This window comes from Hesperophylax consimilis, chromosome 19, assembly GCF_061612785.1.
Source record: "Hesperophylax consimilis isolate HC1 chromosome 19, BYU_Hcon_1.0, whole genome shotgun sequence".
Lineage (NCBI taxonomy): Eukaryota > Metazoa > Arthropoda > Insecta > Trichoptera > Limnephilidae > Hesperophylax > Hesperophylax consimilis.
Window position 1 is genome coordinate 10,766,302 of NC_142854.1, and position 144,179 is coordinate 10,910,480.

A 144,179-nucleotide genomic window follows, 5' to 3' on the forward strand; every position below is an offset into this window, starting at 1 on the left:
CGTTCTTCTTGACAGTTTGACAGAAAAAACGAGATTGGCGGAAAATACATCGATGTAAAGTCCGTTTTGGTAAAACCGCCGAACATTAAGTGCGAAAAAATACGCCATTTGCGCAAACGGCTGGTAACTTTTTTGGAACTCGGCCCAGTATTTATATAAAACACTTTTTCACGACATCTGCTATTTCGTCCGCGGCTATTTGCAATGATTGTATCATCGCTCAAAGTGATTTTTAAAATTTTAATCTTTCAAAACTAGTATTAATAGTATTTTACTAATTTTTTCAACCACTATAATAAGTACAGATATAAAAAAATATATTATTGTCTATGTCTAGTCTAATGATCGACGATTAATCAGTGTCTCAACCATAGATAATGGAAGCAAAGAAAGATATGGAGGTCGATAAAGCCCTATGTCAACACGATACTGACTAAATTCGTCATGTATTCTCGATATTTGCGAGCACGGTCAACGATTGATAAGAATTTTTTTATAAGCTTCAGTTAACTGTCAGTATACATATATTTTAAATTAATTTTATTCGTTATTCAAAATATCTGGCTTATTTGTGTGTGGAATTAAACTAACGAAGCTCCTAGAATTGAACGAAGTCGATACGCGGCGAATTGAATCAGGCATTGAGTAACGAAATTTGTTCACTTAAGAGGAAGCTACAAGCCAAAAATGTGTACATTATTGGTAAATTGTAAATCTAGAAACGTTCGATTTCAAGCAAAACAAAACTGGTTTTTATTTATTTTGTAAATAATTTTATAAGAAAGCAAAAAAGTTAATCAAGTGAAACTGTCGCAGGTAATCTTAGCTATAATATTGTATTTATTAAAAGTTTTATTTCATTACGCGTTCATATTTTTCTATTGAAAAAAAATTTTTTTTAGTACTTCACATTTATTTATTTTTTATTTGTATTCTCCTCAAGCAAAATGATAGGAAAACCTTCAATTTATTTTAAGCATTTTTTTTGGTATTCATAATGTACACCAATTCGTTATAAAGATTTAGCATTAAGCTTCGCCTTAACGAGTTGCGAATAAAGACCTCAAACTAATAAACTCTTTTTTGGTGTCAAAATATAAATGTCAATTCAACATTGTCAATTTATCAATATTTTTACGTAGCACATTTGACGTTTTGGGATGTCATTTCATAGACACTACCTCCAGTGTTGCCAGCATATATCAATTTCTTATTTGTTGCATCATTGATATCGGTCTGGTTATCAACAGCGCGACCGTGCTCAGGAAATCAATATAAAATCATCGATAGTTACGCCTATTGATCTGATATTGTAAAGTTATCGATTCCATCGTGCTAGATCCTATGGCACTTAAGCATACCGACTACCGCTGACTGATTACGAATAAACTACACCGTCTATATCTATATATAAATAAAAATGTTAATGTTCGTTTGTTCAAAATCTTTAAAAAGAAGAGTACTGAGTGTGCGAGCTAACATGCTTGCCAGCAGAGATGTGCAAAATGGGTACCCAAAACCATTTGAAATGCAAAATGGAAATGGGTCAAAACTTTTCCATTTGAAAATGCAAAATGCAAAATGGTTTTTAGAAAAGCATTTCAAATGCAAAATGCAAAATACCTATTTTCAAAATGCATTGAAAATGCAAAATGGTTCCTCAGGTCAAACAATTAAAATAATTATAGAATTTTTACACAATTTTGTCATTTTAATGGACATCAAAGAACAAACATATTACATGATGGTAAATCCAAAAACACCACAACTACAGATTATGAAACCACAATTTTGCGCGGGACTAATGTTTCCAACGTAAAAACATAGAAACTGCTATCTAACATTTAATAGTACAGCGTCATGGCCCCATGTTCAGTATTTGAATCAGTATTTTTTGTAATGGTATCACTCAATTGCCAGGGCTCCTACCAGGGAGCAACTTGATAAATATAAATTATCTCTCATAGCGAGGTTGAGGACCGACTGATATTTGGGGCTTATGAAAAAAAGATGAGTGGAGATTGTAGGAAGAATGTTGCAAAAAAGCATTTAAAATAGAACATTGAGAAAAGCATTTAAAATCCAAAATGCAAAATGGTTTTTAGAAAAGCATTTAAAATGCAAAATGGAAAATACCCATTTTGCATTTCCATTTGAAATGGATTTATTTGAAATAAAGCACATCTCTGCTTGCCAGAAGATTCAAAAGGTGCAGTCTTCCGGTGAAGAAGCAACTTTTCCAAACATATTGTATGAGCTTCTACACTAGCGAGCTATGGACGACATACACACAAGGCGTCATGAACACACTCCGAGTTCAGTACAACCACGCATACAGAGCCCTATTTGGCCTCCCCTGGCGATGCAGCGCCTCACAGATGTTCACCGAAGGAAGGGTGAATGGGTGCACTGCTTTGATGCGCTACAGAATAGCCGGGACGAGTCAGCGCTACCAGATATCGGACAACACTCTTGTCCAGGCCGTTGCCCAGTGACAGGGAGCGCCTCTACACCAGAGATGGAGAATTTCACTCAAGCCACCATAAAGTCTTAATGTGTTCATCAATTTTTTTTATTTTTTTTATTTATTTCTATATTGATTTTATGTGTTAACTTAAATGTTAACTTTTATGGCAGGCAGAGCATTGCACACACCGCTCTGTCCAGCTGAAATAAACATTATTACTATTATTATTATTAAATCTTCGAAAGTTCTTCAACGATTGATTTAAAATTTTGACACATCGTTGCATTCGAATACGCGTGTGTTTTCATAAATTATATTGATCACCTGTGACAGGTAAAAACATGCTTTTTTGAAAAACAACGCCATCTGTTGGACGTAAAAACAACACCCGCCATTGTTTCCGATAACCAACATATATCCTAAGGTAATATTTACACTGTGATAGAACACGTGACATTATGTGAATAACATTTGAAAATCTCATTTCTGACATCATTCTCATGTGTGTCATAAGTTAGAAAGATTCGTACTCTCATCTCACTACAATAATATAATACTCCGCGTAAAAATAGCGCAAAATGGGGCAACGTTGAAACAGGTGGGATGAGTTTGACGACAGCGAAAGTCACGTCACGCTTGTGTATTAGATTTTGCGTAAATAATAGTCGTGATGTTGCTGTGAAGCTCGCCCAAGTGAATGAAGTCAAAATGTAGCCCGAACTTCGGGGAAATTAAAAAAAAAGGGAAAAAAAGATTTTTTTTCTTATTTGAAAACCCACTTTTTGAATTTAGTACAGAAAGCATAGCCTTTGAAAATGTATGAAAGCCTTAGATTTAACTGTACGTTGGTCCTCTTTCTTCTCCGAAAAAGACGAAAGATAACGGAAGGTACATGAGAAACAATAATCCCTAAACTGAAGACAACAACGGCACAACACCATTACACATACTCAGCCATCAAATGTTTTTACAAACACCCTAAAGAAATATAAGCTGAAAAAGTGATGATTATCTAAGATCAAACTTAGTACAGGTTGTTTCAGAGGATTTGAACAATTCATCAAATATCAAAGTTAATTTTGTGAAAGTTAATTTAAAGTTCTGTTATTATTTCAGTTCTGTCAAGAAACCGGCCTACAATGATAAAATATCAGAACTTAAATAGTTCTTTCACGGAATCTGCAGTCTCCATTTTCTATCTTCGTCGAAGGTCACCGCGGTGCTGCCAAGGTCTGGTAACTGTGAGAGGATATTGTGTCAGCGCTCTATTAGCAGCAGACACATACCTGGACGGATGACGAACCTCGTGCTGGCACTGTTGGTGGACGCGGTGGACTCGTTCGCTGCAGCAGCTGGACCAGTTTCCTCACCACCTAGGATTCTTGCTGCAGAGTCTCCATCTTCTATCTTCGTGTCACCTGTTCCTGTACTTCATTTTACTTATCTTTACTTCACTTTATTTTTGTAATATTTATATTTTTTGTAATACTTGCATCAACTGTAAAGCGCCCCTGAGGTGATATCTCACAAAAGTGGCGTTATAAAAATTGTCCAATAAATAAATCAAATTCGAAAACGAACGTTGTAATTTGATGAATTGTTCAAATTCTATAAAATCTTGAAATATCCTTAAAATATACTTTATTACAAACTTATTTGGTTATGTTTTAAATATATGTATACATGTACACGGGAATTCTATTTTTATTTAAATTTTCTGCAAAAAATCTGTTATTCTGTATATAAATATTTTGATTAATTAGAATGTATATTTATCGTAGTTTCTCCTAAATTATATTTGTACACAACTCAAGGTCCCGAAACACGAAATATTATCAATTAGGGAGGTATTAAAAATAATTAATAAAAAATACCAAAATGATAATGTCACGTCTCTCGCTGGGACTACTACAGTCATGTTCAATTACCATATCTGAATAGCTTCTAAAACGTCATTATTCTAACACCATCCCCTCTCCACTACCTTAAGCTTCAAAACATACCCCTAATATTCACAGTCCCACCAGCTACAGGCATTGGGGATCTCAAACGGTGGTCACGATATTAAAAAATACGTATAAATACATTCAAGACTTTTTTTTTGAGATCTTTAGAAAAAGTTCGCAATTCATTTTATAAATTTCCGTCCTGGTCACATCTCCACCCACGATACATCCGGTGCTATACATGTGTTCATTCTTGCTTCAACAACATTTTCAGAAATCTCACAAAACACGTAGCGTCAACTCCCAAAAGATTTCACAAAATCAGCACGGAACTTTGCCAAATATTTTATTATAGTTCTGTACCCAAGTTTCAATGAAAAAATGTCAGATTATTTTCCCCCAAAGTCTGAAATGATGCTGTGAAAAAAATAAATGGAATAATAATATTATATGACAAGTAAATCCGACCAACGTTGCCAGGATTATCTTATACGAGATTCAAGATGAGACATTCTGCTACGATATTCTGGTTAAATGATTTTCAAACGCCTGTACCAACTAATTTATACGATCAAATGTCAAAAAATATTTGGCTTCTCTTAAAAAGTCGTACGAACTTGAGATAATTGAGAGTGGCCTGTGTATCTGAACACCAGAAGGCCAATGAAAGAGAAAATGAATCAAATATTGTACAAATATTCAATCTAATGTGAGCCTAACAAAGCATGGAATTGGCAGAGGAAAGGCAAATAAAATTATAATTTAAAAGAAACCAACTTAATGAGTAAGACAAAACGGCGTTAACGTAATAATTTTTGCGAGAGTACAATGAACCATTTTACACTGAGAATCTCATGGAAAGATTCTCACTCTAGCTCTTAAATTATAAAACAGATGGAGGTTTTACGGCCTTTATAAATACGCTTAGCACCATTAAAATGCACTTTTCGCAGTCATTTGACCTTTTTAATTATAATAAATAAGAGAGAACTCCTTTGTGTGGTACAGGAGAGAAAAAAAATGCTATTTTTGCTCTTCATAGTCGCATTTAAAGTTGGTACGTTTTATGAGTACACTCTTTTGTGATCTCTTTACTGGTTAAATATGCAAATATTTGAGTCATTTGTTCCACCAAATATTTTAAACGCTAAATACTAGGCATTTCAAAAAGTTTATTAGGGTAATAAAAAACAACTTTGTCCACACAAAATATGTTTGTGTTAAATTGATGGAGCACGCTATTTAAGTGTAGGCAATAGACACGAGTAGACAAATAATACACGTAAAAATACACAGTCAAATGAACCAACACAATATTTGAAACCAGGGAATAGGGCAAAAATTAGTTATCTGAAATGAGTAAGAAAGATATCTTAAACCAGACAATAAGACGGACGACAACATCTTTATCCAGGCAATTAGACAGCTAAAGATATATTAAACCAGGCAATAAGACAGACGAAGACATTTTAAACCAAGCAATAAGGCATACTGAAATATAGCCACAAAGACAATACTTACACAAAAATTGTCAAATTAAATAAAGAAGATTGAAGATAACTTAAACCAGGTAATGAGGTAGATAAATATATGCTTATTTGAAACAAGGCAGTAAGTAGACAGAACCTTGGGAAGAAATAATCAATAAAGTTAAGAAAGATTAACATATCCCAGGTAATAAGGCACACCAAAATGTTTTATGAAACAAGGTAGTAAGGCAGACTAAGACATTCAAAATAAGGCAGTCTAAGAAATCTAATCTAAAAACATCTTATCTTAAACCTGACAGTATAAGTCAGAAATAGAAATCTGACAGCAGGCAGTTGGAAAAGCAAAGCTTACCCAAGATTATGTTCGTTTGACAATATCATAATAATATATTGCTTCACATAACGATAAATAGATAAAAATTGAGTTTATGCTGTATGAATATCACAGGATGAAAAAAATTCAATGTAATGGCAGATATTTGTATTTACACAAAAGTACTGTCCAACAAAGTATTACATTATAATTCTGTAACAAAACAGTACAGTGTTTACGAAGAATTAGGATGGATTTTTTCACAGAATTTTAACAATTCATCAAATTTCAACTTTCATTTTCGGGTTCTGTGAAAGTCCTATTCAAGTTCTGTTTTTATATCATTATAGGCTAGTTGCTTGTCAGAGCTGAAATTACAACAAAACTTGAAAAAATCTTTCAAAAACTGTGTATTCCATATTTGAAACATTGAGGTGTGAAAAAGCTAACATATCGTTTTAACTCCACATTACAATTCATTCCTGACTTGTAAGAAAACAAAATGATTCTTCCGACAACACACTTAAGATTTTTGTTACTTTCATAATCAAATTTGAGTGACGGTTGAGCGAATATTTGCGTGTTACGAGTTAAGAATACCATGTATATAAAAATCACTAGATTTGCATTTGATATTCTCAAATAATTTATTTCGTGAGCTGCAAGTAATTTTTTAGCACAATTTAAAAAATTGCAATTTAACTTTGAAAAAATTAATCTTTTTTCATTTTGAGTCCTATCGTACGACGAGGTGGGCTTTCATTAATGAATTCAATAATGTATCCAAGATATTGTAGTTATATTATCTTATGCTTAGGTAAATATTTCATGCACTTGATCGTGCCATCTTCCTGGGGCATCAGCGACTTCTTCTTCCAACCACCTTTGGGTCATATAATTTCATTTACCCTCCATCGACTCTATGTATACTTTAGTCGCTTGAGCAATGACGGCCAATTCTTTTTTTTTCAATTTTATGGAAACCAATTTGTAGACCATCCTTGGGTATTCCATGTAAATGTAGGAATAAGTTTTTGTTCATGAAATTCCTCACGGTTACCAAAAGAAACCTTTGTAATCGGATGAATGTAATATTAATCATATTTTTGTAATCTTTTATTATTTCTGACTTACCACCTGGCGCTAGGCGCAATCTAATATGTGCTACATTATATAAACCAGGGCTGTCCCAACTACAGATACACGGCCGCACTCGGATTATCAGCAACAATGACTAACTTACATACTTATAAGCCTCTTCTTAAATGGCGCAGTATATTAGCTTTAATTATAAGCTCATATTATTAGCTTTGCTCTAAATGATCTTATGGCGTAGCATTACAGAGTGGAAGATACTACCAGTATCGCCCTGGTGTAAGACCACCATTCAGAATTGAAACGTTGCTCCAAATGGCTTTAGCCGTGTTTAGTGACTAGATCTGAATAGCCAGGTACTTCCCCACCTTCCTCTTTCCCTTCCCCACTTACCTTCAGCCTCACAACATCCCCCAATTGGGGATGCCATAGTCTCACTGGCTCCAGACGGGAGCAGTTGGGACTCTTGTGAGGTATTCACTATAAAAAAAAAAAAAAAAAAATTACGAAGTAATCCAAAATCGTGTGTTTTCGGTTCAAAAATATGATCGTTAAGAAATATTTTACACACTTTAATTAAATACTACGAGTAGTACATTTTTGTATTTGTATAAGCTTAGAAAAAAATAAAGTATCAGGCCTATAAAAACTGCATTAAAGTTGAAAATAGCCTACTTAAGAACCTTTTTTTTCTGTTATGGTTTTATTATATAAAGTGGCAAAATTAAGATTTTTAAAAAAGGATAGCAAAAAATTAAAATATTTGTATATGAACTTCGTAAAATAAAATAAAACACCCTTTATGGTGATGTTTTTTCCTTGAATAAATCAAGAGGCTGCTGGTGTTAAGCGGGGATTTAAACCTCTTGGAATCACTCTTTTGCATAATTATTTGTTATTACTTAGATCTTCAGGTTTTCCTGTACGATGATATAAATAAAATTATTTTTAACTAAAAGTAGGTAGTTTTAATTCAAGCACTGAAAAAGCGCGTATAAATATAAATATGATTGTTATTGTTTTTAAACAAAATAAATTGTATAAACTCGTGGTTGAACTTTAAGCTGGGCACTAGGCACAAAACTCCACTTAATTTTCCAGCGGGTCGCAATTTGGACAGCCCGCTCTGTTGAGGTAAAATCCAGAGGACAAGTGAAAGAACTTGAAAGCTTTTCCACCAATCCTTAATAGCATCGCAGAATATAAATCAACGACTGAATAAATAAATCATACTAATCACACGAGTGGACAATCGCTCGCAATTGAAACAGGTGTTTGACAATAAACAAAATTTCGTTTCGAATTGAGAAAATAAAAGTCAAAGTAATTGACAAAAAAACTACAAAAAAAATATTGTCCTTGTATTTGCTTCTGTTACCATTATTGTGTTATCTTCTTCTCTACTTTATCCATATATGATAATTCATTACATCTTTAAAAAGTTATATAAAGTCACGGAAAGTGATGAAACAAAAACTTTATTAACTGGGTTAAGTAGGTTAGATTAGGTTAGGTTAAGTTAGGTTAAAAAAAAATCATTGTTTTTAATGACTTTATATCACTTTTTAATAGTGTGTTGAATAGTCACTGTGTTGAGTTAGCATGTAACCGTTTTGAAGGTCAAGTGTGCAAAATTCCATCAATCTCGGAAAGTAACTGTAGATTAATGTATAAAAATCAAAGAGAGATAACAAGTACCACGTATTTATGGTAGAAGCAACATAAAAAAATAGGCCACTAATCCATTGCAAAATGGTCTCGTCATCGTCTAGTATTTGTATGAACACTATATCATAAATAAACGTGTCCCTGTGTGGGTTTGGTGTCTGTGGGTTTGTAGGTCTGTTTGTTAGTATATTTGTGGGTCTGTCATAACAATTTTATGACGAGATTGATGAAATATTGCACACTTGACCTAAATGCTGGCGTCCCACAGGGATCGGTTCTGTCTCCGACTTTGTTTTTGTTGCACATCAATGACCTTTTGACATGTGCACCGATTCATTGCTACGCGGATGACAGTACAGTTCATGATAGTTTTTTGTTTGACAGGCCCCTAAAGGGCACACAAACTCCAACTGCTCGGAGGGCTTTGAAGCAGATAATGGACGGTTATCTCGAGAGTATTTCCTCCTGGGGTAAAAATAATCACGTCGAATTTAATGTTTCAAAGACCCAATCCTGTCTGATCACGTCTAAAAGGGATCCAAATGATAATCTAGTCTCCTTCAACAGAGGCAATCTTCCGAACAGGCCTTCCATTGATATTCTTGGTGTAACTATAAGTGACCAGCTCAGGTACGGGGGCTCCATCGAAGCCAGAGTAAAGTTGGCCTCTCAGAAGCTGGGCGTACTGTACAGGGCCCACAGATACTGTAATAGTACACAACTGTTGACCCTGTACAAATCGCAAGTGCGCCCTACTGTCGAATTCGGCAGCCATCTCTGGTCCGGAGCCCCAAAATACCTGAAAAAAACCCTTGACTCTGTGCAGAAACGGACGGTCCGTTTGATAGATTCCCCAATCTTTACAAACGGACTGCAATCTTTGGAGCACAGGCGTCGGGTAGGTATGCTGTCCTTGTTCTATCGGTATTACAATGGAAGATGCTCTAAAGAACTAGCATCATTGATCCCTTCGCACCGGTGCGTAGTCGGGATACACGCCAAACGCGCGCCCAACATTTGTACACGGTTGACATTTGTCACATGAGAACGGGTAGCTTCTGCGATTCGTTCTTAGGTTCAACAGCTCGGCTGTGGAACGAACTGTCGGCCTCTGTGTTTCCTCCCTCCTACAACTTGAGACTCTTCGAGACCCATGTTCACTCCTTCCTCTCCACAAAAAGACCCTCCACACAGCATCCCCAAAGATGACGTAGGCCCTGAGGGAAATTATTTTCTTCAGGGCCTCCTGTGAGGAGTAAATAAAAAAATAAATAAAAAAATAAAATAAAAAAATACAAGAGTTTGGTCACTGTCTACATGAAATATCAAAAAAACAATTCCTTCCCCACCCCTCAAAGCAGAATATTGATATTTCTTTAAAAAGTCAAAGCGATGCCACCCGCCACAGACACTCTGTTTTATATACATAGACAGATAGGCTACTGCAGACCCGTAAAAAACACCGGATAATATAATTGTAGAATTTGACGAAACATTACCCTTAAATAAATCCAGAATCAATAAGTAAGTGAAGCAGCCGTGTACAGAAATATGCGACGCGTGGCCCTGGTGTATTGGACATACCTGCGGTTGAATTCGTTTTATCAAATCTCTCAAATCTTTAACGACATAAGTGATGAGGTTATGTAAAAACAATATTCGGTGCGCGGCCCGGCGTAATGGACGGACCTACCGTCGACTTTACCCCAGAACGCTAAATGTTAATTACTTCTGATGAACGTATTACTAAATTCTCAAATTTTTCTACAGGGATACCTCGGTAAGTTACTCATTCACTGTCTAGAAAAATAAAATCTGGTGCTTCCACTTATTTTAAGTTGAAAAACGTTTTATAAAATTACCAAACCGTTTTACATAAAAAAATTTAATTTTAAGGTTCTATTTTTATTAATCTTATATATAAATAACTAACATCCGTGGGGATCACTCTAAAAACAGAGATTTAAGTAATGCGTTCATCAGAAGTAATTAAAATGCACAGACATATGAATATTAATAGACTAGAAATTAAGGATGAGGGGTAAAATCAACTGTTGAAGAACGAAGAGGGTAAAGCTGACTGTGATTCGTCAATAAATCAATGTGATAGTATATAGGCCTCTCGCCTTATAATATCACCATTTAGTTCTTAAAAGTAAAATCTGCTTTTGAATGAATAGACATTTTTACATGGGAGCGCAAATTACTCGCCACGTTATGAACAAATTTACGAAGTCCAAATTCGGCAAAATAAATTTCTTCTATTTTCAGAGTCGAATATTTCGTTTATGTATTTAGTTAAGACACTTTTATAAATGTTCATAATTTACTTCCCAGCAACCAACCAGCTTTGTGTTTCACGTCCAGACGTGTCTCGGTGTGATAGTATAATATGTTTCTACAACTGATCCATATTACACGATGTGAATATGCTTAAAATAAAGTAAAATAATGCTTATATATGGAATGTAATACGACAATTGGGTTTATTCTCTTTTTCACATCTATTTTTACAAGTTTTCATAGTACAAGTCACCATTTTGCCGTCTTATTTCGTAAAATGAACCGATGATACCTCGACCATAGTTCGCACAAGAATGATGACGTCACGTTTTCTAAATTCACTCCAGGGAGCCGGCTCCAATGGAACCGGTATGGGGAGTGGGGAATAATACGCTTTTAATCACTTATGGCAGGTCTACTAATATTCATATGTCTATGTTAAAATGGAACGATTTGTAGTGACTTACATTCGACTTTGCCCTAGCAGGTCTAGAAAATCGATTTTCCATGAAGACACTATTTCCATAATGACATTATATTATCTATTTTCATTTTATTGATACATGATTAAGAGAGTACATGTGGTTTTTTGTGAAATTTCACCATACATGCTAGGGATGACCATGATAAGGTGTTATGGCGGGTGAATTTTACAGTTTGCGGACATAGAATCTATACATTACTATACTATAAAAGATAAAAAATAAATAAAATATTGTATAGCTAGTTTTGGTTTGCAAAAAGAGGATGGAGAAGTTAGAGAATTATGAGAAGATGAAAATTTGAGAAATTATTAGTAAATAGATCACACTAATTAATTATGTACATACTATACCATAAAGGTGATTAAATTGATAGAGCGTAGAATGAATGGGTATTGTAGTTGTAATGTATTCGGTGTGTAAAGATCCATTTCTTAATTTGTTTTTTAATGGAATGAGGTTGACTCACGGTTTTTAGGTTTTCAGGGATAAGGTTAAAGATTTTAGGAGCTAGGAAGAAAAATTGTCTTTTAGCTGACGTTGTATGTAGTGAGGGTACTTAAGACCTTATACTCTATGAGGAGTCGAGTGGATGCGACATAAGACTCTTATAACGGGGGCTTACTCGACGCTCACATTTTAGTTATATATATAATGAACGTAATACTAAAATCTCAAATGTTTCTAGAGGGATCCCTTGGGATGTTACCAATTCATCGTCTAGAAAAATTAAAACTGGTGCTCACAGCTAATTATATAGTTGAAAAATGTTTTATAATGATAAGGTCCTGTTCTTATGAATCTTAAATATAAATAACTTACATCCGTAGAGATCCCTCTAGAAACATTTAAGATTTTTGTAATACGTTCATCATAGAAATAAGAAAAGTCCTGCTTCGCCTTAATATCAGTAGTTATGGAAATAGTGTCCTCAGCGTGCAAAGTTGTATCTTTTCCAAGCTAAAACTTTCTAATAAAAATGTGTTCATCCGAATTGATCTGCCAAGTAAATCTGTCAAAAATTTAAACAACACATTTCAAATACGGAAGTATTACCAACTTTACCGCTTATCGGATATGATTTATATCAGTTCCAATTTTAAAATTAAAAATTCATTGAACTTGAATTGTTTTACTCATCACGCTGGAATGCACTATCAAATTACGCATGCACCCATGCACCGACAGCCCAAATTACAATGTTTAATAATGCGTGATATCTGAAGAGTCTAAATTATTTACAAGAGTAATCATTTTCCTCCGTCTTTTTTTTCCACCTTACAAATTCACGTATTTATTTTAATAAGAAATTTTTCAATCGGAATGCTTCTCTTAAACCCTTCACGTTCTCGAGTATTGGTGCATACACAATTATCGTAAACGTTTTTTTACGCTAGGGTCGTCATCGTTTTTTATCGGATTTGAACTGATAATGTAAAGAGTGTAAAAAGATTTACCAAAAATATTGAGGCCGAAGTTTTAAAATATTTTTTTAACATTTTTACGGGCAAAATTATGTCATATTTAACATAATCCTTAAAACCAATTTTAGGTAGGCCTGAAACCAATAAGTTAAGTATATGTATTTTTTTATTCATTAGATCGAAATTGGAAAAACTACGAGTATATTTTTTATTGTACTGTAGATTTAAAGAAGATGCTAATTTTTTGTTATATTACCCAAAAAAACAAATAGTACCTTAATGAATTCCCAATAGTTACTTTTGTTTTATATTTTGTAAGTACTTTTTATTTACTAATTATTATTTTAGAAATTAATAGGTACTTATTTTATATTTAAAAAAAGGGAATATAGTATTAGGATAATTTAGATTATATTTGTGCAGATGTGCCCTGATTATGGACACTGTAATGTTGACCGAAACCTTGGCTAAAGAAGGAGTTAGCGCAACACGGCATAACACCCCAAAAACAAATAACAAAAAAATCAATTTTGGTTTTGGAGGTTTTTTTTTTTTTAATGGACAGTTTGACAAGTGTTTTGAAAAATTTTTATAAAAAAACGTCAAATAAGTTACCGTACACCAAAATTTTGTAAAATTTTTTACTACAAATAATGTCAGGAATCACCGGTTAATCTAAGTCAAGTACATCACTTAACACCCTATAAAGATAGAAAGCGAAATATGTTTATTTCTTCAACGATATCGAGGTGAACTTGTTTCATAGTGTGGTAAAGTGAGAAATAGGTGCTAGGCTTATTAGTTATTGGTCCTGGTATATAAGTTACAGACCCCTGAATGAAGCTCATTGAAAACTCTGCCCTGCCTGGCAACCGTTTAAGTCGAATCCTCACAAATTCTCAGATTTCCTCACCCGAACAGCCTCCTGACTTTGGGAGTGTGGGCCGTACACCCGAAGAAATTCGTCACGTAACATAATGTGAATTGACCATTGAATATGTTTCGCATAATGACAGAAAGGTTGAGGGATTCAATTGAACGGAGATGCGGAAATACGCGGCTCAGAGTCCTGGAACTGATAACTCTGAATAACTGAATTGTGAACCGAAAGAAAACTTTTTTCTCTCAAAGAAAATGCTAGCTTCGCGGGAATTTTCGATAAACGAAATTCCAAGGAAAATGTCAGATGTGTAATCCGTGGAAATTGTTGATATTGGAAACGAAATATCCTTGTTTTCTCTACTAAAAAGATTAGAGTTGTTACTGTTATACTTCATCGTTTTTCTTTTATCATGACAAGCAATTATTCCTTTTTATCATTATTTCTTCATGCTTTGGGAGGCAGGTTTGGACACCACTGTCCCACGAACCATTTATTGAATAACTATGCTACGTTTATTGAATAATTGCTACGGTGATTTATGGTGCCGGGTTTATCGGGTGAGGTGTGTTTTGGATGCACCTGCCCTCCAGCTGCGTGGCATGCAGATCGGGAGAGGCTGGTTTGGGGAGATCCTTTGACTTCTCCAACTGGTGTCTTAACCCATCGCCTTGTGCCGCAGTGGGAGGAATATAATCACGTCCGTCACTCCTGGACACATTGATCCTTAGATTCTTACCCAACCTTACCTCTTACCTTCCCGGAACTTCTTCTTTTTCCTTTCCTTAAAAAAGACCCTCAACCCACTATCCCAAAAGATGACAATTATAATCCTCAGGTCCTCTTGTGTGGGGTTAATATAAAATGCATCTTTGTGTAAATCATACGCCACATTTTTTAGAAATTACGAGAGTTTCAGAAAACCATTTTTTTCCCTCCTACTTACAATCATTGTAAGCGATTTTTTTCTTGTGCTATTTATTTATTTATTGTTTTTATTTTAGTAATTTGTACATTTAAGTTTACAAATGACTAATTAATTATTACATACAAATATACTATGTTTTTTTTTCTTGCTTGATGTGGCTCCTACACAACATCTTATGCTATGACTAATAATGTAGCTAGCAGAGGATACATACGCCTGACTGTAACCGTTTAGTCAATAATCCTAATTGATTCATAAAAGCGGACTTGAGTAACCAATGAAGCTGTTTAAAAAAATTCAAAATAGCGCAAATACAACGACATAGCCACATTATTTCAAATCACCATTTTCTATTCAGTCCTTGTTTTGAAATATTTGTGTCTGCAGAAAGAGCAAAGATTGAATTTTACGCGTTGTCTGATATCAATATTATTGAAGATTATTACAATAATAAAAATATTCGAAAAAAATCTATGGCGCCGTTTTGTCAAACATATGAAGGATGCTTTTTATGGAGCAGGGATGTGCGGGATATATATTTCGTTCTTTAAATCGGTTGCCTAAGAAATTTACAACGAAACAGATTGATAAAAAAAAACGGATTTATATGTAGTAAAAAAACTAATCCACGTATGTGAATTGGAAAAGGAATAAGCTGATACCAATGACGTTACAATATATCTAGACTTGTTATTGTCTCACAAAATTAAAATAAGATGTTGCAAGGAAGAAACACTCTTATACTTTTAGCAAATTCTTAGTGGCAAAGATAAATTTTCAACAATATATGTGTACGAACGAAATGAATGATATAATCAGGAGGAGTGCGTTTGGTATCCAAAAGTTTCGTAAAATACTACCTCAAGGCCGACTTGAGTTACAAGCCTGAGCGCCTGACGGATTTTGAGGTGTCAAGTGTTAAGTTCCGAGCCATAATAGAGCAACGACAGTAGTTTTCAAATGGCGGAGATTATTGTTGATTCTCGTTGTTACTGCTAATTTGTATTTGTTTACAGCAAAGTTATAAATAATTAAAGAGTGATTTGACTATTTTAATAAGTGACTGACTTCGTAATTTACCTGTTAGCGCGTCCAGACCTCTACTCTAGTCAGTGTTGCATTTTTTCAATGACGCATAAATCATCGTACGGGAAACAACTGTATTATATAATTATCGGGAAAAAATAATTTGCGTGAATTTAGAAATGAAATTTTATTCTTCCGGTTTCACTAGTGTTTACCGAGTAATTAAAACACTTTTTAATTACACATGAAGACATTTTGGCACTTTTTAAGGTAATTTAATTAGACCTTACACGACGCGTGACAGTTTTAATACTTAAGGTTAAACGCAACGCTCGTTGTATTCTACGTGTTCACAGATGGCGTTAATTAATTAATTTGGTTTAAATACGCTTTTGCAAGGTATTGCATTCCAGTATTAAGACAAATTATTTGTTTGCGCCCTCACATACGCAATATGAATATGAATCAATAGTTTTGTCCATATAAAAACTCAATTCTATCGAGAAAGGCATACAAATACAATATTGGATTGAATCATCGGTAAAATATTGTATTTGTGTGCCTTTCTCGAAAGAATTAAGTCTTTAAACGAACAAAACTATTGATTCATATTCATATTGCGTTTATACGGGCGCAAACAAATGATTTGTCTTAATATTGTAAAGCAATACCTTGCAAAAGCGTATTTAAACAAAATTAATTAATTAACGCCATCTGTGAACACGTAGAATACAACGAGCCTTGCGTTTAACCTTAATCTACGAAATTGAAAACAATATTCTTACTTTTTGCTTGCCGTTTTGAGATTTCTACAGCGCGTCTATATATATTGTCACGTCATTGGCTAGTACAGATACGTATTTCAGTCGATTTAAATAATGTTATATTGTAAAGTTTCTCGAATAGAACTTAAATAAAATATTACTTCGATTATGAGAGAAAATTATTCAAGTTTTACATCGGAACTTTGGTGGGGTTGAATCATTGAGGAATAATAGGTAGAATTAAAGGAAAAGTACAGGAAAATATTTTGAAAGAAAACACTTCGAATTTATTTGGCATATGGCAACTAGTTTTGAACACTTTTACTGAAACAAGAACAATAGGAAATTATCACTGATTTTTTTCCTATAAAATTATGACAAAAATTACGATAGTGAAGGTAATTTTTTTATGTTTACGAATAAATTTTCCATAGTGATTTAAAATGTGCCCTTTTCGATTTTCCGCCAAAACGACACGACGCGTTTCAGTTTTTATACTTAATCTACGAAATTGAAATCAATATTACTGACGTACTTTTTGCTTGCCGCTTTGAGATTTCTACAGCGCGTCTATATATATTGTAACGTAATTGGCTAGTACAGATACGTATTTCAGTGGATGTAAATAATGTTATATTTTTAAGTTTTTAAATAGAACATATATAAAATAAAATATTACTTCGATTATGAGAGACAATTATACAAGTTTTACATCGGAACTTCAGTGGGGTTGAATCATCGAGGAATAATAGGTAGAATTAAAGGAAAGGTACAGGAAAATATTTTTAAAGAAACACCTTTTTAAACTAGTTTTGTACACTTTTACTGAAAAAACAGTGATTTTGTTCCTATAAAATTAAGACAAAAATTATGATAGTGAAGGTATTTTTTTTTATGTTTACAAATAAATTTTTCATACTGGTTTAAAATGTGCCATTATCGATTTGCGGCTAAAACGACATGTTCATTTTTATTCATAAATGTGGCGGCGTTGACATTGGAGTTTTCTGCGTCATAATGACGGTTAACCGTTTCAGAATGTGCGGTTTCTTCAAATCAATAATTATAGATTTAAAAAAAAATTACACATTTAAAATACCTACAATGATTAGGTTAACAAACTAATTTTTAAATCTTCTACATATTTTAATTTGAATCCCCAATAAGAAATAATCTGCTGTGAGATTATCGCATTTCTTAGAAGTGTTCGGTAGAAAAATGCAAAGGAAATTAATCCTTTAACAACTTGCTCGTCAAAGTTACATCGATCGCTCACTTCTCTAAGAAAGATCAATAAATTAATTAAACTTTTAAAATTTACAACTTACGATTAAGAAATAAATCAGCAAAAATAAATTTATACTCTCCATTAAATAGATTTCGAAGTTAATTATTTTAAGGCTATAAATTTCCGCAGTTTTATAGGCTCGTAATTTCACTCGAACGTTCTAATCTTTGACCAATAAATTTGTCTGTATTTTGACTGTAGAGATTCCACGGCGAAGATAACCTAATGGGGTATGATTTAATGCAAGGTTGAGAATTTAAATCCTATGTTTTGTTACCATAAACTAGGATATCAATTATGGGGAGGTTGTGGGAAGTATTTACCAAGTATTACGGAGGGATTCCGTTAAGATTTTAGCTAAACGCATTCGGCAGCCAATGTTTGCGTTAGTTTAATGAATATACGAATCGTAACTTCAATAAATTCTTGTTCAATACAATCATAGTTTTCTCTGTTTAGCGGAATCCCAACAACCTGACGACACAGTTTCATTTACAAATCATTGAAATGATTAAGCCAACATTTGTTAATCGTATCGTACATGTGCAAATAGTAGAAACTGTAATGAACATATGACTAAATTCGTGTAAGAGACATTCGCGTGTGTAAGACATAGTATGATTATGCTGAGCATGGACCTAAAAAGCCATAGACGAAGCAATTCGAGAAAAAATTGAAGCCACGGGGTGAAGGGGAAGATGTATGGAGAATGCCAAAACCTACATGACTTTTCCCCTTCCTCGTCTTATCAAATACACAAAAAAAATCATAAGCCGTTATTATTGCATTAACAACACAAAAAAAATTATAGTTCATTACGCACTACTTTGCGTACAAATCAATTCAAAAGTAGTCATACAAGATGGCAGCCAGGCAATTTTCCCTCACTCTAGATTTGAGTTCAAAATCGCACTAATGCTCTGTCCAGGGCTTTTTAGGTGGTGAGGCCACGAGCTACAAAAATGGATTTGTTATTTTATTAGTAAAATAACTGTAGTTTTTATGTTCTAATTGCTTTTCGAAATCTTAGTAGAAAAATATGTATCACCACTATTTTATTAAATGGGTGCAAGTGACCTATTGCGAAACAACACAAATAAATTAGTAACCTTATTAATAAACTAACTTAATAAGTACCTTTTTCTTTTTTAGTACCACCATGGAATAAAATTAAGTTAAATATAATATAAATATCTTATAAATCGGTAGAAATTCGGAATGCGGGGGCTTTATCACAGTGCGTGAGTCCACTAATTGTGGGGTTCCTTCATTGGATTTGATCCTGTACGAGAAGAGTTAAATTTTATTTATTTATTTATTTGGACATTCACATTACATTTTTCTGCAAGTTATACGGTTCTAAATTAAATTATACGTAGTTATATAACTATTACGTATGTCTTTAAAATGGCTTGTGCATTTTCGTAGGTGATAAAAAAATATACTTAATAAGAAGAAGGTTTGTGGAGAGTGGAAGAGTTTTTTTTTTAACTAATAAGTGCACCAAGCTCACGAAATATAAATTTTGAAATGATTTGAAAGGATAATTAGTTTTATACATTATAAAAGAATCACAAAAAATGTCCTGGTTTAGCAATTTGTCGTTTCATATCATCCACGTATAACGCGCAACTATTTTAAAAGCATACAAAAATGTAATTTATGTAAATTTTAAATAAGAGTGGTCCGAGATGGGAACCCTGGGACACACCTGAGACGATTTCCATTACGCAAGATGCGAAACCATTAACAACCGTGATTTGGTGCCGTTTACTGACATATGATGCGATCCATCTATAGAAGTAGCCGTGAATTCCTATACCTAACCACTTGTGTTAAATAATGTATACAGTGATTAATTAACACGGTCAAACTTCTTAGAGTAATCCGTATAAATAGCGTCTACTTAGCTTCTCATATCCATTTGACCGTGCAGAAAATTTGTAAAGATTGCAAATTTGCAGTTGTAGAGCGATTTTTCACGAAGCCATTCTAATAATTTAAGCGTGAAGGTGATATGGTAGAATATAATTGATCATATACAATTTTTTCCAAGATTTCACTAGGAATCGTTAATTTGAATATAGGTCTATAGTTCAAGACATAATTTTTACTACCATTTTTAAAGATTGGGGTAATCAAGGCTGTTTTCCACTTGTAGAGAAACGTTCCTTCGAGTAACGATAGTTTGAAAATAGCAAAAATGTGGGCTGTAAATTGTTTACTACAATAATTTATAAAGATTCCTGGAAGTTGATCATCCCCTTGTCCCTTCGTGATATCGATAGACTTGAAGTATTTAAATGTGATGTCTTCATTGATCTCGATTGAGTTAATAATACAGATATTGGTAATGCTTATCTTAGCAGGTTGAACATTCGAGAATACACTTACAAAATACTTAGAAAATCAGTTGGCTACTCCTTCAGCTACTGTCATTAGCACACGATCGGGGATGGTAGGAGATTTTCTTTGAGAATTAACATAGGATCATAGCTTTTAAAATTTTGCTGTATACCGGTTTCTAACATAGACATGTAGGTTTTGTAAGACGCAGAAGTGACTGTCGTTTGCCTTTGCAAAGAAAAGCAAATTAGAGATAATCAAGAGGGTAAAGAACTTTAATTTTTTGTTTGTTATTTTTTTAAGACTACCGTGTACTATAGTGAATAGTTTACAGATTTCACAACTTTTAAGAGAATAAACGCATCGACAATCAGTTCAATCAAAACATAAAAAGAAGAAGAGGGTTGCAATAGTGGACGGAAATTCTAGTTCCACAATCAATGATTTATGATGAGCATCTTCTTTAACTGATGGGATGTTAGCTGGAGTGTTACGGAGAACGAAGTCCGAAATTCATTTATATTTGTTAGGTTACTTATTAAATTGGGTTAAATTTGTTAAATATAAGCAGTCAAGTAACGCCAGTGAACATTTTTTTTATTTTTTTATTTTATAAATGGTTATGGTTTTATAAATTTTAAATGATTTGTGTAAGAATAAAAAAATATTGTAGAACAAATAATAAAACATAGTGAAAAAGGACTTGTTACTGTAAACCAAAAATTATTAAGATTCATATTATTACAGAAACCATATTACAAATAAAAATAATGATTAAACTGACGAATAAAAAGATAATTTAAAGAAAATGGAAACAAAAAAATAAAAGATTAAAATAAATGCAAAATTATTATATATAATTATTTGGTTGAAATTTGTTAAGAAACCATCTGTAATTCAGGTTTATTATTTGGTTGATTTCCAGTTACAACGTGAGTGAACTTACTTGAAAATATTTTTTTCTTTTATGTGTTACCTATGAAGCAGAGATGTGCAAAATGGGTACCCAAAACCATTTGAAATGCAAAATGGAAATGGGTCAAAATTTTTCCATTTGAAAATGCAAAATGCAAAATGGTTTTTAGAAAAGCATTTCAAATGCAAAATGCAAAATACCTATTTTCAAAATGAATTGAAAATGCAAAATGGTTTCTCAGGTTAAACAATTAAAATAATTATAGAATTTTTAAACAATTTTGTCATTTAATAATGGACATCAATGTAGAAAAAACATATTACATGATGGCAAATCCAAAAACACTACGACTACAGATTGTGAAACCACAAAAAAATTGCGCGGGACTATTGTTGCCAACGTAAAAACATAGAAACTGCTATCTAACATTTAATATTACAGCGTCATGGCCCCTTGTTTAGTATTTGAATCAGTATTTTTTGTAATGGTATCACTCAATTGCCAGGGCTCCTACCAGGGAGCAACTTGACAAATGTAAATTATCTCTCATAGCGAGGTTGAAGACCGACTGATATTTGGGGCTTATGAAAAAAAGATGAGTGGAGATATGTAGTATGAATAATGTTGCAAAAAAGCATTTAAAATGGAAAATGCATTGAGAAAAGCATTTAAAATGCAAAATGCAAAATGGTTTTTAGAAAAGCATTTAAAATGCAAAATGGAAAATACCCATTTTGCATTTTGCATTTCCATTTGAAATGGATTTATTTGAAATAAAGCACATCTCTGCTATGAAGTAATGTTTTTCTTCTTGGAATATTCAGTAATATATTTAAATTTCTCCGGCTCCCAAAGCTGTAATATTTAATGTCTTTTTTGTACAACAATAACATTATGAACACTCCTAGAATTTCAATGAAAACTCTTGCAATTCTCTTATTTTATTAATTAATGATATTTTATTGAATTGCGTGATTCTGTGATTATTAAAGTATATTTTTGCACTCAATGTATTTATGAAAATACCAAAGTTACCCTAGGGTAACTACGGTAACTAAGTTACTCATAATGTTCTCAATAGATACATTATAACCCCCTAGGGTAAATACAATTAAACAAGCTAAAAACAAGAAAAGGGTACTTGAGGCGACACAATACTAATAACGGGGGCTTGCTCAAGGCTTACATTTAATTCATTCTGACGAATTCGTGACGATAACATATTTGTTTTTCAAAGCTATCCTTACGGATGTAAGTCATTTATATTTAAGATTAATAAAAACACTAATTACCATTCAAATATTTTATGTAAAATGGTTTGAAAATTTTATAAAATTAAATTTTAAATTAGCGGCGACCGTAGGTCCGTCCATTACGCCGTGCATCACACCGAATATTGTTTTAACACAATTTCATCACTTGTGTTTTTTATCGTTAAGATTTTCACTTTATTTTAAGGATTGGCTGGGGCGAATTCGACCGCAGATCTGTCCAACACACCAGGGCCGCGCGTCGCTTATTTTTGTGCACGGTTTCTTCACTTACGACATTATGATTCCGACTTCATTTTGGGGTATTGTCTGGTCTTAAAAGGTATGGTCTTCTAGAAGCCAGTGCTGCGTTTGTTCAATAATATGAAACTAATATAATATAACAAAATCATTCATTAATTCATTGCAAGAAAGCAAGGAATTTAATGACAGGTTGTTTCACAGATTTTGAACAATTCCTCAAATTTAAAAGCTAATTTTCAAGTTCTGTGAAGGTTCTATTCAAGTTTTGTTACTGTATCATTACTGGCCAGTTGTTTCATAACACTGGAATAATAACAGAACTTGAATGGAACCTTCACAGAACTTGAATTTGAAGAAATGTTCAAATTCTGTGAAACAACCCGTCGTAAGTGTTTTTTTTCTCTTTTTACAAGTAATCGGTACCTATGGTACCTACTAGTAAAAATAGAATGCCCGGCGCCAGTGGGACTATGTGCATGCCCAATTATGGTATATTGGGAGGCAAAATTAGTTCTGAGGGTACGGAAATGGGGAAAAGAAGGTGAGTTTGGTTACCCGGCTATTCAGATCTGTTTACCTAACATAGCTGGAACCATTTCAAGTAACATTTTCATTTAGAATTGTGGTTCTTCACTAAGCCGATTCTGAAAGTATCTTCCACTCTGGAAAATAATATTTGTAATTTTGTAAAAACGGGACTTACGATATAAGGTAATTAATTCGATTGACGGGAAGCAGCAAGAACACGATTTTCACGGCCAAACGTAATATATTGATTTATCTTTATTTACACATCTGCCCTGATGATGAACACTGAAAAGCTGTCCAAAACAATGGCTAAAGAAGTACGTAGCGCAACTCGGCGTAATTACTTAAAATAAATAAAACGATAACACCTTAAAAAAACTAATTTAAAACGTTGGTGGGTGTAAATTGTTCGAATATTAATGAAATCTTGAGGTTGATATCACCAATTAATCAAATCAGACGCTTTTAATTAGTTTATTAATTAAAAGTTAATGCGGCCTAAGGCCATACTACTAAGCGTGAAATAATATACGGAGATTTGTTAAGTTAGACTTAAGAGATTCAATTAATCCAGGTACCTACTACAGTCACGCGATAAGCTTAGATTTATTATGGCATTTAATTAACCCCCGTTCGGATGTCGAGTGACAAAGTCACGCCTCCACGGCATGAGTAGCTTATTAAAATGTTGATTAAATGTTATGTCTTCTGCTTAACCTCTAAAGCTTAGATGTAATAAGGAGATTTGATAAGAGTACTAAGCAGTGCTTTCTTTGAGTGATTCTGGAATTATTTTCAAGGTTTTTTCAGTGATTATTACAATACAATTTACTTTCTTTGGGTGAAACGAGCCGGAGCGTGATTCTGGAACTATTTTCAAGTTTTTTTTAGTGATTATTACAATACAATTTACTTTCTTTGGGTGAAACGAGCCGGAGCGTGATTCTGGAACTATTCTCAAGGTTTTTTCAGTGATTATTACTGTTATATACAGACTTGGTGTTACTGTGAGGATCTCAATAATTATACGCGTGTGCGGATAGAATGTTTATTAACACTTTAGAACGGATTGTCTACTACTATCTTCTTAGCTGTCGGTTGGGAAAAGAGAGCGAGCAGATGCATCCATCATCTTTTATACGTCGATCTGTCATCTCGCTCTTACACATTCAAAAAGCAGGCGTACCACCTAAAACCTTTCTTACAATTACAATACAATTTACTTTCTTTGGGTGGAACGAGCTGGAGCGTGATTCTGGAACTATTTTCAATGTTTTTTCAGTGATTATTACAATACAATTTATTTTTTTGGGTGGAACGAGCCGGAATTTAATTCTGGAACTATTTTCAAGGTTTTTTAGTGATTATTGCACTACAATTTACTTTCTTTGGGTGGAACGAGCCGGAGCGTGATTCTTGAAACTATTTTCAAGGTTTTTTCAGTGATTATTACAATACTACTTTTGACGGCCTCCGTTGTCGATGGGTAAGGCTCTCGAATAGCAAACTGGAGGTCGCAGATTCAAATCCCAGCGTGCGCAAGCAAATTTTGTATGATTAATTTGTGTTATTTCACAATTCATGCATTTAAAATAATATATAGTATATTAGCGGCACGTTCCAGATTGGAAGATACGCTCAGTATCGCCCTGGTGTATGACCACCATTTAGAATGGAAATATTGCTTGATATGGCTTTGGCCGCGTTTGGTGATCAGATCTGAATAGCCAGGTACTTACCACCTTCTTCTTCTCCATCTCCTTCTCTTCGCCATCCTCTCACCCTTCTCTGTACTTTCAGCCTTACAAAATACCCCGATTGGGGATGCTATAGTATCAGTGGCTCCAAACGGTTGGGAGCAGTTGGGACTCTTGAGCAGTTTCACATATTAAAAAAAACTCCACGAAGGAAACGTACTGATATAAAACATTATTAATTTATTAAAAATCTCTTCAAATTATTCGTGTTCCGGTTAAAAACTGCAGGCCTTTGACGAATGTATTGACTGGATTCCTGATAAACTATCAGTAAAACACGAATGTGTTATGCGTATGTCGGAACACGTGTTTATGCAAATGTGCATATTTCCGCAGTTCTTCAGTGTACTATTAGGATGTAGGGTAAATTATAGGGAGTTTACATCTCCCGAAAATAATGACAACATTACTTTTACCTAAATTCATGTGAGACTGGTATCGCAAATAATTTATTCTGTTTCCTGCGGTCTAGCTATTGGTTAAGTCCTAAATCTCCTCTAGCGTACGCGAATGTTTTGTTCATAAAATTATTGTAACGTGAGTTTTGTTTAAATAAAAACTAAATTGGAAATATCCGAATTCTCATTATTACACACCGAGAGTAATCACGCAACCTTGGATTCTGCGGATTGGAGAACCACAGAATCATTCAGCCAAAAACTCAATTAAATTGGCGATAATCACAATCCTCCAAAAGGACAAAGGCAGGTGCATGAACACGTGTTCCGATATATTATGGATGTACTAAAAGTTTACAAGTAAATCGCATGTTATCCCGTTATTAACAGGATTTTAATAAATCAGCAATACTTTTTTTTCTCCATGTTATATATCCGGGATTTTTAACAATCTCTCGCAATCAATAAAACTCCCGCTATAATAAAACACTTGGACATTTATTGTAACTTTTGAGGTGGTTGGAATAATATATTTTAAAGGTCTTGAAAACGAGTTTTTGTGTTATACTTACGGCACGTTTTAAAGTGGTAAATACTTTAAGTATCACCCTGGACTCATAATCGAAATCTTGCATGAAGTGGCTTTGGACATACTTAGTGATCAAAGCAGAGATGCCAATGCCGCACTGGCTCCGGCAAGTTGAGGCCGTTGGGGAACGTCTATATGCAGGGATGGCCTTATGCAAGTGCAATTGGTGCATTCTACTCCGTGCGCCAAATTGTCAAGGCGCCAAGGACGCAGAAAAAACCTAACACCTAACAGTCCGAACACATCACCATTGAGATTTTTTTTCATAAAAAAGGCGCTATAGAAAAATACAAATCATCCGAATGTCATTGATGGAGGTTTATGTACCGTATAAACTTACTTGAGATAACAGAAACCAGACGGTATGCAAGTATTGCAATACTTAGTGTTATATAATATAATTCATATCTCCATTGATGAAATCTGTTGGGAAATGTTGGGAATTGAACTGCACTCATAGAGGGCAGCGCAAAGAGCTTGCTTGGAGGTCCGCAAGATGGCAGCTAGTAGCCAGTAGTCGCCGGGACCAGTTAGAATGCTCCCAGACAAACTTGATGTTTTCAGATATTATTTAACCAGCTCCTAGTGAGGTCGACTCTCGAGTCACCACTGTAATATGCGAAGTACATAATAAATCCCTAATTTAACACAAATAACTTATTCTTCATAATCTCCTTCCACGACGAGTTGGAGAATTGTTTGTGGGAACACATGCTATGTCTTATACGTGCCCAAAAACTTCAGCCGTAGTCGTCGCCTCGACATTAAAGATACCACACGACAGAACAGTGTTCTAGCACAACATAGCATGATACGAGGAAAGGTGCTATTGATGTTAAGAATGTCAGAATGAGAAGATTGTTCTGTATTGGAGGAATAATCTATCGTACAATAAAAAATAAAAATATAATTACCACAACGAAAGAAGAGTCTCAAACGACTAAACATATTTAAAACCTTATCACAAAATCACTAAGCCAATCTAAGGCAAGCGTTAAAATGTAAAAATTCTAAATTGGGTCAAACTGTCAAATATTAACTCTTTACAAAATTTATTAAAATTGAAATTCCAACAAAATTTCCCTCTTCACTTTTGTTATCGTCCAAAGTTAAGCCAATTATTTTGAACACGATGCAATCTTTGTGAGGAATTTTCGGATGTTTTAAAGTATCGGCTGTTTCTAAGTGGAAAATGAGATTAGAACTTGTTAATTGCTTCTGAAAAAGCCGTGCAAAATCTTTATAAATGTGTAATTTTAACATCAAAGCAAAAATGTATTCTTAGTAGTTTAAAGTTGTAATACAAAGCGATGCATTAACGGAATTGCATCTTTTCTGAATTCTTGTAACAAGCGGTTACGGTCCTGTAACATGTTCCTATGGTATTGCTCATACAAAATTTGAAAATCTTTTTGTTAAGTGAAAAATCCTTATTTGTACTACATATAAATCATAGGCTGGGTTGTTTGCCAATACTGTTATGCTGGTCAGATGATCTCCATTCATTTGTTCAAAAACGCCGGGAATCCGTTACAATGGTAAAAGTTCATAATGGCGCTGTACAATTAAAGATATATTGGAAAATAGCTATAGAGCATTTGAAAAAAGTATTAAGGAAACAATTAGCTCAGAGTACAATTCTAACGTCGTTTTACAAATAGCTTTCTAGCGCGATAGAAACGTGTAAATAACTATCGGGACGAAGCACATTGGTGGACACTATCTCAAGAAAACGTCAGTTCTTCGTTAAGAACCAACACATACACAAAATGTTTTTTTTTTAAAAACTGTTCGTGTGTAATTTCTGTTTTGGTAGCCCAAAGAGATTTTCATTTTTATTTTACAATAACTCCAATAGGCGCTGCAGAAAATAATTTTCCTCAAGAAGTGTGTCATCTTGGGGGATGCTGTGTGAAGGTTCTTAAAGAGACCCATGTTGTAGAAATACAGAGACTGGAAAATCGTTCCACATCCGAGCTGTTGAGCTCAAGAAATGACCCGTTCTCATGTGACATATTTCAGTCGTGTAAAAATGTTGGGCGCGCATTCTGGGTGTTACTCAGAGCTTCTTTCATTGAAATACCGGCAGAACGAGGACAGCATTCACATCTGACGCCTGTACTATGCTAATTTCAACCAGTTTGTTAAGATACGGGATGCACAGGTTCAGAATTTCTTATAAGTAAAGATAAGGGGAAATACTTTAGATTTGCAAACTGAATTCAATCTGCAGAAAAATATAAAATTTGTCATCTTTTTAAACAATACCCATTGTTACGATTAGCTACTGTTGCCCTCTGTATGTTTAGGGTTTAAGCTTTTATGGTTTTGAACTTGACTAAATCAGGTCATTTTTCAGTTGATGATAAGGTATAAATCTACTCAAGCCTTACTTTAAAACTATCAAGTCATTTATTTTCTAATAAAACAGATAGGTTCGTTAGAATCTTTTTTCTTCCATTTCTAATCGCAGAGAAGGCAGGGTTCTTTCGGCTACCTGAAAGGAACCGGGTCTCATTTAGTGTAGATATTTAAAATCATCATGTGATTGTTTCATTAGAAAGTAAATCTCAGTGAATTATTGAAGATACCTTAACACCCACACGTGTTATATATCGTCAGGTGGAAACACTAATTACTAACCGTCTCCGTCTTGAGCTAAGACCTTCACATAGCTTTCAGTTTATTTTACAAATACGGACTTGTATAATAGATAACTATCAAAGAGCTTTGATGCAGTAAATGAATGATTACCTCTAGAGAATTTCATCTGGAAGTTAGAATAACCTTGTCAGATCTGATATATCAAAGCCCCAACCGTGTCCGATTTCAACATCGAGAAATTGAACCGATAATCAAGTCTCCTTCTACGAACGCAATCTTCCTAACGAGTCTTCAATTGATCGACTCGGTGTAACCTTAAGTGACCATCTCAGGTACTGGGGCTATATTGAATTACCAATAATTATCAATAATATAAAGAGATTTTTAATAAATTATCAATACTCATTTTTATCCGTTTAGATACTAAAGGAAGAACACTCCAACGAACTTAAACAAACCGCAATTTTTTGATTGAGCTAGCTGCAATTTCTTATTGTAATACTCAGCCAATAAAATTATACAATTAGTAATGCGTTATTTCACAGTATAATAATTAAAATAATTTTAACGTAATATTATTTTACTAGCGCTTAGACGCGTCATATTCATACCATTTGAACAAAGAGTATAGCACCGCTTATGAAAAGGTCATTCAAAGAATATGTGTACCTAAGAACGGGCCGCTAAAGTAAGTCCACCGGACCTAGTTCAGTGTAACAACACGCGTTGTCTCAGTGACATATCCTTACCTTATTAATTTATCTAAGCATCTGTCAAGCATTTGAACAAACAAACATTACGAATGAAGAATTATTGGTACCTACTTTACCGCTTGTCTCATAAATGATAAGAAGTTTCAATTTTGGATATTAAAAGTTAATTTAACTTGAATTACAACATTACGAAGGAATATTTCACATAACCCATGCACCAACAACCGTAATTAGTACGTTTATAGTATATGTAAAGGTGCAATGGTACGAACTCCGTGGCCAAGACGCAAGCGTGCGCAAGTAACATTTATTTTTGTTGAATATCCTCTCAGTATCGATCTGATGCAAGACCACCATTCACAATTGAAATGGCTTTGACCTTTGGGTGATCAGATCTGAATAGCCAGATACTTCTCCACCTTACTCTTCCCCGTCTCCTTCCCCTCCCCGCTACTTTCAGCCTCACAACGTACTCTAATTGGGGATGCCATAGTTTCACTGGCTTCAGTTGGGAGCAGATGGAACTATTTTTTCCATCCACACGTATTCTGGGCAATGAGGAACACATATGGTAGTTAGTCCTAGAATTTCCACCTTAAAAAAAATCCGCACTTAGTAAAATTCGAAAACTTATCAATGCAAGCAATTCTAGACTATCAAATGCATCATTTAGAAATCAAGTCAGCGACAATCCTTCTTGTTACGTGCAGAATATCTGAAAACCAATATGTTTACTAACCAATATTATTTTTAGTTATTTTATATCTTTAACCTCTAATTTATGTATTCTATTTTAAATATATTACAATTAACAAATTATAATGATAAAAGATATTTTAAAATGTTTTTTTTTCGTTCGTCATGTTACTTTATTGTGAAATGTATTCTTTCCTTCTAAATGTACGAATATTTTTTGTATATATATAATATAATAAACTCTAGATATATTAATTCCCAGGGCACCATTTACTGGATAACCAACACCTCTGCCATAGGTCAAATAAATGGTAAGCTACGTTTGGTGAGTTAGTAGGGGTGCCCGGGTTCATCGTGAGAGGTGTGTTCAGGATGCGCCTACCCACCAGCTGCATGGCGTGCCAGATCAGGAGAGGCTGGTTTGGAGTGACCATTTTCCTCTCCAACTGGTTTCTCGATCCATTGTCTTATAACCGTCACTCCTGGACGCCCTGATCCCTCGATTTCTACCCACCCTGCATATTTTTTTCCTTCCCAGAACTTCATGTCCTTCATCTCTTTAATAATTCACTCCACACAAAGATGCGTAGGGTTAATGTAAAAAAAAACAGTTAGTTTGTAACAGCAGACTTCGCGTAATGCTGATTACTTCGACTTTACAATGGCAACGCTCACGCGCTCTGGTGGAATACAAAGGTACTATCCAACATGACTACCATCATGACAGAATCAATCGGACACAAAACACAATAAAACTAATTTACAGACAGACGAAATACAAAGTAAATAGACATAGGACAATAAATTTTTATCTAACTTCCAAAATGATTATTGTCATTCTTTTTCTTATTTCGTATGATAGGGGGGTCCGAGGAGAACATCTAGTTCATTGAGCTAGTCTAGAGCCTCACGCGTCGCCCTGTGGACCTCATCAATCCCGCCGGGTAATGAATGCAGCGTCAATTATTTTAGCGCATGTTCGGTGGTCTTCACCGCACTGAATTCACATACCGTCGACTCTGTAAGGCCCAGCTGTGCATCGTGTGCGCACAGTGGCTGTGGGATGACCTTATCCTATTGATGGTGGACCAGAGCTTACGAGGCGGTGAGAATCCATGCTGTCTCTCAGTGGGGTCATGCATGAGATGACCATTGCTCACGTAGGCCGATTGCCACTCAATTTCCACTTATCTTCTAAATCTTCTGAAGTGAGAGGTAATTGGAGTAGCCTCTCTCTTTCCATCGATGAGGGTTTTCGGGACCTCAAGCAGCATGTATGGTGAGAGAAAACATCATCATGCAAAGGAATTGGGCATTTTTTCAGCGCCTTCTTTTATTCCCTCAGAAAAAGAAAAGTTATATGACCTACACAATTTTATTTATTTATTTATTTATTGGATGATTTGTATAGCGCCGCTTTTGTGAGATATCACCTCAGGGGCGCTATACAGTTAATGCAGGTATTACAAAAAAATATATAAATATTACAAAAATAAATTAAATTAAGTTAAATAAAATGAAGTACAGAAACAGGTGACACGAAGATGGAGAATCTGCAGCAAAAATCCTAGGAGGTGAAGAAACTGGACCAGCTGCTGCAGCGAGAGAGTGCACCGCGTCCACCAACAGTTCCAGCACGAGGTTTGTCATCCGTCCAGGTATGTGTCTGTTGCTAACTAAGCGCCGTCACAGTATCCTCACATAGATAACAAACCTTAACAGTACCGCTGTGACGTTCGGCAAGTCCATCTCCTTGTACTCTTGTTTCTGGTGATTATGTTAGTGGTGCATTGTCCCGCAATAAAAGGCGACGGTCGGGATAATAAATTACCCTGGGCACTTGTTAGGGCTTTCAGAGTTTCCAAACATCTGGCGTACCTACAGTTACCGATTCTCGTCCCAAGTTCAACTTCAGTGAATTTCGAATATTTTTTAGCACAAAGGGCGCTAACTAATTCTAACCCTAAATCAAATACATTCACATCAAATGGAATATGTAGTTAGGTAATATCGACGAACTTTGGACCATAATAAATTCCTATCAGGAGCAAAGATAAGTGAGGAGTAAGGGCGTATTAAGTGATTTGCTCATTCTTTCACGGGCTCATATCACTCCTTGTGGATGTATTAATAGCTGGCAGCATTTCAAATCTAGCCCGCAATATCGACACAGGAATTCTTAGCCCAGAAAAGTGGAAGAAAGAGGAAAGGGTGGCGAAAGAAGGGATGAAAGCCTATTAAAGAAGATTTGGTATATTAATCAAGGATTTGTAGATAAAAATTGGGCCAATTCCCATGAACATAATAACAGTAAGACAACGAGAAGAAATTATATCGTAGATTCTCTTACAGATTACTGATTCGTACGATATCGGCTAAGATGTAAGCCGACTGAATTAGGAATATATTAAAATTTATAAATCAGGTATTTAGCGAATATTATTTAGAAGTCGGACCACGGGAATCGATAGAAAGATGTATTTTGGTGATTTATTATAGAGGTGAGTAAAATAACGTGAATCAGTTTTTTCGTAAGCGTTTAAGTTCAAAAACGGTTGCAGCAGTTTTGTGGATATTGGGATAGCCATTTAAAAAAAAATTGTAACTTGGCCTACATAAACCCGCGCGAAATGATTCTAATAGAGCACAATACGATTGCAAAGAAACGCTTACTCTGCCCGTAAACCAATGTAAAGAAACACTTTCCTTTTAAACGCTTTATCACTCAACGGTTATCCGCTCGTCCTTTATTGGCCGCCCGTAAACTGTTCAAAGAAACGCTTTCACCCGCCCGGGATTGGCTGGACGTAAACTGGTACAAAGAAACGCTTATTTATTAAACGGTTACCCTTTACCCACCCGTCCACGAATGGCCGCCGTGAACCGTTGCAAAAAATGCTTCCACCCGCCCGTGATATGCCGACCGTAAACTGATGCAAAGAAACGCTTATTTACCAAACGCTTTCTTGGTCCCGTTCGCGATTGGCGCCCTGTAAACCGTTGCCAAAACGCTTCCACCCGTCCAAGATTGGCTGCCTGTAAACCGATGCAAAAGAACGCCTTGTCTTCAAATGCTTTGATGTTACCGCTTTCTCCGCAACCGTTCACCGATACATTTTAGAATTATATTTTCGTAGAAGGTTTCATAACTTTTTCAATTTTGGGAGATACATTTTACCTTAATTTTTACGGGGATTGAGTTGTAATATAAATCTTACAAGAATGTTTATTGTTGTTTTTTTTTCAGTTCTTCAGATTTTGACTACTTAACAGATTCATTCAGATAAGCACGAATCTAACAAAACTGATCTATCCTACAACCAAGATATTATGTGTATCACCCTTGTAAGGAACTTTAGAAATGTGTAAATAATTATTATATTCATAATTCAGATTCGTAACTTATTGAGATTGACATTGATTGAGTACCTAATCTTGAAGTGTTTAAAAAAAAAATCCTCTAAAATGAAAAATTGTTGAACTAAAATCACAAAACAAAATGAGTAGAAATAACATTTTCTTATTAATTTTTACTACTCTTTGTTCTGTATCTGATAAATTCAATATTGTGAAATATCAACTAATTTCACTGATGTTCTGCGTAGAGTTTTATTCAGAGACGCACGTAATACACGGAATTTTTTTATAAATCTAATAATATATCCCCGAAAATCCTGACTAGAAGAATCTAGAGTCTTTGGTTTAGAAGAAACAAAATTAGTTTAATGATTACAAATGGTAAGCACACCAGCGATTACAAAAACATACTAAAGCAAAAAGAATCGTGTGCAATCCTTCTCTGAAATACAACATAATGCACTTAAATTTTGGAATGTAGAAAAAAAGATGAAACCTTTACCGTAGTGCATAACTCGTGAATAAAAAAGTTCTTAATTTGACAACACGTCTTTACGAATTCAAAAAAGAATGTTTACAATAATGGTAGATTTATTTTATGACTCGTCTCAAGACTTGAGTAAGATAATAATAATAATATATCACCAATAATCATTATCTCCCCGAAAAGAGTTCAATCAATTAGGTTATAAAAATTTACCACAATGCAAACAAAAAAGCTTTTGGTTTGTTCAGCGCCAACTTGAAAATTATGGATATACAAGAACAATAATTGCTTTTAGAATTATTATTAGTAAGTGGGATCATTCGGGAAGATTCATTTTTTTATTGTGTACCCACCTACTTGCAGTTATAAAGAATATTATTGTTTGAGGGGATATAATATTTTAATGTTTTGTGAAGATTTTTTCTTTAAGCGAACATTAGCCAGTGTCCTCATTTTAAACACAAAACATTGACCGGTCGGTGGCTGAGTCGACATCGCGTTTGGTCCCACCCAGGCGTAACATATTCAAATCCTCTGCTGGCTAAGTCCTCCATCACTACATTAGCAATATTTTCCGCCTACTATGATGGTAGTAAGAGATTTTCCAATACTATCCGGAATGTTTGTCTTTCCTTTAAAAAAAAAAAGAAAAATACCTCGTTGTACCTTTAACTTTAATTTCTAAAACTTCCGGTCGGCAAAACGTGATTTTTCGCTGGCAAGTCAAACCATGCAAATTTTCGATTAATGAGTCATTTTTTTTAATAAATATGAATACCTCACAAAAGTCCCTGGGGCCAATGGGATTATGCCATTCCCATTTTTTTTAAACTGTTTCTCCACAAAGAAGGCCCGGAGAAAAAAAAAGCTCAGGGCTTAAGTGATCTTTGGGGATGCTGTGTGGGGGGTATTTATAAGGAAAGTACGTTCTGTGAAGAAAGAATTTTTACTCGAAACGTTAATTTATTTTATTTTCTTTAATTTTTCCCAATATTTTTTATACATAAGTTACATACATGTTTTGAGAATAAAACATTACATCAGTTAAAAGAATCCACAAAGGCACTGCCTGTGTATATGGATAATATGTAAAATACTAATAAAGTAAGAATAAAAATAAACTTATATGAATTTATATATGTGTTACAGTGTTTCAACATCTAAATCATACAGCCTTAATTTTAATACGTTTAAATAGTATGATATTTTATTATCCATTTGAATTAGTTTTGGTAAAAGATTATATTTACTTGGACCAACAAAACTACTTAATTAATTTGAAATTTGATAGGGGAGAGGGGTGTGAAATACATTATTATTTTAATTATCGGCAAAAAATTGAATTTTTCTATTTTCACGACAATAAAGCGAAATTCGCCATATCAAATAAGAAAGGAATATCATGAATCAAATTATTTCTTTTTATAGTTTTGACGTGCTAACCAAAAAGCGGAACGCAACAAACTCGAAAGCACATAAAAAATGACGTCTACTAATTTTGACAAAGAAAAAGCTGGTGCCGCAAATTTGTATTCCTTCAAAATACCAAAAAGTTTTAATTTTTCAAGTCCCTATTTAAAGCTTCAATCTTATATTGATTGCGCAGTAAATTAAAACAGTCGGTAGTGTTGAGGTTTATAAGAAAGTGGGAGAGCTATTAGTATTACAAAGCAGTTACATTTTACGTCCGATCAGAAACTCACACCTGCATGTTTAAATATGCATTAAAAATCAATAAATTAGAATTCTCACAGCCCACATCATTACACGTGTGTTGTATCGATCATAGAATAATCAAAAATAACACAAGAAATGCGATGTAGGCGTATTTCGTTATCCCAAAGTCTGAGTAATCGGGCCTTCAATTTCCAACACAAAACTGTGTTTCATCGTAATTATGAAATCGAAAAGGAGCAGGGATATTTGATGTCCCAAAAGTGTCTAAATGGACCAAAACAAAAGGCATTGTAAGTGGCGACATTGATTTCTATTCCAGTCTAAATGGAAGCCATTTCTAGTATATATTATCTCTTCAGTGGTACAGACACTTTTGCTCATTTCCACAAGCAATAACAATAATGTTCTAGATATTACACGGCAGGCGCCATACTTAAAACGTTAACATCATAATGATATTGCATGTGCATCGCAAAATTAAATCAAATACTAGGAAAAACGATTAGCATACTAAGCTCGTGAAAGTAAAAGTGTTTTCTATCTTAAGGCCACTTAGTAAGCGTTTAAAAATGGTTTGAAAGGGATCAAAATGACAATTAAACACACCTTTAAAAAGTGATATAGAGTAATTAAAAGTGATGAAACAAAAACTAGGTAAAATAGTTACCTATGTACTGTTTAACTTACTTTTTGTTTCATCACTTTTCATGACTTTATATCACTTTTTGTAGGTGTGTTGAACTGTCATTTTGATGAGATAACCGATGACCATATTTTATGGAACTTAAAAACTAAAAGAGTTAAGAAGAAACTTGTTTTAAATCGGTAGAAATTGGGTATGGGGGAACGGCTACGCGGTCAATTTCATCGCACCAAAGCAAACTGAAAATTATTTTTTTTATCCAAAGATTTACCAAATTTCTAGTACGAATTTTGTGATTTTTTTTTTGTATTTTAAATATTAAAAAAAAGACCGTTAAGAAATTCTATATTGCGTGTTTTAGAGAGAACTTTGGAATTTTTTGCGAGTTAATTGAAATTATTATAAAAATAATCTAACCCTACTTTTAGAGTTAATATAATGATAAATAAAATAAAACGGCGTAAAACTTCGTAAAAACGGCGTTTTTTGGGTATAATTTAAAAATTTTACCACTAAATTTGTGTTCTAACGTAAATTTACGAACACGAAATGTTTTGTTTTTTTTAAATCACTTTATTTTTAAATTTATATTTCATCATGCAAATAGAGTACACAGAACAAAGTTTTTTTTAAAATAATCATCATTAACTCACAAATAATTTCCAAAGTTGCCTCAACAATCATGAAAAATGTAATTCTTTAATAGCCTAAATACAGGGTTTTCCAATAAGTGGTGTTATTTTGATATTTTGTCAATACGCACGCAACACGCGACGCACGTCTTCTGTCATCGGCTCTCGATAGTATTCATTTTAATCGTTCGTTCTAGTCTATTTACAAAATGGAAGAGTTTGGTGATATCATTCAGTCCTTGATTAAAACGGTCGATGTTTTGAGTGGCAAAATCGAGGGTTTCGGTAGCGAACTGACCACGATTCGTTCAATTTTAAGTGACGGTAGTGCTAAAATTGTGTGCCCTTCATGCAAGTACTCGTACAACGTAACTGCAGGTACTCCCCAGGTACTAGCGCCGGCGCCAGACTTAAATGTGTGTGTGCGCTCAGCGTACGGCGATATCACTAAGCAGCCGTCTGGGATACCTCCACCGCCCGGGCCCCCCGGCCTCGCCCCCGCTCCTGCTATTACCTCAGCCGCTCTAGCCGGCCAGACTCACCTTCCCGTTAGCGGCGTCCAGCCGCTCACTACCAAAACCTCCTAGAACAACTAAGGCCTAGACTCAGTTTGCGCCTCTGGCGGCAATTAATCTTCTAGGAGGCTGAACGTTGGCGGCTTGAAACGTCAGATTCATACATTTTGACTCACTTCACCCACGTCTATAGGCTATTATTGCGTACACCGCAGCGCGTGCGTCTTGATTTTAGCGAAAAAAACTATAAATTAGAAGCGTTAAGCTAAAACCTTTTAGCGACTTTATATATTTATTATCTACAGAAGTGTTTTCAATTTTTAAAATGGTTAACAAGTGCGTTGTTCCGCGTTGCAAAGGAAATTACGATAGCGGACCAAAACGTCACACTTTCAAGTTTCCAAATGAAGTTATTTTACGTCAAAAATGGGTTAAGGCATCGAGATTTTATTCCAACGAAATATTCAACGGTAAGTGAAATGTGCTTATTTTTATTTCAAAAACAGCGCCTTACAATAACATCGACAATTCGATTTTGTACATAACCTCAATAATGTATATAAAAAACGTGCAACTGCTATGGGCAAATGTGATGTTTACAGATCGTATTCATATTATTTTGATATTAAAAAGTGTTTATTAACGTTGTTGTCGAATTTCGTATAGTAATATCGGTTTTTACAGCTTTTTGCTGTAATAAAAGACAACAAAATGAAAAATCGCAATGTTTCAATCTAGTGCCTAGATATTTAATATTGAACGGCTAATTAACACTATTTTGTAGAAGGGTACTATGTGTAATTAAAATCTATTAATTGTCGTGCATTGTGAAAATGTACCTATATTATATGTACAAGTAAAATTGAATGCATGTTGATTGATGAAGTTTAGAAAGAGATTGACATTTATGGTATGCTGCCAAAATTGCTGTAATTTAATATATCTTTTAAGACATCTGGTGGAAGAATGAGGTTCATTTATAAATAAACATTTAAACATAAATTAACATTAAAGTAATAACTTTTCAGGTTTGCGAGCTGCATTTTAGAAAGGAAGACATAATTTCAGCCAGTGTCCACACCAATATAGAAACTGGAGAGCAATGTATAATGAATTATAAGAGAGTGAAACTTGCTCCAGGAGCCGTCCCATCAATTCTGCCAAATTGTCCAGCCTACCTGTCGGCAACTCCAACATCAGCCCGAGAAAGTGTGGACGCAAGGAAAAGCAGGAAAGAACTTCTCAATTTACAAATAGCAGTAGAAAAGAGCATAGTTTCTAATGCAGTATTTGAATCTCTGAACCATTTTTCAACTTTTGATGAATTTTTAGGTTGCATTGACAAAAATAACTTCCCAACTGATTGTATTACTGTGAAAAGAGAAAGTTCCGTAGTTTTTTTTTATCTTGCCTCAACTCCATTTCCAAAAGTCATTGCATCTGCCGTTGTCGATATAAATTTACAATTGAGTTTATTTGTTGAATGCATAGAATTAACACAATTAGGTGAAAAAATATTTCCCCAGCAAATAAACAATTACAATGAACTTAATACTATTTTATTATCGATTCAGTCCTTCAAAAATGTTTCTGAAAATTCTATAGATACTGTATTAGAAACTGTGGTCCATTTACTAAGTGAAATTGATAGCTTATTTGCAGATGACACCAAAAAGCAAAAAAAAATTCAATTTTTAACAGAACAGTTACAATTATTAAATCGAAAATCAGGGGCTTTAAGATATTCACCATGTTTTGTAGTCTTCAGTAGCATTCTGTATTCTATTTCACCCCATTCATATAAATTCCTACGAGGCTCAGATCATCTAACGTTTCCCCATCCTAGAACTTTGAAAAGAGTTTGCTCCAAGTTTCAAACAAACCCGCTAAATGAACAGAGTGACAGTAATTTTTTGTCATTTATTAAACATAAATTTAGTTTGTTAACGAAAAGTGATTTGAATGTAACATTGATGATAGATGAAATTCACATAAAGCCATATTTAGATTACAGCGGAGGCAGCATTTTGGGAATAGCTTACAATAGTGAAAATGCAGCTACTACTGCCCATGTCTTTATGATTCAAAGCTTACTCTCTTCATATAAAGAAGTAGTCCACATACTCCCCGTTAAAACTATGAATGCAGCACAATTATTTACTGTTATTAAAAAAATTATAATGGGTCTTCAAAAGATAGGTTTTAATGTTTTGTGCGTAGTTAGTGATAATAATTCCATTAATAGAAAAGCTATGATGTCTTTCAGCACTCCCCCGCAACTGAAAACTGTCTACTGTCATCCATCCAATGAAAGTTTACCTTTATTTTATATTTTAGATTCCGTCCACATATTCAAATGTATAAGAAATAATTGGATTAATCAGAAAGACAATCAACAAGTTTTATCGTTTCCAGACTTCCACGATCATACGTCTGAATCAGTAGCTGCGTTTTCTTCCATAAAACGACTTCATGAATTAGAATGTAAAAATTTAGTCAAGTTTGCTTATGGATTAACAATGAAATCTCTTTGCCCAAGTTCTTTTGAAAGACAAAACGTGAAGCTTGTTCAAAATGTGTTTAATGAATTTGTTCAACAGGCATTGATGATTCTAGGTGAGCGACATAATATTCCCCATTATGCAACAACTGCTGATTTCATATATTTAATTCGCACGTGGTGGGATATTGTCAATGTAAAAACTCCATTCAAGGGAATACGATTTAGAAATCCCCTTCAACAACCACTTTCTCTTAAACCTGGTGAAGAAAATGTAGCATTTTTAGAAAAAATTATTAAATGGTTAGATTCATGGAAAGCTTCAAATAATCATTTTAATTCATTGACAAGAGAAACTCACTTAGCTATTACACATACAACCCGTGGTCTTTTAGAAATGGCTGAATATTGTATAAATACTTTAAAGTTTAAATATTTTCTTCCGGGCAAAATTCAAACAGATGCATTAGAAGCTAGGTTTGGTAAGTATAGAACTATGGCGGGTTCACAATATTTAATATCAATCAGACAAATATTTGAAGTGGAGTCAAAGTTGAGGATACAAGATCTGCTACCTTTGACGTTGTCTTCGTCTGCATATGGCCGTATACAGATTGACATTATTGATTGTGAACTTGAAACTGAACCCCAGGCCTGTACCAGTTCAAATAAGCAACCGAATTTTTCTTTTTCTGGTTTATATAAAACATTTACTGAGAAAGATTTCCAGCAAGCAGAAGCCAGTCTCCCTGTTCTTACATATCTCGCAGGTTATTGTGCCCGAACCGTTTTAAAGAAACTTAAATGTACAACATGTTCCAATTCCATCACTGTCGATAAAATGTTAGACACAGATTGTAGTTACTCTCTAATAAGGAATATGGATCGAGGTGGTTTATTATGTCCTCACCCTGACATCGTCAATGCCGTCATTCATAACTATGTGACCGTTCAAAAGCTTTTATCAACCAAACTAGAAAAAATGTTTTTAGATTACAATAACCAGCGTGAATTAGTATTACAATTGACAATTGATGCTATCAACGATAGAGATTTTTTCCTAACAGATTTTAATTGTCCCGCTGGACATTCATCAAATATTATTTTGCACCATTTAATCAGATCATCTACAAATTCATTGTTAAATAATTATGTTAAAAAAAGAAATGATACCACCAAAAAAGTAGTGAAAAGTCGCAAAATCTACACAGTAAAAAAAAATATTCTTGACTGATTGATATATCCAAGCACATCATTCCCTCATCAACATTCAACATGTCAAAACAATATACCCCTACTACTTATATGTGTACTACTTTAGTTGTTATTATTTTCAGATGCACCCGCCAGCCATACAGCAGCCAGCCCCCAGCAGCCAGCCTCCAGCAGCTGCAGCAGACTGCTCTACAATCTCAGCGTCTACCATATCCACCAACACACACAACATTCATATTATACATATTCCCACACATATCATTATAATCTAATTTCATTATTAAATGCTATCAATTATTCATTTTGTTTCTATTTACTTTATTTCTTAGGACTATTTGTTTCACAGAACATGAACTATTCATCAAATTTCAAAGTTAGTTCTGTCAAAGTTCTACTCAAGTTCTGTTATGTGAAACAAATTGTCCATATTGATATAATAACAGAATTTAAATAGAACTTTCATGAAAACATACATTGAAATTTGCTGAATTGTTTAAATTCTATAAAACAACTAGCTCTTAGACTTCTAAAAAATTCTTTTTTTAATACCTTTTATAATTATTATAAGTACCTACTTACTACTAATTATTATAAGTACTGTACTTAGAAATGTTGCATTTTTAACAAAGGAAATTAAAGATTTTTACTAAGAATTTTTCTTTTCCTTTTTTACCCGTCACTACAATTTTCCCAGTGTATATGTACCTATGTTTTTTGCACTTCAGTGTGTATTTAGTATAATATAATCTCTCTTCAGATCACTATTTTACCATAATTGGCATCTAATTAGATTTATTAATCCATGCTCATCAGCCTTTAGCGGCGGCCATCTTGATTCAGTGTCCTGGCCTTAGTTGTTTAGGAGGTATTGTCACTACCCGCAAAATGACTACAAGATCCACTGCTAAAAAAGGAAAACCGGAGGAAGATCTACATTCCGCTTCCACATCTGCTGCAGCGGCGTCTTCTCCTCCACAACCACAGAGTACAATACAGCCTGTTGTGCCCAAGCTGCCAACCCAGCCAATAACATCGTATAGCGATGCCCTCGTCAACGGTAGACGACGATCTCGGCCAATCTGTAAAGGGACAGGGTCTATCGACGACAGCTTGGTCACTATTCCCAAAAACCTACATCTACATGTATTCATGTTTCACCCGAATACCACAGAAGAAAATATATCTTCATTCTTAAAAAAGAAGAAGCCGGATTTAATTTACACTGTCGAAAAACTGGTTACGAGGCATGAACGTTATGCTGCCTTCAAAATAGGCATACCGGAAAATTACTTCCACTTTTTCCTGGACCCCACGATCTGGCCTGAAAACGTGGCCTTCAACGAATGGTCATTTCGGAGACCACGACCCCAAACTAGGACGGTCGATACGACGTCCGAAAAAGATAGACATTAGTGGAGTATACCAGAACGTTCGAAGTCTGAATAATAAAATTATCGACTTCATGACAAACGTAATGTGCCAGAAACCACTTCTGATTGCTCTTACCGAAACTTGGCTAACTTCAAGCACCTTTTCGTCGGAGCTATTCGAAAACCTATACCACGTCTACAGGAAGGATAGAGGCAGTCGCGGAGGAGGGACTCTCCTAGCCCTCCGAGCTGACAGCCACTCACACGCGGAAAGAATGGACTGCATAGAAACCCAAGGTGAAGACTTGTGGGTGAAAGTATCGCATAGAAATGTCATCATTTATATATGTGTTGTATATTTTCCTCCAAATACAACATCTGAACAGTATCAATTATTTTACGACAAAACTATAAGTGAAAGTGTAAAGTTACAATCAAAAAATATTATTATTTTCGGTGATTTTAACTTTCCCTCAGGGAAAAACCCAATTGACGTTTTCGATTACTTTTGTTCTTTTTATAATTTAACACAATTCAACACTGTTTATAACATAAATGCACACATGTTAGACCTAGTATTAAGTAATGTAAATTCTAAAAATGCTGTTATCTGCCGCCATAACTCCCCATTAGTCAGAGAGGATATTCATCACCCTTCACTTTCATTCACATTCGATTACACAACTCAATCACATATACAAACAGACACATTGCCTCCAGACATAAACATGGGATGGATTTTCCACGAAAGCTCAGATAACACACTTAAGAATGCCTTAGAACAACATCACTGGAATCATTACGATTGCCTTGACGTAAATCTAGCTGTCGAAATGTTTTATGAACAGCTCAATAATATTTTCAACATTTGTTTTAAGAAAAGATCTACACGTATGCTCAAAGATGTTAGACAATATCCGAAATGGTTTAATGGGGAAATCATTCACCTCATACGAGAAAAAACTAAAATGCACTATCTTTGGAAAAAAACAAAATCCGAACATGCCTTAGCTAACTTTAAAACTTTGCGAAAATCAATCAAACGGTTAATTGGTCAGGCCTACACTGACTTTACACGTGAGGCCGAGAACAGTATAATAACAGACCCAACTCGATTTTGGTCTTACACTAACGATAAACGCCGCGGCTGTGACAAACTTAACCACATGGACTACAAAGACAATAAATATGATGGATCGTCTGAGATCGCCGCAGGTTTCGCACACTATTTTCAATCAGTATTTAGCGACAATATCCCCAAACTTGACATATCCTCTATAGCTTCATCGTCATTTAACTCTTTACCTGTACAAATTCATGAAATTAACGATGACGATATTATTACAGCTTTCCATAAGCTAAAACCTAAATACTCCGTCGGCCCAGATTGTATTCCACCTATAATCCTCAAAAGATATGCAAGTTATTTTGTTCAACCTCTAAAACATATTTTTAACCTATCACTTCGCAAAAATATATTTCCGGAAATGTGGAAACTAACGAAAGTAACGCCTATACATAAAAAAGGAAAAAAGTCAGAAATAGATAATTACAGACCTGTAGCTGTGTTGTCAGCACCCGCAAAACTTTTAGAAACCATAATTTATTCACAGATATATAACCAAACAAAACACGCACTCACCGAAAATCAGCACGGATTTCGTCCCACACTGTCACCTTCAACGAATCTTATGAATCTCATTACCTATATTAATAATTCATTTGAAAATTTTGTACCTGTTGATGTGATTTATACAGACTTCGAGAAAGCATTTGATAAAGTCGACCATGATATTTTATTAAAAAAATTAAGTGACATCGGATTCTCTCAGAATTTCCTCGCTTTTGTGGCTAGCTACTTACGCAATCGTCGTCAGTATGTCAGTTACGGACACCATATCTCTCACGAATACAAAACTAACTCCGGGATTCCCCAGGGATCGAATCTAGGACCCCTTCTCTTTCTCTTATTCATCAATGACATTGGCAACACTATAAACCACTCAAAATATCTCCTTTTTGCTGACGATATAAAACTTTTCAAAGCAATCAAAAGTTACATCGATTCCATTCTTCTGCAGAACGATCTTGATTCTCTTGTCAAATGGTCGGAACTGAACAACTTACCCTTCAGTATTCAGAAATGCAGTGTCGTTACATTTACAAGGTCCAAAAATACATTCCTGTTCCCCTACCACATTAATAAACATGAATTAACACGTAAAAATGAGATTCGAGACCTTGGCGTAATTTTTGAAGCAAATCTCTCTTTCAAATCCCATATATCTGATATTGTCTCCCGTGCCAACAAAATGCTTGGATTTGTTCTTCGTAATTCAAGATCATTTACCAACGGAATCGCAATCCGAAGAACGTATGAAGCACTTGTTCGCAGTATCTTGGAATATAGCTCCATTATTTGGGCCCCTTCTGAGCAAAACCATATTCTCGAAATAGAAAAAGTACAAAAGAGATTCATGCGTTACCTATATATGAGGGAATATATGTACTACCCTTTCCTGTATCCATCCTTATTCTTAGCAGGAATGCTCGATCTTAATACATTAGAAGCCCGCCGAAAAATATTTTTAGGAAAACATTTTTTTAAGATAATCTCTGGAACTATACATAATCCACCTATTTTGAAAGAGATTAACTTATATGTCCCAGACAAGTATACTCGTGGAAGGTCCCATACCCTTTTTTATGCTCCAAAAGCGAGGACTTCTGCCTATCAGAACGCCCCAGTCAACAGAGCGACTGAACTGCTCAACGAGTCTGCATTGACCATCGACATTTTTAACGTAACCTACAGGCAGTTTAACAATTATCTTTTGACGTATGTCACAAAGTAGTGAAACTGACCTTTTTATGTGTTTTGCTATACTTTTTGTCCAATTTGTAATCTTCTCCATAATGTATTGGTGAATAACCGTTTTACGGAGAACATGAAAAATAAATAAATAAATAAATAAATATTCAATCGTAAAAGATCAATGGTTTCGTTGCTTGCGTGGCACGTAGCACCGTATTGTTGAAAATAAACGTTGTCCAGATCAATACCATCCAATTTCGGCCATAAAAAATTATTAATCATCTCTCGATAGCGCAATCCATTCATCGTAACTGTTGCTCCGGCCTCATTTTCGAAAAAGTAAGGTCCATTGACTCCGCCGGACCATAAACCCCACCAAACAGTCACACAGTGAGGGTAGAGAGGATTTTCAACAATAACCTTGGGTTTTCCGAGCCCCAGATGCGACAATTTTGCTTGATGACGAAGCCACCGAGGTGGAAATGGGCCTCATCACTCAAGATAATTTGCATTTGATTCACTCAAGTGAATTTTAATAATTTCAATGCGTTTTTGAAGCGTGTATTGTTCCATTTTTATTAATGACGTAGTTTCTACTTGTCAAATGTTAAAAAATGACAGCTTCAAAAGTAACATCTACCGAAATAGCAGGCTATTCAAAATAACACTTCTTATTGGAAAATCCTGTAGTATAAAATAAAGTATTAGTATAAAATAAATTATTCGTGTCTTGTCTGTTTGTGCGCTTAGTAACGGATAAGGTTTTCACTTTAATTTGGAGAATTTTTACCGAAAACTTTATATATATATTAATAATACATTCATATTTTATTTATAGACAGTAGAGAAAACTCGATGTTTATAATCAAGTCGTAAAACCATAGACATATGAATATTAGTAGACCTGCCCTAAGTGATTAAAAGCGTATTATCCCCACTCCCCATACCGGTTCCATTGGAGCCGGCTGGGCTCGCGAATGGCCTCAAGTGAAATTTGAAAACGTGACGTCATCATTCTTGTGCGAACTATGGTCGAGGCATCATCGGTTCATTTTACGAAATAACACGGCAAAATGTTGACTTGTGATATGAAAACTTGTAAAAATAGATGTGAAAAAGAGAATAAACCCAATTGTCGTATTACATTCCATAAGTAAGCATTATTTTAAGCTTATTCACACCGTATTATATGGATCAGTTTTAGAAACATATACTATCACATCACAATGTAGCGATTCTCAAGTGTGCTCATCGTTGTTTACTGGGGTAAGTAAATTATGAAACATTTGTAAAAGTGTAATAATAACTAAATACTCTGAAACTAACTACGACTCTGCAAACAGAAGAAATTTACTTTGCCGAATTTGGACTTCGCAAATTAGTTCATAACGTGGCGAGTAATTTGCGCTCCCATGTAAAAATGTCTATTCATTCAAAAGCAGATTTTACTTTTAAGAACTAAATGGTGATATTATAATGCGAGATGCCTATTTACTGTCAGATTGATTTATTGACGAATCACAGTCAGCTTAACCCCCTTCGTTCTTCAACAGTTGATTTTACCCCTCGCCATTATCTTCTCGTCTATTAATTCCTATGTCTGTGGTATTTCGGCCTCAAATCCCTATTTAACTTTAATTAAATTTATTTTTAATTTAGTTGTACGAAAAGGGCACATCCATTCCCCTCAAAAACTCATTCATTTTAATAGGGTTTTATCACTGTTTAACTTTATTCTCAAAAGAAATACGATAAATAGGGTGTTTTTATATCATTTCTATGTTGACGAATACATTTTCTATGACGATTTAAAATGTGCCATCTTTGGCGACGCAATTCAGCGGCGTTACCGTCACGTCTAACGAAGTTGGTGACAGCCGTCTCGCTAAACATTGGCGTTTTCATAATGACGATGTAACCAGTTGGAACCGATTCGGAATGTACTTTTGATCTTGAATTATACGGTATGATCAGAAGCAGAAAAATAAACTTTAAGCCTTCCACACATTTTAAGCGGTAATATTCATGGTTTCTGAAAATACCTCATTAGTCATGATAATGATTACAGATAATAAATTATACTAGCAGTTAACTAGTTTTGCTGCTAGGCCCTGCGGGCGGCACTTCGTTAGGCTTCGCCCATTTTAAGTGATACTAACAACAGTTAACCTATAAGAACCCAACTTAACCTAACCTATCATTTTATTATACATATAATTACATGTCAGATAAGAGATTTAGAAATATAAATTGATATTTATAAATGGCTAATTTTACAATCAATGAAGCGTTTCTAGCTTCCGTTTGTGTTTCATGTTTTTTTATTGGGTTGGCAGTGCCTACACTTCCTACAAACAAACGCGTATTATACGCGAGCTTCTTCTGTCAAAATGGTGCGAAATTATTATTTACGTAAATAATACTAAATATCAACATTTTTAAAATAAGGTAGTTTGATAGTTTGAATAGATGAAATTGTAGGTATTTGTTATGAATTATTTCAAATGAAACACTATAATTCGCTATTATGCCGCTAGAGGTGCGATCTTTCGACCAATAGGGAAACTACTCCAGCGGCCGGTAAAGGAGGGATTGACATTTTCAAGAAACGACTGCGTGATATTTTGTGCGAACGCTATGCGGAATTCGCCCGAAACATAATATTTGAACTCGACCAATCAAAGGGCAGAAACCGTCCAGACGTTGGCGTAATATTACTATCAGATTCGTTGGATTCATTGAGGACGCCAAGGTATAACATTAAACCTATTAAATATTAGATTAACCATGAACCTAAAAAATGATGTGACAATATCCTTTTAACTAATCTTGGTTAAAAGGAAGCTACAAGCCATAAATGTATTTATTCTTGATATACCTTATATTGTTGGTAATGGGCATTAAAATCGCTTAACAAACGGAGTCTAGAAACGTTAGGTTGCAAGCTTAAAAATGGTTTTTATTTATTTTGTAAATAATTTTATAAGAAATCAAAAAAGTTAGTCAAGTGAAACTGTCACAGATAATCTTGTTATAGTTCTGTATTTTTTTAAGTTGTTTCTTTTAAGCGTTCATACATTTCTATGGAAAAATAAATATTTTTTACTGACTAATTTATTTTTTTATTTGTATTCTACTCAAGCGAAACGATAGGAAAACCTTTAATTTACCAAAAACGTATTTTTTGGTATTCATAATGTACACCGATTCGTTATAAAGATTAATCAAAATAGTAACTTAGCATTAAGTTTCGCCTTAATATCCAGAAACGCGTGGTCGAGTAATTTTAAAAACGTGTAAAAACTTCGTGTCAGTATAAAAACAAAGAGGATCATCCATTTCTGTCTCCGGAGAAGCAAATAAATAACTATTTCGTTCAAACTAATATAATTTTACGTAATTTGTTCATGCCATGTTTTCATGTTTCCATGCCATGAAAACGACAAATCTATCAATTTTCTTATTTTTTAATGATAAACTAATGTTTATAAGACAAGGTTTTATGCATAGCATAAAGGATAACAAATAATTATAAGCAATAATTAGTCGCCTGAAATATCAATATAATTCAAAAAGTATTTCACCAACAAATGAAGATATAATATGTCTCGACGCCATCTAGTGAGAAATTTAGCACTAACAAAGCCTTTCCTACAAAAATAAAGTTGGTTGTTTACAGTTGGAAAAAATATAATAAGCAGTAATTGTTGATTAAGGTACTGATACATATTGAATCATTTGGCGGGTTGGAAATAAGCCAACATAGCTCAGTGGTTTCAGAGCACCTGACCGGAGATCAGAAGGCACGGGTTCAATTCCCGTTGGCTGCATTTATTTTTATTCGGGAGATATTTTCAATTTGTATTGATATTTCAGGCGACTAATTATTGCTTATAATTATTTGGTATCAATTTTCGTAACGAAATAGCTTTAAAAATGCATTGCTTCTACGGAGATAAGAAGATGAATAATTATTATAATTACACTGATACATAGAGTGTTTTAAAAATTAATCTTGTGTTTATGGATATTTCCCTTCATCTTTGTTAACATAGTGATAAAGATGAATAGGTTTATCAATAAAAGTTTTTAGAAAGCAATATTACGCTAGCTTTGCCTATGTTTTTTTTGGTATATATATATGTAAAGAAAACAACTTAGGAGTGCTTTCTATAAGTTTGAATTTACCGCGTTACCGACAAGTTAGTTGGTGGCCCACTAGATGTCACTGCTGACAGCTTTGACATTTGCGAATTAAAGCGAGATATAAAAGTAAAAGGGTCATCATTATTTCATTAAATACACCGAATACACCTGAATAGAATATCTCACATTATTAAGAAACCTGAAATAAGGGCTTTAAATGTTTTTTCTTTTGTTTTTACAGGTGACTGAATCTTTTGTTAACAGATAATGTGATGGTTAAGAGTTGTAAATACGTATTGTTAATAAAACTTTTGTTTTTACAGAGAAACGCAATTACGCCTTTGATTTAAAATTATAGTTTTGGATTATAAAAAAAAAAATTATATATATTTACCCTTCAAGAAATTTTTAGTTTACGTTCGTTTTAAAATCTCTTCGGTTGTTTCGCATATAAATTGAAAAAGTTTGATTTCGTTTTCCCATAAAATTTTTAGTGAATGATTAAAGTAATAAAAAAAAATTAAAATACATTATCGCATTAAAAACTAATAATCCATTGTTTTTTTCAAATAAGGCAAAGTGCTATTTTTGAACTCTTTTATACTTCAACATGTGGTCAAATAATGCCCGCTGAATTCATTCCCCGGCGGGATTGATGAGTCCCACAGGGCGACGCCGGAGGCCTTATCCTCGCTCACTAACCTAAATGTTTCCCTCTGGCCCCCATCATATACAAAAAGAATTTTAAAAATTTAACTAATTTACTGATGTATTCAAACAGATAATAAATGCCATAATGATTTGAAAATTTTCTATTCAAACCATACAATGAATGCTTGACAATAAAATTGTGCAATAATATTTCACTTAATTTATATCTATTCTCACCTCGTTATGTTATAATAATAACATGTTAATCTCATTCCTATTATTTCAAAATATAACATTCTTCTACACATACATACACAACCAACTATCAGACACACTCACTGACCAATAGTATGCAAGATCTGGGCAACAATTATAGGGGTACTATCGATATATTTACTGACTCCATTTATAGAAAAAACTAAGCGTAATCTATACCAGTGTTCCGCAAAGCGTGTGCCGCAGCACAGTGGTGTACCGTGGTCATCAGTTGGTGTGCCGCGGAAAAAAATCAAGGTATTGTGAAGAAAAAAAGAAACAAATGGGAGCAGATCATCAGTCACTTCTGTTCATACATAAGTACGATGGCTTTCTCGCGGAAAAGTGCTATTTTGAGTTAGCTAAAAAATTAGTCCAAGACGTTTTTAGAGGCCCAGGGTTCGGATTTTGCTTCTGTGTTTAAAAAAGAAGAATGGGTAGTAAAACTTGCAAATCTTGCGAATATATTCGCTCATTTAAATGAGCTCAACAGAAAAATACAAGGCAGGAATTCTTATATTTTAACGTCTTCGGCCAAAATTGGTATTATGGATCAGCCACGCTGTCAATGGTAGTAATGAATTGTTTCCAAATGTCGTGACTGCCAATTCAGAAACAAAGTGCAAACTTTTATAGTGAAACACTCGGAACTATTAGCAGAAAAAATGAAAAGTTATTTTCCTAAGTGTGACCTACAAATTATGGACTGGGTACGAAATCCACTTTCGGATAAAATTTCCCTTGGACACTTACCGATAAACGAGCAGGACGAATTGATGTAGTTAAAAGCTGATCGGACATTAAAACTAAAAAATTTCCAAAGTAGAGCTAGCACATTTTTGGCTGCATATAAAAATGAGTATACGCTGCTTTCAAAGCGTGCTGTTGAAAACATATTTCCATTTGCCACAACCTACTTATGCGAATTGGGATTTTCAACTCTCACTGCTATCAAAACGAAAAAAGAGAACGCCTGAGGACGATCAGTGATGAAATGAGAGCAGCCAAATTTTGATCGCCTGTGCTCAGTTAAACAGGCTCACATTTCTCACTAAACACTTTTCATATTAGGTATATTGATTTTAGTAATAAATAAATATTGCTTTTTTTCTTTTGTGAACCTCTAAAATTTCTTGATTTGATAGGTGTACCTTGAACACAAAAAGTATGCGGAACACTGATCTATACTATCCCTTTGTTAAATCCTACAAATTAGAGTAGCGTTGGTAATGTAGTTAGTGATTTGTCTTATATGTAGTATTGTTCTAGTCTCTATAATATTTAATGTTACTTTTACATGTTTTACTAATATTATTTTATATTTATTAGCTTTAATTATTTTGTATAATTTTCGATAGCTTACTAGATATTTTCAGATTTAAAATGCATGTAAAAAAATCTTACTGAAATATGGTGTAGGAAAAAAAAATGCTCTAAATAAGGACATCGCATATTGTAGAAAACAAATCAACTGGGTTATTATTCCTGGTTCAACATTTTTATTCGTGTACTGAAATACGGTTGTTAACAACTATACAACTTCCTAAAGGTAATAAATTTAGTCGGGAGTTAATCACAAAGCCTTCAAGACTTCGACAGTCGACAGGCAATTACCGTAGAAAATTTAGTTTCTCTTACAAATAGTAATGGGCGATAAATTGCGCTACAACAATAATGGATATTTTGAATAGTGGAAAAACGTGAAAAATAATAAATATACTTCTTCCTTCGTGTACTACGATTGTGCAGGGGAAATTTAGTAATTTCAAAACCTTTATCTGCCGGGACGGAGTTCAAGTGAGTTATTTACTAAGCTGAGGTTTTTGAGATTACATAACAAACGATGTTTAATTTCTTAAATATAATATCATAGACTTAATTTATTTTCGGTCTTTTATATTACATAAGACGAAGCTTAATGCCAAATTTCTATTTTGATAAATCTTTATAACGAATTGGTGTACATTATGAATACCAAAAACTATGCTGTAGATAAATTGAAGGTTTTCCTAACGCTTCGCTTAAGTAAATACAAATAAAAATAAAAAATTACTCATTAAAAAATATAAATGCAAACTACTAAAAAAATTTATTTTCAATAGAAATGTATGAACGCATAAAGGAAACAACTTTTTAAAAATACAGTATTATAGCTAAGATTATCTGTGACAGATTCACTTGATTAACTATTTTGCTTTCTTATAAAATTATTTACAAAATAAATAAAAAACAGTTTTTTACTTAAAAACGAACGTTTCTAGATTCCGTTTGTCAAGCAATTTTAATGCCTATTACCTACGATATACCGTTATACCAAGAATATACACATTTTCGGCTTATTGCTGGACGTACTTGACTTAGTTTGACCAGTGATACCTGACATTATTTGGAGTAAAAAATGTAAACGAAATTTTGGTCTTGGGTGACTTTTTTTATTTTTGTTTTTTCACTTTACCGGAGACCGAAATTTCATTTAAATTTGTCGTTTAATCACAAATATGTCAGAAATCAATGGCTATAGTATAAGCCAAGTACGTCTCTTAACCTCCCCTGTATATATATTGTTTAATATATTATGAAATGCATAAGATTATCATTTTATGCATGTCAGTAATACGGTTATTTTTTTTTAAATTATATTTCCCCAGGTTCAGCCTTGAGCTAGCAATTGTGAATGAAATAAATAAATTTATTGTACATAAGTATTTCTACGGCTATTAAAAAAAATCATTAAAACCAACAACGTCTCTGACCTCATCCGGTACCGCCCGGAACTGGCCATCGGGGAGAGATTGACAAATTAGTGATTTCACTTGTTGTAAAATCCGATTGTGTCACTAACTTTTCAAATTGAATCGTCAGAATCTTAACGACTTAAGTAAATGAGCCATGCACAGAAATATGCGACGCGCGGCCCTTGTGTACTGGACAGACATGCGGTTGACTTTGTCCTCGCATCTCTAAAATAAAGTGGGAATCTTAACAACATACGTGATGCAGTTGTGTAAATACAATATTCGGACAGATGTACCGTGTATTTAGTAAAAAAATATAGAACTTACTGAGCTTACTCGTTACGACATAAATCGATCGCAGGAAGTTAGTCATTTCTCACCCTTCAACAATATATATATATACAAAATTCATAAAAATAGTAACGCGTCTTGTTCATGGAACAAGACGTCTAAATACTTCAAATAGAGATACAAATTTTATCTTCCGGAAAATGTGTAATTTCGAACACTAGTTCAAAGGTCCAAATTAAATTTATTCCCCTTTGCCTATTTTTCAGTAGGGCGAAATTCTAAGGGAAGCTCTGAGATAAAACATTCCTCAATGAGACGATGGATGGTTCACGGGGTCGGAAGAGAATTATGGTGATTGCTTTTTAATAACATTAGCTTTTTTAATGGTTGTTCACAGTTCACGTTCGATTCAGAGTTTTTTCAATTTTGGCGATATAATTATTGGCATGTTTTTGTTTTGCGAAAATGGAGGGTTTGGCACACAAACTTAATTATTTGCGCACATGAATATTAATTAAGTTTTTATGCTTATTTTACAGAAGCGACTGAATCCGTTATCCTGGCTTTATGTCCGGACATTGGTAATACCGTGAAGCTGAAAATCTAATGTTTGTTGTATGTAGTTATGCCATCAAGAAATTTAATGTGCTTTTGCTATCTGGTGCTTCTAGATCAACGCATCTAAATTGTGCTCTAATCCAATAAAACTACTAACGAAAAAATCAACAGAAAAATTGTCGATTGTTTAAAAAGAGAAAAAAAACTATAATTTTGCTACTTGGAACAGTTTGTAACCGAGAAGTATTTCTAGTAAATTACACTGGTCAACACATTTTTTGTCCCTTTAACGAAAGTAGCCAAATCTGACAGGAAATTTCACGCTGATTTCAGATATGTGATTAGTTTTTTTCTAACACGTCAGGTTTTTATGGGTTTTAAGTTTTACTAAAATGTGTATTAATTCATATTAATTCGTGAGTTATCATTGTTTTTTTTATAATATGGCAACACTAGGCTCGAATTTCATTTGAATGTCACAAACAGGAAAGATAACTATGACAACATGAAGCTGCAGTTAACTAAAATTAAATATGTAAAATACGAATGGAAAATATGTGGTGATCTAAAAGTAATAGGGCTCCTACTAGGACTACAAGCAGGATACACAAAGTATTGTTGTTTTCTGTGCGAGTGGGACAGCAGAGACAGGAAAAACCAAGGACTGGCCTACTAGAAAGCACCTTAAACCTGGCACGAAGAATGTTCAACATGCTCCCTTAGTAAAATCTAAAGATATCTTTCTTCCACCCTTACACATTAAATTGGGTTTGATGAATTTTTTGAAATGGCATGATTTACTTAAAGCAAAAGTTTCCTAAGATCAGCGACGCAAAAATTAAAGAAGGAATATTCGTGGGACCACAAATAAAGGAGGTCTTGACTGAGTTGAGACCAGTCGAGCTAGCCGCTTGGTCAGCCTTCAAGAATGTTGTCGAAAACTTTCTTGGAAGTTATAAAAGTGAAGACTATATCAGCATTGTGTCTGAAATGCTCATGGCCTATAAAAATATGGGATGCATGTCACTAAAAATACACTTCCTTCACTCTCATTTGAATTTTTTCCCGAAAATATGGGAGATGTCAGTGACCAGCACGGCGAACGATTTCACCAGGACATCGCGGCTATGGAAAAGCGATACCAAGGAAAGTGGAGTCCATATATGCTAGCAGACTATTGCTGGACCCTGCAGAGAGACTCCCAAGATACTCACAAGCGCAAATCAAGAGCAAAAAAAAATAAATTGAATAAGTTTTGAAATTTTGTGAAGTATTAAGTAGTCCCGTGATACTATGGAAAAATTATGTAAAAAACATTGTTAAATAATAAAAAAACCTGACCTATAAATTTTTTTTTTGTTTCATTTCGTGTTTTTCGGATACTAAATACATATAAAAATATTAGCTATGCTTAAGGGACTGCACTTAAAAAAATAAATGTCGACTAGTGTTATTTTCTCAGAAGAGTTTTACAAATCTTTGAAGCTGACAAAGTATACAAAGAAATTTTTTGAAAATATACAATGCTGATATAAAACCTTCTCTAACACTCCCCATGACATTCTACTCAACAGACAATTATTTCACTAAAAGGAAACAATGTATTTTGCCTGAAATATCCACAACAAGTTTATTTTTATGCTATCTGGAGTACTTCAGGGCTGCACTTTAGGACCACTATTATTTTTTTTTAATAATATTTTTTTGTGCAGATTTCCAACCTCGCTGATGAGGTAATCAACAAGGCGTAACATCCATGGGTTGAGTTTGGTTTCTTTCATAAATTTTTACTTTACCAGCCAATGACATGAAGGTAATAAATTTGCAAAGTTTCGTAAACTATATTTGACTCCAGTCAGGTATAGAATTGTTGAATGGAGCAAAGAGAATCAGATTAAGTTCAATGCATTAACATTCATAGTTTTACCGGTGTAATATAACAGCCGAAGTTTTGAGGGTGTCTCCGTTATGAACGAACTTGTAATCAAGTTTTATGTGATAGTATATCGATAGTTCTTGTGCATTGTGTCCAAGTAGAGAAAATTTGTAGGGTTTTATTGTAAAAATATGTTTGCTGACATGTTCTTCAATACATTGAATGAACAGTTGGAACAGCCCACAGTAATGTTACTCTCTCATAATAATTTTCAGTATTTTATAATTTTTTTTAATCGTTCACGAGAAACGGTTTTTTTAATAAATTTACATAAATATCATAAATCAAAATGTAAGTTTTGAATGAAAAAGGTCGCGCATCCGCTCCTCATTAACTAGCCCAAAAATATTTTTCTCTTAGAAAAACGGATAATTTTAATTACTTTTATCCCGTACCTGAATAAATTGCAATCAAAGTAATAAAACAATAATTTTAATTTTGACCCCCCTAACCCGAATGTTGTACCGTTCTCACTTTCCACTAATTGACCCACAAATAGCCTTCCAGGTAAATGATTACGACCTTCCTTCTATCCAGGTAGATGGAAAGAGAACCACCCTCGCGGCATCGGCTGCCTAGAACAAATTAAAATAGCCGAAAAAGGTTCGATTCCAAAGGAACAGATTTGCGATCCGAAGGCTGCTACTCGTAAATTCAATTCACTTCCGTTTCCTTCGAGGTGTTTGTAGATTTATAGAACTGGGGAAGCTTTTAATGAAAGCGAATATTAAAAATTCCACCACGTCATTCCTTACTTTTTGCAGATATTTTCAGAGTAGTTCTGAACTTTTTCGCTACCTACTTTACGTTACATATTTCGTAAATAATAATTTTATTAGAAATTTTAATCCATTTCAAGGAACGTCACTATATCATTATTAAAAAATAGTTATCTTTTTAGGTCTGCGAGTTATAAAGTTAACACGAAGACTGGAATAATGAACATAATTTTTAAAAATACGTTCATCATAGGATAAAGCGTTTCAAGAAGTCTCGAGGATTTCGCCTCGAAATTATTAATGCAATCAATTAAGCATTACGTTTTTAATGATAATAATTAGTTGTTTTGTAAACAGTAGACCTCACGTCCAAAACGTTTGTTCCCAATTTTCTCCTCTATCTATTTATATAAAGAAGAGTGTCTGTGTGTCTATGGAGGGCGGGCGGCGTTGATTTGGTTGCGTGTTTTTTTATTCCGATAATGACGAGGAACATCACTGTCTATATCTAAAAACTCTATGAAAAGCGCTGGTAGCTCCGGCTAGTATTTTATAAATTAAAACTAAAATTTCCTGAAATGATAATATTTACTCAAATACCTACGTATAAACCAAAACTTTAAGGTAACAAATTTTAAATTTTATATATGGAAGTTTACATTTTTTCCAAAGAAACGTCACTATCTCAATGTAAATTCTCATTTCAAGCTTTCTTCGGGCAGGTTGGTACGTAGCTACCATAATATTTTTTTTAAAATGCAAATAAATATGACGATTTCACATTTGAAAAAGAATCTTACTAAACCATAAAAATTGTCACCATCTCGAAACGGAAACGGAACGTACCAACGAATTTCATTGGTAAAAACAAGACTTCGCTACGCTCAGTCAATTATTGTTATATGTTTGAAGGCTGTACCACTGTTAGTATAAGGTTCTGGGATTATTCATATCAATTGATTGATTACTTAGATTACCGAGTACACAGTTACAGATACGTGTTTACTAGTTGAGAGCTGAGATGTAAGAGGGAGATCAAACTAAAACGTGGGCTTTTATACAACTTTATTTTATCTGTCTCGCTCTACACTAACACGTTCAATCACATGATTTTATTTTCCTACAATTATGTTACCGCTTTATTAACTTGGTAAGTTTACATGAAAATACGTATACAATAACATTTATGGCAGGTCCTGGTGATCGACCACCGTTTTGAATCGAAGTATTGCTTGAAATGGCTTTAGCCGTATTTGGTGACTTGATCTGAATAAACAGTTACTTTTCAACTACCCCTTCTCTCTCTTCTATTCTCTTCGGCCTCAGATCACGACCCAATTGCAGATGCCATAGTGGCACCAAATTACATTGCTCATCATAATTGAATAAAAGATATAAATTACGATAAATAAACTAAATGTATGCTCGGCAACAACGAAAATCCACAAGTCCTGACTGTCACAAATCAAAACACACGCAACGCTCGCTAGCTGTCAAAAATCGAGGTAATAAATTTCAGAAAAAGCTTTATAATCACTAAAATTGTTGTTTACATTCGTGATACGGTATTTTTTATCTTAATCGTTATTTACGTGAAAGAAATTAGTGTTTTTTACGAGATATTGGGTTAGGATTTATTTTTTTGTATTTTTTTCCTCCACTGTTTCTTCCATGTTTTCTCCACTCTTCAAGATGAAATTAAAGTTTAGATGCAAGAGTCAAGTATTTATTTGATATACATAATATGTAGTTTTGTGGATCCATAGATTCTATGGGCGCTTTCTTAAAATACCCAGGTCAGACATGGTGACTGAAATAGTTATTTATGGAAAGGCCAAATTTGCGTTTTGTGAATTGGTACAAAACAATTTGTTTTAAGTTATCTTCATTTATGATTGAAAATCTCGATCATTTCCTGAAGTGCGAGAAATACAAGACTACCCAACACATTTGTGAATTCTGCCTTACGCTTAGTACGCAAAAAAATATAAATGGGACTTGGTTTAAAGAAACAACTATTTTCTCAATCAAAGTTAGTAAATACGTCTAAATTATTAAAATAACCTAAACAAAATTTTCTATATTAGATATTTAAGTGGGAATCAAGTGTTGCTATATTAAAGAGCCTTTGAATAAGGCAGAATTCGACAACTTTACGAAATATGTTAAATTTTCTTGTGTTTTGCTTTTTTGAAATCAAGTTTCATGACGAGGTAAAGTTAGCCGCGTTCCATTTGATGACAGTACGTGACGTAAAGTTAGCCGCGTTCCATTTGATTACAGTACGCGAAGTAAAGTTAGCCGTGTTCCATTTAATGACAGTACGCGACGTAAAATTAGCCGCGTTCCATTTGATTACAGTACGCAAAGTAAAGTTAACCGTGTTCCATTTAATGACAGTACGTGACGTAAAGTTAGCCGCGTTCCATTTGATTACAGTACGCGACGTAAAGTTAGCCGCGTTCTATTTGCTGAGAGTACGCGACGTAAAGTTAGCCGTGTTCCATTTTATGACAGTACGCGACGTAAAGTTAGCCGCGTTCCATTTTATGACAGTACGCGACGTAAAGTTAGCCACGTTCCAATTGATTACAGTACGCAAAGTAAAGTTAGCCGTGTTCCATTTAATGACAGTACGTGACGTAAAGTTAGCCGCGTTCCATTTGATTACAGTACGCGACGTAAAGTTAGCCGCGTTCCATTTGCTGAGAGTACGCGACGTAAAGTTAGCCGTGTTCCATTTTATGACAGTACGCGACGTAAAGTTAGCCGCGTTCCATTTTATGACAGTACGCGACGTAAAGTTAGCCACGTTCCAATCGTTGCAATCAAAATTCAAAGAATTATTTTTATTGTTTGGGTTAATTTTTATTTAAGAGGAACTTTACAAAATTTTAATTTGGATTTGAGGCGAAAATACCAAAATAAACTTAATAATTATTTTTTTAATCGAAAGGTTTAGAAAATATGTAGTACGGATATGCGCTGTTTTATTTGTTTTAAATTGTGATACATAGGCAGTTAGAAAAGTCAATTTTTCACGATTTTAGAGGCAAATTTGGCATTTTTTGTGAATTATTTGTAATTATTATAAAATAATCGTCCCTTGCTACTGTTCAAATAATGAAGAAATAAAATTGTAAAAAGGCGTGTTCTGGTTAGAAATTTTAATTTACAACATATTTGTTCCAACTAAAACGTTCATTTAAATTTATGTTTTTATCCATCAAAATGCTTTTTTAATATTTTTTTTTTGTTTTATATTTCATCACATTCGTATCGTAAATAGAGCAAAATATTTATTTTAAATGATTTTCACTAACTCACAAATGATTGACAAAGTTGTCTCTAAAATCACGAAAAATGAAATTCTTCATCCTCATTTAATAATTTAAAACATAAAAAATAAAGCAGCACAAATTCGTACTAGATATTTACAATATCTTTGGATAAAAAACATTTTTTTCAGTTTGGTTGGGTATTATAGCCTAAAATTTAGACTAAGTTTTTAATGAAAAGGGCCGCACAGCCAATCCTCTTAAATAAAAAAGTTACATTAAACAATAAAAAAGCTCTCACTACTTATGAATAATAACTAACCTAACCATTAATTAGATAACCAACACCTCTGTCATAGGTCACCATAAGTCGTTCACTTCAATTAGTGATTTATCAGGGGTGCCCGGGTTCATCGTGTGAATTGTGTTCAGGATGCGCTTGCCCACTACCTGCGTGGAGTGCCAGATCGGGAGAGGCTGGTTCTTTAAACTATTAAAAAAAAACCGCCGGAGCGCGATCATACACTGATCCTTACATTCCTACCCAACCCTCATAACTTTATCCTCCCCAGAACTTCCTCTCCTGCCTTTCCTTAAAAAAGACCCTCCACAATCATCCCCAAAGATGACATATGACCTGGGTCTCCTGTATGGGGTATATGTAAAAAAAAAACATTTACAACTCTCAAACAAAAAATGTGAATACGAAAAATCTGAAAAAAATATAATACCAGAAAATAACAAAACAATAAAAACACGAAAATTTACGATATTACCCCGAAATGGCCAATTTCGCGTTTTTCTAGTGAAAATTAAGAATTACGCGTAAAAATTCTCTTTATCGTAACGTTAACGCGAATTTTTCAGCAACCTCCAATGACAGATGGCACCCGAAAAATAAGATTTTATTGGCCTTCTTATCTCGTCGTATTTTTATTTTTTGTTCCGTGTTTGCTTTTATTGTTTTAGGGATTTCATTTATATGCATTCTGTCGTCTTATTATATTAAATATTATTTTATTTGTTTGTTTTAGTTTTACATATTATTGAAGTGAAACTTCTTTACGCGCGTTATGCAATTTCGAGGACAGGAGTAAAACCAACTCATGACCGTCATGAAAAATCGTGATCATTTCGCTATAGGAGCCTAGCCAATATTATATACCTTTTTTAGGTCGCTCTCCAAACTCAGCTTCGCGGTCTAGAGGCAGAGCGCGCGACTCTCGTTGTGAAAAACCGAGGTTCGATCCCCGCTTAATCTATTTTTTTTTCTTTTTGTGATTTTTTAATAATAATTTTTTTAAAGTGATAAAATGCTTTTTTTTAAAAGTGATAAAAGACTTTTAGATATTTTGACTATATGATATTTTGGTCGAATACGTAATAACCGCGGTCTAGAGGCAGAGCGTTCGACACTCGTTATGCAGGACCCGGGTTCGAATCCCATATTTTTATAACTTTTAATTTTTTTTTATCACATGCTACTTATAATTATGTGAAAAATAAATATAAATAGAATGAAATGAAAAGAAAGAGAGAAGAATACTAAAAGTTTCACTTCCGTCGTGCGTAGGCTTGCCACACACTGTATTTTTTTAATTTAATTATTATGTACTGGCTGTACACCGCCACGCGTTGCTTTCGCTCAGTCTGTCTTTACAGATAGAGAGATAATTAAACGTGTTGCATTTACTTCCAACAGAACTTTCGAAGATTTAAATTTTGAACAAACGAACATTTACATTTTCATTTATTTTGATTTTCGAAATAATGCAAAAATTGTAAAAAATAATAATATTCAACTGTGGTTTCCCAAAGATAATTTAATAAATAATGTTTTCAACTAAAATATCACTGTATATACTTACATATTCTATTATTTTTTTATTCATAGAAAGTTGACCATATACATCATTCATTTAAAATGCTACTTTGTATTTTAATTAATGCTTATGTAGAGGTGCGGATATTATATAATAAATTTATGTATGTATTAATATAATATATTGTAAATTATAACTGTCACCAGTTTAAAATACTATTGGAATTCAATTATTAATATATCACTCGCATTCAATTAATAAATTAATATCACTGCCATTTCTGCATTATCTGTCCAAAACAGCTCGACATGTTGCTAATTAAACTCTCTAACATTAAAATTTTCTGAATTAGACATACAATTTAGCCGTATATTTTGATAATTATTAACAATGAACATACCGGTTAGTGCTAATAAAATGCATAGAAATCTAATATGCATTTGTGCAGAAATCCTAATAATCCTTGAAGAAATACAACCTGGTATGCAAACTACCTTGTTCTCTTTGTATATTCATAAGTAAGGAATAAATGCGAATTCAAATGGTAGTACCCAAGCCCCTGGTAATTTGATAAGTCGGTCAGAGCCCATTGATGTATTTTATTTAGATGAGACATGAAACGAACAAAATAGGTTCCACTTTTTTACCTCCAGTTGACCTCCGACGCTACCTACGCTCTAACTGAAACTACAGAATCCGGTCCACGCGTACCGCTTATCATGATCTAATAGTGGAACACTTTTCAACGTATTTATAAAGCTCTACGTCTACTATTTCAGTTATGTGAATAAACTTAATACATACCTATTGATAAGTCGAAACTCCAAGTTCCAAACTTTGAACTGTTCATTTTTTTTAAATCTACTCGGCTTTCTCCGCATATTTTAGCACTTTCTTAGCGTATATTTCTTACTTAACAAATAGCATTATTTAATCTAGTCTTCCGCAATTATATTGATGTGAACAGTGATGGGCCCAATCCAGTGCCCTGCGGTATTCCAAAATCAGTACTTGTAAGAGTTAGTCTGAACGTTGATTCATTTTTACAACTTGTATTCTTTTGCGTCTATAACTTTTTATGCAATTTTTAACATTAAAACAAAATTCATGGATCCATAACACATTACAGTAAAATAAATTAGTAAAAATCGAGCATAAAGTACCTGGACCAAGAAGCAAAAACATCGTGTTAAATTAATGACGCCAAAACTTACCGTTTTAAAGTTTTTTCTCTGCCGTATGAATGATTTCAGCTTTATAGTTAAGACGATAAAAGTACGTTTAAGTGTCAATAGTTTTTTTTTAATCTTGACTCCAGGCCTTGGTGTATATCGTGGCATTATTCTATTTTTAGTGATCCTAAAATTCGTTGAATGGATGTTAAAAAGATTATTGCGAAGTATGCATAATTTCCCGAGGCTTAACGAGGTTTTATGAGGGGTTATTTTAGGTTTTCTAAGATATAACTTTTGATTTTCTTTTGCTGTTTTGCGTCACGAATGCACGATATAAAATAAAAATGTTTTTATAATGGTGGAACAATTTGAGATCAGCTGACTCTATTAATCGTCACTTTAAAGAGTTATTTTATATGATAACTTTTTCCAATTTTTTTTTAATATTCGTTAATTGCTAAAAGATAAAGTTGATAGAGAGAAAACTTGAAATTTCATGTGATTCTGTAGGTACTTCTTATATCTTCAATATCCTTTCCGTAACAAAATTTTGTCTACTGTGGGTACATTAAATTTGAAAAAAAAAAATTCAGTAGAAAATGCAGATAGTGTTTTCAAGATAACCTGAATTTTAAATCTTTGAACTATTTTAATTGTATATAAAATATTTTCATATGTTCCTCTCCAGCCAATAATACCATATTGTATTGTAGGTTGAACGATTGCGTAGTACACTCTTTTTAGGTTTTCTAGTGTAGTGTTATACAAATATAAATACATTTCCTAATTCTTTTAACATCTTCACAAATATGTGTTTTCAATTTTAAATCTTAAACTATATATACCGCAAGATATTTAATGTTGTAAGTAGGACAAAGTGTTGAACATGGTTAATTGCAATTAGTTCCGCTACATTTATTTTGGTGTATTACAATTTATTAGTCTGGTTTTAATTAAAATTTATTTATATTTTTTTACTTTCTGACAAGAAGATTAAAATCATGAATTTAACTCCCGGAAAATGTGCCATAATTTGTGAAAGAACTCGTCTTTTGAGAATTAGCTGTTTTGGACGGACAGATTTCTGTTTTATAGTTTAGACCAGGGACGGGAAACCTGCGGCCTGTGAAGTTTTTTAGTGCGGCCCACGAGTATTTTCTGCTGACCACAAAAAAAATATTTAAAAAATACTTTACTAGAACGGTTTGCTGTCATGGTGTTTCAGATAAATTTTTAAGACATAATTAGAAAACCCAGAGAAAGGTATAACATGGCTGACAAGTACTTACGTATGTACCTACGTTACTAGAAAGCATTTTAAACACAAATCAAGATGCGATCCTACATCCTTTTAATATTATTTTAATTTCTTATTATTTTACTAATAAGAAAATTAATTTGTAATTAGAAATCATAAATGTAATGCTAATAAAATCCTTTGGACGGGAGATCCCAGTTAAGATATCATTATTGCTATTTTTTTTTTTAAATGGGACACTAAAACACATATTATTATTAAACTGGACACTCGCTTTTAGATAAAATTACAGTTATGGATTCAAATGCAGACGCATTTAAGAAGAAAACCATTCTCGTGTTTAAAGTGCAGTTTAAAAATTCAATTTGCAGACTATGTGTTGCAAAAATCGAAAGAAACCATTTTTCGTGTTCTGTGTGTAGTTTTAATCTCAGTTGGGGACTTGCACAAGGATTCACTCATAAATTAAAGCCAGTATTGTGTTCAAAATGTAAATATAACATTGCAATTGTGGATCCACCTGTTGATGCATTACGAATGAAAACATTATCGTGTTCAAAGTGCATTTATAAAATCCAAGATAATAATAATACGTGTTTTATTATCTTTTTTTGTAACAAATAGATATAATGATATCCTCACTGGGATCTCCCGTGATGAGGATTTTATGAAGATGCAAACTGTGTGCTGCAAAATTTTAAGGTAACCATATTCATATGCTGGATGTAGTTTTAATCAAATCTGAGGACTCAGACAAAGATTCGATCTTTAGTTAAGAGCAGTTTAGTCTTTCGAATGATGTGTTAAAATTCCAGTTGCGAATTCATTTATAATAAAAATGACAAAATCATATTACATCCCGGATTCTGACACTCCCCTCCCCCCCCCCCTAATATCTAAGAGCGGCCCGCGGGTGAATCTACAAACATCCAAATGGCCACCATTGACGAAAAGGTTCCACACCCCTGGTTTAGACCATAAAAATAAGATGAAGAGTTTATAGTTTTCTTGTTAATTCATCTTCTCTAATATCGTCTTTACGTCAGTCCATCATAGTACGTTTCTTGCTATTAATCTATGTACTTTTAGTGATCCTAAAATACGGTGAATGGATGTCGTAAAGTTTTACAGCGAAACATTTACATTTTCCCAAGGCACATTAAGATTTGCTGAGATGCAACTTTTACTATTTTTTTGGGTCAAAATTTTAACCATCTAAAAATATGTAGAAATAATCTCAATATGGTCGCGCAATTAGGCGTGCTCGGTGCGTTTCGTCTTCTCAGTATTTCAGGAACAAATCCAAAGTAATGACCGGTTTAAATTAGGTGCTAGGCAATTGCTGATTTATGTCCTGCTGGTTGAGTTTGCAATCTCTAAAGAGTTCTAAGATCGTTTTGGAAATGATCCATTCTGTCTAGCCTTGGTACATCCCGAGCAGCTGTGTTTATAGACTTCATCTAAATCAAGAGGAAACTTAGTCGTTATTCCGAAGACAGTTTTGTTGCTTTTTTTCCCATATAACAAAAAAAAAACACTTTGCATACATTAAACGGTGTTTATGTTACACATTGTATAAAGACTGTGAAAATTTAGATTCGAGTTGGTACTTAACTATAAAAATATCTTTAACTGGGCTCCGAGAGAACTGGTAACGTTGAATTTTTCCCAAGTGAAATTCGGGTGTTGAAAAAGTTAGATTATTTCGGACACATTATTCTTTAATAGACTCTGACCACGTAAATTTAATAATAATACTATTAAAGTGATGTTTTTTAAAAACATAAATGTTTTGTGTATGTGTAAGAAAATACAAATCATAGAAATCAACGATCATATTTTTTTCTCATTTTTTGTTGTTGTTATTCTCTAGAAATTATTATAATATTTTTAATCGTTTAAACGAGATTGAAAGCGACAGTTTTCTTGCAATTTACCAAATAAAAAAACAAATTTTATAAATTTCGCAATAAAATACAAATTAAAAATATGCATCTATCTAAATTAAAATCTTCCAATTTATAAATATCATATTCTATTTTACATGCAAAAATCTTTACTTGTTTCTAATTTCAATAAAGGATTTTCACATGTATTATTTTTAAATACATAACAAATAAAACATTTAATTTTTAATATTGTTACAATAAAACAAAGTATAAGTATAGTTTAAGAACAAATTTGTGAAGTGTCAAATAGTATTTGTTACGACATCTTCAAAAGGAAGAAAAATTTATAGCACATTTAAAACACCTTGGAAATATTCCGAAATTGGATGAGAAATTTCAAGTTTATTGAACAGATAAACAACCCCCTTTGGCTGTGTAAACAATGTAAATATCTTTCCACGAACTATTTTATGTCAGTTTCTATATTAGCAATGTATTTGTTTATCAATTAAATACAATTTTTACCACGGTTTTTTATCAAGACAGTTAATGTTAATAGTCTTAGTAACTATGTACAGTTAAGTAGCAGTTCAACTTAATATCTACTGTCGGAAGTTATTATTTTTGTTCAATATACAGGGTTTTCCAATAAAAGGTGTCATTTTGATATTCAATCGTAAAAGATCAATGGTTTCGTTGCTTGTGTGGCACGTAGCGCCGTTTGGTTGAAAGTAAACGTTGTTCAGATCAATACCATCCAATTCCGGCCATAAATAATCATTAATCATCTCTCGATAGCGCAATCCATTCACCGTAACTGTTGCTCCAGCCTCATTTTCGAAAAAGCAAGGTTCAATGACTCATAAACCACACCAAAAAGTCACTCGTTAAGGAAAGAGAGGCTTTTCAACAATAATTCTTGGGTTTTCCGAGCCCCAGATGCGACAATTTTGCTTGTTGACGAAGCCACCAAAATGGAAATGGGCCTCATCACTCAAGATGATTTGCATTTGATTCACTCAAGTGAATTTTAATGCGTTTTCGAAGCGTATATCGTTCCATTTTTATTAATGGCGTAGTTTCTACTTGTCAAATGTCAAAAAATGACAGCTTCAAATGTAACATCTACCGAAATAACGAGCCCGTTATTTCGGTAGATGTTACATTTGAAGCTGTCATTTTTTGACATTTGACAAGTAGAAACTACGCCAGAATAGCCATTCAAAATAACACCTCTTATTGGAAAACCCTGTATTAGCCATATTATATTCAGATATTACATTTGTGCTATGCAATATTTAAAAAGAAAACATAAATAATGATTTAGTTGCAAATGAAGTAAGTTGAAATGGTCAAATTAGTTTTAGAGCACTTGAAGAGGTCCAGGCTTCATTTCCTAGATGCGAAATGCGACTGAATCTTTCTCTGTCATTTCTGTTTAACATCTTTCATTTGGAGTCGTTAACATTGTCTTCAATGATTTAATATCACAATTTGTGGTTTCACTCTTTAAGTTATTCACTATAAAAATAATTCTTTCTACAAGCCTTAATGATCGTATTTGGCATTTGGAGTTCCCAAAGGAAAGCTTCACGTATTGAAAGTACCCACGTTTGAATTTATTAGATTCCTCGCTGAAACCTTTTCGCCCCTTCCTCTCAGCGCTTATTTCATCCCCTCTAACCTCTCCAATCTTCAATACATTAACACAGATTGATCTTGAATTCAGCGTTAAGAGCATTATTATGTTTTTTGAAAGATACAGGATCAGCCAGCGGTGGAAATGAGATAATGAATGATGATAAAGTTCATTATTATTTAATCTATAGAGAAAGAGGAGTAGTGGAAACAATGAGAAATTACATTTATGTTCACCAGCTGATGTCTGTCAAACGCAAAGTGAAGGCCTCCCAATGGTCTTTTTACCCTTGTCAGTGTCATTTAATCGCAGCATTTCTAAATATGTTTGTTTAATTAGAGGTGCGTTTAGTTTTTTTTTTAATGGCAACCATGGTTTCCAAATGGTGACGGAACATTCGTTCACGGCTGCTACAGTGTCCAACTTGTCAACAAAACATCTTCAAGATAATGCAATTGCTTAAAATTTTCACCACGTTTTTTAGTAAGACCGTTAAAGTTTAGTGGTTTTACTAAAAAAATGATGAAAATTTTATTCAATTGCATTGGAATTTGCATTATCTTAAATATTTTGTGGAAAACTTGGACACTAGCAGCAAATTCAAATGAGAAAAATTAGTACGGCTCTTTTTAACAAGATACTTTTAAAGATATGACTGCATGATCATTTACCAATAAAATATGAATCATTCAGAATATATGTGAAAACGTGTTCACGCAAGTGCCTTGTCCGAATAAATATAATGGACGAGATGCGAAACTATTATTATTTGGAAGAACGAAGGATCTGGGTTCGATTCCCAGTTCTGATCGTTACCTTTTTATTTTATGTTCCTTTTACTCTTTCGTGTTTCGTTGGATTTGTCATTATATTATTGGGTAATATCATACTATACAACATATATTATATTTCAAGTCGCATGGCTCTGTACTTTTGAATCCGCACTTCCTTTGCTGAGCTTAGCAACTTATAATAAATAAACAGGAATTTGTACTAGTAGCACAGGACCAAAAGGAGGTGTGACGTTAACTGAGGGGTCCGTACAAAATGTATCTGGCTTATCTGTCCCAATACGACTCTTGCACGATTTGTATGAACCCCTGAGGATGAATTTCGGAATTCAGGTCGGCTTTGTTTTGTATTTCTTCGAAGTGAGTTGTTTCAGCGGCCGTCGGTCAGTGCTGAAGTTTTGTGAAAGAGAACTCAAGGGATTTCATGAAAAGACTTCCCGCTGGTTTGGGTGATTAAGTTTAACCTTGAATATCTGAATGGTTTAATAATATTATATTTTAACCCTAGATAGTTAACGTTGGTCAAAAAGACGAACATCAAGTACAAATCTACCTATGTATATTCTTTGAATGCTTCGTCACGTGTCAACTAAGTTGCAGCTAAGCTCGTGCGCATGGCGGCTGTATTTAGTTGGCAATTTATTTGTGTTTGAGTTACCTATTGACTTAGTTACTTTGAAATTTTGTAGACTTTTTTAGTTAAATGGTTTTGGTGGTTTTAATGATTTTGTAAAAAAGTTATAGTTGAATTATATATTTGCTCTTCACGATGTCAAAATGGCATATTTTTCTCAAATATAGTTTTGTATTTAGTACCAACAGTCCCAACTGTTCCCAGCCGTCTAGAGCCAGTGAGACGTTGGGATGTAGTGACATGGTAGTGGTGATGAAAAAAATATGGGGGAGAGGAAGGTGGGGGAGTACCTGGCTATTCAAATTTGGTCTCTAAAACCATTTCAAGCAACGTTTCAATTCTGAATTCAGGGCGATACTGAGAGTATCTTCCACTTGGAACGTGCAGCAAGTGCATTATCTTAGAATTTATTTATTCCAGAATATATGAAGGGTTAGTACCTAGAAATGAATTCCATATTTCAGAGTAATAAAATGGATAAATAAAATAACAATACATAAAATATAAACAGAAAAAAAGCAAAAAAAATGATAATTATCGAAAAAGAATTTATAAACAATTATATTTGTAGTAAATAAACTTCGTGGCTAAAAATTATAATGTAAATGAAAAGTTGTTTTACTTTAAACCACGTTATTATACAATTATACAAATAGTCCACTAGTTTCGCTTATAACTAACTTTATTCATAACAGTAATTTATGTTATTGCTAACTTAGTTGGTTTTTATAACTACTAACTTAGTTAGTTTACATCATTACTAACTCAGCTAGTTTACAGTGCTACTAACATAGTAGTTTATATTATCACGAACTTAGTTAGTTAATATTATTACAACTTAGCTAGTAGATTGTATTACTAACTTTACTAGTTTTTATTATTACTAACTTAGCTAGCATAAATTAATACTAACTTATTTAGTTCATTTAATAACGGTCCTGGAGAAGGTTATAATATCTGAAACTTATTGTAGACTATTTGTAAATTTGTATAATGAAGTGGTTTTAAAACAAAGTTAATTTTCTTCTAAATTAGACACAATATTAAATATATTGTATGTATTTGTGTTATCTTTATTTAAAGTATAACCTCATTATTCTATATTTTTCTACATAAAATAAAAATAGTAAAAATCTAATTGAAATTAAACTTCAAAAAATGTTCGTCAAAAAGTCGAATGTTAGTTTATTGAGCTACTTTGACAACATTAGCTTTCAAGGGTTTACTAAAGGCTAGGCTGTCATAAGACGGTGATAGAAATTAAATGTTTTTGTACGAAAGTATGACACATTCTAAGAAGAGATAGATCCAACTTCTCGAATTAGTGAAACTATACCATCATAATACTTGGAGAATTTGTGTGTGACAAGGGTACGGCAAAGAGGAACTTTTAAAATCAGATTACTAAACGTATATCAAACAGTATAATTGGGTTTCTGTATCAAACGTACTAATTTCGGTTGTTGGTGATGTGAAATATTATTGCATGAAAAAATATTCACATTCAATGAACAAATTTTCGAAATTGGAAGGTCTCACCTTCGAAAAAATCAATCAAGAAGATTTTGTAAAATAAAATCCAAAAGCAAGTGTAATTTGTATAGCATATTTATTCGCTTCTTCGAAATAATTATCGTAAAACAGTATATGTCACCGTAAATACATATTTTCGTGAGTGATCAAAAAACAGTTCGTGTTGTGAATCATTACTAGATGATCTAGTCTAGATCTATTAACTGTAGTGCCCACAGAATATTCAAGACCAACACCAGAACTTCTAATTGAATCAAGATCATTCACAAGGTAAAGGCCTCCTTTCCCACTCCTATTTTCCTGGTGATAAACACGATTGTTTGATCTTATTTTCTCGTTAAAAATAACAGTCCATTCGTCGAGTAATAATAAATAATAATAATAATTAGATGACTTCTATAGCGCTGTTTTTATGCAAAATCACCTCACGCTGTACAAATTTATAATAAATTTCTACAGTGATCTATGTTATTACTAACTATTTATGGAGATAATATACAGTACAATACTTACCTGGTAGGTCACTTGAGATTTACACTTAATTAACATTATCTAATTATTTATTAGCGAAATTTAGATACAGGATTTAAGACATAATTGGAAAATTAAATATAACTTGACTTTCTCTTAGGAATGGTATAATTAATTTAAGGGTATGACAGCTTAAAAAGGTAAGTTTTTAGTTTAGACCTGAATTCTGTTGGACTTGTTATGGATCTTAGTTCCGGAGGAAGTTTATTCCAAGCCTTCGGCCCAGATACTCCGAGAGCGCGATCACCAAACTTAGTATTTGGCTTGCGCATAGGTTCTATCAGTCTGCCTACAGCTGATGATGTTGCTGATCTAAGAGTTGACTGCCTTGGACCAGTGTTTTCCGGGACGCATAGTTCAGAGATGTAGGGTGGGGCCATTTCATTGATGGATTGAAACTCCATCCAGCACAGTTTTTACTGGATTCTTTTACGGCACTTGAGCCAGTGAAGGTTACGAAGGTGTTCTGAAATGTGCGAATATTTTGAAACCCCGATTATGAGCCGCGCTGCTGCATTAAACACTGATTGATGTTTGTCAATTTGATGTTTTGGTACCAATCGATCTGTATGCAACATTGTATTTCTAGTGTTTACATAGATGATTTTTCAAGTTTACTGACGGTGTTTATTCAATAGGTAAATTTCTGAGGTCTCTCCAATTTGTCAACAAAAATGTATAATCTATTTACATAAAGGAGAGTGTTTGTGTATTCGTGGCGGGCGAGCGAATGGCCGTATGGCGGACACCGGGCATGGGGCGTGAATTTGTTTTTTATACAAATCTATAGTTTTATTTCGATACTCAACAAAATTGCCTGAGTCAAATATTTTTTAAATACTTTCAGCTTTACAAATTAATTAATTATAATATCCCGTGAATAAGCTAGTAAAATGTTTTCATAAATGATGTTTTTCGTGATACTGTGCAAGTTTTGCAAACTTATCAGATAACGAAGCTTGCTTAATCAGGGTTAAAGTTGGGAAGTGACTAAGCGTAGAAAAACGTTTATCAATTTTAGCGTTTATTGACCGGACCTTACCCAATTCCATCGCAATAAGAAATTATTCCAGTATTTTTTTGTAAAAACATTCGCCTTCTTACTTAATTGTCATTATTTTTTTATAAATGTGGTTTTCATAGTTAAAATAATTTTCCAAATTTGAAATTTCAGAAGCCTGCCAAAACAATAGAAATCTCACATACCCCGGTTTAGTCTGTTAACAATAAGGGCTTTCCCACACAGTAAAGAATTCTCAGAATAAATCATTGGTAATAAAATATGAATAATTTAAAAAAAATTTGCATCCTGCAATGGTTTTCACGCAGCGCGACTTTACACAATTTGCCCGCAAATCCTTTTAAAAATCAAATTAAAATAAATTACAAATCATTATTATTTTATACTAGCTGTAACCCGGCATGAATTGCTGTGGCTCAGTCAGTTTGTGCAGATAGGGAAACAATAGCGCTTGTTGCTTTTACGTTCAACAGATGACGCAATTTCTTTTAAATCATATTTTTGGCTGTCACAGGTGACATCTATATAATATAGGTATATGAAAACACACGCGTATTCGAATGCAATGCTTGGTCAAAATTTCAAAGCAGTGAGTGAAGAACTTTCGGAGAATAAAGATTTTGAACAAACGAACATTAATAATTTTATTTAAATAGTTATCTACGCGCGTACGTACGCCGAAGTAAGTGGTGAAACTTAAACTTTAACGTGTTTATCTAAAGGACCGTTTAGCTTAAGTGGTGGGAAAAATAAAACAACAAAAAAACTAAAGGAAAGGGGCATTATAAATGTCATTGGCGTACCGAAGGACTTGTTAACGAAAGAGAGTTATTTCATTTTTTATATTCGTATTATGCTACCTGTAAAACAGCCGATCGTATTTATATAGTGGGGTACCTGATGTCAGTAGATGTCATTGCGGTTGTTCAAATAATTACCAACTGCAACACCAATATGGTGGAACGAAAAATTATTTCAACTTTTAAGGCGACATAACACTCTTCTAACGGGGGTTTGCTCGACGCTCACATTTTAGTTATTTCTGATGAACGTATTACTAAAATCTCAAATGTATTTTGAGGAATCTCTACGAATGTAAGTTATTTATACTTGTGATTAATAAAAAAAGGACCTAACCATTAATATATTTTATGTAAAATGGTTTGAAAATTTCATAAAACATTATTCAACTATAAAATTAGCAAAAGCACCAGATTTCATTTTTCTAGACGATGAACTAGTAACTTCCCGGGAGATCCCTCGAGAAACATTTGAGATTTTAGTAATACGTTCGTCAGAATTAATTAAAATAAACAAAATGGAGAGATCGATTTTCCAGGCCTGCTAGGGTAAAGTCGACCGTAGGTCCTTCCATCACGCCAAGCTACGAGCCGAATATTGTTTTTACATGACTTCATCACTTTTGTCGTTTAGATTCCCACTTCACAGCAAGAATAATATCCCATTATTTTTCACGGGTATACACTAGTTATCAATGGTAATAATGAGGAGGATTTCAATTTGGGAGGCAGATTAGGGTACCGCCGCCCAATTTATTGGATATCCAACACCTCTGCCATATGCCACCCTAAATGGTATACTACGTTTGGTGATTGGCAGGGGTGCCCGGGTTTATCGGGTGAGGTATGTTCAGGATACGCCTGACCACCAGCTGCGTAGCGAGCCACATTGGGAGAGGCTGGTTTAGGGAGACCCTTTGACCTCTCCAACTGGTCTCACGACCCATCGCCTTGCGCCGTAGTGGGAGGGATATGTTCATATGTCCGTCACTAGTGGACACACTGATCTTTGGATAACCAACCATCATATATTTTACCTTCCCAGAACTTCCTCTCCTTCCTTTCCTTAAAAAAGACCACAGTATATCAAAATATGACAAAAGCCCTGAGGGATTCATGTAAAATAAATAATATATTTGTAGGATCTTGGTAGTGTGACAGTGAAAGATAGTGATGTTGTTGTTGTCACAGCGTTTATTGTGAGTCAGAATAACATATCAGTTGAGATGCGCAGTCGAGAGATGGCTCTGGATCGATGATGATGATGACAGCAGGCGTAGGCGACGATGGCGGCGATGGAGTCGTAGAGACCTGCCTCGTTGCTGCGTTCAGCACTGATGAAGACGTGAGGTCTTCCCGGTACTCCAGTGTGAACGAGGTAGGCGATGGTGTGATGGACCTGGTCGGCAGATGAGCCGAGGCGCAGACGACGATGAGCTGATCGCCAGGTCTAGGCGCGTGAGGTTAGCGCTGGCCAGGAATGATAGCCTGGGCCAGGGCGTTGAGGTGAAAAAGGATCGAAGCGTGACATGGGGGGAACCGGCCATGATGGCCGATTCCTCCACCACGCCGAGTCGGAGATCTCGAGTAGGATGATGTCGCGTCGAACTTGTTGACTGGAGTGATGTGGAATGATCATGTACTTAGGTCCTCCACCGCTTATATAGCTGCTGATTCCTTTGTTCTCGTCTGCCACGGGTTGGAGTAGCGTCTGGACGTCGAACCCGCAGGACCGCTGACTCGGTTCATTGTATGAGCATTTGCATCACCCTGTGTATGCAAACACTCTTATCAGCAGTTTTACGTATCGCGGTACCGATATTTTTATTGAAGTTTCGTAAGAATGATTGCTGTCTCAGCTGTTTAACTCGTGCAGTCTGGTTATGATTTGATGACCCTAGGAGCGGTGACGTAACTGCTACATATTATAGATTTATATTATAAATTGTGTGTGACCACAGACATAGGAATTAATAGACGAGAAGATAATGGCGAGGGGTAAAATCAACTGTTGAAGAACGAAGGGGGTAAGGCTGGCTGTGATTCGTCAATAAATCAATTTGACAGTAAATAGGCATCTCGCATTATAATATCACCATTTAGTTCTTAAAAATAAAATCTGCTTTTGAATGAATAGACATTTTTACATGGGAGCGCAAATTACTCGCCACGTTATGAACTAATTTGCGAAGTCCAAATTCGGCAAAGTAAGGCAGCTTCTATTTTCAGAGTCGTAGTTAGTTTCAGAGTATTTAGTTAAGACACTTTTACAAATGTTTCATAATTAACTTACCCCAGTAAACAACGATGAGCACACACATCACATCACAATGTAGCGATAGTATATGTTTCTAAAACTGATCCATATAATACGGTGTGAATAAGCTTAAAATAAAGTAAAATAATGCTTACTTATGGAATGTAATACGACAATTGGGTTTATTCTCTTTTTCACATCTATTTTTACAAGTTTTCATATCACAAGTTAACATTTTGCAGTGTTATTTCGTAAAATGAACCGATGATGCCTCGACCATAGTTCGCACAAGAATGATGACGTCACGTTTTCAAATTTCACTTGAGGCCATACGCGAGCACAGCCGGCGCCAATGGAACCGGTATGGGGAGTGGGGATAATACGCTTTTAATCACTTAGGGCAGGTCTACTAATATTCATATGTCTATGGGTGTGACGTACTTACAAAACATTTTTTTTTTTTTTAAAAAAAGAAAGACAAATATTCCCGGGTTAAGAATAACCCAAAAATGTTTGAAAATCTCCTACTACCATCACAGAAAGCGGAAAATGTTGCTTGTGTTGTGATGGAGGACTTAGCCAGCCGAGGAATCGAACACGCGACGCTCGGGTGAGACCCAAGCGCTATGCCCACTCAACCACTGACCGGTCGTTGATAGAAAATATGTAGGCATTGCACAGCTAGGGTTGATTTGAAGGATTGGGTGGTTTCTCGGCTGAGTCACCAGTGTCGAAATGTGGAAGAAATTTTTCTTAATTTTCATAAAATTATAAAAATTAAAAAAAAAACATTAAAACTTCACCGGAGACCAAAACTGCATCTTTAACTCAAAATAATGTCAGGAATCACTGGTTAAGGCGAAGCTTAATGCTAAATCACTATTTTGATTAATCTTTATAACGAATGGGTGTACATTATGAATACTAAAAAATATGCTTTAGATAAATTGAAGGTTTTCCTATCGTTTTGCTTGAGTAGAATACAAATAAAAATATAAATGTAAACTACTAAAAATTTTTTTTTTCAATAGAAATCTATCAACGTGTAAAGGAAACAACTTTTTAAAAATACAGTATTATAGCTAAGATTATCTGTGACAGTTTCACTTGATTAACTTTTTTGCTTTCTTATAAAATTATTTACAAAATAAATAAAAATCAGTTTTGTGCTTGAAATCGAACGTTTCTAGACTCCGTTTGTCAAGCAATTTTAATTACTTACAATATAAGTTAGACCAAGGATATACACATTTTTGGCTTGTAGCATCCTCTTAAAGTAAGTCAAGTGCGTCCGTTAACACTCTATGTACTGTAAAACAGGAGGTTTTCTTTGTATAACGGGGTAGCTACGTATGCGTTAGGACTGATTTATATGAAAACTTGGAACATATTTTTATTTACGATATTTGGCTTCTGCCGAGAATTCAAGGAATCATCAAATTAATGGAATATTTTTAATTAAAATTCCGGCATGACATTTCAAGACTGAAAATCTTTCAAAAAACATTCAAAGAAAATCAAGACCTATGTCAATCAGTACCTTTTCTCAAGGGTCAATACAAAGTTTGTCAGGCCACTGGTTCTGTTAGGCTTATTTTTATATCTAAAGACTTCGCGACTCAGTATTAATATCGCTCTACAACAGCTGGTACTACTAAAGCGGCTTTGTACTGAAATATTTCCTTAGAACCACTTTAACTAAAAACCTTTTACACTTCAAGTTCTAGAGAAAGGTATTTATTAGATTTGTAAAAAGTTGAATAAGATGTAGACATGTTACTTATTTATTGCTTTCGCAATCTACTATCACCAGAAGTTTTAAACATTGAAATGATTGTTATCGTCCGTAAGAATTCCGTTTAAGATTATTAATATATTTTGGAAGAAAATAATTAATCATTTTATCACAGAACGTTGCGCTACTATTCGTGTAAAATTCATAAATTCGTACCGTGCTTTTTTAACTTAATTCATATTTATTCTAAATGTAGGTACCATTGCCAATTATTGTAAGACTATTTTTATTCACATTTTTTGCCTAATACAGGGTTTTCCAATAAGAGTTGTTATTTTTAATAACCTGCTATTTCGGTAGATGTTACTTTTGTATTGTAAGTAGAAACTACGCCATTAATAAAAATGTAACGATACACGCTTCAACAACGCATTGAAATTGTTAAAATTCACTTGAGTGAATCAAATGCAAATCATCTTGAGTGATGAGGCCCATTTCCACCTCGCTGGCTTCGTCAACAAGCAAAATTGGTGCATCTGGGGCTCGGAAAAGCCAAGAGTTAGTGATGAAAAGCCTCTCTTTTCTCAACGTGTGACTGTTTGGTGCGGTTTATGGTCCGGCGGAGTCATTGGACCTTACTTTTTCGAAAATGAGGCTGGAGCAACAGTTACGGTGAATGGATTGCGCTATAGAGAGATAATTAATGATTTTTTATTGCCGGAATTGGATGGTATTGATCTGGATAACGTTTACTTTCAACAAGACGGCGCTACGTGCCACACAAGCAACGAAACAATTGATCTTTTACGATTGAATATCAAAATAACACATCGTATTTCTAAAAATATTACGAAATCTAAGATTCAACAAAAAATCTAAGATAATTATCAATCAATTTCATTGTTTAAATTTGTAATTAATCTTAGTTGGGGGGTATTTCACCAACATCTTGATAAACTGTTAAATTAACTAATCATTATAGTGTACCTAGCGTTGCTCGAGGTTATGAGCTTTGGAGTAAAATGTTTGGGTTGTGAATTCTAGTATACCTGAAAACTGGGACTATTTTTAAGGTGGAAATAATATTATTCTAAACAGTTGAAAAAGTTATAAAGTTTGTTACACTTTATCGTACCATATCTTCGTAATGCATTAAGTCTTCCTCGGACGTACCCGACTTTTTCTATCATTCAATATTGTATACCACATTGAAAACAAAATTATATCGACTTTATTCCACTCCGTATCTCATTCCAGTGCAGATATAATGCGTTAAGTCTTAAGTCCTCAACATCTTCTATCACGTCTTTACACGTCTGCCCTGATAATTGAAACTGTTACGCAGTACGAAACGTTGGCTAAAAAATAGGGTAGCGCAAAACGGCACAATACACCAAAAATAAATCTCACAGAAATCGGTAAGAAATTCAACAGACGTCGAAAATGAATAAAATTATTCCATTTAATTCGCATTTAAATGATAAATTATTTCTTAAGTGCTTCAAACTGTTCGGTTTCCGTATTATTTTCAGTTGTATGGGATTCAGCAAACATTCTCGCCCGAATAATGAAATTTCGTCTTAAATCGAACAATGCTATGAAGACTGACGTAGAAAAGCACTTTAATAAATCTCAAGCATTACTTCTTACGATTTATTGGGTAGAAGAATGAATAAAAAACAGAAGGGGCTGAATAGAGAACCGGTTCGAAGCAAACGTTTTTCAAGAAACCTTAAACGCTTTGTAATTTATGTTTTTTTTTCTAATACAAAATATAAATTTTACATAATCTAACAATTTTTTGGTACTTTCTTTAAAATGTTGTCAGTGCTTATAATTTCTGACAATAGGGAATTCTCTTCACACCAAAAAATCACTTATTATTAATTATTCACATGTAGAAACACTTCAGACACAAGAATACATAGTTTTTATAATTTTCAAAAATCATTTATTAAAGTTATAATGACTTTAAAAACAGGCGCGAACGAAATATTTCAATGCAGCTAAAAACGCCCGGTGATTGATCAAGCGTTCAAGGGCGAACGATGACGTCACTGTTGACCGGCCCGAGTAGATCCTGCAAACCGATGGCGGCGGCGGCGGCAAAGGTGTGACGTAGCACTTGTGACGTAGCGGTCAAAATGGCGCATGACCGTTTTCAGAGCCGAAATAGCACGCAATTTTTAAAACAACTACAAAAAATTGAAAATGCATTTAAAAAAAAGAAAAAAAAGAGGCACATAATAAAATAATTATCTTTATTGAAATAAATTATTTACAAAATGCACGAGAATTCCCTACTGTAATTACAATCTTATGTTGGTTAAATAACCATTTTCGTAAAGTGACCAGACTTATATACCGCAGAATTATAGCGTATCCAATTTCGAGAATTCTGGTTGTGGTTATATAAAATATTTAATTAGATGTCTATATCTAGGGTGAGAAGTCGAAAACCATTCTGTACGTTTAATTTGTTTAAATTATTCGATTAAAGACGTTTTAAGATCCAATTATTAAACGTTTCAAAATGATGTTATAATAATTATTAACCGCCTGTTTCCAGCTAGACCAGAGGTTCCCAAACTTTTTTGCCCTGTAAACCACTTGCCAATTTTTTTTTCCGTAGACGCCTGCCGAATATTGAATTTTCCTAAAACTATTAACGTCCCATGTGATAATCATTTATTTTTTTAGTAAAAATATTCCCTTCCCTTTTCTGCCCAACAACCGGGTGGCGGTAAAGTTGCTCTGTTTTTTCATTGTGCAGACAGGGGCACCCTTGTGAGGAATTACATCAAATGAAAATGAAGCAGGATAAGCAACGGGAATTTCTTTCTGTAGCTGGCCCTAAAGAACTGCCACTTAAGTTCGTTGCCAGTGCTTATTCCGGTCAGTTCTTCTTGTCACATGATATCCGATTCTTCAACGTTGCATTTCCATAGTCAAAATGTCCTCAAACTTTGTTTTGAAGTCTGTTTGAAGTGCATTTAAATGTTGAACGTCATTATTACCCTGGACGTATTTCAAAAATAAGTTGTGGAACTAGGAAAATTCGCGACTCTTAAATGTTGACTTGAGGTGAAAGTGGGTCCACTCGTATGTACCCCCATTTGAATCTCGTGGACCCCCAATTTTTTTTCTCGCTTACATAGACCCCCAGCATGCAAATATCGACCCCTGGGGGTCCATATAGACCACTTTGGGAACCTCTGAGCTAGACTGTGGCGTCCGTCAGATATTGTGAAAATTAGAGGGCCCGACTCTTGATCCCCCGAAATTTGATTCCCTGACAGTTGATGCCACGGACCATTGATCCCCGGACCCATGATCACCGGGATACTTGATCTCCAGAACACTTTATCCCTAGAACCCCGATCCGCGGAAGGATTATGTCTGTAGTACTTCCTCCCTATTACCGTACGCAGAGAAGATGTACGGCTGTATAGCAAAATTCGAAATACTTACTTATTATAATTAATAGTTTTTAACCAAGCTTGCTTTTGGGTGGACGGTGCAATTCCAGTCTACTGTTTTTAATGAGATTTAAAATTGTTACATTTCAAGAAAGATATGATAATAAGCAAAAAATATAATGAGCAGGTATTAATAATATATATTAAAATATCTGCACGCGTCTTGAGTGAAAATATGCTTCACAAGTATGTTTGCTAACAATAATGCACTGTCCCGTAGGGATTATGCAGAGGATATACTGCGAAATAACAAAAAAACGATTGCGAAACGTAGTACAAAAGAAAAAATCCTTTGGAGGATGAACTCCCAGCTGATCGATTGTACTAAGAATCAACTGTCCAAAGGATCAACTGTCGTGGGATCAACTGTCGGGGGATCAACTGTCTCAATTTTTTTAGGGTGAATGAAATCGGATGGGGAAGTTGTTGGTAAATTTAAGGAGTTCCTGATAATATGGAGTATTTTTCACTCTGAAACGAGGCTGTGTAAACATTTAAAATGTGTTTGTAATTTAATTTAATTTTCCCACGTAGGTAAGTGAAATTAGCTTTAGTTTAGTTTTCAAACAACCCATAAGCCTCTGATCCCATGTCAAGAAGTTTACCGCTCAGTCACGAAGGTAATCAAGAAGGCACGTGGCTGTAATATACAAATATTTCACTGGTTTCAAAGTCGCTCGGATTAAACGAAGGCGGGATGATAAATGCCGTCAGCCAAGTCAGTCGTATTTTAATAAACCTTTGTCACGTCACCTGTAAAGCGATTATCTCTATTAAGTATTAATCAAGCAACTGGAAACAATGTTTTTAATTTTTTTAATGTTTTTAATCGATTTCTTGCTTCGAATTAAAGATCTAATTAAATATGAAGCAGAACAATTAAATATGACATATTTTCTACGACGCGTTCTTGAGTTCAACATCTCGGCTGTGGAAGATTTGCCGACCTCTGTGTTTCTCTCCAGCGGACATGCTTAGCGAGCCCAACACATAACTTTTTCAATCGTACAAACACATTATTTTTAAATACGTTAATTTCTTATTTCAAAGCAATGGACCCTGAGGAAAATATTTTTTTATAAAAATACCTTCGGCGACAAATCCTATAATAATTATAATATCCCATGATTTTTACGGGTCTGCGCTAGTAAACTATGTAGGATAGCACATGGAAAAAAATACGTATGGTTGATTTATTAAAAACCATTAGTCCTTTCAAAATATATCGGAACATGAAATTCCTGATAAATATAATAACGAAATACGAGAACATTTGAACTTTGTGAATACGTATTTAATAACACAATTGTGTTTTACTGATAGATCGTCAGAAAATCTGTCAATTTATTCATTAAAGACCTTCAGTCCCGTTTTAAACAGGAATACGAAAAAATTGACCAGATTCTTAACAAATATTCTCCGTGCATTGTTTAAGCGCTTCGCTAGAGCCAAATAATTATCTATATCTAATATCCACAATCATTTGTAACAGATACAATTTTGACATTAAATTACATTGCCACTGCAAAAACAATTTCAAAGTTATTTCTCGTGAATTTAACACAATTTCGTCCTTGGTCCTTTCACCACGTAAAACGTATTGACTGTAGAAAGGAACTTTTGTTTAAACAGGTTTAGTGTACAACGTAATTCACGCAATTTCTTGGCTTGGTTTTTCAACCCAATTATTCAGAAATGTTATTAATAATTAATTAGTTTTTAGAAAACCAAACTATGCCAAATTATGAATTTTTAATTTTAGATTTCAAAAATTAAAACTTCCTTTAACATTGTAAACTAACGCAGCTCTGTTAAAATTGATGAAAAATTTTGAAATCTATTAGCTTAGGGTGGAACTATAACAAAAATAAATGGACTCATTAAAAATTGGTTTGTAAAAAGTTTAAGAGCATAAAAGTGTTCAAGGGTAAAGTGTTAAAATTTTAATATTAATATAAATAATAAATTAGGAATGCGGTGTCCTAAAACTAATCAAAGAATTTAAAACAGAATATTATGATGGTTTTGTATGAACTTCGGTTCATATTACGCGATGTTTGCAAAAACCTTTTTAGCGATATCTTGCCATTATGTGCCATATTTATAGAACCTAAAATATGTAAAAAAAAAAAAAATATTAAATACTTCAAAATTTTAAAAGATTTACTATGCTCTAGCCCAGGGGTGCTCAAACTTGAACTGCAGGCGATCTACCTAAATATTATTAGATTCCGATCGATCGACTCTGAGAGGCTGCAAGTATGTGTGATGCAGGATTGTCGTCTATTTAGATAGGGTGTATCGTGGCGCAGGTATAAGTGTATATATAAGACGTTGCATAATTGCATGGCCACCACAGACATATGAATATATAGACTAGAAATTAAAGGTGAGGGGTAAAATCAACTGTTGAAGAACGAAGGGGGTAAAGCTGACTGTGATTCGTCAATAAATCAATCTGAGAGTATATAGGCATCTCGCATTATAATATCACCATTTAGTTCTTAAAAGTAAAATCTGCTTTTGAATGAATAGACATTTTTACATGGGAGCGCAAATTACTCGCCACGTTATGAACAAATATGCGAAGTCCAAATTCGGCAAAAAAAATTTTCTTCTGTTTTCAGAGTCGAATATTTTGTTTACGTATTTAGTTAAGACACTTTTATAAGTGTTCATAATTTACTTCCCAGTAACAACGATGCGCACACTTGAGAATCGCTACATTCGACCAATGTTGGCTCGATGTGATAGTATATGTTTCTACAACTGATTCATATTATACGACGTGAATAAGCTTAAAATGATGCTTACAAATGGATGTAATACGACAATTGGGTTTATTCTCTTTTTCACATCTATTTTTACAAGTTTTCATATCACAAGCCACTATTTTGCCGTGTTATTTCGTAAAATGCCTCGACCATAGCTCGACGCTAGTTCGAACAAGAATGATGACGTCACATTCTCAAGATTCACGGGAAGCCATACGCGAGCCCAGCCGGCTCCAATGGAACCGGCATGGGGAGTGGGGAATTTGGAGGAACGACAGAAATTAGTTCGCAATACGCATATTTTTAGTCAAGGTAGGTGGAGGTCTGCACTAAAAAGTCGATGAAAAAACTTATATTTATTCAAAATTGCAAGTTTATTGGTTCTTGCAAAAAACAAACGAGTTCTAGTTTCTAAACTTAACTAAATAATGACTTTGCATGTTGAAGCGTGGCACTGCATGTCCTCAGCATACTTTTCATACGATGATACGTAATTACCGAGTGCTAATCGCAAGCACGATGACATATGTTCGTCAGTTAGTCGATTGCGATATTTTGACATAATTATCTTCATTTCAGAAACTGCAGACTCGCACAAGAATGTTGATCCAAAAATTGCCAATACGAAATTTGCCAGCTGTTCCAGAACACTAAGTTCAGTAACTCAGTCTTACAAGATACAAATAAATAATAAAAAAGAAGGCATGAAAAATGGGAAATTTTTCTCGAGATCGACTCAAAAAGCACTCGCGATCGACCGGTCGATCGCGATCGACCGTTTGAGCACCCCTGCTCTAGCCCATTCAATAATACAGTATAGTATCGTTGCATGGGGGGAACTTACAAATCATCACTTTTACCGCTGGAAAGCACTCAAAGGCTAGTAATAAAAATTTGATTAAAAAAACAATCAGGCTACCAGACTTCACAATTTTTCCAAGACACTCAAGTTCCACCACTATAAGATACATATAAAAAAATTCGTTGCTTCAAATCCATCTCTATAAGAAGTCACACCATGCCGTGGTTCGTGTTGAGAGCAATAGGCAAAATACAATGGGTCGCTTATGCACTCCATTTTAAGGCGATGCCATACGTAGTAATGCAAAATCATGTGTTTTTGGTTTGAAAATTTGGTCGCCTAGAAATGTTTCAGATGCTTTAATTAAATACTGCGAGTAGAATACATCTTTGCCTTTGAAACAATCGGGTATTTTTTAGATAAGTCTTTTTATAAGCCCAGAAAAAAATAATGTTAAAGGCCTATGAAAACTGCTTTAAAGTTCAAAATCTCCTACTTACAAACCCATTTTCGGTTATGATTTTATTGTATAATTTGTCAAAGTGAGTTATTTATAAAATGATTGAAAAAAAAAATTATGCCTGAACTACCACAAAATAAAATAAAAAGCTTTTTTTTTCATGCATAAATCAAAACAGGCGAATGGTGTTAAGCGGGAATTTAAACCTTATCGCCATCTACGTAAGGGTTGTTATTGATAGCGGCTCAATTTAAAATATTGCACGACGTAGTGCATCGCTTTAATGCACACCAGTTTTGAACAACACTACTACATTTACACTGGAGTGGTGTGGTTTAATCAACTTAAGACAGAGATGAGGTTAGAACCGGATTATAATAAATTTAAAAATAAAATGATTTTCACCACCTTAAATAATTTAGCTAATTGGAATCGATGACATCACATTATATTATTATTTAAAAAAAAAAAAAATCTCTTCACTTTATATATTTTTATGAATTTTTTTCTTCTATATGCATATGTATGTTAAGTTTTAATTTTTATTTTTTTCCCTTTCACACTAGTGTTAGACTCTCTTAAAGGTTAACAAGTTAATTATTATTTGAAATAAGTTCTTATTATGTAAATTTACACAGTTATATTGTGTTTTATAAAATAAATAAAAAATATTGAAAAAAATATAAATGTATTTGGTTTTTCTATTTTATCAAAGTATTGAAAAATCAGCTGTGTACTGTTAGATAGACAAATACATAAACACAGAGAAATCAATTGGTATAACAACGCGTAGGTGTTAGTATAACTGGAATAATATTGGTACGAGCACTAACAATAATTACCAAAATATATTTTTTTTAGCAAATGGTGGTAGGCGAGGTTAGGTTAGGTTAGTTTAGTATTGTTTAAATAAATAATATCATTATTAACTTAGGTTTTGCGAGGCGTGGAAAAGTATTGCTAGAAAATGTTCGGATAACCTCTATCTATCTTTTATGTAAATAAAAATGTTAATGTTTGTTTGTTCAAAATCTTACATCTCCGAACTTTCTTCACCGATTCCTTAGAAATTTCGACACGATGTTGCATTAGAATACGCGTATGTTTTCATATACCTATATTATATTTATATCACATTGACAGATGAAAACGTGTTTTTTAAAAACAGCGCCATCTTTAGGACGTAAAAGCAACACGCGCAATTGTTTATCTAAACGCACAGACAGACTGAACCACAGCAACTCGAGGCGGGATAAAGCTAGTTTATTTTAAAAATTATTATTGCCATTTACATTTGAGTTTTCGGTACTTAGATAAAACCGTTAAACAGCTATAAAATTAACTTTTTTTCGTAAAAGCACAACTTACCCCATCTTATCAACTTTTTACACTTTTCAAAAAAAATCAACGATCATAAAAACAAACTTATTTTTCATTATCGCTAAAGATTTATCGTACAAAACTAATAAAATAAAACATGAATCGTGTAACGGGTCCCCTATGAGCGATTTCACTTTGATAACAATACGAGGTACCGGGTGAGGGAACGACTTGGAAATTCACAACAGAACACAAACAATGTTCAGGAATAATAAATACTTTACATTGTGAAAACTTTGGCGCACGCCTCAGACGTAAGGGCTAAAATTAAGAAATTAGTGTTTTGGTTTGTCTTAGTAATGGGTACCTACATAATATAAGAAAGTAGATACGTTTAATGTGGGTATTCCATACACAAATTAATTCTTATATTTTAATTAGCGGTGATATTCTATTTGAAAGCATTCGTTGTATTCGTGGACATCCAAATTAATAGACGAGCCAATCAGGGAAAGAAGAAGAAACCAATTTGAGCAAAGAGTGGGAGGCGGCGTAAACGTCCCACATTCGGTTTATTTGTCAATAAAAGTATCTAATAGCATAAGGAAACTTGCATTATAATATCACCATTCGGTCTTTAAAAATAAAATCTGCTTTCGAATGACTAGTCCTTTTTACAATGGTGCGTAAATTTCGGGCTGCGTAAAAAACTTAACATATGATAATATCACAAATCAGTACATACACTAATTAGTTAGACACTTTTACAAATATGTTATAATTTACTCACATCAATCAATTTCAGGATCACTACGCCAAGCGATTCGTTTAATAACGAACATTCAGATCCTGCGCAGAAAAGGACCACAATGAACAGAGCTGCAAAACATTGCCTTACTTTAGCGAACTCTACTTTTCTGCGCATGGTCTGGTAATTTCAATGTGAGCTTTTCGGTGGTCAATGTACGACTGGCGTCATATTTTATTCAAAACATTTTCGAACCCTCCTGGTGCAAAAAATATGGTCACGTGGTTTGCCTCTAGCTCGTCGAAATGATATCCAGATTTCATGATTGGGCAAGTCTACTTAATTGATTATCTATGGTTGTACTAAAAAAAAACCGTAAAACTCGACTTGAAGTAAAATCTTAACGATTCTTTGTTTCACGAGTCTTCATGATTCGACATGAATCGGTCCTTCAGGGCGCCAAATTGCACGTTTTTGTCGCTGTGAGAGATAGAGGTGGGTGAGTTCTGCATTTTTCCGGAGGCATCCGAGGACTGCTTCCTTTTAAAAGAACTCGAGTTCTTGGAGTGGGTCCCGGGTCCGAGTTCTTGGGTGCGGACTGGGTACTGGGCGACTACCGGGACGCACGGGTCCGGCCAAGGACTCGGCACTCGGACTCGGATAGAACCCGCGAAAGAACTCGGACCCGTAGCAGGACAAGGACCCGCACAAGAACTCGGACCCACACGAGAACACGGAGTCAATCCCGTCACCCATCGCACCCGAGTCGCGAGTTGTGCAGTTTACATTTTGGCGAAGTTCAACGAAATCCATTCGTGTCTTGTCGTGTTCCAGCTGATTGGGCTACGGCTAATGCGAGGCCGTAACGGATGTAGTATTAGGTTCCAAGTTCCAGATGATAATTTTAGCACACGCGTAAGCAGTAATAAATCAAATGTAGTAACATAAAATTCGGTTGTCGTTGAGAATTTGTCGTTTTCATAATCCCTGTCCATCGATATAGATAAAGGTACTTGGTCGAAGCCTCTATCAAATGAAACTCAGTAAAGGCGAGATGTTTTAAAAAACAAAGTCAGGAAGTAGTTAGGTACAGCATTGAACTATTAAAATTTTAACAATTAACAACATGTTTTAATATCTATTTATTCCAGTCCATTTTTTTTTACTTTTACAATACATACAGTGTATGTCATACACACTTTGTTCAATATATTATTGTAGGATTTGTGTATATTATATACTTGATTTGTATATTTTTCCTTTTGGTTTCACAAATATATACATATATATGTCTCAGGATCATTAAAAATAAACATTTGCCAGAAATTTGCCTTTCGAATGAACACTATTACGACATAGCTAAAAAATTTTAACAAAAGATAGCCATTTTAAATAAACAATTATTGAATAAAATAATCTTGGTACCTAATTTATCGCTTGTCTGAATCTTTCCAATACCAGTTGACAATCAGTTCCAATTTTTAAAATCAAAGCAAATCCATATTCTAGAGTTCATTGAACCAGAGTTACGGATACACAGACAGACACCACTGAAATTTGTATTTTTAATAACACAAAAAATAAAAATAGTGAACGATAATTAAAATAAAACTTTAAAATAATGTCAGTCGATATTATTATTTAACTAATTAGCTCATCGGTTTAGAAAAGCAACTCATAACCCCAAATAACTCCAATAAGTACTAGATATTAAACAATAAACAAAACATCCACTTACTGTAAAGCAGGTAAACAGAAGATGTCTTCACCACCAGAACTTACCACTCACTGCAGGACTCGCGAGGCCGGTGGTGGAGGGAGGCATTCGGGTTCGAGACCCCGAGTCCGAGTTTTCTGGGAGTTGTTGATTAGAGGCATTCGGGTCCGAGTCCAAGTCCTTAGAGGCATTCTCGGGTCCGGGTTCTCTGGGAGTCGTTGATTGGAAGCATTCGGGTCCGAGTCCCAGACCGAGTTCTCTGGGAGTGGTTGATTACGAAAAGGAGTGGGAGTAGGACCCGCTTCCCGCAAAGGACTCGGGCTCAAGGACTCAATCCGGCTGAACCTACACATCGCTAGTGAGAGAGTAGTAGATTTGTTTTGGATATTAGGCAACCATATTACAAAAACATACTAGCATATGTCTTCAAACGCTGAACTGTTTTTGACAATGTCCAAACTGCTCGCGATACTAGAACCAAAGATTATAACCTCTCACTTGTTGTTCTTTTCGCTAAAACAACTTTTGGCCAAAGAAACTTTAAATACTTTGCAACAAAGGTATACAACGCTCTTCCACCAGCTATTACTAATACTTCGATAAACCTTACCACTTGAACCCGGGCGCCATTGCTAGATCACCGAACGTTATGCAGAATTAAAGTAAAAATTTAAAAAAAAATCATCTTTCGCTCCAAGCCAAAAAATGAAAAAATTCAAATCGAAATAATGTTTTTTGGGTTCTCTTAGTTATTTAAATTCACTTCTTTCTTGTCCAAAACACTTATTTTGTCTTAAACAACTACATCTACCTTTTCTATGGATATAAATTAAAAAATTTAATTGTCGTTTGTTCAAAATCTTAAGTCTCCAAAAGTTCTTTACCGATTGCTTTGAAATTTTGTCAAAACATTGCATTCGAAAATGCGTGAGTTTTTATATACCAATATTATCTTGATATCACACGCGACAGGTAAAAACATTTTGTCGAAAAACAGTGCTATCTTGTGGACAAACTTATATTTTTTTACAATAGCGCCATCTGTTGGACATAAAAGCATCATACGCTATATTTTCTCTGAGAGAGACAGACTGAGCCACAGCAACGGATGGCGGGGTATAGCTAGTTGAAAAAATTAATTAAAAAAGAAAACAGTTCAAAGAATGTTCAAAAATTTTACAACAAAACTGTGTGCTAGGAACTAAAAAAAAATAATTTACTAAATCTCTCGGATCGAAGACTTAATATTTGTGTTCGAAATTCCAAATGGTAGTATAGACAGCCCTGATTTAACTAACCTCATCAAATTTCATTTACCTTCGAGAGCCACTCGTTCTAAAATCTTTTTTAAATTTTTTTCATTAAATATATATTCTGTAGTCATTTTACGACCATATACCACAATTAAATGTTCTTTTTTTTATTATTTTTAGTAATTACTTATCCTTCTAATCCATGACATGCAATTATTGTTTATTGTATATTTACACCGTGGATATTGAATAAATAAATCTTTTCCTTTTTTTGTGATGTAGGACTTTGGAACGAGTTTAATCTACGAGTGGAAGTTTAAGGATGACAGGGATTTTCATCAGCAGTTCAATTTTTCTTCAAAGGTTGTTCATCCTTTGTTTTATGTATGGTTCACATGGACGATTGGCCAATCCTTTGAGGAAGTTCATTTTATACATGCTGCATGTTCACGACTTTGGGTGATGTAGAAGCAATCAATCCGATAAAGTCCTGTAAAACGAGTTATGTACCTGGCGTCGCAGCTTCGCTGGATCCTGGAGGGATTAAAAATGTTACTTCCACTCGCCCTACAGAGACATGCTTTCGCTGACACATTCTAACCTCGACTTAAGGAAGGTACTGAGGGGGTAGGTCGCTTTGGCAAATAGCGCGTAAGTAGCAAAAGAAACAAAAATCAACATGGGTCCAATGGGGCAAGTGCGCCAGTTAAGAGTTCACAACTCTGGTACTTAATTCTTATAGCACTTTGCACTTCGTTTCGAAGTGAAGGGTGAAGATTCTCGTAATATCGCCCGGTTAGAAACGTAATGGAGGACATAATACGATAGAAAGGTATAAGCACTATTTACCAAGTTAAAGACATCAGGATTCATTTGATTCAGCACCGATTTCTTTAGAGTTGAGACTAGTTGAAATCTCTGGCGTTTCCCGGGCTTTATACGGAGTTTTTTTAGAAATTTAATGAAAACAGTTTCCGTCCTTTTGTTTTGAAGGTTAAGTGTATAAATTTTTATCTCTCTCGGAATAAAACTGTAGATTTTATCTCTTCTTCATAGATGAAACAACCATGTTTCTGTATCAATTTTGATTTGTTTTCATACGTCAAGGTAAAAATGAATGGTTTTTTGACACTGAAAATTCGTGCTGGAATCCCTTATTTGGAACGATCTAAAATAAAATAAGTGGAAAAAAGTTTAAAATTGTTTAAAAATATCATAAAAGTGAATCCGTTTAAATTAATAATAACTTTATTCCACGAATACAAAACTGTAACTGTTCTACCAGCAGCGATCAGATTAAAAAAGCAATTTGTGTGCAACACGTTGCAATGCAGTTCAAACAATGCGGGTACCGGCTTGGAGCACTTTTACTGTTCGTCGTGAATATTCAAGTTTAAATGCAGATGTTATTTCAATTTATTGTAGTCCATATGCACTTAGTTCTTTAAAACATTATTTTGTTACTGGGATAGAGCCACCCACGCGCCGGGTCGGACTTCAAATATTTAGTAAGTAGAAAATATACTTTACATCGCGTATCTGGAATGAACTGCCCACTGTTGTACCCTTTCGAATACCATTTGTCTTTTTTCGGAAAAGGATGATAAACAAAATTACTTTTAATTTTTAGCACTCTCTTTGTAACATATAAATTAAATTGGACCCAATACCGATCCTTGAGGAAGAATTTTTGATTTTTAAGTCGTTCCGATGTAAAGCTTTCAATTAATGTTTTTTTTCTTGAATTTGTTGAGAGCAAATTTCAAACGACCAATGATTTCTTATTTAGTTACAGTATTTTTCTTCTTTTATATTTTTTCAAAGGCTATTTAAAAAAAATAACAATTAAAACGAAAGCTTCAAATAATTTTGCACAAATAAAATTTAAATTATTAAAAATCTTAAAAAAATTGTAGATCATCTAAGGCAGAGTAATTATTTCGGCATTTTAACTCTTATTACATAATGTTTTTTTTTACAATTAAAAGGTATCTACTTATCTGACTGACTCTAGGCCCATTTCAACTTATATTCAATTGTAGTCAACTGATAAGCAAACAACACTACAATTGTGCTTTTCTCTTTATCACAATTTGTTCAAAAGCTGAAGCGGACCTGGAAAATTTGATGAGAAAGTTACTTTTCTAAATAATTCCGGGAAATAGGTAAATTCTGAAACAACATATCAATAAGAGATGTTTACTATTTACTTGACTAACTAGGCAAACAACCTCAATACATCAACACATCCAAACGAGCTTCCAATAGAGGAAGTCGGTACCTATTTTACCGTTTAACATTAAGACGGTGTTATACTGTATTTTGAAGAACGATTTTACGATTACCTCTCTGGGTACAATTAGTCCATTAATTTGCATCGTACATTCTGTAGTCTTGAAACTAAAGCAACCCTGATCGCTGCGCTGAGTGGAATTAGTGACTGATTGGTACGCTCTGATGTAACCACTCCATCCAAACAGTAATACTCCATTGAGATGCTTGAAATGATCATCTCATGAATACAGCTTATGAATAGAGGTCATTTGGAGCCCGATATAATCTGGCTTCCAAAAAGCGGGGCATTCTGAATAGGGCAATAGTGACCAGCTACTGACCCCAAACAGATGCCTCGGGGACAGCCTAGCACTGAGGGATGCAGCTTCTCCATTTACTGTCTCCCCAGCTTCAGAACATTTACATACATGTATATTTCTTTTGTAAATTTAGGAGACGCAGTGCCGGCCGAACATGTACATCATCATCACTTTTCAGTTACCTGTTCCACCAGCTCATCATTATATATTTAAAAAAATTATGTCTGTTAGCAACTATTATTTCCCTCTTGTATATGTTTGGCGCTTGCATACCGCCACCTAACCATGTATGCGGGGACATTGAAGGTCTAGAGACCTTTTTTTATGAAATTGTAGAGTCATTTATACCAAAAAATTAGCTTCCTTGCGAGAACCCCGAAGGGGTGACAATAAGTCACCTATACCGGGAAGGGAAAGTGGTGGGTCCCTCCAATGACCCCAAACAGAAAACTATGCCGTTAATCCTTGGAGGTATTTCTACACCTACGGGAAAACGGCTTAAGGATTAGTTAGTTAGATCGAAAATCTTACCTCACACATGGAAAGCCTTCATTCAAAGATGAATGTTCAATTTTTCTTACCTGAAACAAACAAAGAACACTATTAAATTACAAACACAAAAGTTTTGGGGTGATGATCAAAATAATAAAAAAAACTTTTATGAAATTAGTAACGCTAATAGGTAGTTATTTGGGTACCTACTTTTAAAAATATAAATAAAAACACGAAAAGAAATTATAATAATAAATGTCAGAGCTAAGAATCGAATCCCAATCAAGTGCTGGTTAATCAACTGTGCTGACTATTAGGTACACCACCAATTAAGAAAGGCGGCAAGAATTCATTAGTTGGCATCGCGCTTGGGTGTGGGGCATCGTGAGTTCAATTTCTCGGCTGGCCAAGTCCTCCATCGTGCACAAGCAACATTTTCCGCTTACTGTGGTGGTAGTGGGCGATTTTCCAATATTTTATTTTTATTAGTAACGTTGTAATGTTTGCCTTTCTTTTAAATAAAAAAAATAATAGAAATTTTAGAGCATTGAACAAAGAGACACATTCTAGAATCAATACCTAGTTTATATATAGTTCTGACAATTCTCCGTTGTAATGATATTTTTTTTTTTTTTTTTTATTATTTTAATATAGATCATAGTTACATTAATACATACATTTTTTTGCAAATATAATATTTAGGTACATAATTGGTCATGTATACCTTATCAGAAAAGAGGAGCTCTTGTGCCTGATAAGGGAGCCACGATTCTTACTTCAGTGATTCAATGTTATGTGTAAAATATAAATATAATATATCCATATATTTTTTTAATATAAGTTTTTTTTGAAAAAAAGTTTGATTTTATTGATTTGTTCTTGTTGGTTCGTAATACAGCGCAATTCGGAAGGGAGATTATTGTAGTTTTTTATGGCTTGGTAAATATAATGGTTTTGCATTTGAGTTGTTTTAAAGATTGGCGTAATAAATTGATTTCCATTTCTCATCAGTTTGTAAAATTCTTGATATTCTGTGTTATTTTTTTCTTTACACATTTTTATAATTGAAGTTTGCTTAAATATATCATCAATATTTGGTACTGGAAACATTTTAAAAAGCAATTTTGTTGGGAAAGTAGAGTTTTTTTTAAGTATTACCTTTATAATAATTTTTTGCGAGACTTTTACTGAGTTTAGGTTGTTTTTATAAGATCCTCCCCAACCTATGATTCCGTAAATAAGCAGGGAGTGGACAAGAGCATAATATACATTTTTTAGTATTTTCACATTTAAAATATTTCTTAACCTAACAAATATATATATACATTTCCTTATTCTCTTTACTAACTCCGTAATATGGCTTTGGCTGATATATTGAAACAGTTTTGATACTGACGATTTTCCGTGGTGGAATTCCACTAAAATGATATATTTTGAAACAGTTTTGATACTGACAATTTTCCGTGGTGGAATTCCATTATAATGATGTATTGAAACAGCTTTGACACTATAGAACTAAGCATAATCTATACCAACACTTTGTCGAATCCTACAAATTAGAGTAGCGTTGGTAAATAAGTTTTAATGTTTTGTCTTATATGTAGTGTTGTTGTAATTTCTTTTTTAATTTGTGTTACTCTTACGTTTTACTAATATTGCTTCATATTTAGTTTTTTTTTGTTATTTAGTTTTCTTTTTTTTAAATTATTTCTTAATATTTTCTCATTATGCTTGTAATCACAATTTTACAATTGTGTATTTTGTACCTACTTTACAATGGACTACATGTATCACTTTTATGTAAAAGCCTTTTTAGGCGTATATATATATATATATATAAATAAATAAATACTGACGATTCTCCGTTGTGGAATTCCATTATAATGATATATTGAAACAGCTTTGATACTGACAATTCTCCGTGATGAAATTCCTTTATATAGATATAATGAAACAATTTTAAGCTTCTTTCCATTTATTTTATATATATCTTCACACTGGTGATGGCCAGAATAGTCATAAACCGATAAAGGTCAAAAACAAAAGAAATGGAAAAGGTTTAATATTGTTTCAATACATAATTGAAAATTCCATTAACTTAAAAAGATATTTAATCAATAACCTCTCCAATTTAGCTAGAAAATGTTAACATGTTCAATACAATAAGATATTGGCTAATCTAATAAAATATCATTTGATAAATAGGAATCCTTGAAAAAAATATTTATGTCAGGGTGATATAGCTGCATATACAATGGGTTTTCGTTTTGGAGTATAGATCTTCAATTAATTCTTCTTCTCAATTCAAGTCGCGGGTTCAAATGCCGGCGTGCTCAAGTATATTTTATTTAATGATTTTGTCTTATTTCACACTTTAAAATAATATATAGTACACTTGCGGCACGTTCCACGAGTGGAAGAAACTCTCAATATCGCCCTGGTGTAAGACCCCCACTCAGAATTAAAACGTTGCTTTTAAATGGCTTTAGACGTGATTCCGGTGATCAGTTCGGGACAGCCAGGTACTCCCCCACCTTCCTCTCCCTCTTCCCCTACCCTCTCACTACCTTCAGCCTCATTCGCGGAGAAAAATTAGTACGGCTTTGTTTTATCAAGATATTGTTAAAAATGAAACTACGTGACCATATTCTAATAAAAAAATTAGTCGTTCAAACTATATCTGTGTTCACGCAGGTGACCTTATCGGAAGAAATATAATAACGAGAACACTTGTTCTAACTTCCCCATAACATACTTGTGTTTTACTTTACTTCAGTCTTTACAAATCTGTCAATTCAATTCGTTATAAGCCTCTAATCCCGATTTAACAGAAAAACGAAAAAATTTACCAGTTTTTTAATGAATTAACAATATTTCATATCAATACAATACTAATAATCAATACAATAATAAAGACACACACTCAAATTACTTACATGTTGGTATTCCTGCAATATGTACATGTGAAAATATTGAACTGGTCACAGAGAATGTATATTTAGGTATTATTATTGTTTGTTTTTTCAAATTGGATTTACAAATAAATAAAGTCTGTGAGCGTCTGAGATCTATTGTTAATATATCAATTAAAATTCTATGTTCCAATACGTACATACACTTAGAATAATTTATTTATCAATAGCTGAATCTATTATAAGGTATGGAATCACAGCATGGGGACTTTCATGTAAAACAAATATAAACCATGTTCAATCAGTTCAAAATTCACTAGTTAAATTATTAGCTCATAAAAGTTTATACGAAAAAAGGCATAATGTTCCATACCTTTATCAGAATCTTAAAATTTTCTCAGTAAGATCAATTCTGTGGTATAAAATTATATTACAGCATATGAATAGCCCTATATACATAAATAGACTGGACCACACTTACAATACTCGTTTTACGTTAAATGAAGGACTAATTGTACCTACGCATTTAAACATATATGGACAAAGAATACTGGACCACATGATACCTTGTTGCTTAAGTATGTTACCTGCTGAAAAAACAAAATGTACAAATGTAAAAACAAATATTATGTTGAAAAATTGGCTCTCTGAAAGAAATAGTTTGTATTAGAGTCTAATACAAACTATTGGTAGATACTATCACTGTTGTGCATATGTTTTTATATTTTTAAAACATATCGTTATTTTTTTTTGTTATCACTGTTGTCATCAAGTAAAATAAGTTTTATCTTTTTTTAATATTTTTTATGTGAAAAGTTGCCATCAAATTATCTCCGTGCAAACTACCGCGATTGGGGATTACATGTGTCTCGCACACTCCAGATGGTTGGGAGCAGTTAGGACTCTTGAGCGGTATATAAAATTTTATATAAATTTGATCGCTTCTGTGGAGGGCCATTAACCGAGGGACTACTGTACCTTTATCATAATATTATACTTGTCAAGAATCTTACCTGTCAATTAAACTTTGAATATAATCTAAAGCCTATAAAGGGAAGCATGGCTGAAGGTAAGCCATACTAACTAGACGTATTGTTACGTATCATCCATGGAGGAATATTTCCACATAATCAAATAAGTGGTAATTAGGGCGAGGGGAATTGGTAACGGAGGAGAGAAGTGGGGTCTAATTCCTCGTTATTATTGTGCTTTATGGGTCCAGCTTAATGTCAGTTTCTAACAAGCAAATGACATTAGCGGGTGCATTTGAAACTCCGAAATGGTTATATCTTATTCGAAGTTTCGTTTACAACAGAGCTTCCCAAACTTCTTTGGACCCCCTGCCTGCCGAATATCGAATTTTCCTAAAACTATTAACGTCCCATGTGATAATCGTTAATTTTTTCGTAAAAAGATTCCCTTCCCTTGCCTGTCCAACATCCGAGTGGCGGTATAGTTCCTCTGTATTTGCATTGTGCAGACAGGGGCGCCCTTGTGAGGTATTACACCAAATGAAAATGAAGCAGGATAAGCAACGGGAATTTCTTTCTGTAGCTGGCCCTACAAAACTGCCCCTTAAGTTCTTTGTCAGTGTTCATTCTTGTAATTTCTTCTTGTCACGTGGTTTCCGATTCTTCGACGTTCCATTTCCATAGTCAAAATGTCCTCAAACTTAGTTTTTTAAGTCTGTATGAAGTACATTTAAATGTTGATAAACGTTACCCTGGACGTTTTTCAAAAACAAGTTGGGGATCTAGAAAAATTCGCGGCTTCCGATGTGTAATGTTTTGCTTCAGTATATTAATTCTGACGAGAAAAGGAACGTATATCTCTGTTTATATACCTCAATAAACAACTTTACGAAATATAAAAATACAAATATCAAATAAGTAATTTCTCAGTCTATTATTAGTATTACGTAAACTGTGTTATTGTGTTAGGTGTATTGTGTCATTTACGGAACTCCTAAATGTTGACTTGAGGTAAATGGGGGTCGGCTCGTATGTACCCCCATTTGAATCTTGTGGACTCCTAATTTTTTTTCTCGCTGACATGGACCCCCAGCAAGCTGATATCGACCCCTAGGGGTCCATATAGACCACCTTGGGAACCTCTGGTTTACAACGTTGACATGTACGTTAAACTTTCCTTTCAGATGCCGTCAACTAATGAGGTGATGTGGTCTCCAATTTTATCTTTTTGTGTGAATACCATACAAGTGTCTCAAATGCACCCAACCGCATGGAGCCAGTGAGTCTACAATATCCCCTCGTCAATTGGTGTATGTTGTGAGGCTGAAGGTAGTGGGGAAGGGAACGAGATGGGGAAGATAAACATGGAGAAATACCTGGCCATTTCAATTCTGAATGGTGGTCTTACACAAGCGCAATTCTGACAGTGTCTTTAACTCTGGTACGTGCAGCAAATATATAACGTATTATTTCAAATCAATAAATTGTGAAATAACATAATTTAATCAAATACAATTTACTTGCGCATGCAGGGATTTGATCCCGCGACCTCCGGATTGCTAGTCGAGAGCCTTACCCCTCGACCACGGTGGCCTTCATGTGTTTAAATATCTCTGTGAACATACCAAACATAGACTTTCCGTTGTGAAGAAACAATATGATTACAATGTGATGCCGCTGCTAAATAATATGTTTAGATAATTATACAGGGTTTTCCAATAAGAGGTGTTATTTTGATATTAAATCGTAAAAGATCAATGGTTCCGTTGCTTGTGTGGCACGCAATGCCGTTTTTTAAAATAGTTTACGGAGATTGAATAATTGAGATTCCTTGTACAATTGATCAGTCGAAAATGTCCTCTTTTTATTATATATAACCTTGATAATATGATTTTGTACTATTTGTAGTGGTTTTATAAATGTATCTAGTGCGCCACCCCATCCTAATATACCGTACATAATTGAGGATTGCACTAGAGAAAAATAAATCATTTTCAATTTTTCAACATTGAGTACTTCCTTAAGTCTATAAAATATGTCAGATATCTTAATTTAGAAACGGTGTTATTAATTTGTGGTTGCCAGTTTAAATTTGTGTCAATATATATACCCAAATATTTGATCTTTTCAATTTTTCCAATTTCAAAGCAAGAGGTGCATGTTACTTTATTACAGTCAGCATTATGTAGTCTAATTTTAAGGTTATTGGGAGGTTTGTTTTTACTGTTTTTATAAAAAGTTAGGTAAAATGTTTTACTATAGTTTGAGAAAAGTCTATTACAAGTTAGCCATGATAAGACATATGAAATACATTTTGTTGCATTTAAAAAAGTTTTAGGCCAAGATTTTCCATTTACTATTATTGCTGTATCATCAGCGTAAGATACAATTTTACCAGGGATTACAACATTACATAAATCATTAATATATTACACAAATGAAAGAAAATCTTTGTTTTAAACCACTTCATTACATTTATATACTTCGAACGGTTTTGGTTGAACTCAACCTTCATCAGGACAGTACAAATATAAACGGTATGTTAATGGTATGTAATAATGTCAAGCCACAAAGTGTTTGCTTCCTTCGATAATCATTAATATATATTAGAAACAGAATTGGGCCAAGCACAGTCCCCTGTGGTACTCCATTTTTTATCACTGTTTCTGTGCTATAAAAGTTCCCTATTTTTGTTTTTTGTAATCTATCTTTGAGATAGTGCATTTTTTTTAAACCTATTTGATTAATTTTGTTTATGAGTAGATTGTGATTTACAGTATCAAATGCTTTTCTTAAGACTAAAAATATAGCTAGACTTTATTATTTTGATCAACGGATGTGTATAATTTTTTTGTCAGATCGAATATTGTATCTTCAGTGCTTAATTTACTTCTGAAGCCATATTGATTTTCGGACAGAATATTGTTTTGTTCTAGGTATTTCATAACTCTATTTTTGATACATTTTTCAAATATTTTTGAAAGGTTTGAAACTAAGGAGATAGGTCTGTAATTGTCTAATATGTGCGTGTCATCCGATTTGTCAATTGGTATTATAGTGGAGATTTTATTTTGTTATGGGAAATACCCCTCTTTTAGGGAAATATTATAAATATGTTGCAAAGGAGTTAAAATATATTGTTTTATTTTATTTAGTGTATTACCTGATAAATTATCAATTCCTGAAGAATTAGTTGGTTTTAGGCTGTCAATGTGTTTTTCAATTTCATTAGTTGTGATAGGTGTAAAATAATCTAATGAGTTAATTGAATTGTTTGTTGGTACCAAAGGCAGAGATGAGTCAACGGGCGCTGTATTAGCAATCTTACTGGATGATTCAAGTACTTGGTCTACTACATTTGTGAAGAAGTTGTTAAAGTTATTTGCTATGTCAGATTTGTCAGTTATAATATTGTTATTTATTTTAATCTCCTTCACCTCAGTTGATGCTATTCTTTTTTTATTCGTTATTCGTTAATAATATTCCACGTTTTTTTAGTATCAATATTTGCATTATCAATTTGTTCACCATAGTATTTTTTTTACAACTTCTTATTAACCTATTTAGTAAATTTCTATACAGTAAATATTTTGTTTTCACGAAGGACATTGTTCTGACATTGTTTTTTTGACAGGCTCCTTGATAATTTAGCATCTCTCTGTATAGTTTATATCTTTGTTTAATGGAGACTATTATTCCTACAGTTATCCAAGGTTTAATTTTTTTATATTTTCTCTTAGATATAGCAATTTTATTTGTACTTTTTGAAATATATTCTTGGAGAGTTTTATAAAACGATTCTAACGCTGAATATGGGTTTGATATTTATAGAATTTGATCCCAATTTTCCAAAAGAAGTAGATTATTTAATGTGAGGTAATTAATATTATTTTTTTCCACTATTTCAGAATTTTCTTTTAAATTTGCAGTTAAGATGTTGTGTCCGTAAAATGTTGGGTAATGATCAGTAATGTTTGTTATGAGAGTTGAAGATGTTGTTTTAAAGTGTTTGTGTGAGTTAACAAATATGTGATCTAGAGTCGTGGAGTTATTCAGATTTTCTCTAGTTGGTGAGTTTATGTAAGACTGATATCCAGCACACGACAAACAATCTAAGTACTCATTTATACAGTTTGTTCTTTTGTTATTTTCATTTATATTTATATTGATATCACCGGTTAGTATTGCAAAGTTGAAGCTATTTCTGTTAGTCATTTTTAAAAGCGAATTAAGTTCGTTATTGAAGAGAGATTCATTTAGTGAAGGTGATCTATAGATAGCTATTAGCAGATAATTATAATTGTTATGGTTAAATGTTAATTTAATAGCATTTGCTGTTTTAAAATCTAAAATCTCGAAAGCAGTTTTCATGAGACAATTATTCATAAATACCGTGACTCCATCGTGTCCAGTATGTTTGCATTTAGATGAAATGGTTATATATCCCGGCAGGTTATAGGGGATTACCTCTTTCATCTGTGTCTCTGTTAATATAATAATACTAGGAGAAAAATCTAGACTTTCGATTAGGACACAGAGTTCATCAAAGTGCTTTCTTAAACTCCGTATGTTCATATATAGAACTGAAAAATTAACATTTTTAAAATGATTATTTAGTTCACTTGTGTTTTTACATATAAAGTTTTAATGCAAAAAAATTTCTTCAGACATTTTGAACAATGATGAAGTATTTATACTTGTATTATGGTCACTTGTTTATTTATTTGGAAGGAATGTCTTTCGGCTGCCTTATGTGGATGATTGGGGCTAATTCATCTTTTCTCATCATTATGTTACCATTTTCTGCCCAGATAAACTTGTAGCCTAGTCTTGATGATTTCGCCAGGAATAGGAGGTGTTTATTATTTTGTGACAATTGTTCATTAATGTAAACAATGCGTTTATAATCTTCAGAAAAATTTATATTTGCTTTGTTTTATTATTGAGTGATGGGGTAAGTTTGCGGGGTAAGCGTCCGCAGTTAAATTAGTGCGTACATTTAAACATATACATGATTTTAAATCACGTACATTTTTTATCTTCTGTTTAATACTTACAATAAAATATTTCACGAGTAAGAAAGCATCCTGGGAGAAGTCATTTTGCACCCAAGAGCAGATTGAAACTAGAGTGCGAACACTTACACTACTGTATGCGTGTGTTTACCCCCCGCATTGGACAAGTGTACGCAAACAACATGCAATTGAACTTTACAATACAACTTTTTGAGTTATTATTATATTTATGAGCCTTTAAATCAAATTTCTTTTTCATCTCCTATTTACCGTAAAATATTTCGTGAGTAAGAAAACATCCGGAAGCTCATTTTGCACCCAAGAACAGATTGCAGGTGAACTTTACAATACAAATATTGACTTTTAAACGGTTTGAGGATGTTGATTTTGGGATACAATAAACAAAAAATAGAATTAAATATATCAAGCGTTTTAATAAAAATATCGTAATGTAAAAATTGAGTAGATTGGTTTCAATTTCCCATTCATTTTTTGTTTATTATTTGGGTTTATTTTTTCGATATCAATCAAAAAAAATATAGTAGGTGTGTAGTACATACCTACTTATGATAAAATATAAAAAATATTGTAGGTGTGTAGTACATACTTACTTATGATAAAATATAAAAAATATTTTAGGTATGTAGTACATAACTACTTATGATAAAATATTAAAATCTCTATTTTTACCGTGAGATAATACAACATACCGATTGCATTCACTGTTTGTGGGATGATAATAATGTTTTAAGCTCTTAGAAATACAAACGCTTTCGCATTCAGCCGATAGAGGGAAGTACGTGGTGGTGGGCTATTGTTTTATGGAAAGATTTATTGCAAAATGTTTTGAGATAAATAATGTCAACACCAAAATGGCGACAAACAAAGCATTGAATGGATATTATTAATAGTTTTTTGTATCCGATAAACAATCCTTTGTTCCCAGATCACCTCTAATGCAAAAACGAAGGACAAAAAAATGGAGCCACTCAGGGCTGGAATACTAAATTAATTGAAGAAATTGCTTGAGTTTTAGTTAGTTAGTTCGAAGCGGTTTTCAAAGATAGACGATAATGATTGATAATAACAGGTTACACACCACTTTGCGGACACTCTTAAAATTTGTAACAATTTTAAATTAATAAATTTGAATAAATTAGTTGGTTTGATCCATTTAATGATATGTCAAACATCAAAGCGATTGTTTTTTAACTAAACGTTATCACAAATTATTATTATTATAACAATTGCAAACAGTGCCCGCTGACTGCAAGTGTGGCAGCATGCAGAAAAGGTAAACTAACTCCTAAACAAGTTTCAAAACATATTGAACATATATCTATGTCTGTATCTGTATCTGGATCTTTATCTGTATATGTATCTGTATCTGTATCTGTATCTGTATCTGTATCTGTATCTGTATCTGTATCTGTATCTGTATCTGTATCTGTATCTGTATCTGTATCTGTATCTGTATCTGTATCTGTATCTGTATCTGTATCTGTATCTGTATCTGTATCTGTATCTGTATCTGTATCTGTATCTGTATCTGTATCTGTATCTGCATCTGCATCTGCATCTGCATCTGCATCTGCATCTGCATATGCATCTGCATCTGCATCTGTATCTGTATCTGTATCTGTATCTGTATCTGTATCTGTATCTGTATCTGTATCTGTATCTGTATCTGTATCTGTATCTGTATCTGTATCTGTATCTGTATCTGTATCTGTATCTGTATCTGTATCTGTATCTGTATATGTATATGTATATGTATATGTATCTTTATGTGTTTCTTTATGTGTATCTGTATACGTTTATGTGTATGTATCTGTATATGTATCTGTATTCTGTATTCGGTATTATGCATCTGTATCTGTATATGTATCTGTATCGGTAGTGGGCAGGGGAATGAGATGGGGGAGAGGAATCTGGGCAAATACCTGGCTGTACCCAAACACAGCTAAATCCATTTCAAGTAACCTTTTAATTGTGAATAGTGGCATTACACCAGGGCGATACTGTAAGTATCTTCCACTGTGAAGCGTGCCGCAAATATACTTTATATTATTTAAAATTAATAAGAGAAATTACAATACATGCTCTTACCAGGATTTGAACTCGCGACCTCGTGATTGCTAATTGAGAGTCTTACTACTTGACCATGGAGGCCATCAATAATTATTGTCCTGACAAATTATTATTATTTTTCAGAATAAAATAAAGTGGTTACAAATTTGATTGTAAAAATTTTAAAATCTTCTGTAGTAAAATCATGTTGATATTAAAATCATTCGAATTTTAAAAATTACTTTGTAAGTAAATTAATAATAATTTAGTCTATTTGTTACTTTTCCATGTAGAATAAAAATCATTCGAATTTTGAAAATCGCTTTGAAAATAGAATCGTTATCTCGGTTACTTTGACCAGATATAATTATTTAAATTTGGTAAACATAAATCCCCTTTTCAGATACAATCTTGTTCGTTTACCGAAAGTAATAGTGTATTAAAAGAGTCATTAATTCCACTTGATCGCGCTTTGAACATCGGACGGACGCGAACTAAATTAGGTTATTTGTAACTAGAATAAATCGATTCGACATTATATCTCACCCGAATAAAAGGATCGCCTATTGTGATTATCAGAATATAGGGTTGACCAAAAGATTTTTTTAAGTGACACCTGTCAAATTTACAATAGATACATATAGAAGGAAATTGGTTACAAACAATTGCCCATTATGACTAGATTTGAAGAGTATGTTACTCCTAAATCTTCCTCTTACTCTCTCCCAATTTTTTTGTCGTTATGAATTAATGAAACGGAATCTTAGAAGTGTAATTTAACCCACTTCCCGACATCCGTACGAGCTGAAACTCTGCAGAAATACTCGTTTTCGATGACAATGCTTTTTACCAACTGCATATAGCTTATAAAAAATTACAGCAGTTAAAATACAAAAGAATTATTGGTAACATTCGATTAGGATTTGGCTTAAATGATAGCGCAGTTCCTGGGCAGGAAGGTTCGATCATCAGTTAAACCAAATAAATATATCTTTTGATAAAAATATATGCACGCATTTTAGTAAAAAAACTTTGATTCTTACAGTTTTTTGGTAAGCTTCACCATTTTTGATCCCACGTATTCTGGGCCCGTAAACAAACTCCTCCGTAACTGAGCTAGGCGTGGAAATAAAACAAAATTTTCTCTGATAAAACTGAAACTAACTTACGACAAACAATGTTAGAAAATACCTAAATATGTAATCATTTTAGTTATGTTTTAACGCTTTTAACGGACTTAATTTAATCAACGTTCCTAAAACTATAGCATCAACAATCCTATCTTGATATAAACTTAACAAAACTTCGTCAAACGCCGCCCACGTTTTATTCAATTAATTAATTCTTCCCAACAAAATACTAACAACAATAACAGATTGACAGCCCTGTTCGGAGTTAGTTTAGTCTCGCAGTATGTAGATGTCAGGCTTATCGGCCCTCTGATTAACGACGCAAGATGGCGCCCGGAAACAAAGGAGGCGTGACGTCACAGCTACTTACCGCGTGACCTTACAGTGGGGGGTAATAATGAACGATGTTACCCTTGCGAAAGTTGGGACGCTCTCACCCATAACATGGCACAAGTGTCGAACTTAATCGCCAGTACCTACCTGACCTGCTAGTTTGGCACCTAACTTCTAATAGGTTACCTGTTATAGCTAGAAATCTGGATATCTTCTTTTTGTTGACTTAATTTTATGACAGTCACTATGTTTTAACAGCAGTGTGTAGACGCAGATAAGGTTTTGCTTGTACGTCAACTTGCATATATTATTTTATCAAAAATACAAATAACTTATGTAGTTTACATTCCTTTATTTGCATACACAATCCAAATGTTCGCTTCATCAGGAGTAAATGTCCAGTCGAGTTGAAAATTAAATACCGATGATTTTTGGAGAGGGGTGGTAGAGGGAGAGATATGGGGCAGGGGTTAGAGAGGGGAAAGTTTATTAGAATTAGGAATTACAATGTAATTAGCAGGGAAAGATTTGTTAAATAGGAAGAAGGTTTACATTTATAAAATAAATGTAACATATATATATCACGAACTTTAAGGTCCTTACTAATAAATTTAAATGTTGAATTTTAAATTTTACATACCTGACAAACAACCATTAGTGCAGTGTAATTAAATGGTTACATATCAATCGTGTACAATTTAAAACACTTTTATCAGTAAAGGGTTATAAGTAGAGTAGGGCCCTTTTTAATAAACGTGATTTAAATTTTAAACAATTGACAAGCAACCCTTAGTGCAGGGTAACTAAATGGTTACTTATCAATAGTGTACAATTTTTATTTTTTATATAATATTTTTATTAGATTTATAAAAACAGTTTATTTTTAAACAAGTTCTGCTGCGTAATTATTATTACGCGTGACAGCTGTTTCAGTTGACAGTATAATAATACCTTCAGTTCTACTTGTTTAAAAATAAACTGTTTTTTTAAATCTAATAAATACAATAAAAGATATAAATTTGTTTTAGACAACTTTTTTTTGCTTATTACAAATATGTAATAATAATATTATTGAATTTATAAAAAATAAAAATAGAGTTCTACAAATTAAACTTGATAACAATAAATTAATAGTGTACAATTTAAAATACGTTTATCAGTAAGGGGTTATGTACAGTAGGGCCCTTTTTAATAGACGTGATTTAAATTTTACATAATAGACAAACAAACATAAGTGCAGGGTTACTAATCAATTGTGTACAATTTAAAACACATTTATCAGTAAGGGGTTATATATATACCAGGGCCCTTTTTAATAAACGTGATTTAAATTTTACACAATCACATAAGGTGTGTAAATTTTAAAACAAATTTATTAGTAATGTCCTAGGTGTACATCACCAGAGCGCATTAAACTTTTTATCACAGTAAGGGAAAGAAAAAAATAAATATATATATATATATATATATATTTCATACAATCTTGCTAGGATCTTCTCAATTTCCTTCAAATAACATAAGTTATATAATATAGAGAAAATATCTCCACTCACCAGCCTTCTCCGGTTAATTCGTGCCTGTCCCAAAGAAAAGCTTCAGTTCAGTTCCCCCAAAGTACCAAGCAAATAACTTGTGTGAAGGGATAGTGTATATACGGCGTGTCAGTAAAGCATACAAAGTAACCAAGAAGAATCCGAGGCAATACGGGACTTAAGAGCTTATATTCAACGTGTTTGCTGTCTAACTAATTTCGGCATCGCGAAATAAAATGTGTTGGAGAAACGCGGTTCTAGTTATTGCAAATTAATCTTATCAATTTTTAATTAGACATTAATAATGAATCTCGGTTCGCTTGTTTATATCACATCATTCATACAAATTTGCCAACCGGTTTCGGCAGAGTCGTATCTTTATCGTGACAAAGTTTCAATTTCACGACTTGCGATCGATGGATAAAATTTTAAAAGTTTTTTTTAAATGTTCATTACGGTGTTCCCTACCAATAGCCGTAAATCAATGAGCAGTAAAATCAATCAACATCACGACCATCAGACCACCAAAATATACTAATAAAGCACGACGGAAAACAACTGCACTCGGTGTGCAATTCGCATAGGTACCATCATTGAATACAAATTTGCATTATCATTTTCACCAATATACTAGAAGTCGCTTTTTAAATGCCATTCTGGGAATAACTACCACAATATGTACTCCTCATTGCCTAGAATACTAATCGAGGGTAATAATTGGATTCTTCAGTTGACATCTTCAATTTATCACTGTTTTCACTGTTGGTTCAAAATTACGAAAAAATTTAATATTTTTCAAAAACATATTATGTTAGCTATTCAAAACGCTTAATTAATATTATACACATAAAATTACTTAAATAACAAAATCAGACTTTATTTCATTTAATGTACAAATGGAACCTGGTAGAAACACGCCAATCAAATTAATTCATTTTTATTTTATATTAACTCCACACAAGAGGCCCTGAGGAATAACATTCCCTTGTGCGTACGTCATCTTTGGGGATGCTGTGTGGATGGCTTTTTTTAGAGAAATAAAGTAGAGAAAGTTCTGAGAAGGCAAAAAGTATTAGGGGTGGGTAGGAAACTGGGAGTCAGTATATCCAGGAGTGACGGACATGTGAATCCAACCTTCCCACTGCGGTGCAAAGCAAGGAGTTGAGAGAGTCCGGCCAGAGAGGTAAAAAGGTCTCCTTCAACCAGTCTCTCCCGATCCGACCCGCCACGCAGAAGGTGGGAAAACGCCTCCCCCGCCAATACCTAGAAAAACCTCACCCCATGAACCCGGGCACCCTCGCTAAGTCACCAAACGTAGCGAACTATTTGGGATGACCTATGGCAGGGGTGTTGGATATCCAATAAATGGTTTCCGAGACAGCGGCACCCATAATTGTAAAAAAATGGGGCCTCTCAAAATTGAAAAAAAATATTTACTGGTTCGACAGTTGTATTTATCTGAATAAATAATGTAAATTAATACATGCAATTAAAAATATATAATTTTTCAATATTCTGTGATATATAACTATAAAAAATCCAATCAAAATAGAAGGACATATATACTATACAAGCTTAACGAAATCGGAATTACTGATAACGCTAACACGTGGATTGAAAGTTTCCTGAACTCTAGAAATCAATATGTAAAAATAAAAAATATTCTTAGTGAACCGAGCACAAGCGACTTTGGAATACCACAAGGCACAATTTTGGGCCCTCTTCTATTCATCTTATATGTTAATAATATCTTTGAATTACCAATAACAGGAAAACTTATTTCATATGCAGATGATACTGCAATTATATTCCAAGCAAATTCATGGAATGAACTTGAAACAACTGCTAATCATGATATCAATACCTTAAAAGAATGGTTCGACGAATATTTATTAACATTAAACATTGAAAAAACCTATTATATACTTTTTAGTATAAATAACAAAAAAATACCTCCTACCGCCTTAAATATTAAAATTCATTCAAGAAAATGCGCCACTAAAATATTAACATGCCAAAATAATGATTGTCTATGCATAGCAAATAAAAAAGAAATAAAATATTTGGGTGTAATAATAGATAAAAACCTTAAGTGGAACACTCAAATAACCAATATTATAAATCGATTAAGAAAACTCATATACATATTTATTAATTTAAGAAATATACTTAACTTAAAAATTCTTAAAAATATATACTACGCACTAGCCCATTCAATAATACAATACGGTATCGTTGCGTGGGGAGGAGCTTACAAAACCTCAATTTTGCCACTGGAAATTACCCAAAGACTTATAATAAAAATTATTACTAGGAAACCATCAGATTATTCAACCTCTCAACTTTTTCAAGACTTTCAAGTCCCACCTCTAAAAAATACATATATTAAAAATACGCTGCTTCAAATACACAAAGATTCTAAGAAGTCACACCACGCCATGGTACGCGTAGAGAGCAATAGACATAACACAGTGGGTCGCTTAAGTACGCCATTAATGCATACCAGTTTTGCACAACACTTCTACACATACAATGGAGTGATGTGGTTTAATCAATTGGAAATGGAACTAAGATTGGAACCTGACTATAACAAATTCAAAAATAGACAAAACAATGATACACATCTTCGGATCTACCGGATCTGCCCTGATGATGGACACTGCAACGCTGTCCGAAACGTCGGCTAAAGAAGGAGTTAGCGCAACACGGCATAACACCCCAAAAACAAACAACAAAAATAAACAATGATATCTTAAATAGTTTGGCTACCTAGAATTGCATTGGAAATTGATTAAGAATATTTAATTGACAGTTTCTTTTTTTAATTTATTTTTTATTATATATATTTATAAATATTATTATTTTTTATCTATGCACGTATATATTCTGTTATAATTTTTTAACTTTTAATTTTAATTTTTAATAAACTTCTCTATGTTCCCGCCTTTACACACGAGTATTTTAACTCTCGTAAAGGTTATATATTGTATACATATATGTGTTTTTACAGTTTTTTAATCAATGTTGCAGGCTTAATTACTCATGATTATGTTACATATGTATATATACAAAAAACTAATAATAAAAAATAAAAAAATATGAAAAACGAAATGTAGGAACACACTCTGTCGAAAATTCCCAACGATGAACGATAATGTTGGTGACATTAAAAAGTTTATAGCCCATATTAATAACTAATTGGTCAAAATTTAATCCATATGGTGGTAAAATTTATAACGGTTTTAGCTTTTTCAGGGAAGTTAATATGGTAAATAAAATAATAGCACCTTGCAAATCACCTCTATTGACAATGTTCCCCGTTATGTTGACTCCTCCCTCCGTTTCCCTCTCAACCCCCTCCCCATCCCTCAAATCCCTCCCACCCAAGAACCAAACTAAATAAAACCCCATATTTCTGCACTTAAAAATTTATTTTTAAATAGCTAGTTAATGACACGGACGTGTCGAAACCGGTCGCTAATTTTATAAAAAAATTTATACGTAACAAATGTACATTGTGAATAATAAAAACTCATTAAAAACAAAAAAAAAAGCTTTTATTGATTTCCCAACAGTTTGATCTGAGTAACATATCCCCTTTTAAAAATTAACGATTCAATTGTACTACCGTTACTGTATTAATCTTAACTCCTGTTTTCTTTGTTCCCTGTATTCGTCTTATCTTGAGATCGCCAGGAAGCGTCTTTTCATCTGGTGAATAGGTCCATTGTCGCAGTATCCTATTTATCAGTAGACAGATTGCTTAGGCACAAGTCCCACGTGAGATAATAGTTAGTATTACCCCTACGTCGTTCTGGGATCCTGGGACAAGAAGAATCGCAAAGAACGTGAAGGAAATATTTTGTCGATATTGTGTTAATTCTTAGAACTACATTAGATTGGGGCTTATGTCATTGACATCGAAAAAGGCACATTTTAAAATATTATGGATTATTTAAAATATATTTTTACTAAATTCTTTTTTCAGAATTAAAAAAAAACAGTGGTTAATAACACATTGTAAAATTCCACTGCACGCTTAATACGCGAAAAATAAATTCGTAGCTTTTGGTTTCCACTTAATCACTACAAGATATAACTATTTAAGTAGAGGAAGATAGTAAAAGATGCCTTAAAGTTCCATTTTAACTTTAAGTTATGTTTGAAGGTTAGGAAATCATATATTATTAAAACAACCCTAACTAAACCATAAAACCTATTTCTTGAATATGCAACTTAAACCCGTGACTTAGATAGTTGTCTTCATTAGATAGAGAAGTTAAAATAAAGTGTTGTTGAAGAGCCTTTGCATGCAGAGGAATTCGACAAGTGTATCCAAATTTACTGGCGCACTACGGGAATTGAACCCGCTACCTCCGGATTTTTAGTCAAGAGTTTTAACCTTCAACCACGAAGGCAATCAAATTTTAAAATAAAAATTATATTACGAGCTAAATCCATGCTACTCCAGTCGCCATTTTGCTTAAATTCTCGGTAAATTTAAAAACCCTTAAATCACAGAGCATCAGGCTTTATTTTTTGTTAGTAATCTGTCACTATCACTTGATGGTAATTAAATGGTATTTTATGATAATTAAAGTTTTACAAGAAAGTACGAATCTCCTTAATGTATATACGAGAAAGAAAAATAAATAAGTCTTAAGGAAAACAAAACCAAACTCAAGAACACCAATATTAATATTCTTGCCACTGGAGAGAAACCTGTACAAGTGTACCTTTTGGAGGCGTGTTCGTGTTCATAATCCCCAAGTAAGGTAAAATTTTCCGGTGAAAAAGATTGATGATGATAAAATGACATTTCCAAAGATCGATTTTTTTGTTTTTTTAAATTTATTTAGTTAAAGAATATATAATACTATTTACCAGCTAAGGTCCCCGGCTTTGCTTCAGCTTTACACAGAGTTTTTTTCTTGTTAAATCTCAGACGACCTTCATCTGGTGTTCGCAGGCCATATATATATATATATATATAATTATGTACAACACAATGTATAATATTATGTTCTAGCTGAAGTCCCTGGCGTTTCCCGGTTTTAGCACAGAGTTTTTCAGAATCGTACGTCTCAGACAATAACCTACCTCTTGTTTTGAAGGTCAAGTGTACAAAATTTCATCAATCTCAGAATAAAACTGTAGATTTGTACAAAAAAAATCAGAGAAGTTCCGCCCGCTTGGTGTCCGCACGCTATTTAAATAATATTATGTACTTAACAATATATTTATTTATAATATGATGTACTAGCGTTGCCCAGGTTTTACATAGAGTTTTTTTTAATTCAGACTTCTTAGACAGTGACCTTCCGTTTGTTTTGAAGGTCAAGTATAGAAAATTCCATCATTCTCGGAATAAAACTATAGATTTGTATAAAGTTCGAACAAACGCCGCCCCACTTGCTCGGTGTCCGCACACCAGCCTTCTTCATATAAATAGAAATAGACAAATATAGATAATTGATTCACAGTCAATATCTTAACATGTCATTCTTATAAATACCCTCTATCTTATATGTACCCCAAAACACTTGTGTTTTTTATTGATGGGTGTTATTAATTTAGATAAGAATAAAAATATTACCGTGGTTGTTGTTATCATCATATTTTATTATTAGTTTTACGAGAGCCTCCGTGGTCGAGGTGTAAAGATCTTGACAAGCAAGCCGAAGGTCGCAGGTTCAAATCCCGGTGAGCGCAAGTAAATTTTATTTCATTTATTTGTGTTATTTTATAATGTATTCATTTGAAAATATTATATAGTATACTTGTGGAAGATACTCTCAATATCGCCCTGGTGTAAGACCACCATTCCTAAAAGTTATTATCATTCCTGGATATTTATAACATATTCTTTCCTTGGGTCTTTATAGTTCTGTTGACCCAAAGTGTTTTTACATACTTATCGGAATCGGTAACGTGTATTTTTGCCTGAGATTTTGGTATTTCTTGAACAGATACCTACTCAATTTCATTCATCTGTTTTACTTAGCTTCATTGGCGACATCTGTGTTCTTTAAAATCGATATACCTTTGGTATAAATGCCTTTTAAACGTTTTACTTTGATCGTGGAATAATAGTCATCAGTTCATTATTAATACAATGTATTGTCTCGTATCAAAGAAGACAATGAAAAGAAATCGGACAAAAGTGCATATACTTCTTTATACATTTATACCTACAGTTTCTTCGTTTTCATGCCGTCACTCTCATACAGACTTCAGTCTCACGTTCACACAGTACAATGTAGATTGTCACTTCTGGGAACTGTTTGTTCAGTGTCTCTAATGAAAGTGATTTATAAGCTCTTTTTGAATAATTCTGTAAAAAAAATTAGGAAAAACATGGAAATATGTCGCTTTTGTGCGGCGTTTTCAAGGATAAGGGGAGATTAGGACTCTTGATAAATGATTACAGTTTTAGGAAAACCAAAAAACGAACGTAATTCGCTTCTTCTAATCTGTGACTAATTATTCCTACATTTTTTAAAGTAAAACTGTTATACGTTTACGACCTCTTGGGGAAATTAATTTACGCATTTGTTAAAATGCTTTGGCAGACAAAATAAAACCTTGTCATAAAATATTCCCGGTCGACATTCAATTTTAAAGACATTCGCTGTTTTTTAACATATCCAAATAATAGGTAAACGAATCTTTCATATTTCGATTTCACAAACGGATAAATTAAAAATATTAATATTTTTTCTCGAAAATGACACAGATAGCTAATTTTTTTTAAATCACTTACCGATTGTTTATTTTTTGTAGACTGTATATTTACCATTTTTTACGAAGCTAAAAAAAACATGTAATTAGACAAACGTATTAAAAATCATATTCTCACTTCACTTTTTTTCGTTTAAGTGTCCGAAAAATTGTAGTACCCATGTGCAATAACTCATAACTCACACAAATTTTGTTTCAACTTTTTGATTTGCATTCGTTTCCGAGTAAATCGAATCCTAAGTTGAAATTTGTTAGGTCTAATTTTAAATAAAACGTTTCTAGGGGATTAATATTAGCTGTTTAACATATTATTATGTCATAAAATTATAAATATATGTTATAAAAAAAAACCGTGTTTCCCTACCGGCCTAATTTTCTTCACAACTAGCCGCTTCCACCCACCTCTGGTTATTGTGGTAGATAGCCCTTGGTGTCACATCGAAAGTAAGAGAGCTCTAAAAGTTTTTTTATGGCCCTTTATTTGCTGAAAAAAATAAAAATATTTATTTTTTCTTCAAATCTAAAAATCTTTATTGAACGGTTTTTGGTTTTCCATCTGATATACATTTGTTAATTTATTTTTATTTATTTATTTATTTATTATTTTTTATTTATTTAAGTACATAAAACAGGCATGGTGCCCAGGAATTTACATACATGTTAATTATAACGCCTTTTTTCACAGGTAAAGGAAAAGTTATATATTATGTCATCTATTTTATTAAATAAATTAATTACTCACGATTCTGAACATCTGGATGAAATGAATCAATTAGAATTTTATATAAAAATACCATGTCAGTGAAAATCCTTTTTTTCTAAAAATTTAGGCATATTCAGATCATTTAAAAGTGTATTGTAGTTCAAAAAAATGCTAGTCTACCATTTTAAAAGTTGGAAAGCGAAAGAATATATGTTTTTTTCTATCAAATTCTTATACCATGTGATGGTAGGCTCCAGAAAAGAGAATTGTACTTAATTTGACTTCTTACAAAGGCTAAATAATAGTTTTATACACAATTCTTGAAATTTCTAGTTAAAGCGACACAAGACTCTAATAACAGGGGTTTGCTCGAGGCTCACATTTTATTTAAGTCCGACGAATTAATTCATTAATTCATTCGATCCCTACATTTAGTATGGTTGCTTATATTTAAGCTTAATAAAAACATTACCTTACCATTAAAATATTTTAAGTAAAAACGGCTTAAAAATTATATAAAAAGTTTTTTTAACTGTAAAATTAGCGGTAAGGACCAGATTTTGTTTTTTAGACAATGAATTAGTAACTTTCCGAGGGATTCATCTAGAAAGATATGTGATTTTAGTAAAATTTTCAGAAATAATTAAAATAAATCCCACGAAAAGATCAATTTTCTAGACCTGCTAGGGCAAATTCTTTTAATATGGTTTTTACACGGCTTCATTACTGATCTCGTTGAGATTTCCACAATATTTTAGATATTTGCTAAGGCAAATTCAATCTTAAGACTGTTATATACACGAGAGCCGCGCGTCGTTTATTTTTGTGCATGGCTTCTTCACTTACGTCTAGTATTATTTAGTCTTAAGGCGATGCACTACGTCGTGTAATATTTTGAATCGAGCCGCTATCAATAACACACCTTATGTAGATGGCGATAAGGCTTAAATTCCCGCTTAACACCATCCACCTGTTGTGATTTATGCAAGAAAAAAACATGGCCAAATAGTGCCTTTTATTTTATTTTGTCGATGTTCAGGCATAAATATTAAATTATTTTTCGATCATTTTATAAATAACTTAATTTTCCACATTATACAATAAAATCATAACCGAAAATGGGTTCGTAAGTAGGAGATTTTGAACTTTAAAGCAGTTTTCATAGGCCTTTACATTATTTTTTTCTGGGCTTATAAAAAGACTTGTCTATAAAATACCGGATTATTTCAGAGGCCAAGATGTATTCTACTCGCAGTATTTAATTAAAGCATCTGAAACATTTCTAGGCGACCAAATTTTCAAACCAAAAACACATGATTTAGCAGTACTATGTAGTGCATCGCCTTGACTAAGTTAAATGACACATAGCCCTCGTTAGAGATGTTCATTATGTGGTTAACAAATGAAATTAAAATATTTAATCATTTTATGATATTCTTTGACTCAATGGGAATCGCAGTCCTTGATTCTTTGATGAAGTTAGAAGGGATAAACAAATTAAAGGTATCAAAAGAGTAAGCGTTTTCAATTAAATTCATTGATAAATTCTCCGTTCAAGTATACTTTGTCATTTACTGCGTCGAATTCGCTTCAATCCAATTTGTATCGTGAGGGTACAATAGGTCGCTATTAGCGGACAGTGAATCTCTCTAGAGCCAGAGTCTAGACCTGTCGACCCGAGACTAGACTAGTCCGTGGGGGTTACCCGTATAATAAGGGTGTGTCGCAAATGTACGAAGAGAAAAAATAAGATTGATTTTGCTTAATCATTCAATCACACTTCGAAAGTCATTTTATATCTGCAAGGCGTTTCGACGGGTTGATTTGAATTCTGTAGACATTTATCGTTACCACGTAGAAACTTTCTACGAAACTAAATTTACATTCATGATTACAATAACACTTTTTTATGAATGTCATTTTTAAGTCACCTCGAGGGAACTTTACAAAGTTACAAAATAGCCTGAAGTTATTAAAACATACATAGTTTTAGACAAGGCGCTATACAAAGTTACAGAACAGCCTGAAGCTATTAAATATACACAGATTAGACAAGGCATTATTTGCTCAAATAAACCCTAACTGTATTTACGTAAATACATTTTACAAATGTCACAGACTGTGAAATGGGTCCGATTTGGGGGAAAACAGTGCGAAAGAAAAAATATTTGTTGAAAAGAAAAATATAAAAATACTCCGTTTTGAATCCAGAAGTTAAATTAGGTTGATTTGATATACATGTCAGTGGCGGTCGGTGACTTTTAGTAGAAGGGATGCTGGACATCAAATGTTTATAATCGTTCTTACTACGTACTTGATATCAAATATTCACACGAACAAGATACAATTAGGTATCGTCTAAAATTATCTCCATAAATCCATTAAGCTCCATAACTCAATATTTTCAGTATCCAGAATAAGTTTTTTTCCGCAAATGGTCGAGACACAAAACTTTTTCGCATTAATGATTCAATTTTCAACCACACAATTCACTATTATCATTTACAGCATAAGAACACGTTGGCGAAGTATCCATCTTATTTTGGGTATTAATTTTTATTTATTTAATTTATGATTAAAAAGTAAATAACATGTTAATAATATTCAATAAGCAATAATAACAACTCATATCAAACTGTCAAAGAAGCGCGCGCATACAATCCAATGGATTAGTAATAGAGTATACGATTCTGTGCATTATACATACTAGCATTAAAGAAAAATTACAAACTCTGATCGCCGGGATTCATGTAGACCAATTAAAAAAAATCTTAAAATTCTGACAGAGACGGACATATATATATAATGGAGTTATGCCTGTTAGTACGATCATCTCCAGAAAAGTTCCCACAAAAACACTCAACACATAAACACGCTACAAGGTTTACAGAAAACCTATTAATCCCAAAAGCAAACAAAACTATTTTTCAAAAAGGACCACACTACATGGCCATTAAAATATATAACAACTTTCCACGTAGCATCAAACAAATAACCGACACACTTAAATTTAAATCAAAACTAAAAACATTTCTTTTAAACAAAACAAATGTCCCTACACCTTACATGAATTAAATACCTCTGTTTTTTTATTTACTGTTATTTATTTTTATTTATTTGTTAACATGTAATTGTTGGGTTATGTGATATAATGTGTATTTGTTGGGTTAGCTGGAAGAAATAGGATGTAACCTATAAGTTATACCCTTTGTACTCTTTTTGTGCAATAAATATTTTTTTTTGAATTTGAATTTGAAAAACGGTTTTTGTATGTTGGATGCTGCAATTAAAATAGTTTAAAGTTGACGAAGATATTGGCTTGCGTGTCTTAGTGCGCATGTGCGCAAAGAACGTACGTTCTAGCATTATGAATACGGTTTACAAATCGCTTCCACACCACAGTATTATTGCTTTTATACGTGTGTTTTACGCGTTTCACAGTATTTGAGAATGTATGTGTATTTAGACTCGCCCGCGCTGTTCGTATCGTGTCATTCGTTGTGCGTACACTAGGGTGGAACACTTTTGTATGAAAAAATTTTTTTTTTCGAAATTTGAATTGGAATACCAAAGAAAAGTTGCTTTATGTAATTCTAAATAACAGTTCTCAATTTGGAACTTCTAGCTCGACATCTTGAGGTCCCGCCAGAGACTTGAAATTTTATTTTTTAAGTTTTTATAGGCGTTTTGTATTAAACACCCTATAAACAAAATAATAAGTAAGCATAATATGTTATGCATGAAATTATAAAATAAAAGTAGATTTTAATTAATAAAAACATTTATTTCAAAATTAAACCCAGATTAAGAAAGTTATGTTGGTATGAATAAAATCATTTTTTATAGCAAAAAACCATTTTTAGGTTCAAACTTTGGCATGAGTTTTCGAGATGCTAATTTAGATTTTATGAATCCCTCTCGTCTTATCTTGTCGAATGCACCTAAAACTGCTTCTGTCACAACTTTTACAAATCTTTCCACAGCCTGGGTATGGCAAGTCAGTCTCATAAACTTCAACAATGTATCTTCTCCATTTTCAATAAGATCTTGTAACTGATCATCGGAAATATTCATCAGTATTGAGGGTTCGTATATATTTTGTTGCCAGTCAATCATGTCTATGTAAGAACATGCATTTAAGTTCACTTTTGGCACCTCAAAAATGCGCGAAACAGATTTTTTATTAACTTGACGAGCCTTTAAAATGGGTCTTGCAGCGATTTCTCCAATGTGCTTACATGAATCTGTTATCATACTCAACAACAAGTTTTCTGGATGAGCGAAGTAACTGTTACAAATTATAACAGGGTCCACTATCACTAACAACTCGTTGAACAAATATCTAGTGCTGTTAATGAGCTTCCATAAATGATTTGAACCATCTTTGCAGGATGAATGTGTTTTGATAGTAAACCAGACAGGAGCGTATGATTATACGACAAACGTTGCTAAAGTCACAAGATTTTGTTGTGGATTTTCTGTAGAAATATACAAATGCAGTATGCGATTAGCTCTTGTCAACCAGCGGGCATGGGGTAGTTTACCTGGGCTTCTCTTTAATAAATCCAGGAGACCAGGATCCATTTATGACAGCAGTAGTAATTTCTTGTAAATATTTCTGGTCTGTACTGAGATCTGTGGATATTTGTGGAGGTAGTTCACCTTCTATCTTCTCAATATTAGCCAACGGCAGCGTCTCGCATATCTCTAATGCTTTACCAATTTGACCTGCAAATGATTTAGGTCCTGCAGTAGGGCCATCCAAATAGGTAAACAAATGCCTCAATGGTAACTCATTGGAGTTTAAGAGACAAATTATCCATTGCAATGGTCGAGATAGTCTGTTTTCCCTGTATTTGTGTTTTTTCCATCACAGCCAACAGCCATTAAACCATCTAGTGATATCTTTTCAGTCGTTAAAAATCTGTGGATAGCTCTTTCAATATTTCTTGCACTGCCCGATGTTGGAACCCCATACCCAACATAAACAGTACCTGGATCTTTTATAATCGAAATAATATGTTCCTCTTGTACAATCACTCTAAGCCTCTTCGATCTTTTTAAAACAGTTTTAGCCGTCTTATCTTTCCTTCCATCGAAATATAATGAAGGAATTTCTGTTACTCTTTCTTCGGTTAAAATTTGCTCGCGTCTCATTCTGCCTTATTGTACTTTATATTGTAGTTTCATCCTATCTATTATGCCTCATTTCTTGTTTGAGAGTACGTAATCTTTTATTCAGCATTTTTTTACTATGGATAAGATCAGCTCTTCCTAAAGCCATTAGTCAGTTAGTGCGTTGGTCTTCTTAAAACATTTGTTCCTCTTTTGGAACTTTTTTTTCTCTCAAACAAGTACAGCTTACAAATTCTTGACATTTACTTGCAACTATGTCAAAAATCTTTCTACTCTGTACTCTGAACTCTTCTAACTTTTCTTCCTTAAGTTTCTTCAAAGACTTTTTCAAATTATAACACTTCGAGTGATAACTTTTTAGTAACTGTAAGATTATTTTGTGTGTGACAATCGGAATCGAAGATTTTATCCACAATTCTTCAATTTTCGTTCAAACTACTTCGGCAATTTCCAAATACGTAGGTTCTTTTGTTGTGTTATTTCTTACTTATAAGTCTTGTCTAACCCATTCGTAGAATTTCATCACATTTTCATACGTAGGTAGGATATTCTCTTTCAACTCTGCACTTACACCAAATATCGACATTTTAAATTTTGTCTTCTAGAAATCAGTTTAATTCACTTAAAAGACGTTTATCAATAAGTACTCGTGAATATAATTGACGCGCGACCTTTCACCTGAGACAATTATCGACAGTAGTTTAAACAAAACACTGCATTTCGTAGATTGTCAGGTACCGCTCTCCGCTTCGTCCCGCACTTTACACCTCTGTTACAGCGCCAAAGTATATTTAAAATAAAGAAATATTTGATTGCAATAGCTAGTTAACTATATTTGAATATGTTTTTAAATAAAATAAACCTATTTTAATAAATTCTGTACTATTTTCTAGGCCGCGCAAATATCCCCTAAACTGTCGTTTTTGTAAATGTTCGATGTCTTGGCGGGGGCTCTTACCGTTGTCTGATATTTTTTATATTTTTAATTGAGGTAATTGATGGCAATTGGCAACTTAATACAACTATTCCAAATCAGAATTAGAAAAAAAAAAATTTCGTTCCGCCCTAGCGTACACAGAAACGGGACGATAATATGCACGATGTCTTATAATAATAATATTTTTTTTTACAGCGCCGTTTTTGTGAAAAAAAATCACATTAAGGTCGCTGTAGAAATATTTAAAAAAAAATTATTGCATTATTGCTGTTTCCGGCTAGAAGTCCAAATTTTTTTTACTCTAAAATTCAAGGGATCCACAGCATATATGGACAGACCACACCTGATACTTATGTATTAGAATTGTAGAAACAATCTGTATTGTCATGATTAGTAAGACCACCATTTTAACCTATTTAGTGACCAGATCAGAACAGCTAGGTATTTACTTACCAACCTTCCTCTTTTCGACATTCAGATAAAAAAAAGTTCTGTAAAATGTGGTGACCTTAATCATTTTCAACTATGAAACTAAATAACTCTTTTATTATATCATTTGTGTCGGAAAAGTTTGTCGTATTAATCGCACATGTTCGCATTATCGGAATTATTTTTTCTTCTTTTTATCACTTAATGAAAATCGTGACTACACTTTTTTAAAGAACTTAAAATGATTAAAAAAAATATTTCTCATAATTTAATTAAGAAATTTTATACAAACTCTTTAGTATATTGAGTTCTCGTTTTTTTGCTAAATTTCCAAGAAGATATCTTCATTGATTTGAATAGTTTGACAGCAACTTATAGTCCCTGTTTTATTTAGTTATCAGATCTGGATAGCCAGTCTCTTCTCGAACGTCCTATTTTCCATCTCCAGACTTGAACTATTTTCCCGGCTTCAATTTAAGCCCCTAATCGTTGTCTTCGCCAGGGGGTTTTCAAATTTATTAAGAACTGATGATTGATGACTTAATTCAACACATGACTAGCAATTTCCAATGAAGAACCTGTTACGTGATATGAGTAGAGAGTGACTCGTACTTGATTCGACATATTTCAGGCAAAATTTTTAAATGAACATCGAGACTCGTCTTACGAGAAAAAATTGTAAAAAGTAAAAAAATAATTTAAAATTTGTCATGGAGTAGAAAAATCTGTTGAATAATTAGAAACACATACTCTTATCAATATAACTTGCACAAAAATCACGGAATAGTCTGAATTCTTGACAAAGCAGTTCCAATTTTGAGTATTATATCTTAGAAATATATTAAATGCTTTAATCAAATGTTGCAAGTAGAGCACATATGTTGGCCTTAGAAATAAAATAACATTTTTTATAAGGCCAGGACCTATGAAAACTGCTTTAAAGTTCAAATCTCCTACTTAAAAACCAATTTTCGGTCATGGTTTTGTTTTTTAATGTGGAAAATTATTGTAAAACATTCTGAACTTCGAAAAATAAAATAAAACACATTTTTGGCCATGTTTTTTCCTTGCATTAATCAAAACAGGTGGCTGGTATTAAAAAGGAATTTAAACCTTGGGAATTCTAAATAAGGAGTTTTATTTTAATATTTATTGAGTTAGTTTATACAAAATTTGAATAAACAAGATAATATTTCATTTTGAAACTTTAAATATTTTTTACAATAATCATAACATTTCTTTTTAAATACATTCATTCTTCAGACTTTCAGGCATTTCATCATATATCTTTAGTCCTTTGTACATTAGGCAGTTCTGTGATTTTGATTTCTTCACATGTGGCAATCTAATTCTATTTACATTTCTGGTTTCGTAATTATGAACATCTCTATTAAAAACAATTTCATCCTTAAAATATTATGGCATTTGGTTGTTCATGACTTTATGCACAAAAATGAACAAATTAACTAAAAGTCTCTTTTTTATTGGAATCCGATTTAGCTGCTCTCTCATTTGATTAATGCTTGCGTATTTGCCTTTTCCCAGTATAGATCGCATAGCTCTATTCTGTATATCACATCTAGTCCGTTCAAATTTCCTTCATTGGCCAAATATAACATAGTAGAGCAATAATCGAAATGTGTAGCAACAATCGATTAATTAATCGATTCGTTAGCAGTTCGATTCCAAATGTTACAAGACATGGTGCATCGCCTTAAGAATTTTATATTACAGATTGGTACTTTATCATTTGTCAGAATTTTTCACACAAATCAGTTCCATACATTATACATCTAAAGGTATCTAGATAAATTATTTTTCGTATTTTAGATTTGTTTACAGGTGTCTCCTACGACCTTAATATTTCCCACCAACTTCTAGTCACCATCTGCGGCGTCAAATTGCGTCAATAATTTCCCTCTTCCAGGAATATCGAAATACTATACGTTACAAATGATTAATTCATCTTTGGACCGGTGACTGACTGCGGGAATATGCAAAGATAATGTCGCCTGAAAAATTGGACAGTTGGCAGTAACGACGGGAATGAATTGGTCCATACGTCTCCAGATCTAGTGGAATACATTTATCTTGCGAAAACTAAGCGGATTATTATGGGACATTTTGAGTCGTGGACCTAAAAAGCTTCTGGACAGAGCACTAGTGCGATTTTATATGAATGGCATTGAAGCCAAATCTAGGGGCAGAGAAATTGCCTGAACTGATTTGTATGCAAAGTGGTGCATAATCAACCATTATAATTTTATTTTTTTATTTTGTTAATGCAGTTATAACGGCTAATGATTGTTTGGGGTATTTGATGATACTACCAATGAGATTGGTCATTAAAAAAGTTAACAAGGTTTTAAAATTGTCTATAAAAAAATTGCTTCAAATTGTTCTCGAGTTGCTCCGTCAAGGGCTTTTTAGGTACATGTTATGAGTAGAGAGAAGGAATAGACAAAAAAAACTTTAAGACGAGTACCCTAAAATAAATTCAGATGAAGCCGTGCATAAAATAATGCGACGCTTGGCCCTGTGGTTGAATTTTCGCTATGAAATCATTAAAATAAAGTGTGAATCTTAACGACAAAAGTAATGAAGTCGTGTAAAACCAATATTTGATGCGCGGCCCGGCGTAAGGATGGACGTAAGGTCAAATTTGCTTTAGCAGGCCTAGAAAAATTATCTTTCCGTGGAGTTTATTTTAATTATTTCTGATGAACGTATAGCTAAATCTCAAAATTTTCTAGAGGGATTACTCGGGAAATTACCAATTCATCGTCTACAAAAAAAATCTGGTGCTTACGGCTAGTTTTATGTTTAAAAACGTTTCATAAAATTTTCAAACCGTTATACATAAAATATTTGAATCCTATTTTTATTAATCTTAAATATAAATCACTCACATCCGTAGGGATCACTCTAGCAATTTTTGAGATTTTAGTAATATGTTCATCAGGAATAATTAAAATGTGAGCGTCAAAAAAGATTAAAATGAAATTTTAGAAATATTAGAAATTAGGACAAATGTCAATAGAAATTTATATATTATTAATAATCAAATTAATTTTGTGAATAACCCTATCCTAAACATATTTTTTATTGTAATTTTTTGTCTTTGATCTTCTAAGCTCCTCCCCTTTCCACCTCTCTTCCCCCCCCCCCCCCCCCCTTACTTTCATTTCTACCCACGCCTTTTCTATACTTGATAATTAGTTTTAGTACAATTTATGTCCTGATGAAGGAACATCGTTCTCGAAACGTGTCGATTTTTAAAAAAATAAAGATTATCGTGGTAAAAACAAAGTGTTTTAATTTACTTCATTAATAAAATGGTGCCAAAAAATGAATTTGCAAAATTTGAAGTTTAAGTTTTTCATTATTTCATTTCATAATAATATATTTTTATTTTTTATTGTTGATACATTATTTTACAATATTTCATATTTTAATTCAGTAATGTTGGCCTCACTGGGTTGTTTACCCGTGCTGAGGCCCAAATTTTATAATATAAGAATTTATACATTTAAAAAAAAGAAAAACAACATTAAAATAAAGATAAATTTAAACTAAAAATAAAGATTAAAAATTGAAATATAATCATCACACTAAAATAAAAATATTTAAAGAGTTTTATATATTTTTTTGTGTTTCGTGTATATGTTTTATTCTTTTATGTTATAGAATTTTGGTAATATTGTCTTTTTTGTTCTTTAATCCATTTTTTTATTTTGTGTTTGAATTTATTTTTATTTTCCTCAATTTTTGTTTTAAGTGGAAGACTGTTGAATGCTTTAATAGCGTGGTATTTATGGTGTCTTTGTCCAAAGGTAGTATTTACCGTCGGAGTTTTTATGTTTTCTTTGTACGCTTGTCTGACCGGTCTATTAGTGATATTTTGTGTTTGTTGGGGTTTGTTTTTTTGGTCGAAAATGTAGTTTAGTAGTGTCTTAACATATAATTGGCGTATATCAAGTACGTCACAGCTTTTAAATATTTGGTCTGTGTCGGTTAGTTTATGTTTTTTGAGTATTACCTTTAATATCGTTTTCTGTGCGATTTCTATTTGAGTGGTAGCTGCGTTTGTTGCTCCTCCCCAAGCAATTATTCCATATTCTATTATTGATTATATTACTACTCAATTTATAAAATAAGGTTTTTCCTGTGTAATTATTATTAAATGTGACAGGAAATAATAACTTCAGTGGCATCGGACGATGAGAGAAATGAGAGCCAGCCTGGATTCTCACTGTCTCGTAAACTATGATCCGCCATCAATAGGGTAAGGTCCTCCCACAGGATGCACAGATGGGGCATTAAAGAGTCGACATGTGTGAATACGGTGCGGTGCAAACCACGGAACATGTGGTCAACGGATGCCCGTTGCATTCATTCCCCGGCGGGATTCACGAAGTCCACAGGCCTACGTCGGTAACAGATGTTACCTTTTGACCCCCCCACCATACGAAATAAGAACGGGACAAAATATATATTGTCTGCAGATGGTTTCACCACAGTTTGATAATGCCTAAATAAGGTTAAATAGCTGTCACGCACAACTGTGTTTTTTTTAATAAATTGGTTAAATATGATTGAATATTTAAAAGAAATTCTATTTGTAGTACGTAAGGGATTACACCACCTTGGCGCTCGGAAAAATAGTTATAAAAATAAATTTTGACGTAGCTTTTAAATATATAAAGTATTTTTACTTTACACATAAACATGGTAGTTTTATGAATAATTTAAAATAATAACAAATAAAAAAATAAATAAAATAAGAGAGATATGAACCATTAGGTAGGACCCTCTTTTGAAAATCTTTGCTGATGGTGTACATGTTTTCTCTCTCAGGCATCGTCAGAAAAATAAAAAAAATCTTATTTAAGATTATTATCTTATTTGAGGGAAATTTAAAAAAAAATAGTACTAATGACAGCTGTGTGAAAAAAAGAATCAAAAATTTACACTTTAAAAAAATTATAACTTATGAACGTGGCATCTAATAAAAAAAACACATTCTGCAACATCTTATGAAAAAATCTGTTAATGAAAAAATAAGAAAATACACAGATTTAGGAAATGAAATAAAAAGAATTTGGCGTTCTCAGACTATACAAATATTACCATTCGTTATTTCGGCTACTGGCATTATAGGTACCTAGCTCTCTCATTAAAAATTTAGGCGTATTAGATCTATCAAAAAATTTATATATAAAGATGCAAAAGTCGGTCATTTTGAATATATGTAGGAAAACGAAAGATTTTTTAAATATTTACGTTGAGGGATCAGTAGGATTTATAGGCCCTGTTAGAAGTTCTACCGAGCCGAACCCTCTGATATGAAAATATCTAGAGTCGGTGAATTATTTTCCCATTTGATCTCTGGTGATTTGACATGTTGTTCTTGTATTGTTTTGTATTTATTTTGCTTATATAATGCACTTGCATAGTGTTGATTGACTTGATGATCATTTGTGGAAAAGTGTGTGGAAGGGTTCAGTTTTTCCTATGGGGAAGATTTAACCCGGACATAAAATCGGAAGTTTAAAAAAAATATATATGTATACATATTATTAAAAATATGTTTTGTAAATTTTAACAAAATTGGTTGAGTAGATCTTGAGATATCTTGTACACCAGTTTGAAAAAAAGTGGTTTCGAATAAAACGCAAAAGAAAAAACAGTACAGCGTCAGCTTCTTAAAACCAATTATTTATTATAAATTACCCTCTGGACGATGCTCTTCGACTCATTTTGAGCAGTTTCTTTCAATTTCCTGGTCTTATTGGGCTCTCATGTTGACTCTACCGCGCTCACTTCGAATGGCTATAACTTCAAAAATAATTTGAATTTTGAAATGGTTAAACGTTTAAATCATTCTCTAAAGTATTGTATTGTATTTGATTCATTTTGATGGCATGTCTTCCTCTGGCGTCCACGATTTATTTTACCATTCACTTCCACATCATATGATCTCATTATATGCCGTTCTTCGTTCATCCGCTGATAACAGAGTTTTCATCCCAACCTTCCTATTCCCCGTCTCCTATCTAGTCTAATCACCGCCTCGCTTGCATTACAGAGTACGACTCGATCACTTAGGTACATAAAATATGTAATCAAGTTCTTGCATAACCCTACTATTAGATACTAATAGAATTTTGATAAAGGTCTGATTCTTAGGGATGAAATAGCAACGAGAATGTGTAATAATTCAAAAATAGGTGTTTTCCACCAGGCTATAGATTTTCTTTGAGTTTTTTTTTTCTAAAGCATGACAGAAAAGAAGACTAGCAATCTAAAGGTCGCGGGTTCAAATCCCAGCGTGCGCAAGTAAATTTTATCATTATGATTATTTCACAATTTATTCATTTAAAGTAATATATATAATAGTTGCGGCACGTTTTGCGTGTAAAATACTCTCAGCATCGCCCTGGTGTAAGACAACAAATCAGAAATGAAACTTGCTCAAAATGACTTTAGCCATGTTTGGTGACCAGATATGAATAGACAGGTACTCCCCCACCTTCTTACTCCATTTCTCCTTCCCCTCCCCACTACTTTCAGCCTCACTACATACCCCAATTGGGGATGCCGTAGTCTCACTGGCTCCAAACGGTTGAGAGCATTATTCAAAGTAAAAAAAAATTAAAACACACACTGCGTCCATCAACCCCACAAAAGTTCAAAAGAAAATTACAAAAAGTTACACAGTCAAAAAAAAGTTATTATTTATTTATTTATTTAGTTTTAGTTTTGATTTCAAACTAACAAAAATGCTAAAAAATAAAACCTTACTTAAATATGATTTTAATAAAAATGATTACATTCAATTCAATAAGGAATTACAAGAACTAGATTGGGCATTACTTTTACCTGAATTCATGTCGGTGGACAATATGGTTTCTATATTTTACACTCATCTGAATCGTATAATTGAGAAATGCGTAACCAAAATTGTAAATTGTAATAAGCAGTATCCCCACTGGTACTCACCAGACTTAGTTAAACTTATTAAGGAAAAAAATAAATTTCGAATTCTCTATAAAAAATATAAAAATCCTCGTGATAGAAATTCTTACGAACTCTTACGCACCCGTTGTTCCAAACTCATTAGTAATTGCTACTTTAAATATATTCAACAAATCGAATCGTGTCTGGTTAATCATAATAGCGTTAAAACTTTTTGGAGATTTATCAAACAAAAGAAAAAAAATAACAGTACTATCCCCCAAAATATGACGTATGGAGAAAAAAAGTCATCCAATGGCGAGGAAAGCAGTGAACTATTTGCCCAACACTTTTCATCAGTATATGAGAAAGATAACATAAGAGGCAACGAAGAGACTCAACCTCATCCCGTTTCAATAGATCAATCAAACGGCGTTCTGCACACAGTAAATATTAGTGTGCACGATGTAAAAATAGCAATGCTTAACCTCGACCAGAGCAAAGGTCCGGGTCCCGACAAAATTCCACCTATCCTAATTAAAAAGTGTGCACACAGTCTCGCACTCCCTCTGACTATCATTTACAGGAAATCGTTGTCTTCATCCGTTTTCCCAACAAGATGGAAACAAGCAAATATTGTACCTATACCTAAAAGTGGCGACCTTCACGACGTCACAAACTATAGACCCATCTCCATTCTCTGTTCATTTGCTAAAATTTTAGAAAAAATAATTTGTCCAAGTCTGAATTATCATCTCAAAAATCTTATTACTCCAAAACAGCATGGATTTCTCTCCCAGAAATCAACATCCTCCAATTTACTTTGCTATGTCACTACCTTAACCGAAGCTGTCGATAAAGCTCAACAGATAGACAGCATCTACACTGACTTTAGCAAGGCCTTTGATAAGGTAAATCACAGATTATTAATACATAAACTAAAACGCATGGGTGTTCATGGTACCTTGCTAAACTGGTTTCACTCCTATCTAACTGACCGTGAACAAAGAGTAGTATTTGATGGTTATGAGTCAAGAGGATTAGATGTGCCGTCTGGAGTACCTCAAGGGTCCCATTTGGGCCCGATCTTGTTCCTTGTTTTTATTAATGACTTGTGCGATGTTATTTTGGATTCTAAAATTTTATTGTTCGCCGATGATTGTAAGATTTTTAAAATTATCCACACATTACTTGATTCAATACTCCTTCAAAATGATATCAACAGAGTTTCTAAATGGTGCACTGACAATAGAATGTTTCTGAATTCTTTAAAATGTGTCCACATAACTTTTACACGTAAACGCAACTCAATCTCAACTCAATATTTTATCGACGGTACTAAACTCCAGGAAGTCACAACCATTCGGGACCTAGGCGTAATATTTGATAAAAAACTAACTTTCACACCTCATATCGACAGCATTATTTCTAGATCCCTAAAAATGCTAGGATTTATCAAACGAAATAGTAAAAATTTTCAGAATCCCAAATCAAAAATAACGCTATACAATTCCTTCACCCGCAACGTGTTGGAGTACGCAAGTTCTATATGGAGTCCAACCTACAAAGTTCATATTCAGCGAATAGAGCGGGTTCAAAAACATTTTATGTACCACCTAGCGTATTGTGATAAGCGAGCTCGATCACTTCCTCATTACACCGATAGACTAAATTTCTACAATGTACGCACCCTTGAACAGAGAAGACTAAATATTGATTTAAATTTCCTTTTCAAAATTATTAATGCTCTAATAAACTGCCCTTTTTTACTCTATCAAATTATGTTCAACGTTCCTAGAATTGGTTCCCGACTAATACATTATATTCCGTTACATATAAAAAAATATAAAACTAAGCTGGGGTATGACTCACCTTTACCAAGAATGTGCCGTTATTTTAACGAGACATATAAAAGTCATCCCATTGATTTGTCAATGTCATCACTGGCCACCTTCAAATCAAACGTAAACAAGACTTAAAGCTACCTATCGTGTTGATCTATAAAATAATTACTGTTGCTGTTATGAAATGTATATGTAAGTGTATGTATTTGTGTATACATGTATGCATGTAGGTGCATACATGTACATTATTCTTTACGTATAGTTTTGTGTTCATCAATGTTGTGTTTGTCTGTAATTAGTGATAGTATCAACCAAGTTTAATTAATGTAATTGAATTTCGAGAGCTTTGATATGAATCACTGTTGACAAACCTAAGAAAAAAAAAAAAAAAAAAAAAAAAAAAAAAAAAAAAAAAAATTATTTGGTACCGTTTTTAGTAAAGCAAAAGCTTCACTTTTGGCGTATACTTCATTACCGTAGTTATTAAATTACATTCTCCCCACCCTAATCTGTGACTTAATAATCTAGCTCGGCAAAAGCGGCAGAATTCGTTATCTATAACAGTATATTATCTACGTACTTATCTCACTTTGCCTATCGCAAGGGTCCCAAAGAATTATTAAAATGATCATTTGCACCCCGTAAAGCTAAATGACTTTAGTATGTATATTTTTTCTCAGTGTATAGAACGTGCAACTAACATCTAACGAAAGACGGTTATCGAATTTCAAGTCGATACCAATATTCTTCTGCCAGAATAACACATCACATTAAATAAATATAAATTAAATTAATTATTGATTTAAATTAAATTAAATTTCAAACAAAATTATATAAAACAGCAAAAAACTTTAAAATCATTTAAGAAAATACACGAAGAAAAATGAGTATTGTTAATTTTTTAAGAATGTATTCAAATCATTGGTAATCTAGTTAAAAACGGGATTGCAGGCCGTTTCCTGATAAATTTATCAAAAGTTCATGCACCTGCGTTTGTTTTGATAACGTATAGTGATGAAATGCGAAAAAGGATTTTTATGAACACGTGTTCCGACATCGTGACGATGCATTGTTATTTTATAAAAGTTTATCAGAAGACCTATCAATTCATTCGTTAAGGGCCTGCAATTCCGTTTTTAACCGGATTACAAAGAATTTGAAGTGATTTTTAAAAAATTACCGATATTTTTTATCAGTAATTTTTCGACTCTCAAATAATAATTTGAAAAAGCTTTTTTTAGACAAATAAATAAATAGATATTGTAAATTAAGGTTTTATACGGGTTTTAAACTATGTGTTCTAATCCCCGAATTCCAAAAAAAAAATCAAAAGGTGAATTGAATTCTTATAAATTAAACGAATTCCCAAATTCCTTATTTTCATAGTAAGGAAACGTTACATTGATTTTATGAAAACATTAACGTTTCATGTTGTCTTTTGTCAAGTGGATTGAAATCCTTTATCTACATAAAGCTGAGCTTATTAAACTTTAAGTCCCAAAACTTGCTTCTTCCTTGCAAGAGTGCTTTTATCACACGGAGATATAAAACAAAAACGATTCAAAGGCCCGTGGGTGGTAGGAAACTAAACCATTGACCTTTGGATCCAATAATAATAATTCTACACCCACTGGACCACTGAGCTCATCATCATTTGCAGCCCCTCGACTGTGAACTCGATTGTGTTCGACAAATTCATTTATTCTACCCGTTGACACTTTGCAATATCACTTTATAATTTTGTTAGAAAAATTGTTTTGCTAAGGATGCCCACACATAAAAATAATATCAACCAATTTGACTGAGTAATAATAATGCTGTGGAGACGTTTTTTTACATTAACTCCACACAGGAGTCCCTGATGAAAATAATTTCCTTCAGGGCTTATTCATCTATCGGGATGCTGTGGGGAGTATCTTTTTGAGGAGAGGAAGGAGTGAACATGGGACTTGAAGAGACCAATGTTGTGGGAAGAAGGAAACAGAATCCGACAAATCGAGCTGTTGAACTCAAGAACGAGTCGTAAAAGCGACCCGTTTTTATGTGACAAATGGCAAGAGTGTACATATGTTCCCGATTATGCACCGGTTCCATCAATGAAGCTAGTTCCTCGGAACACCTTCCATTGTAACACTCGCAGAAGAAATACAGCATATTGTGCTCTAAATATTGCAATCTGCTTGTTAATCGATCATATTTCTGCACAAAGTCAAGAGTTTTTGTTCAGGTATTTCGAGGTTTCAGGCCAGATGTGGCTCAAAAATTGAATAGTGGGGCGCACTGGTGATTTGTACAGGGTCAGCAGTTGTATACTATTAAAGTATTTGCGGGCTCTGTACGCCCATCTTCTGAGAGGTTAACTTTGCTTCGATGAAACCTCCTTGTCTCTGAGTTACACCAAGCATATCAATGGAAGGCTTCCAAGACATTTCTACGCATCTACATAAAATTTATTAAATTTATTAATCACAAAGCACTCTTTTTAGAGTGAATAGCCATATACAAAAGAATAATGAATTAATCTTGAATTTTTAAATTACTTTCCAGGAAAAAATATCCTTTTTAATATTTCAAGCTAATTCAAGAGAAAATGGAAGAGTCAATTTTTAATAACAGTTTTTTTTTTATCGGGCACATAGAAAATTTATATAGTTTCGAAGTGAAAAAAGAACATTAAAATCGTATAAATTAGAAGTAGCTAAGTAAGTAAGTACCTTGCATTATTATATTTTCTACGAATTTTAAATTAGGAACGATATGCCGTCTAGATACGAATTTCAAACTTTAAATGAATTATCGACTTAACGGAAATAGATACTTCATGGCAATAATTCTGTGAAATATAATATAATATTTTAAGGCGTTTGACAGAAAATTGTCTAGGTTACCACTATTTAAATTTTGTCACCCGGTATAATTTTGAGATTTGCAATTAAAAATGTTCTCGATTTTTGTCAATTTATTGTGTTGTTTTTTTTTTACAAAAAAATTGTGAAAATTGAATATAAAACTAACAAACAGGTTTTTTATGGAAAATAGTTTATGATATCTCACAAGATGTGGATGTTCATTTTTGTAATAGCGCACAAACGTCCCAACTGTCCAAAGTCAGTCTAGATCATCAAGATTGAAGATTCACAATTTTAGGATTCGTGCACAAATACATTCAAAGTCTCCTCTTAAATGATTTTCCTGTAGATACTAATCGAAAATTTAAAAAAAAACTATTAGTTTTTTTTATTTGGTACAATATTTTTTACATTTCAAAGTTTTACAGTAATGTTGGCCTTACTGGGTGGCATTGCCCGTGCTGAGGCCTTCAATCATATAAAAATATAATCTACATAATACATTTAAAGAGAAAATAATACATTTAATATTATAATCTTGTGTGTTTGTGAGTGATGTGTGTGTTCGAAAAACGAACAGGGGTTGGAATAGCCGACTCAAGGGCTATTCCACACAGATAACAAATAAATTAATTATATGGTTTTTGACAGGCGAATGCGGAAACACAATGCGTAAAGTTACTTCACAAGCAACTTACCGGTGAAATGATGGTGAAATCTGCATCAGCCTCATCTGTCAGCACTGGAACTGAACTGGTGGTTCTTTAGCACTTGTTGTTTTAAAGTAAATTGCGATAAAAATACGTCTTAGGATTATTCCGATTAGACAACCGGCGATCGAGATTTGGCGGGGCGAACGGTCTTTTGTCAACTGGCTCGGCTCACGGCTTTCCGTCGTTTTAGCTGACTTGTGCGAACTTAAACTACACAGTTCAAAGTCTGACGATACGATTGGTTAGTACACGGCCTGTCAAAAGCAATTGGCGTTACGGAACATTCCGCCCACCAAAATACAACAACGTGTATTTTAAAGAAAATGTAGAAATCAAAAACGGGCAATGCTGTGAAACGTTGCGTGAATGAAGAACAGTGAAAAGAGAGAAGAAAAAGAAAAAAAAATATATGTATTAATAATAATAATGAAAATGATAAGAAAAGAAAATAATGAAAATAAGACTAACGAAAATCGATAAGAGAGAATGCGCCGCGGAAGCGAAGATGATTAGTCACATTGACTAGGCAATGGACATAATTTGGTTAATGGTCTCGTGAGAAGAGAACCATTCGATGTACGAACCGTAGCGATACGCACAACGCCGTCGGGACCTGGGTGCAATTTGTCGACTCGCGCGAGAGGCCAGTGCAAAGGGACAGTATTTTCGAGTCGGATTATCACTACATCATTCACAGACAATGAGTTGCAATCTTTGGTCCACTTGGCGCGCTGAGTTAGCGATTGGAGATATTCAAACTTCCAACGTTTCCAAAAATCCCGTTGGAAACGTTGAATGAGTTGCCAGCGACTCAGACGGTTGATTTTTAGATTAGTATAATCCTCGTCCGGCACGGAAGTCAAGGGTTCCAAAGTCAAAAAATGACCTGGAGTCAACACGCGTAAATCGTTTAGGTCAGAACTCATCGGGTAAAGAGGCCGAGAGTTTAGCATGGCCTCAATCTGCACGAATAGTGTCGTCAGCTCCTCGAAAGTTGACGTTTGGTTACCGATTAAGCGATAGAGATGAGTTTTAACCGATTTAACCTGAATCTCCCATACGCCACCGAAATGGGGACTCGATGGTGGATTGAAACGGAACTCAATTTGTTGTGACTGTGAAGCAGTCTGCATAAAAGAATTGAGCTGAGTCTTAGCTCCAACGAAATTCGTGCCGCAATCTGAGTGTATGACGTTTACATGACCTCGTCGACCTACAAATCGACGTAGCGCTGCAATAAAAGCTTCGGAAGACAGGTCAGAAGCGACTTCAAGATGTAGAGCCTTGGTGGTAAAACAGACGAATAAGCAAAGATAAGCCTTGTTTATCTTAGCGCCGCGATGGTTGCCGGCCTTTATACGAAACGGACCACCGTAATCAATGCCCACAATCGAGAATGGTTTGACCTGATTAACGCGAGCGGCGGGTAGGTCACTCATGAAAGGTTCTAGAGGTGCTGGATTTATGCGATAACATTGTATACACCTTGACAGACAATGTCTGATGGCGCGCTTGGGGGACAGAATCCAGAACTGCTGTGTCAAGAAATATTGCATTGTGTTAATGCCTGGGTGACAATGTTCTCGATGTACAGCGTCTATCACAAGAGAAGTAAGCTTAGATTCGCGAGGAAGTAGGGCAGGATGTTTATGCTCGAATTCAAGCCCAGATCGTGATAACCTGCCACCCACCCTGAGCACACCGTGGTCGTCAATGAAGGGATTAAGCTTCCGCATTTGTTTCGACATAAGGTTGCCCTTTTTCAAGCGCGTGATATCATCATTAAAATGTACATGTTGAGTGCGTTTAACTACTGTCAAAAGTGAAGTGTGAATTTCGGCACGGTTTAATGGAAGATACAAACGACGAGATTCTTTATTCTGTAGGTTGTAGATGAATCTAAGACAGTAACCGAGAATGCGTTGGATTTTCCGAATCGAAGAAAATTTAACTAGTAATAGGTCCACCAGATTTTCGTCCTGTTGGACAAATAACGATCGAACTCGTTCCTCAGAGTGAAGTTCAATTTCGTCGACATTGCCATCGAAAGACGGCCAAGAATCGGATGACTGGATCAGCCACGAAGGCCCCGCCCACCATAACGTGTTATCGATCAGATCGGCTGGAGATTGACCACGAGAAGCGACATCCGCTGGATTATCTCCAGATGACACGTGATGCCAAGAAGTCCCTTCGAGGGTATCTTGAATGTGACTGACACGGTTAGCTACGAAAGTCTTCCAGCGACACGAAGGAGAACGTAACCAAGCGAGCACGATGGTTGAATCCGACCACGCAAAGGTATTGGAGATCGGAAGCAATGGTACGTATAAATCTTTGACGAATTTAAATAGATCTGCTAGAAGAACTGCCGCACACAGTTCAAGGCGAGGCAACGAAATCTTTTTTGTTGGGGCGACTCGAGATTTGGCGCAAACCAAATATATTTGGACTTTATCGTCAACATCCGTGATTCGCAAGTAAACTACCGCGCCATATCCAAGTTCCGAACTATCTGAGAAGCCATGAAGTTGACACGACTCCATGTGAGTGAATGACACCCATCGAGGGATTTTGAACGACTTCAAGAGCGGTAATTGTTTAGTATAACGATCCCATTGACGAACAATGTCAACAGGGGGGGTGTCATCCCACCCAACCTTTAGAACCCACAACTTTTGTACTAGGGATTTGGCGAAAAACGTCAAAGGGCATAGAAAACCGAGAGGGTCAAAAACCCGAGCGACTTCACTGAGGATAGTGCGTTTAGTACACTCGCGATCGAGGCACAGGACTTCGAATGAAAATGTATCATGTCGTGGCTCCCACTTTAATCCCAATACCTTGAGAATGTGAGAGTTATCAACATCCATGGACACCAAGTCATTGAGGCAGTATTCCGGAGGCAGATCGGCGAGTAATTCTGGTTTGTTACTAGCCCACTTCCGCAATTCGAATTGACCTCGTTTGAACAGCTCGATAACTTCGGTTTTCGTTTGTTGAGCTTGTTCTAAGCTGTTACAACCGGTGACGATGTCATCTATGTAAATATCCGAAGTTAGCACACGACGCGCTAGCGGTAAATCATAACCTTCATCTTTGGTCAACTGTTTGACAGTACGACAAGCCAAAAATGGGGCAGAGGAGACACCATAGGTTACAGTGTTTAGTTGGTACTCTTGGATGGGTTCCGACGAATGAAAACGCCAAAATATTCTTTGGAAAGCGCGATCTGGTTCTTGAACCAATATTTGGCGATACATTTGTCGTACATCAGCAGTAAACACTACCGATGGTATACGGAATTTCAGCAAAAGCTCCAGCAGGTTCTTTTGAAGCTTTGGACCGATAAGCAAGGTATCATTTAACGAGGATCCGTTCACATCTGTCGCTGAGGCGTCGAAAACCACTCTTAACTTAGTGCTAGCGCTGCCTGGACGAAGAATGCAATGATGAGGTATGTGATACTTTCCCTTGTGCAAATCTTTTCCAGGAACACGAGTCATGTGACCACTGTGTAAATAATCAGTCATGAAAGCAGAATATTGTTCACGTAAGGTTGGATTTGCTATGAGTTTGCGCTCGAGTGAATGGAATCTGCGTAAAGCGATCTCACGCGACCCTGGGAAAGAGATATCCCTTCCCCTTTCTCGGAAAGGCAAGGATACGATGTATCTTCCCGAAGATCCGTCCCGTGAGTGGTCAGTGCAGTACATTTGTTCACAAAGTTGTTCCTCAGGAGTAAGGTGTGAAGACTGGGGAATGGTGTCTAACTCCCACAGTCGCTGGACCTCTTCGTGAAGCCGGTCCTCGTTAGTAACGATGAAAGATTTCGTTTCGTGAGCAGTGTCCGAACCAACTGAACCTAGAAGAAGCCAACCAAATGCAGAATTGAAAGCTGATGGCTGACGTGGACCACCATTCACATTACCAGGTCTCAGAAGAGAAGAGAAAACCTCAGCACCCAGAAGAAGATCAATCGGTCCCGGTTTGTGACAGTCAGGATCGGCAAGAGGCAAGTTTCTCAACTGATGCCACGATGACTTATCTAGACGAACAGTTGGCATGTTGCCGCAGATACTAGGCAGCGTAAGTGCCTTGATGTTGAAGAGAACCCGTCCCTTAACACCGATCTCTAATTGAATGACTCCCGACGTGGTTGCGGAAGATTGGCCTAAGCCGCTAACTCTCTGAGAACTGGCTTGACGAGGGATGCCTACGAGCTCCGCAGCGCGATTGGTGATGAAGTGACCTTGACTGCCCGAATCGATCAATGCGCGAAAGGTTTGGAAACGGCCGGATGAATCGCGAATGCCAACATTGGCTGTTGACAATAGTACTATGGACTTGTCTCCTAAATTGGTGAGGACCTGAATTTTAGAGTCGGAAGAAGAAGTCTCCGGGTCCGTAGACGTCGTGGGGTGTTGATGCTGATCTTCCAAAGAAGCATTTTCGTCTCGATGGAGCAAAGTATGGTGTTTTTGCTGACATTTTTGACATGTAAACAAAGATTTACAATCTTTGAGATAATGAGAAGAATGAAGACAATTGAAACACCAACGGTGTGATTGAGCAAACTGTAGGCGATCCTGAACTGACTTGAGTGCAAATACCTTGCACTTGGAAATGGAGTGGTCTTCCCCGCAACAGGAGCACTTCAGGTAAGTGGTGGAGGTCGAGGACCTATTTGTTTCAGACTGTCCTTTCTTAAGATCGCAAAGAAGCGCTGAAGTGCGTTTTTTGGCAGCCTGATTAAAGTTCCGTGCAAGAGGTTTGTCAATAGTACTGCTATCGCGAGTCGAAAAATGTAAGTCTCGTACAAGAGCTTCGCATTTGTTGTAAAGAAACTCTTTGAGTTTCAAATATGAAGGCAGCTCGGTAGGAGATTGCAGTTGTTCGAATGCGCATCTTGTAGGTGAATCTAATTTCGATAGAATTAAATAACAAAGCACGAAGTCCCAATTGTCCGTTGGGAGATCCAATTCCTTTAAAATTGTTAAATCCTCGTTAAATATATCGAACACGCGACGGAATTCAAAAGGATCGTTGGGCGGAAAATTTAAATTTAGCATTTCCCGCCAACACGTAAAGGCGAGTTCACGCGCGTTACGATAGCGCGCGATTAATCTTTGATATGCTTCAACGTAGTGAGCTCCTTGTACTGGAAATGTCCGAATTAACCCTAAAGCTTCTCCAGATAAACATGAGAACAAATACTGCATGCGTTCGATGTTGGATAAAGATTTGTTTTCATGAATCAGAGCGTTAAACATGTCGTAAAATTCGGGCCATTGCTTGACATTTCCAGAAAATATTCGAATGTTTATTTTCGGTAATTTAACGTTTGTGCACGCATTCGCGGTCTTACAATCGAGAGGCTGACTGGTTAACTCCTGGTAAATTTCGACAATTTGATAATACATCTCGTCAAAGGTTTCGCGAATTTTATCCTCATCAATTTCGTTTGTGTCATCTAAAGCTAATATTTCCGCGTGAGACGTTTCAAATTCAAGAACTATCTTTTCCAGAGTAGTATAATGCGCTAACAGTAAGTTGCACTTAGTTGCATCGTGCAAAGCGCTTTTTGCTATTTCATGTGTCTTGACTAACCTATTATTCGCTAATGTCCGTTTCCGGCGCAATGTTTGAATGGCTGGGGCCATGTTGAATAAACGCGATTGGAAACGTACCCAAAAACGAAACGAAATAAATGATAATAATTTAATCTATTATAATTATATGCGCGGTAGGTCGTAAATACTCAAGAGCTAGGTACCTACCTAATTACTGTTCGAATTGATTATTATTCAAAATTTAAGAAACATTCCACAGCACTATCCGTTTTGGCATAGATAGATTATAATCTTAAAGTTCCCTAGTTTCGGCACCAAAAAATGTTCGAAAAACGAACAGGGGTTGGAATAGCCGACTCAAGGGCTATTCCACACAGATAACAAATAAATTAATTATATGGTTTTTGACAGGCGAATGCGGAAACACAATGCGTAAAGTTACTTCACAAGCAACTTACCGGTGAAATGATGGTGAAATCTGCATCAGCCTCATCTGTCAGCACTGGAACTGAACTGGTGGTTCTTTAGCACTTGTTGTTTTAAAGTAAATTGCGATAAAAATACGTCTTAGGATTATTCCGATTAGACAACCGGCGATCGAGATTTGGCGGGGCGAACGGTCTTTTGTCAACTGGCTCGGCTCACGGCTTTCCGTCGTTTTAGCTGACTTGTGCGAACTTAAACTACACAGTTCAAAGTCTGACGATACGATTGGTTAGTACACGGCCTGTCAAAAGCAATTGGCGTTACGGAACAGTGTGTTTATATTTGTTTTGTGTGTTACGTGAAGGTTTTATTTTTATTTTATGCTATGACATTTTGGTAATATTATTTTATTCTTTGATTAGTGTAGACAAAAACGTTTATTTTTAATTTTCTCTCATCAAAAAATTTTTTTTTCCTGAAATCATAAGATTTGACTACTAAATCATATTATATTTTACGTTACTTTTATAAAATTTCATATATGGAATTATACAATTTGTGCAAAGAAACGTCGCCATCTTAATGACAATTCTTTTTTCAAACTTTCTTCAGGTTTGTATCATAATGTTGAAACTCAATTAAAGTTGTAGAATAAGTTATCCATCTAATCAAAGTTAGCCACCTACTCAAAGTTAGAAACCTAGCCCATGTTAGCCATCTAGTGTCAATGTTAATTTATTTAGTAAAAATTGGTCACCTATTCAAAGTTAGTCACCTAGTCAAAGTTAGTCACCTAGTGAAAGTTAGTCACCTAATGAAAGTTAGGTAACTAGTTACAGTTAGCCACCTAGTCCATGTTAGCTATCTAGTCAAAGTTAGCTATCTAGTCGAAATTGGCCACCTAGTCAAAGTTAGTCACCTCGCCAAAGTTAGTCACCTATTCAAAGTTAGTCACCTAGTCAAAGTTAGTCACCTAATGAAAGTTATCTACCTAGTTAAAGTTAGCCATCTAGTCAAAGTTAGCTATCTAGTCAAAATTGGCTACCAAAGTTAGTCACCTCGCCAAAGTTAGTCACCTATTCAAAGTTTGTCACCTACTCAAAGCTAGTCACATAGTCAAAGTTAGTCACCTAGTTAAAGTTAGTCACCTAGTCCATGTTAGCCATCTAGTCAAAGTTAGAAACCTAGTCCATTTTAGCCATCTAGTCAAAGTTAAGCTATTTAGTCAAAATTGGCCACCTAGTCAAAGTTAGTCACCTAGTCAAAGTAAAATACCCAGTCAAAGTTAGCCACCTAGTCCATGTTAGCCATCTTGTCAAATTTAGCTATCTAGTCAAATTTGGCCACCCAGTCAAAGTTAGCTATCTAGTCAAAGTAAAACTGGCTTGTATAATAAAGTGAATGTAGCAGATTTTCTAAAAAATAATCAACTCCCTAGTCAAAGTTAGCTATCTAGTTAAATTTGTCCACCTAGTCAAAGTTAGTCATCTAGTCAAAATAAAGCTTGCTTGTATAATAAAGTGGATGTAGCAGATTTTCTAAAAATTAATCAACTACCTAGTCAAAATTAGCCAGTCAGTCAATAATATTAAAAACGTAGTATAATGTGTACCTACCGGCAATATCTACCTAGTAACATCCATTTCAATGCACTACCTTGATTTTTTATAGATTGCGTAGGCATTTGAATTAAAACGAATGAATTAATAAAATTACTCCAAATCAAAGAAGAAATTGAACCGTAAAAATTAATAGAATTCATTAAAATCAAAGATGAAATTTAAGACACTACTTAAATGAAAGGAAAGATGAAAGGTTATTAAGATTCACGATTCACTTAAAATAAAATGATCTTCGGTAAAGGTAAGTAAGTGGATTCATCTTTTTTTTATACAGCTTTTCTATACCTGTGGGCTGAATTAGCAAAAGGACTCAAACGGTAAGCTTAGTGAAATAAGAACTTGCACACCATTCTGCCGTTAGTTTCTGACGTAACGTCATTTTCAACATGAGCTTTAATTTACATTAGAAAAAAATACGATATGTCATATTTTTCGTCGTTTTAAATTATGAATCAATTAGTTTCTACCTAGTAGTAGTTTCCGTACAAAAGGTTTTAAAATTTCATAGACTTATGAGGATATTTGAGTATTTCTTTATTATTATAGAGCGGCGACGGTTCACGTATAATTCCCATGAGCACTTAGGCCAAAGGCCCATTGTGCTGGCTCTCATTTTACCACATTCTTTTAACAGGAACCCGGTCCCATGTATATGTATTCTGTTTCCACAATGCGTCTTTTCAGGTCTCGTCTCTCCTCTTCACTCCTCATTGGTTGCCTGAGGCTCCATAATGGAAATGCCAACTCACCATTGGTGCCTTACGATCTAAGAGGGCCTCATCTCTCTTCTCCACTCCTCCTTGGTTCCCCGAAGGCCCCACGAGGAAAGAGAGCCTCATTTCTCATTTCCCCATCGTACCCTGAATGCCCCCGGAAGGAAGAGGGCCTAATCTCTACTTTCCATTCCTCCATAGTTCCCTTATTTGAGTATTTCAAGTGCAACACTATGCATTGTTAAGTTCTTATTAGGCTAGTTCTAGTTGTCACTTGTTTGATATTTTTGAAAAATCAGGGGTTGCAACTCTTGACCTTCCAAAATTATTTCTACAGAATTATAACAATTTCACTTTTCAAATAATACAAAGATAAATAATCGTCTTGTAAAATGTTTCACTTAGCTACATGCGAATTATTAAAACCCTCACGCACCGGATAATACACATCCCCCAACCTAGAATATCGTGCAGTATCCAAGTTGATTTTAAATCACGTTACTGTTTTTTAGGATTACTGTAAAGAAAACGATTATTATTTTTTTATTTTTTAGTCATCTATATGTATAAGAAGGGTTTACACACATTTTTACTGCGCCTGTCTCACTAGGGATATTCTGTTTCGAGACAGGATAGTTTACAAATTTTAACAATAGGTGTATAATATAAGGTCAATTTCGATATGTACATAATGAGGTTATAGTAATAGAATTAGACAACTTTTAATTTATATTTTGGATTTGTGAGAGTTGACTAATTATTGCACGACCTTGTTGATGATCCAATGTTTGGCCAAGATTTTAACTTTGTTTATACTTTTTAATTATCTTGTTTGATCAGGAAGATTATTGTGTATTTTTGTAGCAATGCACATGAAATTTCTTTGTCCAAATGTTGTATTTGAAAGAGTTTTGGTTGGTTTTAAGCTGTGTGTTTCTTGTCTTTTGTATATTTAAGTCAAATCTACTTTTTTTGTTTATAGAGATGAGTAAATTTATTTATCTACTCGTAGTTCTTGACTTAGTTATTACGTGGACATAGAATGTCAATGATTATTTATGAACTTTAGATATTGAATATATGGCTGATAGTGTTGCACCTCCCCATGTGGTTATTCCATATTCAATGATAGTTTTTCTTTAGCATGCAAGCATATTTGTGCATTCGGAGGGGGACTACCTTTAGTACTGTGAATACACAACAAAAACTATAGATTTTAAAAACTGTGCGTATGTTTGTTCCTCAGTTTCTCTATTGGCCGACTGCAGATGTAAGTGCGTCAAGCTGAACATTCGGTTTGGTATCAGATGTTTTTGAAAACACTGTAAAATATTACCAATATTTACAGTAATGCCAGAGATATTGTATCGGATGTGCTTCGCTTCAATTCGTATCTATAACAAAATGATATTATATTCAATTATCATCTAATTTTAGTTCATCAAATAGAATAACGTTATATTAAATTATACCCTAAAGCTTTTGAAAAAACGATATTATTGTGGTTTTAAACGGATTGCTAGACATATTTGAAATCGCAGCAATATTTACAGAAGACGATTTAATATATTATATTGTTTATTTGATTTTGATTTCTGTTCAGTTTTCCTGCTTTTTATGTTTGTTATAATATTGTTTTAGTAGATTGGTTTAGGTATCTGTGTTCTTTTTAAGACAGTTTTTCTTATCAACATGTTGAAATAAGAGAATACTCAAAATTTGAACCACTTATCACTGATCCCAACAGCCTCCAACCGTCCGGAGCCTGCAAACCTATTGCATCCCTAATTATTGAAGCTTGTTCGTATTTTGAAGGGAGTGGATAAGGAAAGGAGATGAATCACATGACTCATTACACGTTTCTTGTAATGAATTTTCTCTTTATAACTTACCAAGTTACAACGTGTTTTATCCTACTTAATTACTTAATACTTAACTAATGCGGTACTTAATTAATCCATTACGAATAGAAAAAAGTTATATATGTTGTACTTTCTATTGTTTTCAATATTTAGCTTAGATCTTCGGATCTCAAGTTAAGTAATACTTTTTAAAAAATATTCGCTAGTTTGAAGGCCCGTGCTCGCCGTTACCAAAAATATAATTTAGTCTCTCGACTATGCGCAGAAACGTGCTGTCCGTTTGATGGACTATTTTTAATTTTTATGTGTTTATGTTATGTTCTTGATATATTAGAGAGTAGTAATTTATAAGTCAAGCTCAGATTTACACACTTTATACAATGTATTAAGTTAATGCACGACACACACACGACCTGACACTCAGAATCCCAGAATAGCCGAATGGTCGGTTATTAAAACTGGTGCACACACATTCGTGCATCACTATCTCACTCTTCCAAACTCACATGCACTACAATTTTTAAGGGTATTTTTTACCATAAAAACAAAAATTATTTTTTCATGTTACACAGTGTATTTAAGGGTAGCTTTAATTCGCCATAAAGAGACACCGCTCTTATGATCGTTGTGGGAATTTAAGCTCAAATAATGGTACCATGTAAGTGAATAATACAATATTGTAGATAATAACAAATAAATGAGAAAAACGCAAGATTGATCGATATTTTTTTTAAATAATGACAAATACATCTGGATTGCAATGTTTAGAGCACAGACGTCGGGTGGAAATGTTGTACTTGCTCTACCGGAATTTCAGCGGAAGGTTTCATAAGTGTAGTCGTAAATACGCCAAAATCGCACCCAATATTTGTACACAGGTTAGATTTATCACATGAGATCGGATTAATGATTTTAAGATAACGTATTATTGGCATAACATTAAATAGAATTAATGTAAATAAAAATGTTGCCGAATGAAATAAATCATGTCTTTCAGTAAAGTGATATCGTCTAGATTTAGATCAATCGGAAACTTAAGGAAGATTTTCTTTCTAAGTGTCAATCAATCACGTGGCACTACGTTTCTTCGC